Source organism: Anastrepha obliqua, chromosome 5, assembly GCF_027943255.1.
Source record: "Anastrepha obliqua isolate idAnaObli1 chromosome 5, idAnaObli1_1.0, whole genome shotgun sequence".
NCBI lineage: Eukaryota > Metazoa > Arthropoda > Insecta > Diptera > Tephritidae > Anastrepha > Anastrepha obliqua.
The window spans coordinates 57205463-57325074 of record NC_072896.1 but is presented as its reverse complement, the minus strand read 5'-3'; the positions used below and the strand labels follow the sequence as shown (position 1 = coordinate 57325074).

Below are 119612 nucleotides of genomic sequence, written 5' to 3'. Positions count from 1 at the left end.
TTAACACTTTTGGTCCTTATAAATCGCTAGGACTAGACGGGCATTGTCTTACCGTTTATTAAAATTGTTTTCAGAAGTTCTCTTAAGATGGGCCACATACCGCTTGCCTGGAGAGAGACAAAACTCTCCTTCATACCCAAGGTGAGTAGGTCCTCACACACCAAACCCAAAGACTTCAGACCCATTAGTTTACTTGTCAAAATCCTAGAGAGAATAATGGATGAATATATACCCGGCGTTGTAAATAGGTTCTCCTCGGCACAACATGCCTATATGTTACTAAGGGGAAGTCCACAAAAATCACCTTACACTCGCTCGTCGAGTTGGTGGAAAAAATTTTCAATTTGCCTGCACTAAATCTCGTAGGGAAACACCAGGCGCTATGGAAAGACCGGTGGTTTGGCCACGCCTCTATTTTGCATACTCCGAATAGTCACAAACAAGAAATATACTATATTCTATTCCTAGACTCACTTTCGGCAAGCTCTTCAAGACGAGTAGGAAGTGGTATACACCAGAAGAGGTAGAATAAGGAATTAAATTTTTAAACAGATGGTTCCAAGCTAGATCATAAGGTTGGTTATGGAGTATTTTCGAAGGCATTAAGACTGGACTCAACTACCAGACTACTGCAGCGTCTATCAGGCAGAACAGCTCGTCACTCCCATTCCACCGAATAGCAACACAGAAACGATCCCCACAAAAGAGAGCGCGTCAATCGACGCTATTGAAATGTCTCATCTGCTCGAGCTAATAAAAAGCATGAGGAGGATGGAGGAATATGCGATCTCCCAATGTAAGCTGGTGATAAGGTCTATGCAGCAGGTGTTCAGACGTCAAAAGAACATTAACAACGAAGTCAAAGCTGGAGTATCCAAAATCGCTTAGCTGCTGAATGTAACGCTGAACTACAGACGTTCATGGAAGGCAGCAGAAGACGGAAGGACGCTCTCGCGCCCCCCAAAACAACACTACCATCCAGCAAATGACAGATACTCCCCCCTCATTGTGAGTGGCGGTTGAACTTAGAGATTAATTCTCTTAAGAAAAATAAATTAGTTTATCCTCTTTTGACATTTGTGTCATTTATGCTTAAAAATGTGGGTACTTATACGAACTGAAATTTGAACAGTGGATATTATTTCGAAGATAGTTACAATGTAAAGCCGGGAGTTAACCTTCTTCGTCAGAGGCGTGTCATAAGAAATTGCTCCAATCCAATCGACCGTAATGTAAGTATTTAGTGCAGATAATCGATTCGAATAAACATGATTGTTTTTTACATATTTGCATTTGTAGATTCATAACGAACTTTCGGACAAGTAAGAACGCATATGTATTTGTGCTGGACAAAATTAAGGATAAATTTCACTGCCGCCAGTCATCAACCAAAACGACAATGCTAAAATTGTGTTGTATGCTAAGATTATTTGCTCATGGCAGTTACGAACAAACTATGAGGAACGAGTTTCAATTCACAGTTTCGCTTATATTAAAGGAGATACTACCCTTTTTGCAAAGTGAAATTTGCAGTGTCTCGATAAGCACAGAAATGACCAACCAAGAGAAGGAACAAATATTTCTCTAGATTTGCTGATGGAACGAACTTTACGATTTAGGCTCCTACTGCCCCTAGAAGACAAACAGCTGATGCTTTGCTGTAGGATGAATCATTGAATAAATTCAAAATCATTTACCTTATTTCATTGTGTTTGTTTATTTCATTTAAAACTTCTCAATTCTACATTATATACAGGTAAAATTAAGAATTATTCTAGGGTCATAAAAAATAAATGAAAGTTACAAATTAAATTCATTCACTTCATAAAATAACAAACTTACATTACTTCTCATATTCAGCTATTTTTGATTTCATTTTCATTAGAGAATTAAGAATCACAATTCTAAACCTATGTTTTGTGTTTGAGGTCCAGCTTCTTTTGCTTCATTTCCATCTTTTCTTTGTGTCATCTTTTTTTTCTAAATTTTCTTCCTTTTTCCTTTCTTCCTTTATTTCCAACAATTTTAGCTCGTACATTTTTTTGCGTTTGGAATTATTAAACAGAGTATATACATAAGATTAAAGTATACTTACGTCCTTTCTATTTTTTAATGCGAACAGAATAAGTAGTAGCCAAATTTTGACAGTAGTTTTTTCGCCAATGGCAATACAGAAAAATCATTTTCAACACTCGTTCGCCATTTTATGGCGAATTTGCTGGTGATTCGTATCTCACAATTCGAGGCTGCTAAATTCGTCTGTATTCTCATTTGCTCCGCAAGTGACAATACTAGTCTTACATTCATATGTATAGGAAATTAAAACAGATCGTTTATTTGTTTATTGTTTAAACCTAAAGCAAAATATAAAATCAAATTCGAAATAAGTTGAGTGCATTAATGTTTTCTTCGATTTGTTAAGTTTAATATAAACATACTGTCAGGAATACCCAATTTGTACATTTATTTCACAATGAATTAGTTCATATATTAACATTTACAGTAATTGTTCTATTCGAATGAATAGTTTCACCACATGAACTGACTACCCTTCTGCTTCAACGAAAACCATCGAATGCTCTCACAAGCAAACTGTAGGTGACAATACACAGCAGGCAGAAAATAGATAAAAAATGAAACAAAATAAAATAAACTAAATTCAATCCAATTAAAAAAGTAAATAAATATATAAATAAAATTAAGCTACAATAAAATAGAACTCAATCGAATTAAATAAAGTAAATAAACATAAATTAAACTAAGCTACAATAAAATAAAGTATATCAAAATAAAATTACATTTAATTAATACTTCTTTGATGCTTTTCAATCGCTTCGTATACTATTTGTGTGAACTTTGACCGCAACATATTCGCCGGCAACTCCAGGTGCTGTAAAAAGGCTAAAACTTGGAATTCTGAGCCATCTTTGCTCTTCTCAACTCCACAATGGTATTCGTTTGCTTCACAAATTTCTTTGCTGAAGATTGCAGAGCTGCATTAGAGTACTAGTGTCGACGCTGAAAATAAAACAGGAAAAACGTTCATTAAGTTATTTATGCTAGAAAATGTCGAAGCTTATATTAAATCTTACATAATAATAGCCGTGGCGATTGAAACTTCCGTCGAAGCTGGCGACTGCTCCTAGACGGATAAAGTTAATATTTGATTGCTGAAAATGTATTGAATTTGACTCTACACCACAATGATGCCATCAAAAGATCGTAAAAGTGTAAGTTTGGTGCAAGCATGATATATTTTTATTTAATTTAATTATAAGATAGTTCAGTATATTTTGCTGTTTTAGTATAAAAACATTGTTCAAAATATTTCATTCGAAATTAAATAGTTTTGTTAATAGCTATAAACTGTAGGACATAAACAAACCGAATTATATAACAAAAATTTTTATATTGCCAGCTTAGATATAAATGATATCAACTTAATTAATACTAAAAAATATAGCAGAATATTCAGGGTGCCCTATATAGTGTTTTTTTAATCACATGCTATTTTGCCAGTGACACCTCTTTTTCCATGGAAATCTTTGACAGAAGGTCAGTATCATATCCCGGGGGGACAAAATCAGTCGCTTTACGCTTAAGCAACGTAGAGGAATATTGCAAACTTATTTTACAAGTTAATGTTATGTAGCCCAACTAACAGAAAACCCGCACGTGATCATCGAGGAACCAGTGCATTCTCACGCAGTGGCAGTTTGGTGTAGGTTTTGGAGCGGTAGCATCATTAGCCCATTTTTCCTTGAAGATGCTGCTGGAAACACCATTTCGGTCAACGATGAGCGTTACAAGGCATGATAAATATATTTTGTGACGGCAAATTGAAGATATGGACTTGGACAATCTTTGGTTTCAGCAGGATGGCACGTCAAGCCACACAGTCCACGCCATAATCGATTTCTTGCGTGTTAAGCTCGGTAATCGTGTTAAGAGTAATGATGGCCGAGTCCGCGATTTTTTACTCAATTGTCTCGATGTTTTCTCTCCTGCGATGAGTTGCCAGTCGCGAATAGTTATGCTCAAGTTAAAGTAGCATTAGCTAACAATCGAAACGATCGACCAAAACATCTGGCGTTTCCACGACAGTCGGTTCTACGTTACCGAAACGACCCGGATTTATATCTGGCCAAGGACTGTCACTCCAGCAGCATTCACCGTATGTATGTATAGGGAATGTTTATGCTGCTAAAACAACAACAACAACCAAAACATCTCGCAGTCGGTCCTGGGCAGCCACTGTTAAACATCTCGATGGTTTTCTCTCGCGATCTCTGGCAACGAATTGCTAGTCGCGTTTAACTTTAGACAACAACTGACCGGCGCATCTCTGACTAGCTTGTGGCCGTAGTTGCCAACTTAATGCCTTAAGCACTAAATTTAAGGCTCCTTGAAAATTAAAACGTCAAAAAAAATGGTTTACTGCCCAATCGCCTTTTTATTGCTTTTTTCTGAACTGAAAGGCAGAAGTTGATCGCGTTCTCAGCGCAATGAATACTTTTCAAAGCAAAACTTGTAACCGTATGTCTCTTTTCAGTAAATGCATTGCTCCACAGAATTGTTATTGTGACAATTATAATATACCAGATGATGTAAATTGTTACATCGATAGTAAACACGTTCATGGAAATTCAAAATATGACTTCAAGTCAATTTTATGATATATTGTACATTTTAAATGTATTGAGGCTAATTTTTTTACACAATCGTTATGAACGAATATATTTTGTATTGTTGAATTACATAATTCATAATATGTTTATTTTTTACTTTTGTTTAATACAAACTATTGTAAAATAAAAGTTTTTACTTTTAAAGCGGTAGCGGTTTTCCAAGTTTTGCAGCTTATTGAAAGTGGGCAATACTGCTTGAGGCTCATGGCAACTTCATTTGTACATGTAACCATTTTTGTAAAGAAAAACTGGGATCATTGGAATTATACACATAATAATTAGGAAGAAAAAAATATATCTTTGTCGGTTTATAAAAAAAAAAATGAGATCAATTATAGTAAATATTGCTTCTATGGATTTTTTTTTTTAATTTCCTTTCATAAAGTGGGCATAAAACGAGGTGTCTTAATGTTACGAATAGTAATTAGAAAAAAGCGATATTTTCTGTAAATCTTCTTTACTGTGTATACCCAACAGTTATCTCAATTAGTATATATAAATTTGATAATAAATATCAAAACAAAGAATTCAAGTCTAAATTCTCACTTAAAAGTAAGAGTTGATCCAGTCTTTATGAGTCCAATCTGTTTCGCTTCAAATTGGTCATCATACCAGCTTTACTAAATATATGTTCCGAGGGTACAGAAGTTGTAGAAATATTTAGGTAATTAGAAGCTAATATATGTATATATTTCTGGAAACTTAGAATGATGAATTTCCCAAAGCCGTAATGGATCCTGCTTACGATCGAAATAAGGCATTTCAAATATTGCTTTATCATCAAAATATAAGCAGTTGTCGGTGTAGTGGTGGAAGTTATAGCAGCAACTTTTTTTGTCGAAATGGCTTTAATCTTCTGTATTACCGGTCTTCGGAAGCCCTTTGAATCTCAAGTAATGTGCTTAATTTGTTGGTAAACTGAACGCTTTCTTAAACCAGTATACGAATGGCCAGTTTTGACTTCTTCGGTTGCCAAAACAAAAAAGTCGTAAATGAAATGTGCCGTAACAGTTATATAGCAACGGTTGCTGTCGAAAGTCCGCAAGTTGGTTCTTAAATATATATAGTTGGCTCCTACAGCATGCTCCTGAAATCCGAACTCATGGGATCATATGTTTTCGCTAACATACTTTTTGATAGAACTTTGGGAGATGGAAGTTTGTGACGTGTTATACATTTTTTGTGAAATAATTGAAACCAAATTCTGCGGAAGATTTTTGGACCTTTACACGTTGGCGATGGCAAATATCGCAGGCGATGGAACGATGAGCTGTATGAGCTTTACGACGGCATATACATATACAGCGAATAAAGATCCAGCGGCTTCGCTGGCTGGGGCATGTCGTCCGAAAGGATATAAACGCTCCGGCTTTGAAAGTATTCGATGCGATAACAGCTGATGGTAGCAGTGGAAGAGGAAACCCTCCTCTGCATTGGAAAGATCAGGTGGAGAAGGACTTAGCTTCACTTCGTGTGTCCAACTGGCGCCGGTTAGCACGAGAAAGAAATGACTGGCGCACTTTGTTAAACTCAGCCAAAATAGCGTAAGCGGTTATCGCATCATTTAAGAAGAATAATAATTGAAACCACAGTCTTCAACCATGCTTAAAGGTTGGCAGACGACGACAACCATATGCATCAAAACTTTTCGAAATTCCAAAATATTTTTAGCGCATTTGCACAACTTGCAGTTAGCTGATATTGGGCTGTCACGATCCGATATTTTATTAAAAAACTCCAATACTATTGTTTTTTTTAAGCGAGGCATTTTAAAATTTTGAACTCCCACCTGAATAAGCTATCGATTGAGTTGTCGATGATAAATCAGTCTACTCGAAACGGTCGAAAACAGCTCGATTGTACACTCGTGCAGCGAGTCGTTTCTTGACTCGATTTTACTTTTGCAATGATGGCGATTCTCTCGATTGTTTAAACATCTCGGACTCGCCCATCACTAGTTATCAGCCGTCGCGTCGATGTCTATTGGCCACTTCCGAGCTGCGAATCGACGCCGTGGGATGCCGAGAAGGGCTAATGTTGTCCTATTCCGTTAAAGATTCAGATCCTTAAGGTGAGCGTCGAGCAAACCCTTTGTAAGATATAGTAGAGCCAGAAACCGTCACCAAGGTCTAGGAAAACTAGGTTAACAGCATATGCTACTGCCACAAGAATGAAATCGTGTTCAACAAATAATGGGAATGTTTGCTCGAATAAACCAATAATCTACTGTTAAAAAAAAAACAATTTTTGTTCATTTTTTTGAATTTTCGAAAATAAACCACTATATGGATCACCCTCCATGTAGGTTTTACCAACATTTTAAATTCTGAATAATTGTATCATTGCAGAACAGAAAGTGTGTCTTCATTTACTTTAGACATTTTTGTAGGCGGAGGAGCCGCTAATTCCGCTATTGATGAAAATTCCATTCGTTTTTTCATGTAACCCTTTCCCAAAGGTGACTGGCCTTCACCATAAAGGCAGCTCAGGTCAACAGGTGGTGTATTCGAGAGCCTTCGATGCTTTATTAAATTATTACCAGCTTCTACAGGAACCGAAGCGGATGTGTTAGACTGTATACTGGAAACAGCTAAATCAGTTGCACTAAAATTATATTTTAAATTAGTGGTATTGCATGCGTTTGAGCTTCCAGCGCCGCTTTTTGTTGGCGTTAGACATCGAAGGGCAGGAGATGTTGATGTTTCTCGTGTACGAGATAATGAAGAAATAGTTGATGATGTGGTCTTAGGAGGTTTCATCATCATTGCCGAAAGAGAATCTGTTTGTATTTTCATCATGGCAGCAGGCGAAATGAAAAAATTACTATCATGTTTCTCATGTTGCTGCTGGAGATAAAGATAATCCTGCGGTGTTTCCTGTAAGAAAGAGTAATAGTAAATTACAGAGTCAGTAAGGGCGGATACACTCCCTTAGTTTTCATTGGAGCTTACTGGTTTATTAGTTGTTGCTGTGGAAGTTGCGTATAGTGTACCCAGGTCTGGTGAAATTTTACTTTGATGACAAAACAATAAATTTTCGAACTGGTTTTTATTTGAATTTTGTTTTTCTTGAATTTGCAAAGTGGCATCTTTAGACTTCGGTTTTGTATCAAATACAGATAGTTCGGTATCAGATGAAAACAGAGCAGACAACTCACGACGCGCATTGTTTGCGGTATTTCCTATAATTTCACCGCCCCGAAAACTACTTTCGGGTTCAAAAAGCTTTGAGTATGTTTCTAAAATAGAACTGTAGTCGGTTAAGGGTTTCGATTCTGGCTGCTTTTGCTTTTTAGAGGCATTATGTGACGACGATAGGGACACATTAGCTAAAGTAGCAGCTGCAACAGCGCCTATTTGTTGTTGTAGAAAATTATTCAAATCATCAGATTTTGCTAATTGCATACAAGATTCATACCCAAGAGTTTTTGAAACTTGAACTAAGTTATTATAGTCAGCAATTTGTGATGCATTGGCTTTGGTCCCAATACTACTTCCTGTTAAGAAATTTAAATCTGATCCAATCCCAAGAGTACTTAGAGTAGTTGCACCGAGTGCTTCTGCCTGATGTAATAAGAGAGCAGCATATTCCGGAGAACGCATTAATTTGTTTATTTTAGAAGGATCATTTTTAATATTACTTAATTCTTTCATTAGTTTCGTTTTGTGAAAATTTGAGGAAATCGATGAGAAATTTAAATTCGAAGATATTTTCGATGGATCTGTTTTATTTTTAGTATTTATTAACATTTCTTGATTATGTACTAATAATTCTTGTATACGCGGCAAATTGAAGTTCTTCGAGCAACGGCTTGCGGCTGTTTCGCTTAAACTATTTTTTTGTTCTTCACCATTTCCAGAAGCTATTTGATTAAGAGTATAATTTCCATAATTTTTATCACTCTGGTGCTGTTGAAAAAGATTAGCTAAATCATTTTGTAGAAAATTGGGTACTAGCTGACCAGTCAGTTGCGCCAAACTCGCAGCAACCAAATCATTCGTTGTAGAAGGGAATATTGCAGATTGCGTTTGAGATATATTAGGGGCCTCGTACTTATTATTGTTAGAGATATTTTGGGTAATATTACTGTTGCTCCTGGGACTTTGTACAGGAGAGTTAAGCAAATGTAGAGTATACAATGGTGTTTCGGATTTAGGTGGTGAAGAACTTTTGATAGGTATCTCAGATTTGGCTGGGCTTGAGGGAACCGTTATCGGACTGTCGTAGATTTCTGTAGCAGACACAGTTGACTTAGTTGCGGTGGTATTATTACCAGCTGTAACGACGGTCGGCAGTGGGGATAGCAGCCCTGAACATATGGTTGTATTTGCTGAACTAATAGGTGTATGGCAAGAAGATGACGGGGTGTTTTGGGTTGGAAGAGACGACCTATTACCGACCCCCAGCAGATTTGGTGTTGTCAAAGGTGCATACGTACGCACCGGATTCATGTTTAATCCCGATGGCAAGCAAAGTTGTTCCTGCAGGGTCATAACTTTTATTTCGCTAACCTTTTTATCAAAATCATTTTTTTCCAGTTCAACAATTCTAGTGATATAATCATCTTTTGTTTTTTCATCTTGTGGCGAATTCACCGAATATGGCATAGATATAGTTGTGTCAGTTGTTTCACCCTTATTTAGGTCAATGGTTGGTATCGTTTTAGAAGGAATAAATTCTTCTTTTTGTGCACAACCCAAAACTTCACAAATCCAGTTCCATAAGGTCGTATAATCTTGCTTTATAGGAATCTTAGAGCGCAAGGTGTTTTTTAACTTTTCTAAAAAAGTAACATCTTCACTGAATAAACTATTGAATTTCACAAATTCATTTTTAAACAATGCGTAATATTCAGCACACGCCTGAACTTCACAGCGCACATATTCTGGTATCTCCTTGTCCATCAAAACTGAGTATTGCATTAGCATTGGACATCCATATTCCGCAATTTGCTTAGTTTCATTTGGTGGCATAATCCAAATAGATTTTACAACTGATTCTAAAGTTGGATTTTCGTCATAATAAGATGCTATTCAAAAATATAGAAAAAAGACAAAATTAAAGTTTGATTTTTTATGCTTTTTATGCCATCTTAGAAATACTTACAAATGATTGTTGAAACACAAGGAGTATAAGTGACATCTGATAAACCACGCATTCTAATTTGAAAGTCCAACTGAGCGTCACAGTCCCGCAATGAAGGTTCCGCTTGAAACTTTGGATGGGAATGGTACCAACCCACGAGTAAAAGCTGATCTTGCATAATCGCGTTTTTTATGTCGCGCTCTTCTTCGGCCACTTTTTGAGGATCAAAGCGAGCGTTTCGACATGGATAGGCTTTATTTATCGTGAGTGCTGGGAAATTGATCAAATTCGGTTAGTTAGCTTATATTATAGCATTTACTAGTGTTTTAACAGCATACAACATTTCTTATATATTTTTGGATAATGGTGGTGAAATAAAAAGTTCTTCGTGACAAACGAATATGACGAACATGTTCCCCGAAGCCCTACCAGATTTTTGTTGGAAAGCGGAGTAAAAGTATATAGTATATTATATGGATTTTTCAGCGAATCTAGTTTGTTGTTTTTTTGAAAGTTACTTATATAAAATTTTTATATGTCTCATGTGTTTGTATTTACAGGCCTTGTATTTCGGAATTGAAGGCGTAAAAATCATCATAGGCTATTCAAATTTGGCCACATTTTTTGGAAGACTACTCTTAACCCTTTCGCTACTGCTGGGACACTGATATCTCACAGCATGTTCACTTCACCCTGAAACTTGCAATTTTCATAGGAAACTTAACCAAAATGTCCCAATCAGTAGCTGCGAACAATACTTACAATTTACCGTTATCCGCATTCCACACTGTTTCAATCGTGTTTAGTTTTGATCAGTTGTTTGTGAGCAGTCGCTAATATTGCACCAAATTTACGCGTAAGGTGAAATAATACGTATTTTTATAAGTGTTGATTTTTCTAAAGAAAAATATTGCCGTTTTACTGGTAAATACAAATATATATTTTAATAAGAGTTTTGTGAAAAATATTCAGCGAAAATTAATTTTGAAATGCATGTGTCTCAGCAGGGCTTTATATAGGGACATATATGTCCCAGCAGTACGTTGTACATAATGTATCACACAGCTAATTTTTTTATTTTTGCAACCTCGTAGACAGCAAAAATGTCGAAATTAAATCGCGATCAAATTAGTGCATTACTTCAAGAAGATGATGATGAATCCATGGAATCAGGAACTGATTTTAGTGACGAAAGTGATGATATTTATAGTCCTGAGGTAGATAAAACCACTGGCAATGACGATTCTTCCAGCGATTCAGAGGAGACCGGATTGAGTGACGAGAATGGTGGCATAGACGATCAACCTGCACGAGGTGAGGAAGCCTCAGGCACAGTTATTTGGAGCACACCGAATGAGTCGTTTGTTTCAAGAAAATCAGTTAGTAACCACCGCGAATGCAAAATAGCAGTAAATATTAGGCGCCACTCAACCCCCTACGAAATTTTTCGCGAATTGTTTCCAAGAAGCATGTCTTTGTACATTGCCCAATGTACTAATGAGAAGCTCAGGAAAATACCCATAACGGGGCGAAACAAAAAAAAACTTCTTCAGACGGACTCCGGTGAAATTGATATATTACTTGGATGCATGTTTATCATGTCGTATAAGCATGTGCCGTCGATTAAAAACTACTGGTCGAATCATAACTCATTGAGCAATGAATCTATAAAATCAGCCATATCACGTGATCGTTTTGAGCAGATAATGTCTAAGCTATATTTTGCTCCAGTTGGCAAGCCTGCAGATGCAGGAAAAACCTATTACATTGACGATTTCATGAATTGCTTGAAAACAACTTTCAAAGCCTGCCGGGATGATAGTAGCTTCCAAAGTATCGATGAACAAATGACTATTTTCAAAGCGCGTTCATCACTCAAGCAATATATGCCACTCAAGCCAGTGAAACGGGGCATCAAAATGTGGCTTCGCTGCGATTCTTTGACTGGATACACCTATGACATGAGTATCTATTGTGGAAAAGAAGGATCTGTCCTTGAAGGGACACTCAGCGAACGAGTTGTGAATGATCTTGCAGCAACGATTTCTAACCCTACGTTACACTTTGCTTTGATCGTTTTTTCACCTCTGTTAATCTTATTAACAACATACAATATCCAGCTTCGAGAACATGCATGTCCAACCGGAAGAATGTTCAGAAAATACCAGAAAAATTGCAGCGAGGCGAAGCTATTTTCAAAGTTAATTCGGCGGGTACGAAGTCAAACTAAAACCCTTTAATTAATTTTTTAAGTAACTTTCTTGATTGCAGGTACCATAGCGGTAAAGTGGCAGGACGTCAAAGAGGTAATGCTGCTCAGTAACTGCCACACATCTGAAATGAGCACTGTTAGACGCAAAATGAAAGATGGAGCTGAGGCAGAGTTTCCATGCCCCGACATCGTAAAGAAGTACCGCGCAATAATGGGCGGTGTGGAAAATGTCGGGATTATATGATATAAACAGAAAATCAAATAAATGGTGGAAAAAAGTATTTTATCGTGGCATTATAATGGCTGCTGTAAACACTTGGGTTATATATTCGGAGCTGAATAGGAAGAAACCTGCCTTCTTACCAGTGCTGGTCGAGATTGCTGAGTCGCTAATTGAAAAAGGAAATGAATCTACCGCATATAAACGATCCCGTCGGTCTGGAAGATCATCGAATAGGTACAAATCAATGACAAATGTGGGGGATCATTTACCCATAGAGCAGTCTAAAAGACGTCGGTGCGTAGCATGCGCCAATCAAAAAGTCGGGAAAAGAACAAAAATTATTTGCCGGGCTTGTAATTTGCCATTCTGTATACAATGTTTCGCTTCATCACATTCTTAAAATAAATAAAAGTACAAATCATATGTTATTACCAAAAAAATGTTTCTACTCTCTAGGTGTAGTTTGTACCCTGTTGGGACATATATATCCCAGTTTTAAATACTGTTGGGACACATATGTCCCACCTCAAAATACCGTTATCTACATAAGTTACAAGCTTCATCTAGTTTCTACGCACATAAAGTACCAATGGGTATCCAAAAACTCAAAAATAAAGTTTGAGCAAATCCCCTGCAAAAGTCGGAGCGAAAGGGTTAAAACATTCAAAATTTCATGTATAGGGTGGGCTATGTAAAATTTGCTTTTTGAATCGGATATAAAAAAAAAAAAGCTAATCAATATTTTTTCAAACTTTGTTTTTTTTATTTTGAAGATTCGATCAACCCAATTTTTAAGCACATTTTCGATTGTTTGGGCTCCAATTTCATGAAAGGCAATTTCGATTTCGTGTTTTAAAACATCAATCGTCTCTGGATGGTTCGCATAGCATTTGTCCTTAACGGCTCCCCATAAAAAATAGTCCAACGGGCTTAAATCACAGCTCCGAGGCGGCCAATTGATATCGGAATTCAAAAACGGTAGCCAAAAGTTCGAGTGTAACTTTGGCAGTGTGACAAGTTACACCGTCCTGTTGCAGCCAAATGTCGTCCATGTCATTCTCTTCAATTTTTGGAAACAAAAACTCGTTGAGCCATTCTCAAGAAAATAGGTGGTTCAAGAAGCAAACGCTATATGGCCCACCCTGTATATAGATGTAAATTTTAAAATCAGTTTACCATAAATTTTAAATGGTTTTATTTCATCCTGAGTAGAATCCAAGGATTTTTTTAAAAATATCCTGAAATCCCGCGGTCGATATATTCTGCTAATATTGGGATCTCTATTCGTTCTATTTTATTATATTAAACTTACATATATGTAATTTTTATTATACGATATACTATAAAGGTGAATGTCTGTACGTTGTCCGCGCATCCCTACGAAACGATAACACCAAATGACCACTCTCATTCGTCACTAATAATCGAATATTTGCTTAAATTTAATCTAAAAAATCTTAGTTTTTCCTATTTCCCACTATTTATAGCACACTCTAGACTTCATAGTCCGCATAAGCTGTTTAGCTATGACCTAAATGCAAAGTTCAAAAACGGTTTGAGATAGAAAATTTCTGATTGGTTGTTTTGATTTTATTCAACGAGGCATAGCAACGGATGCCGGATATTGTAATATTATGGTTATTAATAAAAAATTATTTTCTATGAAATTATTGTTTGTAATTCTTTTATATACATATCCTAAATCCCTCAAAACTACTCCTACGCGAGCGGGGCCGCGGGTTAAAGCTAGTATATAATATGCGGAAGTTTTAATTTTCCTTGTTTTAATTTCATATGAAATGCTCAACTTTGTGACAGGGCATATGGCAATATTTTCGTAATGTCCACATATAATGCGGCTACATATTTTTACACAAAATAAAGCTATTTTTAATTGACCGCTGATACATACGAGGTGTGTTCAAAAAATAAGATGAATTTTCAAATTTAGCTGGCTATGTGCGTTCGATTTCCAATTATTATTATTTTTTTATGTTGGTACACTCGAAGATATGTTCACGGTTTTAGCAATATAGCATGTTTAGTTTGTTTGTGAGAGGCATAAATAAGTTGCATCAAATTTTGTGTAAAAAATGAAATTAAGTGCCCAAAAACAGTTCACATGTTGACAATGGTATACGGTGAGAGAACTCTGAATCAAAATAATGTTTACATGTGGTACAAGCTTTTCACAGAAGGTCGAGAAGATGTGAAAGACGACGCTCGCTCTGGACGCCCCAGCACATCAACAACCGTTGAAAATGTTGAGAAAGTATAGAAAATTGTTGTGGAGAATCGTCGAATCAGAATTAGAGAAGTTGCTGAGGATGTTGGCACATCGGGTGGCTCATGCCATGCAATCTTTTCGGAAATATTGGGCATGAAGCGTGTGGCAGCGAAGTTCGTTCCAAAATTGCTGAAACCAAAACGTTGACCAAAAACAACGTCGCATGAACATCGCTTAGGAATTGTTAAATGACAACGATGATCCAGATTTGCTTAAAACGGTTATAACTGGTAACGAATCATTGGCATATGGTTGACACCGAAACTAAAACCCAATCGTCCCAATGGAAGTGACCAGGAGAGCTAAGAGTCAATAGCAGAAAAACGCCGAACACGCAAAATACTTGTCTTATTTTGCCTCTCACAAATTAATTAAACATGCTATATTGCTAAAACCGTGAACATATCTTCGAGGCGAGTGTACCAACATAAAAAACAAAAATCGAAAGCCGAATGTGCGTAGCCCGCGAAATTTGAAAATTCACCTTATTTTCTGAACACACCTCGTACATATCTTATAAGTGAAATCAAACTTACTGTGTGTATTTATATCCCAATGGCCTCCAAAATAACCGCACACTTCTCGCATAGTTAAGTGACAGTGAAAATCAGCAAGTAGTAGAGCTGAGGAATTAAACGTAACTAAAAATGGTTGAACTTTGCCCATTGATGTAAATGGCACTGCTTTGATAAGCATATTTCCATCACTGAAAGAAAGAAATTGGTAATGTTTTAGCATGAATTCTAATTCAATTCAAATTAATTTAAAATTCAAGAATTAGTTGCAACTCCTAAGTCAAAAATCCTACTTCGAAAATCTCGCTTTCTAAATGACTGACTTCTAAAACATACCAATGCATTAAGTACGATATTTAAGTGTACATGCATTAATTATTTATTAGCCCGCTGGTTGCTAAAGTAGTGCTTTGACTAAGTAAAAGATTTATTCCGGGGCATTATAAAACACTATACTTTTTAAGTAAACATCGCATTGCGTTCAGACGTGTTAGAATTTAACCAATTTATATATCATTCGAATGTGGTTCTGTGTGTAAAAGTCTACGCAAGTGAGGAAAGCTTTTGATTGTGATTCACCTGGGTGTGGCCAGAGCGATTCTTATGCATACGATACAAGCAGCTCACATTGAAGTATCCTCTGTGTAGCCGCAGATGACAACTTCCTACTCTAATTATGGCTACAGCATCGAACTAAGGACTATGATTTGAGGGCATGCACCTAGAATGTTCGGTCCCTTAATGAGGAAGATTCTTTAACCCGGCTATTTGATGTTTTCGTAAGAGTAAAAGCTGGCATCACCATATAACGTCAGCCATATATCGACTTTGCCGGGGCGCAAAACATGGTACACTGCAGCACCTGATTCCAGCACAAAATAATTCTCCCGCAAAGTGACTACCTCCTAATCGAAAAACACGCTTTTAGTGTTTTAGATGTAAATACGTACGATCCGAGAGCCCAACATCGACTCGGATCATTATCCTGTTACATTCACAATATGCAGCAAAAAACGTACATCTAACAAGGCAAAGAATGTTCGATATCGAAAAACTGTAATCTGTAACAGTCAGCCAAAAGATTCGCCACTCCACTCTTACTCCTTCTCTCAGAGAGTATTACCCAAAATGCCGGCATGCACGAGCATTGCGTACCGTCGCCGAAGAAGAAATCGGATAACGGTGAGCCCGCAAAAACCAATTCGTAGGATGAGGAATGCCACGCTGTCTTAGAAGAATAGCGCAGACTATAGAGCCACGTTATGATCGCTATCGGGAGTTGAGAAAGGAAGATTACCTGAAAAAAGAATCCAGAAGCCGAAGTTTGAGATGATAGGTGGGAAGGGCGCAGAAAATTTCACCAGAAAGTTCGGCGGCTTAAATCTGCACATGCCCTAGGAATCGGAGCATTCACCCCATAGTTGGTTCTCGAGAAGCCAATTTTAAAGGTTTCGTACTGTCGGAGCCTCATATTGGGTATATTAAATTGAATTTTACTTAAAAGAGAAGGACAATCAATAGATCCAGAAATGATACGAATAATAAAAGAGCACGATAGAATAGATCGTCTGCTATCAAGTGGTTTTAAGTCAATCAATAAACATCGAGAGAGGTACGATGGTACAGGTTCAGAAAAGTTTAAAGATCGGAGCGCAAAACGAAGAAAGACTTTCTGAACTCTCTCAATCCGATTAGACAGACCTATTTGGTACGGTCTCCAAATAATAGCGGCATACTCTAATCTTGATCTAAAAAAAGCACAATACAATGTTTTGAGAATGTGTGGGTTGGTAAATGCAGAACAATTTCGGCGTACGAATGCTATCATATGCGATCGTCTTATGACGTGGTTAACATGGCTGGTGAAATTCAACTTAGAGTCTAAAATAACGCCTAAGTCTTTAATTTCCTCAACGGATTGCAAAGGTAAGCCAGCAATACGAAGTATGCAAAGTATTGTTTGATTTAGCATATTTTACGTGAAAGCATTTGCTAATATTTAGTGACAAACGGTTTAAATAGCACCAGTTCCGGACATTGTGTAAGTCGGTTTGCAACTGGTAACTGGTAACACTGGTAATCACCGCAAATATTTTAAGATCATCAGCATACAACAAGTGTTCTGCAAACGAAAAGCAAGAACCAATATCGTTAATAAAGAGTATAAAAAGGAGGGGTCCTAGAATACTTCCCTGTGGGACACCAGAGGATGCAATAAATGCACGGGATGTCGTATTATCAACGGCTACAACGCAGTGCCTGTTGGACAAATATGATTTGATCCACGACAAAAACGTGGAGTGTATACCCAATGATGCAAGCTTCGACAAGAGTATTCGGTGGGATACTTTGTCAAACGCTTTAGAGAAGTCTGTATAAATTGCATCAACTTGAGATCTGTTCTGGAAGGCTGAAATGCAGTAATCATTGAAAATAGACAAATTAGTGACAGTGGAGCGACTTGCAACGAAACCATGCTGGTTAGTAGATATTAGGCCTTTGACAGCAAAATACAGGGTTGGCCATATTAAACTGACCCATGTGATTATTAAAAAAATATGGAAAAAGAAACATTTTTTTGTGTTTCATTGTGAAAAACATTTAATTTAGTTCAAGGAGATTCGTTTACATCACTTTTTGAATATGATATCGCGCAAGTGGTCGCCCTTAGCACGTATTTGGATATTTTCCGGGGGCGGCCATATTAAACTGACCCATGTGATTATTAAAAAAATATGGAAAAAGAAACATTTTTTTGTGTTTCATTGTGAAAAACATTTAATTTAGTTCAAGGAGATTCGTTTACATCACTTTTTGAATATGATATCGCGCAAGTGGTCGCCCTTAGCTCGTATAGCGTAATGTGCCCGTTTTTCGGCGTTTTCCATAGTTTTGGCCAGCGTCTCGGCCGATATGGCGGCTATTTCCCGTCGGATATTGGCCTTAAGTGCGCCTAGTGTCTTTGGCTTGTTGACGTAAACCTTAGATTTCAAATTACAGTAAAAAGTTATAGGGTTACTCAATGGGTCAGTTTAATATGGCCAACCCTGTATAACTTATCATTCACTGTTATCTCAAAAAGTTTTGAGACAGACGAAAGCTTCGAAATCGGTCTGTAATTGCTAACATCGTTTTTATTTCCACTCTTAAATATAGGCGTAACGGAAGTAAATACCCAGTCGTCAACAAAGATACCAGAGGACAACGATTTATTAAATATATAATAATTGTAAGAGGCTCAGCGAGACACAAGCAGTTCTTCAGCAAAATGCCCGAAAAACCATCCGAGTCAGTTTTCGTTGTAGACTTGAGCTTCATAATACCCTTGACGACATCAGTAACAGATAGGCACAAAGTCCCAAAATTGAGAGGTGAAAAACTATTAGAGGGCAAACTAAAATCGGAGTCTAAGTCGGGTTCAAAATTAGAGCAAAAAAAGTCAGCAAATAAATTGGCAGATTCTATGGCAGAATTTGCATATTTACCAATATAAAAAACCTTGTTTGGCACCACTGAGCAAGACTTTTTTGATTTGATGAATAGCCAAAAGGCCTTCGAATCCGAAATAATATTGTTTTCGAAATTCAAGATGTAATTTCTATATAAGAACTTGTTCAAACAGTTAAACTCTTTTAAATGGCATTGAAATTTTGAGAAGTGCATTGGATCTCCAGACCTTTTATACAGTTTAGAAAATTTGTTTTTTGAGATTCTTTAGATCTATCGTCTTTCTTATGATAAATAGGAATGTGCTTCAAACACAGCTCAGAAACCTTAGTATTAAAAAAATGAAAACAAGAGGTAACATCATTGTCGTGGAAGGCATTATCCCAGTCAATACTTAATAAAATTTCGTTAAAAATTGAGAAGTCCCATAAGTTGTAGTTAAATTTGATGTTAGGCTCATCGGATACCTCAGAAAACTCATAAAATTCCAACTCAAGAGAAAGAGGAACATGATGTTTATCAGTTAAAGATATGGGAGCAATGCCTTCCGACAATGTGTAGTTGATGTTATTTGAAATGAACACTAGATCTAGGATTCTATTAAGGCTATTATAAAAACCATTAATTTGTGATAAATCAATGCTTAAAAAGCTATCAATGACATGAATTTCGGCTGAAGAATTTACATTAGAAGCCATAAAAGCAGCCGAGTTTCTAAGTGGGGACCAACTCAGGCGACATAAATTAAAATCACCGAGGACACAAAGATGACCGTCACCAGCTATGCTTGATGCTAATGACACAACATTGTCAGCATGTGCGAAGTATAAATAATCCGGACTATTCGGCGGAATGTAGGATGCACACACATAAACTGTTCCCGATGAGCCATAAACACGTACACAAAGCTGATCGAGGAGTGTGTCAGAATTGATAAGTGTAACCAATGAAGCCCGAAATTTTCTCCGAACAGCAATAAGAACACCACCTCCTCTGGCACATCCAGATTTGACAGGGTCACGGTCTTTACGGAAAACATCGTACAAATTGAGGTAAAAAATTTCACAGTCGAAGAAATTTTCATTCAGCCAAGATTCAACGAATACAAAAATATCAAAGTCTAAGAAAGAACTTTTCATATATACCGTGGAACATTTAGTCCGAAGTCCAGATATATTTTGAAAATACAATTTTAATAACTTATTACTAGCGATGGAGTTAGCTGCAGAAGTTACGGAATTAGAGGTGGAGTGACATCTTTTTGAAAAAAAGTGAATGGCCGAATTTTTACGTTCGTAGGCCATATATCCGCATTCAAAAGCTTATCATAGGAAAATTCAGATACGCCTAGCTTAAAGTTGATTTTCTTGAAATCCTTTACGAGGGTATCCTTTTTGATAAGCATATAGCAGGAAAGAAATTTGCGGTCAATTTCTGCATGTTTCGCAACATAGTCCACAATATCGGCAGCTGTCACAGCGGCACACTTATCACAGATAAATTGCTTACCCGTTTTGCGCAAAAGTTCTAAGTCAACAGGTTGTAGGTTGACACAATTTAAATGAAAAAGATCATTGCACTTGTCGCACTGCACTTTCTCTTGTGTACGCTCAACTTTGTTGGCACATAGACACGGCATTTTTAGTTCGGTATAATAAAGAATAAATGTAAGAAACTAGAGTCACTGTCTCATAAAGAAAATTACACAATTTCGAATTTATGATGGTTTAGGTTCATATTTAAAACTTCGATAGAGGAGCAATCAAAAACACGACCGTTCACGTTTTGCATGCAATTACGCATTTTCATAGCATACTTAAGTTATGGAGGGAGTACTTCTCGAACTTGTTGAATAGTGACGACAGTGTGGATGTCATAAAGAATGTGAAGGTCCCAATACCCCAATGGTTGACGAAGGTGCTGGGGTTCTGCTACCCGATCATGACGAGGTGCGGATAGCCTCTCTTGCCGACAAGTGCTACTTTAAACTAAGTTCAATAAGTCAATCATTTACTCAATCATCAGTAAATTCCTCTCTCGACGAATAGAAACCAAAGTTTTACAAGTTTCTCATCTTGCCCGTTCTATTGTACGGCGCAGAAGTTTGGACGGTGACAAAATCCGACGAGTGTTTGAGTGTTTGAAAGAAAGTTTCTGGGAAAGATTTTGGGACCTTTGTCCTTTGGTGACGCGTTAAGACATATGTATAAAGTCTCAGCTAGTCTGAATCCATTGTGAAAACGTGACAAATTTCGCAATTCGGCTCTTGCCATTACCATAATCAAAGTCAGAAATTCACTCGTTTTCCGCGCTACTTTTAAAAACAAAATTCGTAACCAAATGTCCCTTCTTTCAATAAATGCATTCCTCCACCCAAAAAAAGGGATTAAAAAAGGAAAATGGTTGTTATGACAATTATAAAATACGAGATGATGCAAAATACATTGATTATAAACACATGTTTATCAAAATCAGAATTTGATTTAAAGTAAATTTTATGGCTACAATTTGAAAATGATGAGGAAATAAACTTAAAGATAAGTGTAAACTGGAAACAGCAAAATGGGATTGAAATGTTGGATTGGCCAATCGCCTGATGCCAACCCTATTGGTTCCGCCAGTAGTCGTTAGAGGTGTTAGAGCTGACGATCGTGAACGCATCTTTAAAAATGTCCTACCTTTGGCTGTATACAAATATCCTGCTCCTTCAAAAAATATATGAGCATTCTTACTTCCCGACAAGGCAATGTACTTTTTGCTCATAATAGGTAGTGGACAGTTTCCAGCAATAAGTGGGTACGTCGATGTAACAAATATTTATATTTTGTTGAAAAATGTAGATCTGATTGAAAAAGAATACCCTGAAATTAGCAATTTTCCAACTAAGTCATTGGAGTGGTTTAAAGAGCAAGCTAGGAATGCTGTAATACTTTCAAAATGTAATTGGAAGCACAATCTTTCTATTCGATAGACACAGTAGTAGATACTAATAGTAGTAGTACTAATAATAGAATTTTTAAATTTTCTCAACCCCACCAGAATGCCGCCACATAAACTAGTTATTAAAGTACGAGCTCATAATATTAGTACGCAATATAATTCCGCTAACATTACATGTAGTATAAAATGGAACTAGGCAACTGATCAAGACGATTAGAACACAATAATTTGAAACAAATGAAACATAAAATAAAGATAATTTATGTGTTTTGGCTTCTATGGTTAATAAAAACTAACTTGAATACACATACATATGTATGTACGTATAACTCCGATTGGTCACTACATCATACGATACTTTTGTTACACGTAAGCAGAATAAAAAGGAAGTTGGTCAGTGTGATCCTATCACTTGGAAGCACCCAAAACTATCTTTAGCAAGGATGAAGGAAGAAGTTGGACCGGAACGATTCCATCCGTAACAAGTGGAAGTTATTTTAAGATACAAATGTAATTTTTTTTTTTAATTTTTCGATTTTGAAACTTTCAAAAACAACGTTTTAATTGTAAGCTTCCTGATTTGCAAATAAGTAGGAACTGTTTCAAACTGCCTTTTCGAAAAGTTAGGTTTTTGCACATGCTATCGCATCAATTTTTGATATTTCTAACTATTTTTAGTTTTGCAAAAGTTTGAGGTCAAAATAAAAGGAATTGTGGGAAAAGGGAATTATGGGTTTAGAACTTCTCCTATTTATTATATGGTAGGAGCAAGGAGTTGCGGTAAGGAATTTAACTGACCGTAAAATGATTATGTGCATTTGCGTCGAAGGCGGAATGCACAAAAATTGGCAACTTTCTACTTTTGACGTAGGTCAAGTGCAGCGAAAATGGCGTTTTTTATTATATCAAATTAAATGCAGAAAATAAATGGAATTTATATTAATTGAGTAAATTCAAATGCACCCTAATCTTTTCAATAAAAGCTTGAAAGAATATAAAAAGGATTCTGTTTTTGTTTATATGCAGCAATCGTTCATTGTGGCTTCACAGTACGTTTTACTCCGTCCGTCAAATTCGTTGCCGCAACTGACGGAACGGACAAGAAGTGGAGCAAAGAAGTAGGCTTTCTTTCTTTGCTTATTTGTTTTGTATTTTTCCAACTCATGACGTCAACCGGTTGTCAAAATCGTGAAAAATAAAGTAGCGGTTTCCGAAAGGCTTTAGCTTCTGCACACCGTGCTTTAGGAGAGCATTATTCAATAATAAAAGGTTTCCCCAGTAAGCAGCTTTCTCGTTCCCACTTGACAAATCGGCTTCCTTAGCAAGACATTGCTTTGCTAACTCTAGAAATTTTGAGTAAAAGTGGAGGGAAAGTAAAATTTGTAGAAAAAATATTTAATTTTCAAAATGGTATGCATATGAGAGAGCATTTTTTTCGGACAAACCTTAGTAAAATAAGATTATTGTTCTGTTTTTAGTCCATTAAATTTATGAAGAATCCGCTTCTACTATGAACGAATTCTTTTTTTGTTTTGATAACACTTCAGGTTGGCAAAACTTCGCGATCGGTTTTAAATTTAAAAATTAATTCACAAAATATAATTATTGGATTAATTTACGCCATTTTTTGTTTTCATATCACACTTGGCAATTTCCGTTAATATTACAATATTTATCCGCGTGACACTCTTTTTTGTTATGAATATTCACAAAATTTAAATGTACATATCGTATTATTATAGTAATAAATTGTAGAGTATTTTTAATTTGCAAATAATTTGCATTTTGTTAATTTATAAATAAAAAATCGATCCTTAGCACATAAGTATTAATATTCCACACAAATATTAATGTATGAAATCTAAAAATTAAAATGGAGACTGTAGTGGAGGATGATTCCATAAGTATTGGGTTAGGGAAAAAGTTCATAGCGCTTTTATTTTGCCTTTTACTTTACAACGATTTTTTTGGAAAACGGTTGCCAAACCAGTCGTGAATTGGCAGAAAAAATGAAGCGCTATCATAAAATGGTTCTCAATCACCTTCATTCAATGGGATTTACCAGAAAATTGGAAGCCTGGGTGTCTCACGAAAATCGCCTTCAAATTGCTTCTCAGCTTCTCGCCCGCCATCGAGCAACACGCAGTTATAAACAGAGCTTATTGCACCGAATCGTCACGGGAGATAAGAAATGGTGCCTAAACATCAATATGAAGTAAAGAAAAGAGTAGGGGCTCCAAGAAATACGCCAAAGCCGAGAGCCGGATCTTTGTCTAAAGAAGATCATGATGTGTGTTTGGTGGTAGTACGGGATCCGGCTGCAGATTTGGTGTAGTCATCAAGTACATGCTGAAATCCACATTTTTACCCACATTTATGATTAGGAGAATAAAAATTCACCACGGTGCCAGTAGAAATGTGGCTGAAAGTATTTTTAATTAAATTATTGTTAATTGATTTATCCGGGAAAAATTTAATTAACCAAGTTTTGAGATAAAATATCGTTCGGTTTACTGCAATAGGTGTAAAGACTTAAAAAAACCGTAGTTGCCGTTGCGCGCTTGGCCGCACCTCTCCGCAGCCAGGTATAAACAGGTATGATTTCGATATAATTATACATCCATAACGTATATTGATCTGTTATAGATCAAAATATAGCTAATTTTTTCCTCATTATTATGATATACGGCAACCTAATTAAATCTGGCCGCAAGTTAGGGTTGCTAGCAGTTAAAGATGGGAAAAATTGAAGGTTGAGTGAGAGGAAGCTAGCGCGTAACATCACTAGTCTAACAAGGATAGCGATTGCCAGCTGTACGACATTTTAAGGCTAAGAATAAGAAAATAAGAATAATAGTTTTTAACGAAAAATACTTCGAAATTAGCACTGTATAATTTATATTATAACTATAACCTGTATTTTTTTGTATTAAATTGAAATTTTACTTACTGTAAGTGTTTTGAATCTACCGAGGATTTTGGATATCATACAGAGTGCCATAAAAAAATTCCAGTTTTAAAACAAAAAGATAAAGAAGAATTTGAAAATTTTTGCAAAACACTTACAGTAAGTAAAATTTCAATTTAATACAAAAAAATACAGGTTATAGTTATAATATAAATTATACAGTGCTAATTTCGAAGTATTTTTCGTTAAAAACTATTATTCTTAATTATTTTCTTACTCTTAGCCTTAAAATGTCGTACAGCTGGCAATCGCTATCCTTGTTAGACTAGTGATGTTAAGCGCTAGCTTCCTCTCACTCAACCTTCAATTTTTCCCATCTTTAACTGCTAGCAAGCCTAACTTGCGGCCAGATTTAATTAGGTTGCCGTATATCATAATAATGAGAAAAAAATTAGCTATATTTTGATCTATAACAGATCAATATACGTTATGGATGTATAAATATATCGAAATCATACCTGTTTATACCTGGCTGCGGAGAGGTGCGGCCAAGCCCGCAACGGCAACTACGGTTTTTTTAAGTCTTTACACCTATTGCAGTAAACCGAACGATATTTTATCTCAAAACTTGGTTAATTAAATTTTTCCCGCAAAATCAATTAACAATAATTTAATTAAAAATACTTTCGGCCACATTTCTACTGGCACCGTGGTGAATTTTTATTCTCCTAATCATAAATGTGGGTAAAAATGTGGATTTCAGCATGTACTTGATGACTACACCAAATCTGCAGCCGGATCTTAGACTATGGGACTCGAATGCTCGAAAAAAATGCCACGGTCAACAAGGAGCTCTCCATTGCCCAACTACACCACGTGAATGAGGCTATTCGACTGAAAAGACCTGTTCGACATAGTCAAACCATACTTAAATTTCACAAAACAAAAACAAAAAACTTCACTTCAACGAAGCAGAAAAAGTTTCCGTACACATGAAAAAAAGGATTACCCGCAGTATGCAGTAGCATATTCATAACGGTTTTATCTTAGTTTGTAATCGATTTTGCTATGACTACTTTCCTTAGGAGTTATTTTAAAGTTGTTGTGTACAAGAAATAGAGATGGCTCTCATAATTGATTATCTTATTGATTGATTGATAATTATTATTGTTTTTTGTATAGATAAAAGTCTTCGGTAAAAACGCTACGAACTTATTCCCCAACCTAATAGAAGTCCACGCAAGTGGGGAAAGTCACTGATTGCCATTCACTTCGGGGTGGCCAGAACGATTCTTCTACATATGGACCAAGCAGCTTACAACTTCCGGGCTTAGCCCGAGTATCCTCTGGGTAGCTACCGAACATCCATTCGAGAGCGAATTAATGTGAGAAGGCGAAGCAACCCAGGATAGTTGGTTGTGCGCTGGTTTTGGGCTGCGAAGAAAAGCTGACATCACTGTCATTCAAAAGATGCGATGGACGGGACAAGGTTAGGAAAACATAGGAGCTTTCGAAATCTACATACAACAGTTGCCATGGAAAGGAGAGCAAATTCGGAGGAAGAGAAGGACGAAACATCTGCTAACGGACAGAGACTGATCGACTCCGCCGGGGCTCGAATGGTGGTCTACAACACCAGATTCCAGCATAAGAAGATACACCAAGCTACGTGGCTGGCTCCTGATCGAAAAACACGAAACCAGATCGATCATGTTACGATAGATAGAAGACAGAGTGTTTTAGATGTGCGTACGATCCGAGGACCCAAAATCGACTCGGATCCTTGTTGCAGTAACACTGCGCACACACCTATGTGCAGCAAAAAAGGTATATCTAACTACGCAAAGAATGTTTGACACCAGAAAGCTGCAATCGCAACAGACAGCCAGAAGATTCACCACTCGACTCTCAGTCCTGCTCTCAGAGACTACTGCCCAACAATCCAGCGTGCGCGAGCAATGGAGCAACAGTTCTCGTTATTTCCGTACCGCCGCAGAAGAAGAAATCGGATATCGGGGAGCCCGAAAAAACAGTTGCAAAAAACATTATTTTTCAAATAATTGTAAATTTATTGTTAACCTTCATGAATTTATATTGATGTGCAGCCATAAACGGGCCCATAATATTTGGCTAAATTTGTTTACAAATTTTAGTCGAGCATAAACCACAGTCAGACTCGCCTTATTTGTTAAGCTCTTCATAACACTTTTTTACTCGTATTAGTTAAAAAAAACTTTTTTGCCTAGACACCAGACATAAACCCTACTCCAGCAGAATTACTTATGGAAAAACTGTAAAACTGTCCGCAACTTCTTCGAACAAACAAAAAAACATTTCGCAGTCAAAATTTCTAAAAGACGGTGAAACGTGAAATTTTCAATCTGATACCGCACATTATCGATTTTTTCTGCACAACAACGGATTTTGGCCGACCATTACGAAAATCGTCCTGCAACGAAGAGACGCCATAATTTATTTCGAAAAACCAGTACAACTCGGTTCTTGAAGTTCCTGTAACAACACAAATAACGCACCTATGACAAAACGTTCTAAATATGACCACCATCGAAAATGTCAAACTTTACGTTAACAATTTCACAAAGCGAATTTATTAAAGGTGATATCGGTAAATAAGCTGGTTTTTTTTTTTACTTTTGCATCCTCAAGAATACATACATTTATATCCATAAATTTATAATTTATTTATATAAGTAAATTACGCGTTCACTTGGGTTCAACTGACCACTTCCAGCAAATGTATGTGGTAACGTTTATTTATTCAGTAATTTGCCTTGCCTTGAATGTCAACCAAGTGAAAAGATTCTATCGCGATATACGAGTATGAAAAGACGTTGAAATCCTTTGTGGTTCGTTTTACAATGAACTCGCTTCTAAAGGGTAGTATGGTTGCTAAGCAGAGCATATTGAAGCGAACATGGTCAGGAGTTGCGGCTTGTAGCCACTCGCAGGGGAATGATTGTCAAATCCCGTTGACTTCAGAATAACTAACCAACCTCTGCGTAGAATTCATTTATTTATGGCAAATAATCATCCCAATAATATAATAATACTATGTGATATTTGGTAAAATACAAAATTTACATTTGGATAAAAAAAGTAATTTGATACACGCAAAAAATAATTACTTACTGCGAAAAATTTCTATTGATTACAGTATTGTATGGGCACAAAGTTCGTTTTATTAGTGGTAAAAGAAAATCTGCCTTTTTGTCAGCTTCTGCAAAACAAATAATAACAGTAATTATATTAATTATAATATTTGTATAAAAATACACTACATTAAATATGCTTTTATGCTGGATCACGGAGATTACTCTGTTAAGGCGAAAAGCAATCGACACTTTATATCAATATCGAAATTTTTAGAGGTATTTTTCTCTGTGCAGTTTTAACTCTACTTGCTGTTTTAAGAAAAGAGGCTACTATATCATTGGTAACACCGAGTGTGCATAATCGGATATTATAATAGAACTCCTCTTTTCGGTATAAGGGGTTAGGGGTAGTCAGAATTAAAAAAAAATGGATTTTTTTTCGCATTTTCTTAAAGTATAATATCTTAAAAATATTGTGTGAAAATTTGAAGTGAATCCGATAAATACTTTTCGAGTTATTCAACAATTAACATGGGCGCTCGGGCGCTCTGGAGCGTTCGCAAAACTTTAAATGCGTTTTTCTCAAAACTAGTTTTTTAAACTGATGATCACTGTAACTTAAAACCGCTTGGTAGATTTCAATAAAATTTATATATGTATATAAAATTTGATAAACATAAAAACAAAAAACTCGTGCCTGATCGAAGGATTTTTTTTTTCAAAAATTTCAAATTTTTTACACATAATTGTCGGTTTTTTCTCGAAAATCAGAGAAATATTCCGAGTGCACAACACCATGATAATCAAAGAAAACGAGTAGCGTGGCTCTCACTTTTGACTGACTTTGACGTGATTTTGGGGTTCGGCTCAAGTGGATAGCGCCATTCGGCCGCCTGTTGACAGGTTTGCATGTCAAACTCATATACCCACGACTTATCACCTGTTGTGATGCGCTGCATAAACTTTGGGTCCGAGTTCACTTGCTCAAGCATGTCTTCAGCTACCTTCTTCCGATGAATTTTTTGAGAGAAATTTAACTCTCTTGGAACGAGTCGAGCAGCTACGCGTCTCATGCCCAATTGATGGTATAAAATGTTGCGAATTGATTCGTGAGACGCGCTAAGGTCACGAGCTACCTCCCTCAAACTTAAGTGATGGTTTTCCAGTACCATTTCGACGTCTTCATACGTTGAAGACGTTAATGAGCGACCAGATCGGGGCAAATCTTCCACGACTTCTCGGCCTTCTGCAAAAGCCTTATACCACTCGTAGACTGGTGTTTTTGATAAAGCACATCGTCGTAGGCTTTCTGCAGCATTTTCAACGACTCGACACACGAAACCCCTTTCAAAACACAAAATTTAAGACAAATTCTTTGTTCGATATTTTTATCCATAGTGAAAATCGCAGAGCACATGTAACATGACTGATATACATATGTAATTAAATGCTAAAACCAAGCTAATTGACAGATCAATCGAGTAGCTTCCAAATAAATGGCAAGAATACTTTCTTCGAAAATTAATTAATTTACAGTTGCGTAAGTATGTACGATTAAACGTATTGAACCACTAAATATGTATCATATATAATACGTTTTTTTTATAATAACCGACCTTTTATAATATATATTTATAACTACCCGGCCTTTTTATAATAATTCTGAACTTCATCACAACACATAAACATATCATATAATTATTTATTTATTTAGTCTAAGAATTAACTTATACAATCTACAGACTACGAAAAGCCCAATCTAACTTAAATTAGATGCAATAATTTCAAAAACTAAAAAGCGGAATCCAAAAGATAAAAAAGCTGGATAAAAAAGTCAAGGAAAACAGTATGGCTAATTGCATTAAATTCACCAATAGATCGAGTGATAGGAAGGAGTATTATATGAATAATTACATAGTTCCCACGTGTTCCCCATATCGCTTCCTCGTGCCCAAAAATACCCAACAAGGGAAGACAGCTTACGTTTGTAACTACTAGAAGGTAAGAAATTCAAAACTTGGGTGGTCAGTCAAGAACTGGAGAGTCCTTGCCGAAGATTCGTGCTCAAACCACAGGTAGTTTAGTGGAAGAAGTTTAGGGGGGCATTGTGGGCCCTTGACGTGACGCCATCAAGACTTCAGAAAGAACAAAGCATTGAGGCGGCTGTTGAGAAACTCAACACTGCCTTAAATGAATGTTTTGAGTCAACCTGTCTAGTTCGACCTCTCCTTGACCGGGCTCCCGTTCCTTTGTGGAATCGAGAACTCCAGCTGTTGAGGCGTGTGTCGAGAAAACTTCTGAGTCGGGTCAAGACCAATCTTGCTGAGGACTGAGAGCGATACCGCCATCGCAAAGAGCTTCTTATAGGAAATTCTGCAGCAATATTAGATCTCGTGACACTATGAAAGTGGTTAGGATCCTGAAAAGGGATGGCATTTATCCTGCCATGTTGAAAGAAGGCATAGAGTCTGTGACGGCAGCCTTGAAGAAAATCTTTACTGCATGTCTGGCACTGGCTATATACCACACTTTTGGGGGATGGTGATGATCGCTTTCTTTCCTAAGGTTGGAATATAGTACATGACTACACCAGCCCCAAAAGCTTTAGACTATGACTTCTTTCATGCTGAAAAATCTCGAACGATTAGTGAAATAGCGTATACGTTAGAAGTCGCTGAAGGTTCACCCACTCTCTCCATTCCAGCATGCCTAATCGTGCATGCATGGAAAAACGTGCGAGTGGGCACTGCTATGGACATATTTTTGGGATTAGTAGGGGCGCTTGATAAGGCCACTTTTGACAGTATGTGCACCTCTGCAGTAGGCATGGCATAGACCGACTGCTAGTGAACTGGATTCATTCGATGCTAGCCCAAAGAATCAGTCGACGTTGCCTGTTTACTAACCGGCCCTTCGCTTATGAGCATCTGTATAAAAATGCAGAAAATTCTGGATATGTTTGACACTTGGTGCTGTGCTAATGGGCTATCAGCAAACCCAACCAAGACTGGTATTATCCTCTTTACCAGAAGGAAGAAGCTTGGTGGAGTCGTTCTGCCTAAGCTAAAAGGGATCACAATCCAGCTATACAAAAAGAAAGCAATTATCTTGGAGTAATCTTCGATAGTAAACTCCTTTACTCGCACTTTGAAAGAAAGAAATTCAAAGCACTGACAGCCTTCTGGCAGTGCAAAGATGTCTTTGGGAAAACATGGGGCCTTTCTTCTAGCAAGATCCTATCGATCTAGGCAGGTAAGATAAGACCTATTACACTGTGCGACAGTGATATAATAAAATGGTATAGGTGAAATTTCAAATACACCCCCAAAATCTCATTTTATGGCCAAAAAACCGTTTTTCAGTAGGTTGATGTGAACAATCACTCCTAACTTCGCCAATTTCCATCCGATTTCGAATTTGTTGTTTTAGTTCGAAAGAACAAAAACAAGCCTTTTTGACAGTGTGTTGACCATTTTTCTGAAATGGTAACTGACGAGACTGTAGACGGAAGTATTTGGATTTTTTTTATTTTTTCTCTATTTTTCCAACTTTGACATCATTTTTACGATATTATCCGATATTGAGGATGTTTTTTGGTACACTACTGTTATAGTAAATTTAATTTTGCGTAGAATGAGCTATATTTGACTGTAATTGAGTTTAAATTCATAGAGTTGTGTGAGTTTTAAGATTTTTTTTTGTTACTAATTTGGTATGTATGTAGTTATAACTGACGCTAAATCGGAACAAGGGCGTGTATTGATGCGTTATTATATGATAGATACATAATATTTATTGGAGTATATATGTGTACATAAGAGTACACTGTACTGCATACAACAGAACTGGTTAGAACTTTCGAAAATATCTAACATGTTATCACGCATTTCTTTTTCAATAGAAATATGAAAAAGCTCGCAAGTGTACCTAAGTTCACACTGTACATTGAAGTTTGTTATTATAATATAACCTTATTAAAACGTCAAAGTTGTATTGTTTTGCTTCAGCTTGTGAAAAATAAATGTGCGATAATCGCAATAAGTTTTGTTTCATATGTAGTTTGTTGGTGGATCAAAAGCATCGTTTGAAGTTACAGAATAATAAAGCTCTGGTTGATGGCTACAACCATTTCTTTAAGCTTACATATACTACTTCTCATCGCTGGTATGAACCGGAATTTGCTTGTACTGAGTGTTCATTGAAATTCAAGAGATATAAATCAAAACGTTGCCAGAAAAGTCAAATTTCCTTATATTCTCCGATGATATGGCATCATCAGCCTTATCATAAACCAGATGACTGTTATTTTTGTAAAACGGACGTAAACGGTCATCATTATAAAACTCGAAAGCACATAGCGGGCATACTTATGCTGATGTTGCAGCTGCTAAGAAACCCGTAGTCTTGGACGATATGATTGACTCAACTGCAGGTCATGAATTGAAGAAAGTTCAACTCATTGCTGATGATGATCAAACTGATAACAATGAACGTGATAAAGAAGAGTACTTTCCGTCTGATTCTAAGTCTTCACATTCTTCACACATTGTGTCAAATTCAGATTTTCAGGATCTTTCTCGTGATTTACTTCTATCGGAAAGGCAATCTGAAACGCTCGCTTCTCGATTTAAACAATGGAATTTAGTTGATGACGACTTCAGAATTACGCATTTCCGGAAAGATGATGATCGAATTTCTTACAGAGAAGTATTCAAAACTGATGAAGAGAATGGCAAACTTGTTTATTGCTCGAATGTAAGAGAATTATTCTACCTCTTGGACTTTTATCACGAATCAAATGAGTGGCGACTTTTCATTGATGGATGCATGAGTAAGTATATATATATATATAATTGGCGCGTACACCCTTTTTGGGTGTTTGGCCGAGCTCCTCCTCCTATTTGTGGTGTGTGTCTTGATGTTGTTCCACAAATGGAGGGACCTACAGTTTAAGCCGACTCCGAATGCAGATATTTTTATGAGGAGCTTTTTCACGGCAGAAATACACTTGGAGGTTTGCCATTGCCTGCCAAAGAACGACCGCTATTAGAAAAATCTTTTTCTTAATTTTGGTGTTTCACCGAGATTCGAACCGACGTTCTCACTGTAATTCCGAATGGTAGTCACGCACCAACCCATTTGGCTACGGCGGCCGCCATGCATGAGTAAGTGCTCTCCCAATATTCCTCACTTGCATCTTGAAATTAAAATTTGTATGATAACGGGTGATCAATTAAGAGGAGTTTTTTTCATCTGCGTTTTTTTTACAGATCGCGCGCGAGTTGTGGCAAACTGTCATCGTGGATTTGTTGAACAGCGTTTGGCATTTCATCATGGAAAGACTCACACCGCAACAACGTCTACAAATTGTTCAACTGTATTATGAAAATCAGCGTTCTGTGACAAATGTTTTTCGTGCGCTTAGACCGCATTATGGTCAACATAATCGGCCTGCCTTAAACACTATTCGACATACCATCAACAAATTTGAATCCGAATATTCATTGGAGGATAATTCTCGACCGAATAGACCACGTCCAGCAAGAAGCATTGAGAATATAGCGGCAGTAGCAGAGAGTGTACGTGAAAACCGCGATGAATCGATTCGGCACCGTTCTCAGCAACTTGGACTGTCGTATGGAACAACTTGGTCAATTTTACGGAAGGATCTTCATTTAAAAGCATACAAAATACAGCTCGTACAAGAACTAAAGCCAAATGACCTTCCTGCACGTCACCGTTTTGCTGATTGGGCTCTTGAAAAGATTGAAGAAGATCCGCTGTTTTCGAGCAAAATTTTGTTCAGCGATGAGGCGCATTTCTGGCTCAATGGTTACGTCAATAAGCAAAATTGCCGTATTTGGGATGAAGAGCAACCAGAACAGGTTCAAGAGCTACCTTTACACCCAGAGAAAACAACGGTCTGGGGCTGGTGGAATCATCGGTCCATATTTTTTCAAAAATGATGATGGCGCAACGTAACTGTGAATGGTGCTCGCTACCGTACCATCATATCGGACTTTTTGCTACCTGAAATTGAATCTAATGATCTCTACGACATTTGGTTTCAACAAGACGGAGCCACTTGCCATACAGCTCGTGAAACAATGACTTTATTGAGAAGTCATTTCGGAGAGCAGCTGATTTCACGTTTAGGACCTGTGAGTTGGCCACCAAGATCTTGTGATATCACACCTTTGGACTTTTTTCTTTGGGGATTCGTGAAGTCCAAGGTCTATGCTGATAAACCAGCTACGATTGAAGCTCTGGAAGCCAACATTACGCGTGTTATTCACGACATACCAGTCGAAATGCTCGAACGAGTGATTGAAAATTGGACCTTCAGAATGGACCACCTTAAGCGTAGTTGCGGCCAACATTTGAATGAAGTCATATTCAAAAAGTAAGTGTCAAAGAATGTCCTTTCAAATGATAAATAAAGGTTTTGAACATAATTTACATTTTTTTTTTTTTTAACTATTGAAAAAAGCACCTCATGATTGATCACCCGTTATCTATAGTATTATTTTAAAACATGGCGCTTATTCTGACTAAACTACAATATGTACAGATATGAAATATATATCGAAAGAAAGGTTTTGATTAGCATATTTCCGGAAAATTATAAAAATTAAAATTGGTTAATTTGTTCATGAAATATTTGCGTGTAAAGTTATCAAAATTTTCGTATTGATAACAGCGATGCCTATGCAAAGCAGGATGACACACAAATATACGCATATATATATGAGTACGTTTGCTTTGTTTAGCTCTCTTTCTAATGAGCACAGCATTGTATACATTTGGATTCTCAATAATTGTTTTGTTTTGTTCTCTTTACTAATAAATAGGTATTCATGAACATAGTCCCAACGGGTGCTGCGAATTTTTTTCAAAATTTTGTTGTGATGGCAATAATTGGTATGAATTGACAATTGACTTGAAATTTGTCAATTCACTTAAAACAGCGGTAACAGTGCAAATTAGAAAGAGTTTTGGACAGACGCAAAATAGAATTTATTTGCAGAAAAAAGTACATTCATATTTAATTTTAAAATATGCCTAGAGGACGACCAAGAAGAGTTCTTAGAAGAGTTCCTACTTTAAGTGGAGGAATAGAGCATGTAAGTAAGTGATAAATGTTTGAAACGTCACGTATTGGATATGATTGGTTGAAGCATCCACTTTTATTTTCGTTCATATATGGGACAATTGAACTACAATATATAAACGTATGTACATATGTATGTATTTAAAAATTTTGTGTGCGTTTGATCCTTTTTGCAAAACTCAAAATTTTAAATAGTTTTAAAAAATGAGGAGAGAGAGGCAAATTAGTTAGTAATTATTTGATACTATTTCAAAGGTAAACTGTATTTGGGCTATTCTCAGACAAATTTTATAGTAATAGGCGATGCCCAACGCCATTTAAAAGAACACTATTACCCATTAAATCAACGAACTTTTTGACACAGATATACATTTTACAGTGTTTTGTTTTTTTCTTTGTATTGTATTCTATGTGTGTACATGTATATTTTTATGTATGCAGACATTATCAAATCATATATGAATATGAACTTTGAAATTTTTTTTTACCATTCTTCCTAAAATTTTTTAAAACGTAAAGATCTGTGAAAAAAAATTTTTTTTTTTGTTTTGCAAATCCAAGAAATTTTACGAATGACAAAAAAAAAATTGTTGGTGAATGGCACACGACTTATCATAAAACAAATGCATCCGAATTGTTTGCAAGCGGACGTGTTATGCGGAGAGGCTCAGGGAAGGCGATTTCTATTGCCTCGTATAAATTTGCAGCCAAGCGAAACCACACTTCCTTTTACGTTCAAGCGCCGCCAATTTCCCATTAAAATAGCCTTCGCCATAAAAGGCCCAGGGGCAAACATTATCAAGGGTGGGGATTCATTTAAAGGAGGATTGCTTTGCTCACGGCCAACTTTATGTTGCGTTAAGCCGGGTTAGATCCTGGGAAAATATACGAATTCAAATGGGCAATAACGAAAACTTGACGTTGAATGTAGTTTATAATGAAGTAATTTAAAAACAAAACTTACTGATTTAACTGAAAAAAATTTTAAAAATGTTATATGCATAAGTTCTTACATATTACATGCGAATAAAAATATACACTTTTCTAATCATCATAACTTTTAATATATAAAAGTGTCACATATGCTGTTTACTTTCCGTGGGAAAAAAGCCCACCCGATTTTCGGGGGTTACATACTAGTTATTATTATTCTAGGTTTCAAAGTTGTGTTATTACACAACGAAAATATATTACCATCAGTTCCATTAGCATACGCAATTGACTTAATGGAAACATATGAAAATTTGGAAAAAATACTTCGCCTTATCAATTACAGTGCATATAAATGGCAAATAGTAAATGACCTAAAAATATTGACAATTTTGTTCGGTATGCACGGTGGATACACCAAGTACCCTTGCTATCTTTGTGAGTGGGATAGCCGTGCCCCGAATCGCTATGCAAAAACTAAATGGCCAACACGTCAACTTTAGAAAATTGGTCAAAAAAATGTTTTGAACGTTCCACTTGTCCGACCAGAAAATGTTATCTTGCCACCACTGCACCTGAAACTTGGGTATCAGTTTTTGAAAAAACTAAAAGTCGATGGCGAAGCGTTCCGTCACCTGAAAGAAGTTGCATTCCCTAAAGTCAGCGATGCAAATCTAAAAGGAGGTAACACATTATTCTCATATTTGTTAATAGTAGTTTACAGTTTATTACAATTTTAGGGATCCTTGTCGGGCCTCAGATTCGAAAACTCATGCGAGATGAGAAATTTACGAGTAAGCTCAGTGCAGTGGAAAGACGGGCATGGGAAAGTTTGAAATAATTGTGTGAGAAGTTCCTTAGAAATAAAAAGAGCTCTGATTATGTTGAAGTCGTCAAAGAGTTTTTAAGTGCGTACGAAAAAATGGAATGCAATATGCCCATCACTGCACTCAAATTTGAATTTTTTCCCGGAAAACCTGGGCCAGATGAGCGATGAACAGGGTGAACGATTTCACCAGGAGATAGGAGTCATCGAAAAACGTTTGCAAGGGAAGAACTCCATCAACATGCTTGCTGATTATTGCTGGTCCTTGAAACGTAAAACAAGTGATGACTCTTACAAACGGAGCAGGTCTAGCAAGCATTTTTGAAATCAAGATTAGTTTTTCCCGACACCTTTTAAAATTTTAAACCTGTACTGTTTCGTACTGTTCTATTCCGGTTAAGTAATGTTATGTCCTTTTTTTCTGTTTTACAATATGCTGTACTGTACTATAGTGTACCGTACTATACTGTACCCTGCCATTATAATCTCCAATAAGCCGTTTCCAATGCATTTTTTAGTTTGGAACCAGTTCCGTTGGGTACTGCACCATACCATACCGTACAGTGCTGCACTGTACTGTATATCTATACTCCAATAAATATGATGTGTTTATACTGACACTTGTTATCATTTACATGCTTCGAAGCGCGCCCTTATTCCCATTTAGCTCAGCTATACGTACATACAAAATTAGTAAGAAAAATAAAATCTTAAAACTCACACAACTCTATGAATTTTAATTCAATTACAGTCAAATATAGCTCATTCTACGCAAAATTAAATTTACTATAACAGTAGTGTACCAAAAAACATCCTCAATATCGGATAATATCGTAAAAATGATGTCAAAGTTGAAAAAATAGAGAAAAAATAAAAAAAATCCAAATACTTCCGTCTATAGCCTCGTCAGTTACCATTTCAGAAAAATGGTCAACACACTGTCAAAAAGGCTTGTTTTTGTTCTTTCGAACTAAAACAACAAATTCGAAATCGGATGGAAATTGGCGAAGTTAGGAGTGATTGTTCACATCAACCTACTGAAAAACGGTTTTTTGGCCATAAAATGAGATTTTGGGGGTGTATTCGAACTTTCACCTATACCATTTGTTTTAGTTTTTCTACACCCACGAGTTGTGCTAGGTCTCCATAAAAGTATATTTAATTTTTTTTTGTTTTTTTGTCACACAGTGTTATCTATGCATCAGTTATTTGGATGAGTAGACTCGCTCTCATGGGAGTCAAGAGGACCTTATCGAGACTAAAATGCACTGTGGTCAGCTGTTGCACCAGAGCATTTCCGACTACTTCAGGTGCGGCATTAGATGCTCTGGTTAGTCTACCAACACTTGAAATTTTTATCCAAGGAGAGACCTTGAAGATCCTCTGCAGGCTGAAACACAGTGGGAATTGGCCCTGTCCGGCATTGGACAACAAAGAAGATCCTTTCCATGCCCCTTGACTCCATGTCATCAGGAGTCGTACTGGAAAAGAGATACAGTGTGGTGCTGCCAGAGGCTTAATTGTTGTCAAACTCTGAAAATCAAAATTGCTGCCCGGCAAACACTGTTTTAGCATTTTCACGGATGGACAAAACTACACTTTGCTCTTGGAATGTACGCATCTGTGTTCCAAGCGGAGATGTATGCTATTCAAGAAGCAATGAACTTTGTTGGGGAAAACAAATGGAGAGGCAGACCTGTATGTGTCTGCAGGGACAGCAAAACTGCGCTCATGGCTTAAACAGCCCTCAACCACTTTAAGGGTAGTTGAGTACTGTAAATCCAGGCTGAACTATGTCGTTAAACATAGTACCCTGATGCCAACATGGGTCCCGGAACACATGAGTATCGCGAATAACGAGATATCTGTCTCTTCAACTAGGATGGGCACTGAGGCCAAGTTCTTTGACCACCGTGGCTCCTTGACACCACAAAGTCTACTCAGATTTCTTCGGGGGTCGGGTAGATTTAAAGAAAATCTAAAAGGTAACCCGGATAGTACAATGGACTTAATGTTGTCTGAGTGCTGTACTTATTATTTTGTCCCGACAAAAAAAAACCCCATTTAACGGAGGTAAGTTATAAAGAGGATATTGAGGAACTTTAAACCTGATTCGATCCAACAAATACAAGCAATCAACTAAAAGGCTTAGGATAGACCAACGATTTTCAAGAGATTTACGATTTATGAGTGAAAGTCGACAAGAATGTGACGGTATGGGTCCACTGAAATTTAAAAAACGAATTAAATAAACATTTTTTTAACCAGTTCAATCCTATTGGTTGCAAGCTGATTGGCCGGTCTTCATATAAAAACGGTATATTCATATTGTGGCTTAATAAATGAGGTAAAGAGAAGTTTTTAAGCTGTGCTTGTGAATGCAATGGAAAATGTTAATACTTTAAAATGAGAAAACTGTTCCACTTTTTCCAAAATACCTAATGGATAGAAAACGTGCTGCCATTGGTTTTAATGACTGATATTGAGTGCGGTTACATGACAGTTCGAAGACAGATGTAAATGCCGTATCTATGAGGAAATGAACGGGCATAAGAACGTTAAAATTATTTGGATTCTCTGAAAGAGAGCATAATAGAGAATTAAATGTTGCTCCAATTTTACATACAATTTCAAATGTTCGCAAGTTACCTAAGAACACATTATGAATTTCCATACAATACAAAAATAATTGTTAGTTGTTTCCTCTAAACATTTATTTAACCGTTAAAGATACACGTTATCGGGTACTCGGCAGCAGAATCTGCCCTTACGGGGGCTGCGTTAAATTTATTCGTATATCTCCAACTCAATCTCAGTTTTTTTTTTTCGTAAACAGACAGGCGTAATGACCCCGGTTACATCAGCCAATCAGCTGATTATTTCAAATTCTCTGAGAGCCGATTAGCGGTCTGACCTTGGCCACACCTCTGAAATCTTTTTACCATGGTTACAAGTGGGTTCGGGCGGCCTGCTGTTTTTGAGGTATTTTTTCGTATTTCTCTTTACTTTTAATTTCTTCGATAAATTTTCCATGATCTTGAGGACTGCAGAACTCCATCTATAAGAACTCAACAATTTTTATTTTTCTACAATAACTTTTTGGAAAAAAGTCGAATACAAACTGCTAAAAGTTGACATTCATTTATCAGTCAATTGATAATGGTTGGAATGTGAATTTTGGAAAAAAAGTATGGCTTAATAAAAATTATGTTTTCAGTAAAATTTAAGTAGATTTAGTCTCGCTTGCTGAAGCGAAGAGGCTCAATAGCAACAAATTATATATTGGGAGGTTGAATTAGTTTTAAAGGTTTTTTTCGAAGATTTGGGGCTTTATTGTGAAAAAACGGTACAAAATATTTTATTCGAAGTATTGGCCATCGCTAGCTACAACTTTCGCCCATCTTTCGGGCAATTTCCGGATGCCGTTTCTCCAAAATTCTGGCCGCTGCTTGGCTATCCATGACTCAACCCATATTTTGGTAGCCTCGTACGAGGAGAACCGCTGGTCCGCCAAATCGAGACTCATATGCCGGAATAAATGATAATCGGAGGAAGCTATGTCTGGACTATACGGCGGGTGGGGTAACACTTCCCAGCCAAGCGTTCCAAGGTATTTTTTGACAGGTTGAGCAACATGCGGCCGAGCGTTGTCATGTTGCAAAATTACCTTGTCGTGCCTTTTTACCGTTTCCGGCCATTTTTCTTTCAATGCCCGGCTTAACGGTAACGGTAACGATCCCCCGTGATTGTTTCGCCCGGTTGGAGCAGCTCAAAATATACGACACCGACCCGATCCCACCAAATGCAGAGCATGATTTTCTTGTCGTGAATATTCCGCTTGGCCGTCGACGTTGATGCGTGGCCGGGCAAACCCCATGATTTTTTGCGTTTTGGGTTATCGTAGTGGATCCATTTTTCGTCGTCAGTCACCACCCGATGCAAAAAACCATTCCGATTTTGTCGCTCGATCAGCAATTCGCACGTAAAAAATCGCCGTTCGACGTCGCGCAGCTTCAACTCGTACGGGACCCAATGTCCTTGCTTTTGGATCATTCCCATCGCTTTTAGACGCTTGCAAACGGTTGGTTTATCAACGCCCAATGATTCAGCAAGCTCTTCTTGGGTTTGGCACGAGTCCTCGTTTACCAATTCCCCCAATTCCGCGTCCTCGAACTTTTTGGGCTGGCCAAGACGCTCCTTGTCTTCGGTGTGAAAATCACCACTTTTGAATCGTCGAAACCAGTACTCACATGTTGAAATCGACGGAGTATGGTCTGGGTAGGCCTCCTGCAGCAATTCACGGGCTTGGGCTGTATTTTTTTTTCAAATTGAAGCAGAAAAGCAAAGCTTCCCGCAAATTGCGTTTCGACGGCACGAAAGTTGACATACTCGGAGCACGAAAACACTGCGTTGTTTATACTTCAGCGAAATGACAGATACTGATAAACAAAGCCTAGGGATGAGGCTTTGTCATGAATATATATTCAGTATTGCCAACGCGATAAAGTGATAAATAGCGCCATCTGTGTGTCACCTTTAAAACTAATTCAACCTCCCAATATTTTTCCATTCCTCGATCACTATGGACCCCTTGTGAATATTGATTATTCACTAAGATGAAGTCAAACCTCAAGTGTATAGTGGCGTACAGGAGATCAAGAAAGCTGCTACCGGGGTGCTGAACGGGATTAATTCAGAGGATTCAACGTACTTTCAATTGCGGGAACAACATTAGAATCTTTATGTAGTGTTAATCTACTTGTGTTTAATTCAACTAAAAGTTAAAGACAACACAGTAGAGCAAAATTGACAAGCTTCCATTTCTATTGAAAGCATCATATTGAAAGCAATCTATCAGCATCAAGCTTAATAAAATTTTTACTTTTATAGCACAATTGGAAAATAATAAAACTCACCTGAGTCCAAATCGTCCACGCTGCTTTCTTTTTGTAACGCGCACTTTCTCAGCCATGAGTTTTTATAAGCATCTAACTTTTTTCCTTTATATTTTACAGATGCCCAACCACAGCCACTTTTCTTTTCGGGATTAATAATGCGTTTGCAATGCACTGCCCAAGCACTTGGTGTGAGGAAAACAGTTTCTGTTTCTTGTGACTTAATCTTGCCATCCGGCATTAAATCTCCAACAAACTTTTGTCCCAAGTAATCTATTGTCATTAGTGATCTTCCTGGCTGCAAAACATTTGCGCTCATTAATGTTTGTAACGTAACTGTACGAGTGGTGCCATTTACTCCTTCGTTATTTTCTTTGGCCTATTGAGAGTGAAATTTTTTTATGATTAAGGTTTTAAATTGGCATTTTTGTGTTACAATAAAACGTATGGAAAAGAAATTTCAAGAAATATAATAATATCTTTAAATAAGTTAATCAGTGTTTTAGTAAATCATGAAGCGTGAAAACCAAGGTTAGTAAATAGCCACCGTTTTTCTGTAAATGCCCTTAGTTGCATTTTATACCGTTGTGACACTTTTAAAAAGTAATATAAACAAGTAAGAAAATGCTAAATTCGGTCCGGGCAGCAATTTGTATGTATAATATATACTCGCGCACATTTTAATAAAATTTAATTTGAGCTGTAATCAAACATACTCATAAACAATAAAAGTTATATCTTCTAACATCAGACGGACGGACGGAAATTTATTATTTACATGTAAAAAGTATAGACGAACTCCTGCACATGCAGAATGAGTGGCATATAAGGATTATTTAGTGATCTGCAACAGAGACCGGGAGACAATAAAGGACTTTCCGTAAATCCAAAAAAGGCAATCTTCGTACCATTCACCACTGGGGAGACATACTAGACGGAGAGTCCAGAATAGACACAGGCCAACAATTTACCGTTCTTTCCAGAAGACCAACAAATAGATGTCTGCTTCAATTGGAATCTAAACTGATTCTAATTAAAATTTCCCAGACAAGTTTTATTAGCGACATTTTCTTTTCTTTAAATGTTCTTTGATTCATTAACAATTCTTTATATACTAGGTTAAGGAATAAGTTCATAGCGTTTTTATATATTCTTTAACTTTACAACGATTTATTTGCTGTTTGACAAAGAGTCAGTATTAATTCTGCTCTACAAAATTATGTTAATTGTATTCTTGAGTTATTTAATTTTTTACTCGTTTTGAGGCTTAGAAATGGAATAACCATGAGGCAAAAATAAACATTTTCGACATCTGATCTTCTTTACTTTTCATCGAGATCAAATGCTCGAAAAGAACAGCCACGGTCAACAAGGAGCTCTAAATTGCTCAGCTACATCGCGTGAATGAGGCTATTCGACTGAAAAGACCTGTTCGACATAGTCAAACCATACTCCTTGACGACAACACCATGTCCCATGTTGCACAAGTCGTCAAAGCCACACTCTTAGAGCTCGTATGGGAGGTCCTTCGGCATCCGCCGTATTCTCTGGACCTTGCACCGACCGATTGCCATCTTTTCCGCTACCTGTCAAACCATATGAAGGGCGTTACCTTCGATAACAAAGAGATCCAAAAACTGGCTCAACAACTTCTCTGGTAGGCTGAGGCGATTTTTGGCGGAATGGCATTAACAAATTGGTCGACAGATGGGAAGCAAATAGCAACGGCGAATATAATATATAATTAATTAACTTATTGACATAATTATTATTTTTTGTTTAAATAAAAGTCTGCGGTAAAAACGCTACGAATTTATTCCGCAACCCATTATATATTTAACTAGCGCTTACACCCGTTTTGGGTGATTGGCCAAGCTCCTTCTCTTATTTGTGGCGTGTGTCTTGATGTTGTTCCACAAATAAGAGGGGCCTACAGTTTTAAGCCGACTCCGAATGGCAGATATATTTTGAGCAGCTTTTTCTTGACAGAAATATACTCGGAGATTTGCCATTGCCTGTCGAGGGGCGACCACTATTAAAAAAAACTAGTTCTGTTTTTCTGTGCTTCAGCGAGATTCGAAACAACGTACTCCGAATTCCGAATGGTAATCACGCACCAACCCATTCGGCTACGGCGGTCGCCGGCTTTTGAATTTCAGCACAACGAAATCTTTATAAATATGTATATAAGTGATAAACGCTAATGATGCTGGCCGAGATGGAAAACGTCTAAAATTCCATCATAGAGTTCGGTGACTTGCATGATTGCGATTTCGTGTAAGAATAAAGACGGCGTCCCGGTGGCTGACATATGGTTTTGAATACTACTACCGCCGACGAGAAGATACCACACACCTAATGGCTAATGACCAAATTGAACTCCTTTACTCGACTATGAAGAAAAATGTACAACATTATCTCGTATATATAGAACAAAGACACCGCATAGCAGACCGGTTACTTGCTGAGCCATTCAACGGAAACTTCTTCGTCGTCTCCGTTGAATGGCTTGAATTCGGTACGCCTGCAGAACTAATATGTCTGTTTTTACCCTTTTACTTTTAAGATGGCGCAAAATTAATCACCCTATCGGAAGATTTATAATTTTTGCAAATAGCTTCGTACATCAATCATATTTGTCACTTGTGAACTAGATAGTTGCAGTATACAAAAAGAGAGCAACGGAGCGCGTAAAGAATGCGTAAATCAAAATAAAGATTCCCATAACTCGAAATCATTTTTTATTTAGTAAAAAAGTTATTCAAAAGGAAAATTGGAGTATTAATTTGGTATGATAGGTTCAGTAGCTCTATGTTAAAAACATTTAAACCCTCTGAGTCCCCAATAGATGGGCCTTTTTTGTTTACTTTGCCAGAAAGAGCTAAAAGCCATAACAAAGGGATAGAACGGGTTAAAACTTATCACAAAATTATTTATCATAAATTTGTATCATACTATCTCTCTCTTACTACACCAAAGCTCAAAATTCAACTTGAAATTCTGTGAAAAGTGGAAATAGTTGAGATAATTCCCTACCTGTGTCAACTCTTGCGTGGCTTCCCTCCACGCAATTGTATATAAATATTTGTATATCTCACTAGACTCTCTACAAAGGTTTAATCAATTTTCACTAATAACAATATCTTTGGACCGATGCGCTGGCCAAAGTTACTGCCCACGTTATCTGGTCCCTGGACACATTGCTGGAATTTCGCATCGCGGACGAGTTGGCTAGGAGGGGAACTGACCTTAAGGGGTAACACCACTCTACACGCGTAAAATAAACACGATTTTTAAAGAATTTTTTTGTATAGAAAGAAAGGGAAAACAATCACTCTGATTTGGGAAGTTATTACTTATATACTAAAATACAAAACTACAAAGTTTGATAGAAAAATTTTTCAAAATGGCGGTATTGGAGACATTTTTGTAATGTGGTTTCTCTTGAAGGAGCTCCGCGGCACGCAGCACAGACGATGCAAATTTTAATCTGGAACAAAGAAACATTTTTTTTCTTAATCTAGATAAGAATAGCTAGAGAAACACGTAGGGGATTTAAAAAATATTTATTTTTGTGGAATTAGCAAGCATTTGAAGAAAAAAACTCTTTTTTGGACTAAAAAAACGGCTCTTAAATAATTATAACAATCGTTTAAATTAATCTATCGAAAATCCCCTACGCTCTTCTCTTAAGAAGGTTATTATACAGACGTAGTGAAAAACCTGATTAAAAATATTTAAAATTGTTTGAGTTATGCTGCGTGCCAATTTCAGAAAACGTGTTTTGAGAAAAACGCGTTTAAAGTTTGGAAATTTGGAGAAATCGTTAGGTAGCAGTCACTAACGCTTGGTTAAAAACTTAAAATATTTATGAAATAAACTTCGGTAACGTATAAAACTTTTTGTTCTGTATTTTAAAAGGTTCAAAGAATTTTTTAAGCTTATAAAAAAAAAAATCAATTTTTTGAAATTTCTACAGTGGTGTTACCCCTTAAATCAGTCAATTCTGCCCAGTATGTGGGTATCCCTTTATCCTAAAGCAAGTTCTCGATTAGGACGGGGTCTACTTGTAAGGTAACTAGACAAGACTAGCGTAGAAGTAATGAGCACAAAACTAGGTCAATCATCAATTTAGACCGGCCGTCCATTATTACACCGGTTGGCTTCATCACCGGCCATTGCTTAATGAGAGCACATGGGAAACTTATGACTTCTGTCGAATCTACAAAAACGATGCAAAGATGGAGAGCGTCGAACACTTCTTCCGCCATTACCCCGCTCTAGCCAGAACGCGTTATCGCCGTCTAACTCTTACTTCTGCGACGTGAGCGTATTGGCAGCCTTTGCATTTTGTGACAAATCCTTTGAAGCTTTGCGATACGGTCATTCCACCAATACCTCACCATATTCTTCTCCGTGGGAAGACGCATGCGCGGTGTATGCAACGCGCCAATATCGTTATTATTATTATTAATATATTAAATATTATTTAATTATTATATATATTAAGGGGTTATACATACTATATACCTTGTGTTGGACTAAAAAATCAAAAAAAGTTTTATGGCATATTCTAAAAGTACATCATCTTAAAAATATAAATTCAAAAAATCATAAAAATCGGAGCACAAGAACGAAAGTTACAGACTGTTTAAGCGCGCGACCTTTTTTGGAACGAGAAGTGCACGCAAAACTTTAGACGCGATTATCTCGAAGTCATGTTTTTTGAAAATTACGGTCGCGGTGATCATTATTTATCAAAAACTACAATATTTGACCGATTTTTTTTTTTAATTATTCGAAGTTACAACCTCGTGAGTCTGAACGGTTCAATTTTTATAAATATTTGCATAATTCGCTGGAATTAATTTTTTTTTTAATTTTTCAACCCATCAAAAATCGTTGTTTTTTTTGGTAAAAAGCGGTTTTCATATCGAGAAAATTTTTTTGGGTAAATAAACCATTCGGATTCACTAAAAACATTTTTCTACAATAATCTTTTAATTTTTTTGATTTCAGTTGAGCTGCTTATGCGCTACCGTGATCACCGCCAGCCTCTTCTAAAAAACAGCGATTCGGGGGAGGGGCGATTCAACAATAAATAATAACATTTTTTAAAATAAAAGCACCAAAATGTGTTCTTCGAGAGTTACCCTTCAGTATGATATATGCCTCATTTGAATAAAACTTCTAAAACATATTTAAAAAAAATTATGACAATCGTCCATTTTTTCGGGCTCACAAGGTATATAACCCCTTAAGGGGGGACTCTACTGTAAAACTAAAAAAAAATCGATTTTTTACTTTTTGTTGAAACATACTCAGAAACAACTCCAGAATGTTCCATGAAAATCTTAAAAAGAAATCTTGAATAGTTTTCAAGTTATAAAAGTTTTAGCAAACCAGGTATAAACTGAGCGCTCGAGCGGTTTACGGTCATATGCGCTTGATAATGCGCTTGTTTAAGCGTGTTTTTCTCGAAACCACGTTTTCAAAATTGCCCACATCACAGCTCCGTGAAAAATTAACATATCAAGCTCAAACTTTGATAGTATATTTTTAACAATATTTACTAGTTTTTAAAGCTATGGTGGGAAAAAATTTATTATTTATAACCCCTTTTTTAATAACAAAATGACAACAAAAAAATGTCGATTTTTTAAAAAACTTCAAAAATTTTACAAAAAATTTTTTTTTTTGAAAGTAATAGGCTTAACAACTAAAAATAATGATATATAATAAAAAAAAAATGGTTTTTTTCATTTCAGATTTTTTTTAAATGCGCGACAGTGTGGGCAGATTTCAAAAGGCGTTTCGGGGGAGCGGCTGTACAGCTGCCATTTTGAAATGAAAATAAATTTAAAAAATTTTTTTGTACACTCAAGACCTGTGTTTATGTAACCCTAAACTTTTTTTTACTAATTAAATTAATACAAGTATGAAAACAAAATCCATGAAAATTTGATTTTTACAGTAGAATCCCCCCTTAATATATATTAAATATATTATTAATATATATTCGATATCCTTACACTCTTTTTGCCCGACAATTCGGACAGGATTGATGACAATACTTTTAAAAGTTGACTTAGGTTCGTGTATGACAACACAGTTTTATTGCGCTTACGAACGGTATGTATTAATTTATAAAACTTTCATATTAAAGTTTTTGATACTTAAATTTAATCCATTGCTCTATCTTTTTCTCATGCTGAAATTAGGAGTCGAACTGATGATGAATAGATAATATGCCAGAAACAGCGACATAAATAAATATGACAATAGAAATGATTACATACAAAATATAGATCTGTCTTTTTTATTAAAAAAGTTGCTCGGCTTTAACTTACCTCATAGTCGTTTTCATCTTCGCTCTCAGCATCCCTTTCTTCCACATTCTCCACTGATTCCTCTGTAAGTATAATATAAAATTTAATGTAATTTTTTTCAGTTTTGCAATTTTCGAACTAAAGCATTAAATTCTACAAAACGTATTTAAATTTCCCTTTGGAAACGCTTAGGAACAAATTAACTTTCGATAAAAAGAATAATTTTATTCAGGCACGCTTTACTTACATCAAATAATGTCATTTATTATTTTTAGAGCATTTTGTATGTTTAAGGGGTAACACCACTGTAGAAATTTCAAAAAATTGATTTTTTTTTTATAAGCTTAAAAAATTCTTTGAACCTTTTAAAATACAGAACAAAAAGTTTTATACGTTACCGAAGTTTATTTCATAAATATTTTAAGCTTTTAACCAAGCGTTAGTGACTGCTACCTAACGACTTCTCCAAATTTCCAAACTTTAAACGCGTTTTTCTCAAAACACGTTTTCTGAAATTGGCACGCAGCATAACTCAAACAATTTTAAATATTTTTAATCAGGTTTTTCACTACGTCTGTATAATAACCTTCTTAAGAGAAGAGCGTAGGGGATTTTCGATTGATTAATTTAAACGATTGTTATAATTATTTAAGTGTCGTTTTTTTAGTCCAAAATAGAGTTTTTTCCTTCAAATGCTTGCTAATTCCACAAAAATAAATATTTTTTAAATCCCCTACGTGTTTCTCTAGCTATTCTTATTTAGATTAAGAAAAAAAATGTTTCTTTGTTCCAGACTAAAATTTGCATCCTCTGTGCTGCGTGCCGCGGAGCTCCTTCAAGAGAAACCACATTACAAAAATGTCTCCAATACCGCCATTTTGTAAAATTTTTCGATCAAACTTTGTAGTTTTGTATTTTAGTATATAAGTAATAACTTCCCAAATCAGAGTGATTGTTTCCCCTTTCCTTCTATACGAAAAAATTCTTTAAAAATCGTGTTTATTTTACGCGTGTAGAGTGGTGTTACCCCTTAAGTCAATTAACAAAACTTTAATCGAAAAACTAACTATAGGAAACATTTTTAATTACATGTTCATTTGTAGTATAGAGTTTAAGTGTGAAGAAAAACTCAATTTCGGTACCGAAAAACCAAATTCTATAAAATTCTAAATGTTATTTAATTCGCGAAGGGAACAAATCATTATGATCATAGTTCATTCCGAATCTTCTTAAATGGATTTACGTAAATACCTAGCAGGTAGGGAAAGACTAATAATTTTTATAAGTCGGGACAGTCAATGTCGGCTTTAATAAACCTAAATAGAAAAGGGGAGACTATAATTTTTCCTCTTATGAAACCCAAGACGGAAAATAATTTAATATAATCGGGATAAGTTAATATGTTGTAATACAATATCGGAGATATAGGCGCAGTGTTAACTATTTTCGAAATGGCGAAGTATTAATATTTAAAGATAGGCAGTAAATATGACACCAATTAGCTACTATAAATTATTAGCTTCGGCTTAAAGTTTATGCGAGTCCGTGGAGTTAGTTAAAACTGAAAATGTTTTTAAGTCAAAGACATATAGAAGAAAATAAGCATGTGAACAAGCAACTGGTGTTATCATTGCTAAATAAAACAAATAGCCCAAGATGATTCCTTGTGGAACCCGAAAAGACGCAGTGAACTGTCTAGAGGATACGTCATCAACAGTAACTACACAGATGAAATGCTGCTTTATAGTAAATTCGGAATTCCAGGAATCACTGGATGCGTTAGTTGAATACATTTACAAATACACTTTTGCTATTTCAAATCAATATTATGAATAAAATTGAATTGAATTGAATAAAAACCGTGGAAACGCTGAGCGCTATCCATTGTCCTATTTTTTGACAGGCACCCTTGGTGTGAGTTTGAGAGTGTTTTTACTTATGACAGCTTTTTACAGCTGCGAGTGTTTTTACTTATGGATCTGTACAATGGTGCTATCTGGTGGTTTTTCGACAACGATATCGATACAAGATTTTTGCACGACACATAAAAATTAAATAAATCCGAATCAGGAAACAATCGGATTCTACAGATAAATAAAAAAAGTATGTTATACTGAAAAATTTTATTTTAATTAAAAAATAAATTTCCCCCTAAAAATACAATAATACAAACCTTTAATTTAAGCATGTTTTCTTATAAATATACTATCTTACCTTAACAAAAAAATGTAATTATCTTGAACAAGACTTCAAAAAATCGATTTCCCAGCCTTAAAAACAGTAACAAATTTCCGTTTTCAATGTAAAACCATAGAGGAAAGGGCTCGGGCCAGAGTTCGTGAACCCGCTGAAAAGCACTGTGCAGGACACGGCTTCAATCGCGGAGTTAAAGCCGAGCGCCACGATTGAGATACGAGATCTCGACTCCTTGACGGCCAAGGCGGAGATAGAAACAGCAGTCCGAAAACTGCTCACAAACCAAGAGGAACAGATACAGATATGCACATACATATCAAGTCAAGTGTAGACGTGTTGTCGGACAGCTCGTCAAAAGTGCCAAATATAGTGAAATTAAAAAACGAATTTTAACCGAAAGTGGAAACAACGCTCATAACCACTGTAGCAGTCGATCGCGCACTGGAAGTGGGCGATTCTGCTCCTACAGGTGAGTCTTTTTCGCTTCTTGGGCTGGAAACTTTGTTCTGTTTTTGAGCGAGATAAGCAAAAGTGAATAAGTAGAAAAAAAAAAAAAAAAAAAAAAAAAAGAGAGAAGTAGCAAAACTAAAAATTTAAACAGCTACGTTGATAGCGGGTGAGTTCAGCAAAGTGGTTTGTACTTGTACAGTGAACAAGTGAAAATAGAGAACATTGAGAGAATAGCAGAAAAACAAACATTTAAACAGCTACGTTGAGTACGGTTCAGTGCGGTGAGCTTCACACCAAAAGGTGTAAGTGCAATGGAGAATGTGAATCCGTTTATGCGTTGCTCCAAAACAGCGAGATCACCCGAGCGCACAACCTCACCACACGTTGTCAAATCTGTTACTGGTAGCTTAGAAGGAGGTGATAAGCAGACGATGGATAGCGGTTCCCCTGTGAAGCAAAGGGAAACATTAAGTGAGTCGCTCTTTCTCCCTGCATTCGCCTCTCCGGCTAATGGCGACGCTCTTACCATGCTGGGAGCAAAGATAGAAGAGCTAGCAAAAATGATGGTACTGCAGAGACATGTAAATCAACAGATGAGAGGTGTTGTCTCATCAATCTCTGCATTACACAAAAAAGTAAAGCAAGAGCAGAATAAATTAGCTACGCATAATAAAGCCAAATCAGGTGTCGAGAAGGCCACTCAAACACCTTTTGCAGAAAATGCTAAAGCCAATAGGAAGAGGACAAGGGCTCAATATAGAGGGAATTCCTCTCCTGAAAATTCCCCGCAGCCAATAGGAAAGCGTACGAGAAGCATTTCACTTAGTGTGCAGGCTTCACATTTGGAGGGCACATGCAAGCAAGGAACCAATGATAGGCTGCCAAGAGGAAATAAACCCACATCCAATGAGAATGAAGGGTGGGTTCGAGCTAAGCGTCGCACAACACCTACGCAGACTTTGGCAGCGGCAGAAAGCAGAAGCGGCGGTACCTTCTCGGAGATAGTGCGTCAAGGGGGCGAAAAGCAGCGAATTAGGGCCAGACCAGACGCTTTTATTATTTCTAATAAAGGCGAGGGGTCTTATGCGGACATTCTCCGTGTAATTAAATCGGAGCCAAGCCTCTCACAACTCGGCGATATGGTGACAAAAATTAGGAAAACGCAAAAAGGTGAAATGTTATTCCAACTAAAAACGCGGGGCGAGGCAGACAATGCGCAATACCAGGGCTTGGTAGAAAAAGTTCTTGGCGATAAAGCCGAAGTTAGAGTTCTGACTCATGAATTAACAATAGAGTGCAGGGATCTTGATGAAGTGTCTACAAGGGAAGACAGTGAAAAGTTTACGTAAATCATACGGGAATACGCAAATAGCGACACTAAATCTTCCGGTAAGCGCTGCAAATTTGCTCCTTTCTAAAGGGAAATTGAAAGTTGGATGGGTGATCTGCCGCCTGCGGAGGATTATTCATCCAACGCGATGTTTCCGTTGTCTAGATTTTGGCCATATATCGAAAAACTGTACGAATTGCGATAGATCCAAGATGTGTAGGAGATGCGGAAATGAAGGACATGTAGCAAAAGACTGCACAAATGCACCAAAATGTCTTCTATGTCAACTAGCCAAGGAAGAGCTATCCGACCACATATCTGGTAGTAGCAGGTGTCCAGCCTACAAAAGAGCTTTAGCCAAAGCATCAACATGAGGAGTATGCAATTAAATTTAAATCATTGTGAGGCGGCTCAAGATTTATTGAAGCAGACGGTGATAGAGATGAAGGTTGACGTAGCAATAATCTCAGAGCCCTACAAGATTCCCTCGCGCAACGATTGGGTAGCAGATAGAACACGAAAAGCAGCAATATGGACTTGTGGTACACACCCGTTTCAGAAAGCGGATCCAGTAGATGCGAGAAAGGGCTTCGTTTGGGTCCTTGTCAAAGGTTGCCATATTTGCAGCTGCTATGCACCCCCTAGCTGGACGATTCAGGAGTTCCGGGAGTTCCTAGATCATATTGTAGAGACTGCGAGAGGTCGTCACCCGGTCGTCATAGCCGGCGACTTTAATGCATGGGCAGTGGAATGGGGCAGTAGGAGAACGAACGCCAGAGGCGCGGCTTTATTGGAGGCGTTCGCTCCGCTAGATTTGGTCATAGCCAACGATGGAAGAACAGCCACCTTTCAAAGAGATAGTAAGGAGTCCATAATAGACATCACTTTTACTAGTGGCTCCTTTGCTAGATGCGTCAAATGGAAGGTCAGCGAGCATTATACCCACAGCGATCATCAAGCCCTAATTATAGACATCCCGGAAGGAAAAGAAGACAACAATTATATCTCTGCTAGTAATTCTCTGCACCAAGCATGGAGACTGACAACACTGGACAAACCTCTATTCAACTTTGTATTAAACGAGGTCATAGAGAGCGTACAAGAAGAGAAATCAGCAGCAAGGGCAGCAAATAGGCTTGTGCAAGACATTATAGTAGCCTGCGAAGCATTGATGGCCCGGAAAGTAAAAGGCTGTCATCGGAAGCAAATATACTGGTGGAATAACACAATCAAAGAACTAAGGGCGAAATGCTTCAGAGAGAGAAGGATCTGCCAAAGACTACGGAATACTGCGGAGCATCAAATTAGGCTGGCAAATTTTTAAAAATTTTCGAAAGCAGCTAAAAAATGAGATCCGGCGAAGTAAAGCAGCCTCATTTAATCAGCTATGCAACGAGGCAGACAAAAACATACAGTAAGTAGTAATGTCTAAAATTGTTAAAGCGCCGCAAGTAAAATGCCCTAACTTGCTAAATAATATAGTTCGGACCCTGTTTCCTCACCGCAAAACAGATCCAATGTCATACATTTCAGCATCTATAAATGACATTGATGATATAACACCTGAAGAAGTGGTACAAGCAGCAAAAATGATTGGAGATCGCAAAGCTCCCGGCCCGGATGGTATTCCGAACATAGCATTAAAAACAGCCATCCTGGAAAATCCCCAGACATTTGCTAGGGTGATGCAATTGTGTCTCGAGCAAGGCGTGTTCCCGAATTTCTGGAAGAGGCAAAGACTAGTGCTGCTCCCGAAGCCAGGGAAGCCACCAGGTATACCAGGATCCTACCGTCCCCTATGCCTCCTTGACACGATGGGCAAGCTTTTAGAGCGGCTTATTAACAACAGAATACAGCCGTACACTGAATGCGAGGCGGGACTATCCCCGTACCAGTATGGTTTCCGAAAGCGAAGGTCTACTACAGCGGCGATACAAAAGGTGGTCACGATTGCTACAGACGCGATCGCAGGCAAACGATGGAGAGGCGGTGATAAGCAATACTGCGCAGTAGTGACTTTAGATGTGAAAAACGCCTTCAACTCAGCAGACTGGGGGCACCTTCTGAAGGCACTTAAAAAGCTATCTGTTCCGGCATACATATATAATATTGTCAGAAACTATCTGAGCGATCGAGTTTTAGAATACGACACAGAAGGTGGAATAAAAAAGTATAAGATTACAGCAGGTGTGCCACAGGGCTCAGTGCTAGGCCCCACGCTTTGGAATATTATGTATGATGAAGTGTTCCGACTCCCATTTCCAACAGATGTACACATCGTTGGCTTTGCGGATGACATAGCTCTCGTAATTGTAGCTAAACTGGTGAGCGATATCGAAGTCAAAGCAAACACTGCAATTGCTACCGTAACAAACTGGCTGGATAGCGTAGGTTTATCCATTGCAGCGGAGAAAACGGAAGCGGTCCTCATCAGTACCCGCAAGAAACCAGAGATAGCCTCTTTCAGCATGGGCACACATAAATTTAAATCGTCTCGTCAGCTCAAATATCTGGGTGTTATAATTGACGACCGGCTCAGTTTTGGCCAACATGCGGAATATATAACCCACAAAGCATCAAGAATGTTCAGTGCGCTCTCTAGAATGCTCCCGAATGTGGGTGGGCCGAGAAGCAGCAAACGCAGGCTATTATCTAGCGTCATCGCATGCACCCTGCTATATGCAGCACCAGTATGGGCAAAATCCCTGAAGGTAAAAGCATATAGAAGACCGTACGAAGCCATGTACAGACTTTGCGCACTGAGGGTGATAAGCGCATATAAAACCACCTCTGACGAAGCGGCAATGGTGATCGCAGGCATGATTCCGATAGATATATTGGCGGAAGAAAGAGCGAGAGTGTTCGTGCAGAAAGAACAGGACCACAGTAACATATCCGCGATCATAAAAAGAGAGAAGGCTACATCCACGCTGAAATGGCAGGAGCGTTGGGAAAACGCGACAAAGGGAAGGTGGAAAAATCGAAAAATGGCTAAATAGAAGCTATGGTGAGCCTAATTTCCAGCTAACGCAATTTTTGACAGGCCATGGTTGCTACCAGAAGTATCTACATCGCCTTAGGATACGTGATTCGCCTTTATGTCGAATATGCCATGAAGAGGAAGATGCAAGACATGTATATTATTTTTTGTATGCCCGCGATTTGTGACTATCAGAGAGGATTTAGCTTCACTATCAGATGATCCGATAGTACCAGAAAACATAGTGGACATCATGATGTCTTCAAAGTTTGCGTGGGATAAGATCTCGGCCGCAATTAGCCAAATAATTTATGCATTAAAGCTCGCAGACATATCCGAGGTCAGCGGCAGATAAACAGACGATACTTGACAAAGAAACGAACTCTTAAGTCGACGTGTAACAAGTATGGTGGGAGGGGGTGGACAGGCCCAACTGGGGTGGTTTGCTTCGGTAACAAACAAAACTGGGGGAGGATTAAAATAATATACATGCAACTTTTGACGGACTGCATGTGAAGTGTAACTGACGTAGAGCCTAGAGTTCAACCGCCTTCCCGACGATTTACTTAACGGTAGTACCGGGAGGGGATCGGTACATGGACGGTAGGAGGTTTAGTTGGGTTAAAGTCCTACACTGACGGGGTACAGGCTTTCGATGCTTCCTCCTCGTAAAAAAAAAAAAGATACAGACGAGGATAACTGCGCCGAATGCACGGAAGCAATTACGCGCTTTTCTCACGCTATCCACAGAGAAACTCATACAGCGCAGGCTTGCAGAGTCTGTTGAGAGTGCAGGAGGATTGTCAGCAAGGCAATACGGTTTCCGACGTGGAAAATCAAAACTTGGCGCAATAGAGGAGGTGGTAAGCAGCGCTCAACGCAAAAGCCACTATCCAAACCGCATCACCGTCCTGGCAACGCTTGATGTACGAAACGCCTTTACCAGCCTACGATGGATAGACATTATAAAGGCACTACGAGAAAAGTTTCGAATACCTGCTAAGGATTCTCTAAAGCTACCTGAGTGAGCGTGAACTGTTGTACGACACACCAGATGGTCAGAAAACAAAAGCGATAACGTTTGGCGCAGCTCAAGGATCTTTTCTCCGCCCCCATACCAGCTCGAAACAATGAGGACGCTAGAAGGAAGCTGAACCAAGTCATGATAAGGATGCAAATATGGATTGAGGACCACGGGCTGGAACTCGCCAAACATAATACCGAAGTAGTCCTTATGACACGAAGTCACATGCCACTCGAGGTCAGAATGCAAATAGGCGACACGTCCTTAGTCACCCAAAAAGTAGTGAAATACTTAGGTATTCAACTTGACTGCAGGCTTACTTTCTGGGCCCAGATACGGTTTGCGGCTTCCAAAACAGCAAAGGTCACGGGTATGCTAAATAGATTAATGGCAAACATCGGTGGGCCATCACCGAGAAAAAGAAAGCTAATTATGGCTGCCACAAACTCAATTCTGCTGTACGGCAGCGAAGTATGGGCAATTATGCTAAACTGTAAAGCCAAGCGCAAAGCACTGGAGGCTGTGCAACGAACAGCGGCTCTCAGAGTTGCCTCAGCCTACCGCACTGTCTCAGGTGCAGCAATTTTCGTAATCAGTGGGCAGTTACCCGTCGACCCGAGATGTCAAATTATGCTGCGGTGGCTAAGCCGATGGGACACTGAACCGAGTGGCAGATGGACGGCGAAACTTATTCCATCAATTGACAAATGAACTACTGCTTAACTCAGTTCCTCTCGGGCCACGGATAATTCCGAAGATACCTATACCGCATGGGCAAGGTAACCGATTCCAAGTGCGTATACTGCGAAGCGCTGAGCGATGACGCTGAACACATAGTTTTTAGTTGTAACAGATGGCTCGCGGAAAGAAATGCTCTGAGGGAGCAGATTGGCGACATCGCACCGAGCAACATAATCAGCAAACTGCTCGAACGCGAGAACAGCGTTCCCACGACAGTCGGTTCTACGTAACCGGAACGACTGTCACTTCAGCAGCATTCCTCGTATATGCACGGGGAATATTTATGCTGCTACAACAACAATACAACAACAGCGCGAGGACAGCTGGAATGCGGTAAAGAAATACCTCGCGAACATACTACGCGAAAAAGGGATTGACCTAGACACAGTACAACAAAACGAAGCCGCACAGATAGAGACACAAGAAGACGAGCCTACAGCATAAAAGCTGGCTACAAATATGGTGGACCCAGACGTGGGTGAATATAATTGGTCCTTTATGGATGCCGTTCTGGGCCCTCCCGAAGTAATACAGAAAGCAGTTCCGGGAAGGGTTCATGAAAAGGATATTGTTGTTATGATTGTATTTTCCACTATTAACGGCATACCTTCCTCTTTATAATGAAATAAACATCCGATCATTTATATTAAAAAATATCATTTTTCATTGAATATCAAAATAACACCTCTTATTAGATAACCCTATACATATATACGTATATATTTGTAATTGGGTGTTTGACCCGAGCTCCTCCCCCCTATTTGGGCTGTGCGTCTACGCCATGTTGAAAATCGGGACCGTGTTTTTTTCAAAAATCAATATTTCTTGAACCGTTGGATGGATTTCAATGCAATTTACAGACAATATAGAAACAAATAAGTAGTTTAAATCAGTATTATGTTAAAAAAAAAATTTCGAAATTTTGACCAAAAAAAAGTCAAAAAAAATTTTTGAATAAATTTTTAGTTGATTTGGCCAGTTTTTTAGATTTTCTGTTATACACGTAACGATTCCTTATGATTTAACCTTTATTTTGAAAAAAAAAATTTTATGGTGTCTATAATAGTTCTCGAGATATTGCGATTTTAGTGGAAGCGCGCACCGTGAAGTTCGCGGTTACGCAGCGCGGGAGTAGAAAAACGCGCACAGACCTGCAGCAGTCTGCTCCAGTCACTTCATACAGGAACACATAACGCAGCGCGAACCGTGCGTGCGCGCTTCCACTAAAATCGCAATATCTCGAGAACTATTATAGACACCATAAAATTTTTTTTTTTCAAAATAAAGGTTAAATCATAAGGAATCGTTACGTGTATAACAGAAAATCTAAAAAACTGGCCAAATCAACTAAAAATTGATTCAAAAAATTTTTTTGACTTTTTTTTGGTCAAAATTTCGAAATTTTTTTTTTAACATAATACTAATTTAAACTACTTATTTGTTTCTATATTGTCTGTAAATTGCATTGAAATCCATCCAACGATTCAAGAAATATTGATTTTTGAAAAAAACACGGTCCCGATTTTCAACATGGCGTAGATGACTCAATTTTGAAAATTTTTCAAAATCCTTTTAGGCTCGAATGTATCTTACCTAGAACTAATATTTCCCAAAGTTTCAAAGAAATCGAAAGACCACTTGCAAATCTCATATTTTCTGACGGAGTCTTACCCAATACTCTTTTTATTCATTTTGGTGTTTCACGGAGATTCGAACCAACGTACACCGAATTCCGAATGGTAGTCACACACCAAAGCATTCGGCCACAGCGGCCACTTATAAATATACCCTCATAAATAAAAGTCCAAAGGTATGATATCACACAATCTTGGTGGCCAATTTACTGCTCCGAGACGAGAGATAAATTGCTCACCGAAACGACGGGCGATCGCGGGCTTCAACTTTCGACATCAAAAAGTCGTTTATCATAGCGTTCGCCATTCACTGTTACATGCCTCGTCTTTGAAGAAATATAAGCCGAAGATTTTTCCCGCCAATAGACCGCACCAAACGGTTGTTTGCAACGGCCGTAATGGTTTTTCTTGAATTGCTTCGGAAAGCTCTTCAGCCGAAATACGGCAATTTTTCTTATTCACGTAGCCATTAAGCCAAAAACGTAGGACGGTCATATAACATAACCATAAGTTAGTCTGAGCGCGCGATGAACAGAGCGGCGATTTTCGTAATACAATTGTACAATTTGTAAACGTTGTTGAGACGTAAGTCTTTCTATGATGAAATGTCAATGAATACTGAAAAAGATTATGTATTTAGTTTGAAGTGGTTACGCATGATCTGTCAAAACAACCGTATTGGTAAAAGCACCTCCAATCTGATCACCCTTTATAATCGTTAACAGACTGTTAATAATTATTTTACATATACAAATTTTTTGACAGTTGTTTTCAGTGTTCCACAGAACGAGAATCGTGAAGGTTGTGGCAAGGTAAAACATTTCGTTTCATTGCACAATTGTTCATGTGTAACATGTTGAAGTTTAACGCCGAACGTGAACCGAAATCGCCATTTTCCCGTTCCACAGAACGATACTTGACGTCATAAACTGAATGCTCAAGTATTACCAGCGAAATAATAAGTTTACCGAGGAGATTTAAAACATGGTCCACATTCCATTCACATTTTGTCTTTCAAACTGACACTATCACAGCGCATAACAAGGGGTCGGCTGGTCTTTAAAAACATAAATTGTTACAACAAAAAATACCAAATTTAATATTTAAGGGGGCATTCTAATGTAAAGGCATGCATTTCGCCCGGTTTTTGAAGCGCTGTACAAAGAAACAAAAAATGTTTAATATCCATTTTTGATTGATTATTTTGTTTATTGATTATTAATTATTACATTAAAAACTAACCCCAAAATTAATTAATTAAAATTGACAAAATTATGCGCAGTTAAAGTAGGAGGTCCAAAAAAAAAGAGGGTGTCCTGGCGTGCATGATTCCAACCGTCCTGGTGATCTGAAAAATAAAAACCAAACGGATTCTTAATTATTATCGATGCCGCTATCGAATGAGCCTTGGACAAGTTAAAAAGAAATGAAATGGCGACAATTTGAAAACAAAAAATTTTTTTTTATTTTTGCATATTTTTCCAACAAATTCTGTTTTTTTTTTAAATACTAAATGAAAAGTTATAGTTTCGAGCTAAGGTCATCCAATGAAGGAATGTATAAAGAACATCCTCCCAAATTTGAAGTAAGTCGGTCCTTTAGAACCCGGGATATCCTTAGCGCCAGCTCGAAAAAAGTAGTTTTGACAAAACAAAGTTTTCAGACAAGACGGATAGAAACCGATGCCAAAAAAGCTATAACTCATGAAATAATGAAAATTTTAAAAAATCCTCTTAATGGCATATTCTTAAAGGTCTAAACTTTGAAAATATGCAAAAAAATTTCGATTTTTTTATAATTCTACATAATTCTACATATTTAATTTACTGATATTGACATCATCGGCCTTAACAACCGAGCTGTTAGCTCTGCCTTCTCCAAACTGGATCAAGAGACAAAGCGAATGGGTCTGGTGGTGAACGAGGACAAAACGAAGTACCTCCTGTCTTCAAACAAACAGTCGGCGCACTCGCGTATCGGCACCCACGTCACTGTTGACAGTTATAACTTCGAGGTTGTAAAAGACTTCGTTTATTTAGGAACCAGTATTAACACCTATAACAATGTCAGCCTTGAAATCCAACGTAGAATCTCTCTTGCCAACAAGTGCTACTTTGGACTAAGTAAGCAACTGAGCAGTAAAGTCCTCTCTCGACGAACAAAACTAACACTCTACAAAGCCAGTACCTGCTGGTGGTAGCAGAGGAAGAGGAAGGCCTCTTCTGCGTTGGAAAGATCAGGTGGAGAAGAACTTGGCTTCACTTGGTGTGTCCAATTGGCGCCGGTCAGCACAAGAAAGTATTCCGCATCACCTAATTTAAAAAAGTATTGCACAAAGCATGGATATATGCTTTTCTTAAAATTATACAAATTTTACCCAATGGTCAAAAATGGCTTTCATCTTAGCTGTCAACTCACTGACATTCATGAAAATCCCCAGGATGGGAGGAAGCAACATATCAATTCCTAAGCTTGTGATCACACATACTTAACAACTTACAACATACTTAAATTTTTTTGTTACAACAAACATAACAACTTCTTAGTTAAGATGATAGTGTATTATTTGATTACATCTCTCATAAAATAGCTTACCAGCATCACATTTGGACTTTAGAAGGTGCTATGACAAGAGCACAATCTTAAACACGATGAATGTCATGCTTACTTGCATCGTTGTTCACTGATACATTAATCCACCTAGAGCACAAAGACGACTCAAAAACATCAGTTAGAACTTTAATGACGGTGGTTTAGTATCCACCCTCAGCAAAGAATCGTCAAGATGTGCTAATTTTTACAAGCGGAGAAACAGCAAATTTTGGAATCACTGGGTGTATGGTAAGGAGCCCTAATAACCATCGAAGTAACTTATTTACCCGTTAATACCTTTGGTACCTGTAAAAAGAAAAAAATATATGTGTATATACTCTGACAAAAAAGATGTGTTGGTATTTACGAGGGTTGCGGCAACTCAATTACGTTCCTCCTTATAGACCTCTATTGAGCTCCAATTCACCATTTTTTTCCTCAGCTAACATGCGTTATTTGTTATTTTATCTGAATTTTCCACTATTTTATAAAAAAAAAATTGTTTTCTTTTCTTTACTCCTACACAAACAACCAAGAAACTCGACAAACTGAGTTGTTCTTATCATCGCTAACAACAGATTACTTTAAAGCAAACCTTTTTGTATATATCTGTCAAGGATATTAGCTAGGGTATCCGACTGGTTTCTGCCAGTTTTTTTTACTTCGCGTCTTTCGGTTTTTTTTAAATGCATTTTTTTCGAATATTAAAGAAGGCAATAGTTTTCTGTTTAAAAACCAACCGGGAATAGACTTATTGTTAGTCGATTTGCATCAAGGGCTATAGATTACAATCTCAGAAAATCAGCTGATTCCTTCAAAATCGCTCAGAACTGGTTAACGGTCTGATGTTGGTCACACCTCTGCATTCTGTACATCGTGGATTCGACTGACATGGATCATATTTTATAGCAGTTTTTCTCTCACTTTACCGAGTTAGAGGTGAAGAGTTTATGTTTTTTTAATTTTTCTTTTGTGATTTTGTTATTACACCATATATATATAATTGGAGCTTACACCCTTTATTTTATGTGCTTGGCCGAGCTCATTCTCCAATTTACGGTGTGCGTCTTAAATGGAACGACCTACTGTTTTAAACTTAATCCGAGCGGCAGATGGCTTTTCTGAGAAGCTTTTTCATGGCAGAAATACACTCGGATGTTTGCCATTGTCTGCCTAGAGGCGACCGCTATTAGAAAAAACTTTTTAATATTGTATGTTCAAGCACAGATATTCGAACCTGTGCATTACCGAATGATAGTCACACAGCGGTAGCCGAATGGGTTAGTGCATGACTACCATTCAGAAGTACACATCTTCGAAATACCAATCGGAACAGGGTTTTCTAATGGCGGTCGCTCCTCGGCCGATAATGGCAAAGTTCCGACTGCATTTCAAACATAATTAAAAAAGTTCTTCATAAAACACCAACTTACAACAAATATTAGACGTTTGGAAAACATCTAGACGCACACCACAATTTAGCCGGACCTTTCAAATGAACCAATAACACAAATCTTTGATTATTTTATAATTATTAATTATTTTTGTCTATATTGCTCTCTTCATTCTTGTTCACAAATTTTATTCAATGAACAAAGACTTGATTATAAATGTTACTATGAGTGGATTTCAGGGGGCACATGAATGGGTGGATAGTATCGTTATAATGACCGTCGTTGACTTTTCTTAAGATTTTGTAATTTTTAGGAAACAAATTTTTTTTAGTTTCCTTGAAGTAATGCTTAAACTTTCCAAAACAGAGTTCATGCAATTAAGAAGTTGATGCCTTAAGAAATTAAGTATGAAGACTCGTTAGGGCAGTTGGACTGACAGCGGTGAGATAATATGAAACAATTCTTCTTTGCTTAGCCGGTACAATTCTAAGTAGTTGACCGAGCTGAAAGAGTTGATTTATTTATTTACTTATATAATTAGCGATTTAATCCTAACATAGCAAAAGTAAACCTTATATTTATTATATTCCCATGGCAGCCGGTTCTACGTTACCGGAATGACTCGGGCTTTTCCCGACCTAGGGCTGCCGCCCCAGTAAACTAGCCCTGTCTAGTGTACCATATCCCACCCCCAATCTTTCGTTTCGTTGCCCCCTGCTGCAGAGCCCTGCACCCGCAACCGCCCCCAGTGGCGAGGCCACCAGTCAACATCAGGCCACAACCAATTTTGCGGAACGCACAGCAGGACCAACGCAGACAACATCACGCATCCCTCACCCCCTGAGTTACGACCATACTCCCGCGAAGCTTCAAGCTATTGCAACTGAACTGCGACGGACTCACGAGCAATATTGACGAAATTGTCGACTTCATGAGCCGGTATGGTATCAAGATAGCTGCGGTCCAGGAGACAAAACTGCACGCTAGCTCCCCCCTGACTACCAGGGACGGCTACAATGTGCATAGAAAGGACCGCGAGCGAGACAACGGTGGTGGCCTAGCGTTCATAGTCCACCATTCAGTGCAGTATCGTCTCATCGATGAAGGCATCGACCGCAGAGACAGCACCTTAGAATGTCGGGGTATAGCTGTCCGGTCAGGCGATGCCGAGCTCGAATTATATAATATTTACATACCCCCTGTCATCTGCTGCCCGGCAGGATATCTCCCTGATATTGGTGCGCCCATCAGGGGAGAAAACCGATTGGTAGTAGGTGACTTTAACGCGCATCACCATCTTTGGCATTCAAGCCTGCCAAATGATCGTAGGAGACAGCTATTGCCAGAGCAGATAGACGATTCGACATTCAGCACTGTAAACGACGACGCCCCCACCAGGGTAGTGGGCAATTGCAGCAGCTCGTCTGACATAACAATTGCTCGCGCAGGTCTGATAAATAGCATAACCTGGCGACCTATGCTATCGACCAGATTCACGGAATTTACTGAGGACATCTTCGCAGCCCTACCCATTCCCACCGATGTACGCGCAGGCGAACGCGCAATCCGCAAGGCGATCACAGCCGCCGCGGCTCGCTTCATACCTGCTGGACGAATCCGGGACTTACGTCCCAATTTCCCAGCTGAAGCAGCTGTTCTGGCGAACGAGCGTAACCGCCTACGTCAGGCCGATCCCGGGGATCCTCGAATAAAGGACCTCAATTCGGAGATCCGGCAACTGGTAACCCAACACAAGCGAACCAAATGGGTAGAGCATCTGAAGTCCTGTAACTTCACCTCTGGTCCACCGTAAGATACCTGTCGGACCCGACGAAGCACAACGACAAGGTGGATATTACTTAATTTTTTGAGTTTTGGCCAGCTTTTCGGGAATCGGCCGCACTGTGCGTCTGGTGGCACAAACTACCATACAACAGTGCACCGCTTGCTTTCTCCAGCGACGAGGTTCAGGGGGCCATCAAACATATGAAACCATCTAAAGCCATTGGCCCTGACGGACTAAACATGCTGATGTTGAAAAAGCTGGATCCATTGGGAGTAGAATATCTCACCAGGGTCTTCAACCTGTCTATGGCCACTCTCATCATTCCTGATAAGTGGAAATTAGGGAGAGTGGTCCCACTACTGAAGCCTGGGAAACCCGCCAATCAAGGGGAGTCTTATCGTCCGATAACTCTCCTTTCCCCTATAGTGAAGACTCTTGAGGCCTCTCTCTTCTACTCCCAATCTTCACGCAACACTTGACCCCAGCCCTGCACCAGCATGGCACTCACCGTCATAAACACCTAGGAAATCGCGGCTTCAACCAAAACCGCCCCTGCGAGAGGACAGTCAGCCACGCCACGCTACTAGGTTCTCAAGTCGCTCGCCGGCAGCACTTGGGGCAAAGACAAGGAAATGTTGCTGTCGACTTTTAAAACAATAGGCCGACCGGTTCTAAACTATGCCGCGCCTGTCTGGTCGCCTGGAACCAGTGATTCGTAACTGAGAAGCATGGCTGAATGGAGTGCTGCCAGAAACAAAAACAAAAAAAAAGCGATTGAAAACGAAGCAACATAGGAACATAATTTCCACACACACTTTTTTGTTAGAATAATGAGGGAATGGAGGTTTACAACCTCTAAGGTGTATATATTGAGTTCATATATATATATAAATACAATACCGATATGATTTTCGAAATACAGTTCAGCTTCACATAAAACTCCTGTGTGCAGCGGAAACGGTGTTGGACTATTAAGAGTTATTCTTTTTAAGTGACGTATTTTTGTTTAAAATGAAATATATGTATAAATATATATATGTATATATATATATCAAATATTAATATTTGATTTTTTTTTTCAAATAAAACAAATATATGTATGAAATATTAATAAATAACTTTTTTGTTTGTTTGAATACAAATTTAAGTACACCCACCAAATACAAATCTATAAACTCACTTTACTAAATATCAAGCATTAACATATATTTGTAATAGGACTATGAATAAGTTCGTGCGGTTTTTTTTCGAAATTTGAAACTTTATTGACGTAAAATGGTTACAAATTTAATATTCAAAGTATTGTCCATCGCTTACTACTACTTTTTCCCATCTTTCTGGCAATTCACGGATTCCCTTTGTGAAAAATTCGGTCGGTTTTGCCGCAATCCACGAATCGATCCATTTTTTGACTTCATCGTAATTACGGAAGTGCTGGTCAGCCAGGCCATGTTGCATCGATCGGAAGAGATAGTAATCGGATGGCGCAAGGTCTGGACTATACGGCGGGTGGGGTAGGACATCCCATTTGAGCGTTTCTAAGTATGTTTTGACCACTTGTGCAACATCTGGCCGAGCATTGTCATGTTGCAAAATAACTTTGTCGTGTCTATCGGCGTATTGCGGCCGTTTTTCTCGCAGTGCTCGGCTCAAACGCATCAATTGTCGTCGGTAGACATCCCCCGTAATCGTTTCATTCGGTTTCAGTAGCTCATAATACACAACACCCAGCTGGTCCCACCAGATACACAGCATAACCTTCAGGCCATGAATATTCTGCGCCGACGTCGATGTTGAAGCATGGCCAGGGTATCCATACGTTGCCCGACGTTTTGGATTGTCGTAATGGACCCACTTTTCATCGCCAGTCACAATTCGATGCAAAAAACCCTTTCTTTTGTGCCGTTGAAGCAGTTGTTCGCATGCCATAAAACGGCGTTCAACGTCTCTTGGCTTCAATTCATACGGCACCCAATGGCCTACCTTTCGGATCATTCCCATGGCTTTTAAACGTTTGGAAATGGTTGATTGATCAACTCCCAAAGTTTTTGCAACCTCTTCTTGCGTTTGAGCCGGATCTTGATCGAGCAATTCCTCCAATTCGGTATCCATGAACTTTGGCGGCGCACCCTCGCGTTCTTCGTCTTCCAAGCCAAAATCACCACTTTTAAAGCGTGCAAACCACTTCTGGCACGTTCGCTCAGCTAGAGCATGCTCACCATAAACTTCCACCAAGATACGATGACTTTCGGCTGCATATTAAAATAATGAAGAAGAATTCCCCGCAAAAACACATTATTTGGCACGAAATTCGACATTTTCAAGTGTGGTAAAAATATTGTTGTTTACGCTTCAAATAAAAAACTTATACTGACGTTTGTGCCTTACGACAGTAGCTCTCCAATGAATGTTTGGAAATGTGGATCGATGGAATAATAATCAAGTTACGCCATCTGTTGTAAAACCGCACGAACTTATTCATAGTCCATTATATATAAATATATATATATTTCCATAAATATACCTATATATGTATATATATATATATATAAATATATATATTATATATATATGAATAGACGTATATAATATAGAAATAAACTGGAAAATTTTGTATTTTTATTAATTTATTATCTTCTAAAATTGTTTATTTATAAGATGTCTAGCAGCACTTCTGCTTGTTGAATTAACCAAAATAGGAGAATTCTTGGTCAATTTTACAAATTTTGAAATCAAATAACTTAAAAACTATAACCCCTCCTCACTTTTAGATAGTAGAGTACCCCCTTATAACCCTTTTTTTAAAACTCATGAGGTATTACATGGAAATTTTCCAAAAAACCGAACAAAAGAACTAATTATCTGAAATGAAGTTGAAAGCCCAGGCTACAAAGTGATTTGTTTTGCTTAAATACCGATTCAAATCCGTGGAATTACGCTTCTATTTTTTTTCAAGAGCAATTAGGCATATAAGGAATCAGCTCACTTTGACATTGAATTATTTTTATTGTATTCTCTAAGATGCCATAGTTAATTTTTGTATACAACAAATTATTCTTCTACATGTACACAGTTGCGCATAATATCCTGAAAATCATAATTTTTTCATTAAAACCGTTTAAAAAAATAAACTTAACTTATAAACTGAATATTTTGCAAAGACTAAAAATTTACAAGTATTTAGAAGCTGGGCGAGCGTGCGGCAGGGAGATCACAACCTTCAATCCAAGGATTTTTCCTTTATATCAGAGTAATGAAGCACAATTCTTTTTCATACCGCTTATGGACTGTTCTTGCTGCTTTCACAACCCTTTTTTTATATTATCTAAAATAAATAGTTCCCTTTTGGTTGACTGGGTTTTTTCTGGTTTGTTTTATTCTTTTCTCATTATGGTTCCTTTGACACTTCGTTCCGCACATTATATTGTCTCTTAACATTTGTATTAGAATTTCAATAAAATATTAAGTATTATTTAAATATTGTTGTTGTTGTTCCTTTCCCGCGTCTGTATTTAAGTAAAATAAGCGTAATAAGAAATTTTTTGAAACTTAACCAAAACATAAGCACTTTCGACGTTAACTATTCCGGAAAAACTTTCCTTTACTACCACGATATATTTGAATTGGGGGCGGAGGGGGAGGGGGCGTGGCACCACCCACCACGCCCATTAGAAAGAGCAAGGTCACACCATTATAACTGTGAAAGTCCCAACCTCCTAGGGTCCCTATAGAACCCCCAGGAGAAGTTTAAAAATTAGGTTTTTTCCGACCACATTTGCAGTTTGTACTGAAATACAGTTGAAGAGAAGAGAATACAGCAGTCGACAACCCAGCAAGCATTTAACTTAGGTTTTATAATTCATACCACTTATGAATTTGTTGTTTCATCGTAAAAGTTATGAGTGCCGATGGCGAAAATTTAGGCGATTTTTATTCCAAATTTTCAGCTTTTGTAAAAATATTTGTTTTTGTAATATATATGTATATTTGAAAGCAAAAATGCGCCGCAGGCGAAAATTTGGACTAAAAATCGCGCGATTTTTATTCCAAATTTTCAGCATTTGTAAAAATATTTGTTTTTGTAATATATGTGTATATTTGAAAGCAAAAAAGCGCCGCAGGCGAAAATTTGGACTAAAAATCGCGCGATTTTTTTTCCAAATTTTCAGTGTTTGTAAAAATATTTGTTTTTGTAATATGTATGTATATTTGAAAGCAAAAATGCGCCGCAGGCGAAAATTTGGACTAAAAATCGCGCGATTTTTTTTCCAAATTTTCAGTGTTTGTAAAAATATTTGTTTTTGTAATATATATGTATATTTGAAAGCAAAAATGCGCCGCAGGCGAAAATTTGGACTAAAAATCGCGCGATTTTTATTCCAAATTTTCAGTATTTGTAAAAATATTTGTTTTTGTAATATGTATGTATATTTGAAAGCAAAAATGCGCCGCAGGCGAAAATTTGGACTAAAAATCGCGCGATTTTTTTTCCAAATTTTCAGTGTTTGTAAAAATATTTGTTTTTGTAATATGTATGTATATTTGAAAGCAAAAAAGCGCCGCAGGCGAAAATTTGGACTAAAAATCGCGCGATAATAATATAAGAGTTATTCCCTTTTTGTTGACTGGGTTTTTCTCATTTCGCTTTGTTCTTCTCTCTCTCATCGTTCGTATGACAGTTCGCTCCTCACATTTATTCTGCACGGCATTACAAACGTTTAGAACATTTGTAATAATAAAATTCTAATAGAATTTGTAGTATTATTTAGTGAAAATAGCTTTAAATCAAATCTTCAGTTAATAAAGAGTGTTTATAAGTGAATTCGTTACTTTTCTGTGTTTGTATTTAAGTGAAATAAGCATCTGTAATAGGGCATTTTTTCAAGCTTATGCAAAAAAGGTGCATTTTTAACGTTAAATATTGCTATTAATTCTTAATTTTAATTTATAAAAAGTAATATAAATCAAAAGGCTGATATAGTGACTACATTTGCGTGTTATAATTTTTAAATTCGGTCCACGCACTTAGACATTATAAGCAAATATATCGTGGTAGAAAAGGAAAGCTCAGCCACTATTCCTATTAATTCTTAATAATTTGTAAAATAAAATACTAGACATTAAAACGCAGATAAATTGATTACACTTCTGTGTAATCATTTTTAAATTAGATCTACATACATACTTAGTAATTATAAGCAAAACTTTCGTAGTAGGAATGGAAAGCAAACCCTTTACAAAATTTAATAAATTACTTAAAAACTGTAAGGCTGTTGCAGAAATTATAAACTTGTGATTACAAAAACTCCCCCTTTCCTCCAAGAATTCTCATAAATCCCATTCACAATTCTCCGGCAATCAAATAAAAAAAATAACGTTTGCAGAAATACACTAAAGTAACACATACATATGTATACGAGAGCAAATACAATACATTCATTTTAAATGTATAAAATTTTTTATACGTACGCAGGTCGGTGGATTTTACACTATACATTTCAAGCTCAGAATCACTCAATTTTCGATCATGTTGCTCTGTTTGTTTAATGTTCATATTAGTAAAACAAAATCCAACTATGAAAACATATAGCACAAGTAAACAACTTTGTGGAATTCAAGAGCCTGATGGACATGTAATTTACTGAAATGTAAGACAAACATCGATTATCGGCTTTTCCGTTCGACTTCTGTTAACATGTTAAGGCCCATCTACGCACAACTTTCGAGTCGCGTTGTTTCCGCTTTGAACCAACGCGAGAATCTCGAGTGTTGGCTTAAATGAACACAGTGGCACTTTAAACTGAGAGAAGGTATATTATGCATTAATACAATAATAATTAAATTTACTAAATGTATAATTACTTTATTAAATTTAACTTGGGGTAAAAAAGGTGGAGTAATTTTAATTGCTTATATCTAATAATTATCCGGGCGCGCTAAATGATAACAGGTTCCTGTGATGTAATAACTCAAGGTGTTGTACGACGTGATATCGTCTCTTTCAAGGCGAATTTATTACAGGTGACAGCAAACACATATAAGTAAAACCCTACATGTATTTGTTGTTGCGGTTTGTCCAAGCATCACGTCAACGTACAATCGCAAATGTAGACATACGAATGTAAACATACCAATACATACAAACAAAGCATATCATTTTGACGTAAACCATACCTACGGCGAAAAATTCAGCTGGGTGAATGCTGTCACCTATAATAAATCCACCTTGGTCTCTTTATACGCTCTTAGCTCAATGTTGTATTTGGAAGTACGCAAGAATCGGGACAAAATTTAAGCATGCTTTAGTATATAATAGAAAGATTTTATTATCTTCCTAATTTTGTGGAAAATTTTTTTTATGCCATATACTGAATAACACAATCTCTTACAGTTTAATTTACCTCATTAAATTAATTAAGTAAATACATCTGGTTTTTGATAAACATTTTTAATGTCACTGCTGAGATTGTTCGCTTCTCTCATTTTTAATAAAATTGTAAGGAAGCTGGAATAAGAATTTTGTTCAAACTCCTTAATTTGGTTTCATTGATTAAACTTGTTTAAATATGTTATACTGAATTTGTTGCATTCTGGTGAACTGAACTTTGCTTTGCTTTTCTTTCAAATTGGGAGCACACTTAAGCACCTCACAAGAAGCGTTAAAATGTATAACAAAATATACGCACGGTCAACGAATATAAAAAAATTCTATATTTCGAACAGGATACAACATCAATTTTGTACAAAGAACCATAACGTAGGCATGCATGGCAATATCATACTTTATATTTGTTTGGCCGGACAAATTGTGTTCATTGTGAGAGTCGGTGACCTCTCCCTGTTGTTGTTGTAGCAGTTTCATAGGCCCTGCCAGTGCAAAGTAGTCACCGACCAAAATCGTCTAACTCAACTAACAGCAGGACCGTGAAAAGTGCTGTTGTGACAGGTTGGCTCAAAGGGTGAATGGTATTAAGTGAGTGGGTTTTCACTATTCGAGTGAGTTAATGGGCTTACCAGGTAGTGGGACCCTCTCCCTGCTTTCCACTTGTCAGAAATTATGACTAATTAAGGACTATTGTGGATTTTGACGGCAACATGTCGGGGCTAATGGACCTTGGACCTCTCGACCGGAGGATACCAAACGAATTGGTGGCTAAAAAGCTCGCGCATCTCTTCGGGTACGACGATGTATAACCACCGAAATTTATTGCCATCCTGTCGTTGTGCTTTGTTGGGTTCACTAGGGACTTTACGCTGGACCAGAGCTTAATCACACCAGAGGTGAAGATGCAAGTCTCCAGAGCTTAGCCTATTTAGTCCGCTTATGATAAGTAACTAGTTGCCGAATCTCCAAACTGAAATCTCTCTCAAAGTTGGATGTGAGAGTTGTTGCTGGTGTATTCCACCATCCCCATCAAAACCTCAGTTAAGGCTATCGGACATCTGCAGTGTACTCAAAGCTATAATCAAAAAAGCAGCTGATTGGCTGCTCTGTCAAGGAATAAAATATCTACTCCTAAAGCTAAGTGGCAGTTATCGTCATGGGTTCGCTGATTACGCGCTTTAAACTAGTAGGGGAATACGTCACTTACCTTTCGATTGCATCCGATTCTTTGAAATTATTTTTATTTTTATACCTATTAACAGGGATATTACGGGAAACTGATGAGTAGATGAACTAGCTAATCAGATACCCGGTTAGGTAGTTTTTTCCCGGAATGAAAGGATTGGAGTCCCATTGTCTATTTGTGGTCTGCTACTGGAATGGTGGACTCCAATTCAGGATGGGATGGGAAAATTCCGATGATTTTCTGTACTATATTCGATTTTGGCAGGAGACGCTCGTAGTATATTTTAACGTTTGTGTCTTTCATCGTAACTTCTGTGTAACTTAAAGTTTTTATTCATCAATCTTAATTTAATATTGCCTTTATTAGCCAGTTGTATTACAAATAAAAAAATGTTTACTCTCATATAAATATACTAAAAAAAAACAAGTTTAAAAATTATTATACGATAATTCCAGGTATAGAATTGCACTAAATTTAATTGGTCACACGCGCACTATTCTTCGAGATTTAATCGTAAGTCAAGAGGTTAAGCAACTACAAGAAAAGCCAGACATGTACATTTGCCACGTTTAATACAAACTACAATATCCTTTAAGATATTATTTATACATCAATTGAATCAATGGACATTATTACTATAATATCATTATTAGGTGCGCAACTTAGTTCCCAAGTCAATAGATGCCGCTAGCAGTGTGTTCTAGTCGATCCTTACATAACCTAAATGTCATAAACCAAGCCTAGACATGTGGTAAACAAACTGCCTCGACACGTTAGAGATTTGGTTTTGGTATCATATAATTTTAGTTTTGTGAAAATCTCTGATTTTGTGCCGGATAATCATCATTTGCGGGAAGTGTTGATTCCATCTTTCATTCGATAAAAACTGCGGCTGAAGCGCTTCGCGAGCTACAAAAAGTCTATGGAGATTCTGCTTCAAGTGAAACGAAGAGCCGAGATTGGTTCCGTCGCTTCAAAGATGGTGATTTTAATCTTGACGACCGTCCGCGTGAAGGAAAGCCAAAAACCTTCGAAGACGCTGAATTGGAGGCATTGCTCAGTGAGCATCCGCGTAAACCGCAAGAAGAGCTTGCTTCAATATTAGGAGTTACCCGCCAATCCATTTCCAAGCGATTGCATTCTTTGGGAATGATTCAGAAACAGCGGACTTGGGTTCCTTATGAGTTAAAACCAAGGGATGGTGAGCGTCGTTTTTTCGCCTGCCAACAACTGCTCCAGCGGCAAAAAAGGAAGGGTTTTCTTCATCGTATCGTGACGGGTGATGAAAAATGGATTCATTACAGCAATCCAAAGAAAAGAAAGCCAGTCCCCCGGTATTGCTTCTACGTCGTCGCTTTGGCCGAATATTCACACTGCGTAGGTTATGCTATGTATTTGGTGGGACCAATTTAGTGATATTTATTATGAACTGTTAAACTAAGCGAAACCATCACTGGGGAACGGTATCGATTTCAATTGATACGATTGCGCTGAGAACTGCACGAGAAGCGGCCGAATAACACGGAGAGGCATGAAAAAGTAATTCTACAGCATAACAACGCTCGGCCTCACGCTGCCAAATACGTTAAAACCTATCTGGAAACAGGTATTGCGCCATCCGATTATCACCTGTTCCGATCGACGTCACATGGTCTAGTTGACCAGCAGTTCCATTCATATGAAGACATCAAACATCGCTTGATCCGTGGATAGCCTACGAAGATGAAAAGTTTTACCGCGACGGTATACAAGGCGGCCGCCGTAGCCGAATTGGTTGGTGCGTGACTACCATTCGGAATTCACAGAGAGAACGTAGGTTCGAATCTCGGTGAAACACCAAAAGTAGGAAGAAACATTTTTCTAATAGCGGTCGCCCCTCGGCAGGCAATGGCAAACCTCCGAGTGTATTTCTGCCATGAAAAAACCTCCTCATAAAAAAAATATCTACCGTTCGGAGTCGGCGTAAAATTGTAGGTCCCTCCATTTGTGGAACAACATCAAGACGCACACCACAGATAGGAGGAGGAGCTCGGCCAAACACCCAAAAAGGGTGCACGCGCCAATTATATATATATATAAATATAGGGTGGGCCATGTAAAATTTGCTTTTTGAATCGGCTATAAAAAAAAACTCGCTCATTTTCGAAAAAAAATGGCTCGATGATTCCGCCAGACCAAAAACCGCACCAAACTCGACTCGTTGTGGTTGCATTTGCTTCTCTACAGTAACGTGTGGATTTTCTGAGCCCCAAATCCGAAAATTTTGCTAATTTACGTAGCCACCGATGTGAAAATCAGAAAATAAAAAGAAGACTCACCACTTTGGAAATAGGTTTTCAATATTTCCCAATTTGTTCAAGCGTATAGCGTCCCATTTCGTAAATGTCAAACCTTTAAGTAAATTATGAACACATTTGACATGTCATTTGTGATACCATTCTCAAAAATATAAGTGGTTCAAAAAGCTAATGCTATATGGCCCACCCTGTATATACGAGATCTACCAGAAAGATGGGAAAAGTAGTAGCCAGCGATTGGCAGTACTTCCGCTGATTCACTTGTAACCATTTTTCAGATTAAAGTTGTAGTTTCATAAAGAAACATCGAGAACTTAGTTGCGCACCTAGCATTAATAATATAATGAGGGGATTAAGCATTGCGACCTGAAAGAGTTATTGTGGCCTTTCATAAAACTTAATATTATATATGTTAAGGGTGTTTTTGTAAGAGCTTGAAAACTTAAAATAATAGACGAAAATTAAAATATTCTTTTAATAATTTTTGTATTATAACCTGGCAGATAATTTCATGGCATTAATTTTTTAAATGTATCACCCGGTCGAATCGATCAGTCCAATTTTTTACTAGCTTTTATAATAAATATGAATATTGCAATAAATGGATTGTTAAGCGCGTTGTGTGGGAAGTTGTGTCGCCGGTAACGCTCGCCATTCACCGTAATCGCAGCTTTTTCTTCATTTCGAAAGAAATAAAGACCGATCATGCCGCAGCCACTGCTCTACGAACTTCGCGAACAGATTTGTTTTTCGAAGTAAATTTCCACAATTTGGAAGCGATGTTCTAGCGTTGAATGATTCATGACAGCTTGTCAAATCTTACTAAACATAGATGTCAACATAGTTTGAAGCTGCAAAAATTCCCGATATTTCAGTGCCTTGCCTTTCCATTAAATAATTATTTCGTTTATATTATATCGTTTATTATTAATTATATCTTTGTTCGTTTGGTTTTTTGTTCATATACGAAATTAGTCGTAACCTTATATCTTTAAACGATAGTTCTTACCAACTTGTCGTTCTGAAAACATTTTTACTTTCTAGCCTAATTCTATATTCATACGGTTTGCAAAATTTTTAGGTCCATTCATTTCGTACGACTATAATGCTATGTTCACATGCTACGTAACTGGCTTTCTCATTCGTAACTCGTCTCCATCAGCCTTTCAAACTACATGATTCGCCATACAAAGCTTCGCCTCATGTTTAAGAAATTCAGTTTCAATTATTTTGCGAATTACAAGCAATTTGTATCAACTCTAGTTTCTATCGGAAACTAACTGAAACAGAATATTATGCTTTCGATTCTTAAGTTATTCTACGTAAATTAAGAGTCGTGAGCGAATAGAAATGCAATATATTTTTTCATCCACTTTGAATAATATTCTTCCAAATATACCATTCAAATAAAAAACATATGCAAACTAATCAATGCTTAAATAACCGCCAATCAACAAAATGAAATATTGTAAACATGGACAGCGGAACATATCTCTTGTACAGCCGCGATGATATGTTGAGTAGCAACTTGTATGTTTATATGAAAACTATGTAAAATCTAAGTCTTGACTAACTGAGCTCATAGTCTGTGGTGTTCGGATCCACTACCAAAGCCGATCAAATAGTTGGCCAACTAAAAGTCTGTAGTGTGCGGTGACCCTAATTAGGATTTGTGTGTCATTTTCATATCGATTAGATGTAAAATTATTCCTCTGAAATATTTGTGGTATTGTGGGGCTAACTAAGATCAGAAAATAAAAATCTAATGTGATTTGATTACAATAGAAACCGATATTATTATTGGTCAACAAATAGTTGTGGCTGAACGAAGTAAGGTGTGTATGCATACATAAGAGGTGTTATTGTAAACTGCAACCGTTGCGGTTGAACACGATTACTCACAAATATATTTTAAATAAATGTCTACGTTATGAAAACAGTTTTAGTAGACATTTTCTGGTTTAGCTTCGTACAAATTTGTTAAGTGAAATTAGCTTTTTTTAACTATAAAAAGAACCTGGACATCTGTTCATCAGGAAACCTTACCTAAAAGCTTTGCTACCATTGGGTGTAGTTTAAAAGAGGATTGGTGTCGTGGCTCCGAAGGGGTAAAGACTAGCCTTATCAAAATTGGAACTCCACGAAGGCGAATCCACCAAAAGGGACTTCGCTACTTCAGACGTTTGGATTTTATTTATATTTAATTTTCGTTTTTATGGTTGGGAGCTGGATACTTTTTGTTGTCTTATTTGTTTGTTTACATTCACATTGACATTTTGGTCATCCAAACCGTGGTGGACAAATGAAAGTTAAAGTAATAAGAAAGCTTCCTCTGTTCATTTTCTGATATTAGGCGGGAAATATTCAGAATAATGCCGCATGCTTTGAAAAAAGGATGTAAAAGGAAAAAAAAGGGGCGTATCCACATCATAAACTTAAAACCGCACCCTCCGGAAACTTATAGATTTCAACTAATTTGTTGATCAAATTGTGTTTCGTAGCTGAGAGACACCTCCAAAAAGAACTTTACAGAGAACTCCTTTTCGCCTTAGCGACTTTTGGTCTCGATTAAAATACAATAACCCTCATCAATATAATTCCGACTACGCCATCCACAGAATTTTTGCATACCCGTTCGGACGGTCGCCAAGTTAAATACCTTCGCCTTATTCTGGACGCCAAGCTTAACTGAAAAAAAACATGCTGGTATGACTATGTCCAAAGTAACTAAGGATCTTATGGTATGCAAACCATTAGCGGGAAAATCTTTGGGTTGAAGTCAAAAATTCTGAGATGTATGTATATGGGCCAACGATAATATATGGAGCGGTTGCGAGGGTATCGATAGCCGTCCATTCGATAATACGGGCAGGTTTGATTAAACTTCAGCGCATGATATCATGTGAGCGATGTGCCTAGGAAAGGTTTTGGCAATATAGAATTGTTTAGGTTTACTTAGGAAACTGGGTTTGGATGAGATATTGTGATGAGTGGTGGGCACAAAAAACCTCGAAGTGCAAACATCCAATTATTCTATAGGGTCGCAATCTGAATGGTACAACTTAAAATTGTGCATGGAAAACTAAGTCATGGCAAAGCCAGTGTTCGGTGGAAGGTGCGTACCACAAAATCGATAATATGATCAGTTATTGGTTAAAGGAGAACAATTCCCCATTTGAAAATAAAGCAATCACCTGATATATCATTATTCGGCATTGAACTTAGAGAGGGGCATCCCACTTCGTCATTGCCTAAAATCTTAAATTATATTCAGGATGAGAATGAACACAGTTATTGGACACAGTCACGACAGTGATGACAATATCGTAGAAGTTGACATGTTAGATATTCAAATTGCTAGGAAAAAACAGCAGACAATCGTGAAATGCAAGCTAAAAAATTTAAAGTTTCCTCCGATAACTCCCATACATCAGCCAACATAGGAGAAGGAGACAATTGCCGTTTTCGATTCACCACTTCTCTGCCCGTAAGAGAATTTCGCTGTATTAAGTGATTATCATGCGACTTTGTTTATAACTGCTTAGAGTACAAGGCCAGTGCTTCCAAGTAGGGCTAATTAGGGATATTTTTTCATTATATTTTGCATATCTTAGGCGGGATGCTTTGAAAAGCAATTTAGTTACATAGCAGTTTGAGCGACATTCGGTGCGAAACAGAGGACGCTTGTCTTTTGACAGTGCTATGACAGCATCAAAACATTTTGCATACTTTCGGGCAGGACGCTTTGAAACGCAATGGTACTACATAGAAGTTTGTCAAAACGAAAATAATGCAGTGCATATTATATTCATATCCGAATGGTTGCTGCGTAACTACCATTCGGAAGTGCACAGGTTCGAAACTCCGGCCACGAAATACCAGTTAAATAAACAAAACTTAAGGTCGACAATAAAACATTGCTGTGGCAGCGTCATGGTCTGGACCTGTAAGTCGACGGCTGGTACTGGAAAGTTGACGCTTACTGAAACAACAGTACCTAAAGCGTAAATCATGTTCTACTTATTTTGAAAATAATTAATATTTTGAAACTGTGACCTGAAATTAAGAAGTTTTTTTCTTTTTTTTTAGATTACAGCTATTCAAATATTGTGTTCACAACAAATGAAGATATTTCGATAAACTTGAATTGTTTTTCTTTTTAATGTTACCAATACCTCTTTAATATTCCTCTTAGTTTTGTAGTTATGAACCTTTAAATTTTACTTTCAAATTACGTATATTTATACCAGTTGCTTCATCTATTCGCCACTTGCTACTAATGCTTCTCGAAGAGGCCTTATATATTGGTAGCATTTGAAAAAAACCTGCCAGATTTTATACCTACAAATATTTAAATTTTCTTCCACTCTTCAAAACATTAGAATTCTGTGATTTGGTGTTTAATGATTCATGCCCAATTTCTTTAAACACTTGCACTTTTTATTTTCGAAATGGAAGATGCTTGTTAACTAATTGTTAAGAAAAAAGCAAATTATCTTTTGTTCTTTTTGCGCAGTGGTTGGGCTAACTTTTCACTTTTATTCGGATAACTCTTTCAGCAGTTGGTCATTATATAGCTTTGCTGAAAATTTGTACCACTTGATTTTCAGTATCGCTTTTTTCAATGCATTCCTCTTCCATCAAGTAGTTGTCTTTATTCCCGTTGTTGTTGTAGCAGCATAAACATTCCCCATACTTACGTACGGGGAATGCTGCTGGAATGACAGTCCTTGGCCGGATATAAATCTGGGTCGTTTCGGTAACGTAGAACCGACTGTCGTGGAAACGTAATAAAATTATTAGTAAACTCAAGCAAACGCAGCTCTAGTAGCAGAGGCTTTCGGCTTCGAATAGCATTATTATTTCGATGTTTCGCGTTTTACACAAAAAAAGATATTGAGTATAAGCTTTTAATTAGATAGTTCACACATAATCAGTTCATTTTACTTTTTTTGGTATTTTCAGCTTATCAATTCTTAATTTTAGATCGGCAAGAAGTCTTCTTCTTCTGGTATTCCAGGTGCAAATCCTCAAATCATAGTTCTTAGTTCGTTTGCCCTAGTTGTCATCAGAGTAGGGAGCTCTCATTCGAGGCTTTGATGGCTTTTTTTGGTAGTGCTTCACAATCGTGTGTGATTTTGTATGCGAGTATCAAAATTAGTATTTGAAGCTCGAGTACGTAAGCTCCTTATGTAGGTTTCGTTTTACGTTAAATGTTGTCGCAGACGTGTAAAAGAGAAAAAAATAAGTACTTATTTTCTGAGTGAAAAATATATCACTTTGTCACATTACGTCTTGTCAGCATTTTCATCATAAATATTCTGAGTCTCAACAAATCCTGTAATTCATACTATATCAAAAGGCGGTATGCAGCACATTATCATTCTCAAAAATAAATTCTTGGAACGGGTTTCCTTTGAAATTTCTGGGAATGAGAGCAACAAGATAAATCAAACTATTTCAGAAGCTTGTTGTCGTTAGTCCCTATCTTTTCTACTATTTTTCTATTTAGAAGCGTTAGACTTGTCGGGATCATAGGCTCTATGGCGATTGAGTAATCATGTCAATTCCAATTAATTCTAATTCTCTCTGATTGTTTTAGATAAAACCTATACAGAATTCCATTGGCTTTCTGTTATGAAAATTTTCATACGTTTTAGGTTCATCTAGTGATGTATGATACTAGAAGTTGTAGCACTATTTATCCGTTGGCCCCTTTGGTAGCATTTCTCTCGTGCTATTAAGGCGTTATGCCCATGAAAGGTCGACCATGTTCGTCGCAGATGAGCTTTAGTAACTCAATTGGGAACCTATGACCATAAGATTCAACTCTACTTTCTTTAAGATTTTTTATTTCCGAAAATAAATCAGATAAACATGAGTATATATTGTAAGGCTTTATGTTTATAAACTTTGCCATAATTGGCCACAAATCTTGGGAATTGCTTTTATTGAGTGGAAGCCCATTAACTCCTGTATAAATTATCACATTTCCTTCTAGCAGAAGGGCTTGGGTTTTTTCTATTTGCTTAAAAAAACCTATGTGGTAATAGCTTTCGTTGACCCTGTGCTAAAAATTACATTTCCGAAGAACCATTTAGTTTTTTGAGTGTTCTTATATAGGTAGGGGTTGCTAAACCATCAGAGTTCAGAACTTTCACCAATACATTTGTTCTTCCGCGCGTACTCTTTGCGCTATTTAATTGATTTAGTTTGTAGAATTTCTTCCACCCGTTCCTTTGGAGTTAAAGAAACGTCAATTAGCTACCGCAGAAGTGGTCGGAATATCAATGGTCTGTTTGGAGGTTTAAAGTTTATATTATTCTCTGAGTTGCGACCCACGATTGATTTAAGAGATTTTTTTTTTCTATTTTTATGTCTATGAAAACTAGTTTTACTTATTGATCTCTTATTTATTTATTTATTAAGCCAATGAATATAATAAATTCTTATAGTTTTCATAATAAAAATTCAAAGAATTCAATGCACGATCTATTGAACATGAAAAATCTGTCTGAACAAGTTTAGAGATTTTATTACTCAATTAACGCTCTAGTAATAGGAGCACTTCGAGTACAATGAGATTTTGAGATATTAAAGCAAATCATCTCAAAAAGCATCGGGCAGTCAACAGCTCCGCAGATCAAATAAAAAATGAAAGACGAATATAAGATTATTCTCCTCTTCTGCAATGATTTTAATTTAATCAGTAAGCGTCGTGCTTCATGGGTAGGGGTAGGATCCGAGAAGCGCAAATTACGCAACGCGAAATGTAAGAATACTTTCTGATTTGTTCAATTCCAGCAGCATGGCACGTATAATACGGAGACTAAATGCCGTTCGGAGTCGGCTTAAAACTGTAGGTCCCTCCATTAGTGGAACAACATCAAGACGCACACCATAAATAGGAGGAGCAGCTCGGTCAAACACCCAAAAACGGCGTACGCGCAAATTATATATATATAAATGAAGGATGCATAGCGTGGCATAAGTTTTGGTAGCAATAAAATTTATATGACTAGCAAAAGTAAACTTCAAAAGCCTGAGAGATGTCGGTATAAACGATGTCAATCCAGTACCTTGATTTTAAGGCTAAATCAGACACTTGAGCTGAAGCCATGATGCTCCGGACGCACCATATTTTTAAAAGCAAACATCAATTTGTCCTGGATTAAGCATTCAAAGATCTTCGCCGTGGGGAAAGCTTTGAAATAGGCTTATACTTGTATAGTAGTTGTTAATATCATTTTTATTGCTGAAAATAATATCATTTTTATTATTGAAAATAGGGGAAATGAAAGCCAATTTTCAGTACCCGAAGTTAGTGATTTACAGGAGTTGATTGAAAAGTAATGAGCCTTCTCGCGCGAAGCGTCTGCCATGCGATCAACCGAATCGGCTGTTGGGGGAAAATGATCGTTGGACCTTCCCCTTCCACTAGAAACCGGTCCCAGTTCGCTGGCAACAGCGGTGCAGTCAACATCGCTCCGCGCGTGAAAGCTGTTTTAAAAGTGTGTTAGGATTATGCAGTGGCGAAAATGCAGCCATCGTTGGAGCAACGTTACTCTATCAAATTTTGCGCTACTCAAGGAGGTTTCCGGGGACCAATCTCTGCCCAGTGCCCAGGTAAAACGGTGGCACAAGTCGTTCAAGGAAGACCGGGAGGACGTCGAAGACGAACAGCGATATGGAAGGCCTTCGCCGACACCGCCTTCCTCTGCACCTCTGCATTGGCCAAGATGGGGGTTCCGGTGCTTCCCCACCCTCTCTATAGCCCAGACCTGTCTCCTCCGGACTTCTTGTTCTCGCGCCTGAAAAGAATGCTGAAGGGGAGGCGTTTCGACTCCATCGAGGCGATGCAAAAAACTGTGACAGCCGAATTGAACGCGATTCCGGCGGATGAGTTTAAAAAATGTTTCCTGCAGAGGAAGGACCGCTGCCAGCGGTGTATTGACGCTCAAGGGTCCTATTTTGAAGAATATTAGTTGTATATGCCAAAAGGTTTAATAAAACTGCTTAAAAAAAATAAGGCTCATTACTTTTCAATCAAACCCTGTATTAAAAATTAACAACAGAGGGGTATACTAAACAATCGCATTGCTTCAACAAAACCGCAGTTCATTTTTACAAACTTACATTAAATTATTGATTTTATTACATAAATTATCTGTTGTGAGTCGCGTTGAGAGAGTAACATAGTGAGTTCATGAAGGGTTGCATTCGAAAAGCTATTTTGTAATTCTCCTGGTGGAGCATATATATATATATATATATATATATATATATATATATATATATATATATATATATATGCGTACACCCTTTTTGGGTGTTTGGCCGAGCTCCTCCTCCTATTTGAGGTGTGCGACTTGATGTTGTTCCACAAATGGAGGGACCTACAGTTTCAAGCCGACTCCGAACGGCAGATATTTTTTATGAGAAAAACTTTTTCTTAATTTTTGATCTTTCACCGAAATTCGAACCGATGTTCTCTCTCTGAATTCCGAATGGTAGTCACGCACTAACCCATTCGGCCACGGCCCACACATATAATTGGCGCGTACACCTTTTTTGGGTGTTTGACCGAGCTCCTCCTCCAACCTCCTATTTATGATGTGCGTCTTTTTGTTGTTCGACAAACTGACCTACATACAGATTCAAGCCGACTCCGAACGGCAGATATTTTTTTATGAGGAGCTTTTTCATGGCAGAAATATTCTCGGAGGTATGTCATTGCCTGCCGAGGGGCGACCGCTATTAGAAAACCATTTTCTTTATTTTCATCTTTCACTGAGATTCGAACCTACGTTTTCTCTGAATTCCAAATGATAGTCTCGCACCGGCTCCTGGTGTATACTTCGTTTAATATAATATTATATTATATATACATACAGTTTGTCAAGAATATCTTTGCATAGTGAAGAAAAATTTAAAATTTTAGCTTTGATTGAGAATTCCAACAACAAATAAAAAAGCAAACAAAAAATTTATACACACATTCCATTACTGTACGTGTCTACGACTATTAGGCGCTAACAGTTATTAAATAAGGCGGCCGCCGTAGCCGAAGTGGTTGGTGCGTGATTACCATTCGGAATTCACAGAGAGGTCGTTGGTTCGAATCTAGGTGAAAGCAAAATTAATAAAAACATTTTTCTAATAGCGGTCGCCCCTCGGCAGGCAATGGCAAACCTCCGAGTGTATTTCTGCCATGAAAAAGCTCCTCATAAAAATATCTGCCGTTCGGAGTCGGCTTGAAACTGTAGGCCCCTCCATTTGTGGAACAACATCAAGACGCACACCACAAATAGGAGGAGGAGCGCGGCCAAACACCTAACAGAGAAGTGTACGCGCCAATTATTTATTTTTTAGTTATTAAATAAACACACACATTACAAAAACAGCAACAAAAAATATGTTTACTCTATTTAAAAAGTGTCAAAAAAAATCTTTGCATAACTGATGAAAACAACAAAAAATGCAGTTATTTTCCGCGAATTTCATTCATTTGGTTGTTTGGCTAATGGTATGGAATGTGAAAGGGGTAAGAAACTATTTAGTTATAAAGTGATTGTCCTAAGTGATACAAGTGTTCTCAGATTTGAAGAAAAAAATTGCAGGAAAACGAGTTTCAAAAAATATTATTCAATTAGTGTATTTCAATCACTACAAAGGCAAATCAGTCAGAGAAATCGCCGATATGTTCTGCCTCAAAATTAGAACTGTATATATTATAATATAATAAACTGTGCTGAAAATAAAGAAAGACTCGAGTTGAAAGGATCTACAGGCAGACCAAAAAAAGTGACGCAGCGAATTGAACGTAAAATTATTAAAACTATTTATAATAGCCCGCAAAGCAGTACAAGAGGATTATCTCTTCAAGTGGAAAAAGACTACGGGTTAAGAGTTTCTCATGAAACTGTTCGAAAAATGTTGCAAAAACACAAATATTCTTCAAGAGTGGTTAGGAAAAAACCCCTGTTATCAGCACAAAACGTTGATAAAATATTGCGATTTGTCACCGAGCACATATCACTTCCCACAGAGTACTGGGATGACGTTATTTTCTCAGATGAGACGAAAATGATGCTCTACTACCATGATGGACCCCAGAGAGTTTGGCGTAAGCCTCTCACAGCACTACAAAACAAAATTATTATCCCTACCGTTAAGTTTGGAAAACTGTCAGTAATGGTTGAAATCAAAATTTTGGACGAAAGAATGACCAAGGAAGTATTATATAACTTGATATTTTAAAAAGCGAATTGACTTCCAGTATTAGAAAATTCGGTTTTGTTGACCCGGCAAATTCGAACAAATTTAAATACAAATACTATCAAGATAATGATCTCAAACATAAATCTTATTTATGCAGGTCCTGGTTACTCTACAACTAGTAGGAAAAAGATCGCCTGAATTAATAAGATTCATCAGAGAAGAGTGGGAAAAATACCATTGGAATATGATATTGCGAAACTAATTAAATCAATGCGAAGTCGTCTTCAAGCGGTAATTGATGCCCAAGGAGGACATACAAAATATTAACCCCAAAAGGCTGCATTTTTTGTTGTTTTCATCAGTTATGCAAAGATTTTTTTAACACTTTTTAAATAGAGTAAACTTCTTTTATTGTTATGTGTGTGTTTATTTAATAACTGTTGGCGCCCAATAGGCGTAGACAAATACAGTAATGGAATGTGTATATAAATTTTTTGTTTGCTTTTTTATTTGTTGTTGGAATTCTCGATCAAAGCTAAAATTTTAATTTTTTTTTTACTATGTAAAGATATTCTTGACAAACTGTATGTGTGGGTTGTTGCTCACATATTGCTAAATGAAGTTTGATTTTGTTTATATGATGAACTGAACTTACGTTTTATTAATTTAATTTCCTTTTATATATACATTTTCCATTCGGCTTTAGGAATAACTTATTTGCTTAGCCTAATTTTTTATTACATATGTTATTTAAGTGTTTCTATATACAGGGTGGGCCCTATAGCGTTTGCTTTTTGAACCACCTATTTTTTGAGAATGGTAACACAAATGACATGTCAAATGTGTTCATAATTTACTTAAAGGTTTGACATTTACGAAATGGGACGCTGTACGCTTGAACAAAATTGGTAAAAATTGAAAACTTATTTCCAAAGTGGTAAGTCTTCTGCTCCGACCGAAGATGAGCATTTTTACCGAAAAATCATCTTTTCTGATGAAGCTCATTTTCACATCGGTGGCTACGTCAATAAGCAAAATTGTCGGATTTAGGGCTCAGAAAATCCACACGTTACTGTAGAGAAGCAAATGCATCCACAACGAGTCACTGTTTGGTGCGGTTTTTGGTCTGGCGGCATCATCGGGCCATTTTTTTTCGAAAATGAGTTGACATGTTCAACGAGTTTTTGTTTCCAAAAATTTAAGAGGATGACATGGACGACATTCTGCCAAAGTTACATTCGAACTTTTGGCTACCGTTTTTCCGATATCAATTGGCCGCCTCGGAGCTGTGATTTAAGCCCGTTGGACTATTTTTTGTGGGGAGCCGTTAAGGACAAATGCTATGCGAACCATCCAGAGATGATTGATGCTTTAAAATACGAAATGAAGTTGTCATTCATGAAATTGGAGCCCAAACAATCGAAAATGTGCTTCAAAATTGGGTTGATCGAATGGGCTACTGTAAAGCCAGTCGTGGCAGTCATTTGAACGATATTATTTTTCATTCATAAATGACAATGTTCAATCTTCAAAATAAAAAAAAAGTTTGAAAAAATATTGATTAATTTTTTTTTATAGCCGATTCAAAAAGCAAATTTTACATGGCCCACCCTATATTAAGCAGCTCTTTTGTAGCTCTCCCAGTAAAAGCATGCTTCATATTTCGTACCGACGGCTTTCGCTTAAATCTTACGAAATGTGAACTCAGCTCTGATAGTAACTGAAAGTGCTTTTGGGCGATAACAATTTGGTTGTGAAATTCTCATATTGCTTTGATACGTAATTTAATATTTTGTTGTTGCAATGTCATGCCACTGTGGCATGTGGAACACTTAATGTGGTGATACTGTAAGGGAAACTACTAGTGTGCTATATAACTGCACTTGACCTCATAATGTTGTTGCACATCTAAGGCTGGAATAATAACTCGCACCTTCTCGCTAATCAAATGAGTGAATATATGCGTAATGTATTGCGACTGGTTGATTGGTGGGACGAATCAAATGTTTTGTGGTGTGTTAATATCATGTAATCATTAAGAATTGGAAGTAATGATGGTCCAAAAAGCATTGCTAAAAAGATGTAACTTATGATGGCATGATACATATGGAGGAAGATTAATTTATTTTTTTGCCATTGGTCTGTTAATTTTTTAGTAGAAAATCGGATGAGGTAATATTGGGAGCTATGTAGTCTGTTAATTTATATTACTCCGGTTATATTGAGTGTTTTTTAAAAGCTTGAGAACTTATAATGATAATATAAAACCAAAAATGTTTTTTTATTATAATCTAGAAGATAATACCATGGAATTTATTTTTTGAATATGACATCCGGCATTTCACCGTAACGGCAGCTTCTTCCTCATTTCGAAAGAAATAAGGACCGATCATGCCGCAACCACTGCTCTACGAACTTCGCGAACAGATTTTTTTTTTTTTTTTTTTTTTTTTTTTTTTTTTTTTTTTCAAAACAAATTTCCACAATTTGGAAGTGTTGTCCTGGCGTTAAACTATTCATGATATAATAACTTGCCAAACCTTACTGAACAGAAATGTCAACACAGTTTATCATTCTCAACCATCAAACCATAGTTACCCATATCGATAGTTCTCATACAGCTAAAAAATCCACTCGAGAGATTTGCTATCAAATTGTATGATAAAAGTGTCGTTTAGTCGACTCATTTTAGATTTTAGTCGTATTTTTTAATTAAAGGTTTCATCTGCATTGAATTCTATTAGCGGTTCATTTTGAATCTGGTACACACGGAATGCTGGGATCTGTGAAATAAATACAATGATTTCTGTCTAACTTTTGTAATTGACTTCTTTTACAGATTGTTATGTTTCAATGAAATTATCTGTCCTTTATAATCTAATCATACATTTTCCTTGAATGTTATATATATGTATCTCACTGTTTGCGATGTGAGGAGACTTTTTAAAGCGAGATAATTTCTGTAAACTATTGTAACTATCGAATACATGGTATGCATAGAATGCATGGTGACGTAGACCATTTACTTCACTTTTCTGAGGTGGTGCCAAATATATTTCTGTGATTAATGCTTTCAACCAATTTAATCAGAAAGTACCTAAACATTAATGTCCTTATGTATACATGTAGGACGACTTTTTCGCTAATCCGATACATACACTCATCAGAAAAAACTTTCGGACAGTAATTTTTTGTAATGTTCACAATATTCTTTTGCTATAACTTTGTCATAATTTTTTAATCTTTATATTGTATATAAAAATGAATGTTTGTCTGTATGTCATCGATGAACTCAAAAACTACTTAACCGATTATTATAAAAATTGGTATATATATGTATTTTTCCACGGAGAAGGTTTGTAGAATATGATCATTGATGCCACTCACCACCAGGTGGCGCTGCAGAGTAGCAACTTCTGCCCCGTTCAACTGATTATCGTAAAAATTAGTATGACCATGTATTTTTACACAGAGGAAACGAATATGACATGTTCATAGATGTAACGACGAATTGGTGCAAAAAGTTTTCCCAAACATTGCACAAAACTACAAAAACCATCAGAGGCTCAGTATGCGTGATATAATAGCAGCCAAAAGCATCGATGTCAATACCATCAACTTCTCCATTCAGCATGGAATACCCAGTGAAACGACAACATATAAGTCCATCGATACTGTGAAGAATGAAGACGACTTTGTCAACTATCCAACTGAATTCTTGAATTCACTTGATTTGCCAGGCATGCCGCCGCACGTTCTTACATTGAAGATTGGCGTACCCATCATTCTTCTTCGAAACATAAATCCACCACTTTGCAGCGGAACCAGACTCTCAGTCAAGAAAATGATGAACAATGTTATCGAGGCGACAATTTTGACTACAAAATTCAAAGGTGAAGACGTACTGTTGCCACGTATCCCAATGATCCCGACAGATATGCCATTCGAATTCAAACGTTTACAGCTCCCGGTGCGACTCGCTTTCGCAATGACTATTATCAAAGCACAAGGACAATCGTTACAAGTGTGTGGATTAAATTTGGAGAATCCATGCTTCTCACATGGACAGCTCTATGCGGCTTGCCCACATGTCGGAAAACCTTCTGATTTATTCGTCTACGCACCAGATGGAAAAACAAGAAATATTGTGTATCCCACAGCACTTCAATAAACATCGAATTGAAATTAAACTTTGTAATGTCACAATTTTTTCGAAATAAACAAAATCAATAAAATGGGTTAGAATGAATTGAATATATGTGTACTGATTTTTAGATAGAAGTTATTTTTCTTAAATTTATTTTAGTTGTTGGCGTAGCAACGCACGCCGGGTACAGCTAGTCTTCTATACATTTTTAAATGATATGTTTTTGCTAGAAGGTTAACGAAAACTATTTATCAAATCCAAAGACATCGTGCATATTAACATTTACTGTATGCAAACTCCTGGCGAGCGTTTTTAAACAAACATTTTTTTTTTTTTTTTTTTCAAAAATTGAAAACTAAATTAACAAAACAAACAAAATATTATAACTATAAAACATTAAAGGAAAATTGGGATTTAAAATCATAATTTGATTTTCAGCATTAATATAATTTTTCGTAAAATATTTGTTCTTTGCAGCAATTTAGCGGAGGAGTTCTAGACTTGTTTTCAAACTGCCGTAGGATTTTACACACGAATATGTTAAATTACATTTCAGCAAAGCAATTCTTATGCTTTCCGCGTATCGACTTTAATTGTGACTTTTCTTCTTGTGCCCGCCAAACAATCTCAATGTAATCACAGTTTTCATCGTGCAAATGCTTAAATATTTCTGTCAAGCGATTTAGAACTCACACATTATTCCCTCTCCACTCTTTAATTTTGTCTCAATATACCCACATTGCGCTTACAAATTCGTAACAATTAAAAGCCTTTTAGTGAGAAACTTTTTCATGGCACAAATACACTCTGAAGTTTGGCATTGCCTACCGAGACCGTTATTAGACGAAAACTAAAGTCTACCATTTCGTGTTTCATGCACGCATATTCGAACCTATGTACAATACTACCGGATTGTAGACACACACCAATTCATTTGGCGGCCACCGTAAGAAGAAAGTACTTGTATTATAAAATAAAACAGGATTTATATAATTTTCGCCGGGTAGGTTTTTGGAAGCTTAAAAAAGGGTATCCCGCGAATATCGAGAAGCAGAAAAACACCCTTTCTGAGCTAACACTTGAAGCAGTTGCCACCCCTTCGACATGTTAAAAATTGTTAAATTTTTTTTGAATTTAATTTAATTTTCCAACAAAGACTTATTTTTGGTTAAAGCCCAATATTAGTTAGTTTTGCCATTTGAGATTTTGCCATACACACAGTAAAAGCTTTGGCAAGTTATATATCGTAAAATTCTTAATATTTTTGGTAAACATAATAGTCCTTCTGGGACCGCTATTATAGTCTCGAAGTCGAAGTGGGGCAAATTTCAGCTTGTCTACAGGTAAAAACCGCCAATTAGCCGATTCTTGACTGCGTAATCGTTGAGAACGTCGAGATATCAATGTTGAAGGTTTGTATTCCAAAGTATTCCAACTCGCTTTGTACTTATGCGCCGTAACAATACACACTGAAACTATTTTTCAAATGTTTTATTGTATCATAAAATTCTATCAAACAATTTTTTTTACTTATTTCATTTTTATTTAAACTTACAATTTTGTAGATAAATATATCAGTATTTACTTTAATTTTTAGATTGAGTATTTAATGGATTCAGAAAATATTTGATTACGATATAAAAATGCCCCTCCCAAAACGATCCATTGAGCCAATTCACGTCTCACGATCCGCTTACCAACAAGATGAGCTTCAAATCATTGAACTGGAAACTGTGACAAATACAGCACTTACTAATATTATTCGCCAGTTATCGTCTTTATCCAAGCATGCAGAAGATATTTTTGGGGAACTTGCTCGAGACGTGGGGAATATTAGTAACCGAGCGAATTCTTTGCAGGCGCGAATAGATCATTTATCAATAAAAGTGACGCAATTAGATAGCACAATGGAAGATGTGCCGTTGACTGATATTACAAGAAAAAAAGGTTTTCGATCCACCAAAATATTCGATCAAAAAATTTTTTCCCATTCAACAATGCCGGCTCCCATGCTAGAGACGTATTCGATGTGCGATAAACCACCGCCATTAAACAAATTGAATAATTACCGTGACGACGGTAAAGATGGCCTTAAGTTTTATACCGACCCCAACTACTTTTTTGAGTTATGGCGGCAAGAGATGCTAAAAGATACAGAGAGGGTTATGCATGATAAAGGAAAAAAATTAAATCGCCCTCGTCAAGATGGTGGAAATAATTGCATTAGTATTGCAGGAAGTAAAAAGCGAGTCCGAAAGCCTCACAATACTAGAGAAAAACAAAGATTGCTTGCCATTGGACAAGGAGAGACGCTGATGCCAAACAATATAAGCTACCAAACTCCAAATTCAATTATCAACATGGAAACCGGATATGGCAGTAAGTAAATAATATTTATTATAATAGTGTCAGAATTTCTAAAAAAATAATTAAAAATTGCTTTCCCGTTTTTCTTCAACTAAAAAAATTTAGAATTGAAAACTTAAGTTTTAAGAAGTAAGCATACAAAGTAGGGAGTGGAGAATAATTAAGAATGTATATATAAAAAACTATTTTTAGGAGGACGATAGGTAAATTAGTAAACACAAATTATTTAGTTTGGAATATTCAGTCAGCAAGCGTATTAGTTATGAGGTGTCTCTCCAGAAATAGTTTTAGTTTTTCCAAAAGAATAATAAAATATATCCATGTTGTAAATGTTGTTTTTCGCAAATATTCCGGATGGATGGATGGGTAAAGTCTCTGAGATTTTGCTACATACAGTTCCAGCAGCTCACAATTTCCGAGTTTCATCCAAGTATCCTCTGTGTAGCTTCAGAGCACTCATATGGATACAAGCTGACGTGAAATGCCAGGATCTCCAACAGTAAAATCCAGCGGGCGTCTACGTCTAAAAATCAAAGCGCTAAACATATCACTTCTCGTATGAAACCAAGTTAAAAGTATTAAGCTCCCCGCAGTTTTATATGTGTTTGTGCTTATAGAAACTTTGCTGAGCACACATTTTTTCAACTCTGATATCTTTGACCCTAATTTGTTTGATGTCTTTCTGTAGGTCAGAGATACTTCCAAAACTGCATGTAACAGAGGAGTTGTTATTTTGATCGCTGTAAGACGAAAATTGTGTAATGCTTTGGATCCTCTGGACACCAATGATACGCTGCTATATCAAGTTTGTGTTCGATTATCGGATTCCTCAGGGAAAGTATTTGTTTGTGCTTCCTACATTTCACCAAGTAGTCAGTAATTATTGTACAAAGCTCATGTCGACCATCAGTTGCGTGTACTTAGTGTTTTTAATTTAAGTAGAGTTTAACTGTTCATATTTGGATAACTCCTAATTTCTATCTCTTTTAATGTCAAACATTTTTTGAATTATATTTAGTTGATAACTTCTTAAGTATCGCTCTTTGTCAAGTCAATGAACTTCGTAACAAATGTAGCAGAATATTAGGCTTAATTGTTATACCAAGTAATTTAAATTTTAAGCTTTTCCCCTGCGGCTGACACTGTTTTTTTTTAACAAATGCGATTTCGATTACCTTAATAATTCCTGCTAGAGCTTGATAGGGACAGCCACTTTGCAAACGTTTGCATTGCACTTGTGTTGAATTGTTCAGATCTGAGGTTTATACATAATTATTTATTTGTGTTTGGAACTTCTTCCAACGTTTCCCAACGAGATGGTGTTCGGATCCTAAGTAGGATACCTCTCAAAAAACCTACTAGAACTGGCGTTACGCTGACTTATGCTGGTATTCAGTAATTTATACCAGTCGAGTAACTAAATTTGAAATTTTACGTCAGAGACGTATATAGGAAGAGATGTATATAAGGACTGCAATAAAGGCTTGAAATAATGAATTTTGTGTTATTGTTTTACGAATATTATAAAAACTGCTAAAAAATTCTTGCACAGTTAACTCTCGCTTTAACAAATTTGACACTTCCTTTTGAAAAGTATGCTTAAAAATAATCTAAATTATTCCTTTTTACTTCATTACCGACACTTTTCAATGATAGGATTTGCCTTTATTTATACCTAGGCAATCCCCCTAAATCTAACTCTGTTGGTTGCCTCTCTGCATATTGTAGTCCACGAATGCCTATTATCATTCAGTTTGGTATCAGCAGTTCTTCGCCAGGTTCTAGCATGCATCTGGCCACCGAGATCCCTGCGGGTTCCACCATAGTGCTTGTTTTGTAATATGGTTGTTCCCTTTGTCTGTGTCCTTGCTTGCATATACTTGATTGGCTCGATCCCAGAGCTCTTTGTTTGATGTGCCACCATATTTTTAGAATCTGCCGCAAGCACTTGTTTGCAAAGACTTGAGTCTTATGATCAATAGATTTTAGGCAATTCCAGGTTTCCGAACCATAATATAACACTGATTTTACGTTACAGTTGAATATTCGCAGCTTAGTTTTTTGTCTGATTTGACCTGACCCCCTTATATTGCGCAGCATACTAAACGCACCTTGGGCCTTAACAGTTCGGGTATCATCGTCGGCGCTACTTTTATTTATAACTATACCACCCAGGTACGAAAATCGATCGACGCATTCAAATTTGCAGTAGCGGCTGCTCAATATTTTGGTTTTTTCAGTGCTTCGCATGAGGTCATTGATTGTGAAAGCGTCAGATGCAACCTTGGCGAACACCAGTAGAAACTTCAAATGGGTCAGAAAATGCATTGTAGTTAGCGTACATAGCTTCAATAATAAGAACTTTTTTGTGGCATTCCTCTTTTTCCTCAGTTGCTAAATAATTTCTCGCTTCAATCTGTCAAAGGCCTTTTTGAAGTCATTAAAAGCAGCGTATGCAGACGATCTAAACTAATTGCTCTGCTCAAAAATTATTCTCACGGTGTTAATAAGATCGACACATGACCGCGAAGCTCTAAAGACAATTTAATTTTCTCCCAGGTTGGATTCAATAGCAGCATATGTAGATTTGAGAATAATATAATATTTGTAAAGGTTTTGCTTGGGATCGGTAAAAGCATAAAGCCTCTGAAGTTATCGTAGTTAGTTAAGTCACCCTTTTTTGATAAATTTGAGAGTATACCCTCATTCCAACTGTTTAGTAAAAATTCATTTTCGCTCATTCGGTGCAAAACGGACAACCACATGGTAGCAGACATCTCTGGGTCGTTTTTAAAAAAATCCGCACAGATATTCCTTGTACCGGGTGATTTATATATATATAATTGGCGCTTACACCCTTTTTGGGTGTTTGGCCAAGCTCCCCAGGTGTACGTCTTGATGTTTTTCCTCAAATGGAGGGACCTACAGTTTCAAGCCCAACGGCAGATATTTTTATGAGGAGCTTTTTCATGGCAGAAATACACTCGGAGGTTTGCCATTGCCTGCCGAGGGGTGATTTACTGTACTTTAAATCCTTAACTGCCGCAATAACGTCGACTCTAGTCGGCGGAGACGCATCTATCCCGTCGAGATAGTTGGGTATATCAATAAAGTATATCATTTCATCATCGTTGCCGGAGTCTGTCGGATTATTCAATTATTATTCATGTCACTTAGAGCTACATCATTTTGCTTTTACCCAGGCTCTTCTGTCTCTTCTAGCAGATTTTTGAACGCTTTTGGGCGAACTGTTATATTCCGTTATTTCATAATGCGTTGCCTCAGATAAAGTGTCTTGCGATACCTACCTTTCCTGCCAAGTGTCTTGTGACATCCAAATATTTCTCTCCATTATTGACAAACCCGATAACCTCATTTACCGCCTCTTCATACAGGGTTGGCCATATTAAACTGACCCATTGAGTAACCCTATAACTTTTTACTGTAATTTGAAATCTAAGGTTTACGTCAACAAGCCAAAGACACTAGGCGCACTTAAGGCCAATATCCGACGGGAAATAGCCGCCATATCGGCCGAGACGCTGGCCAAAACTATGGAAAACGCCGAAAAACGGGCACATTACGCTATACGAGCTAAGGGCGACCACTTGCGCGATATCATATTCAAAAAGTGATGTAAACGAATCTCCTTGAACTAAATTAAATGTTTTTCACAATGAAACACAAAAAAATGTTTCTTTTTCCATATTTTTTTAATAATCACATGGGTCAGTTTAAGATGGCCAACCCTGTACATATCCAAATACGTGCTAAGGGCGACCACTTGCGCGATATCATATTCAAAAAGTCATGTAAACGAATCTCCTTGGAACTAAATTAAATGTTTTTCACAATGAAACACAAAAAAATGTTTCTTTTTCCATATTTTTTTAATAATCACATGGGTCAGTTTAATATGGCCAACCCTGTATATTTTTGTCAAATTTCTAACAGCGTTATTGATTTCATTAAACTGTTCGTAATTTTCGTTCATGCGGGAGAATTTCGACATAATTATGTCTTTTTAAAGCGCAGAGAAGCGTTCATATATAAGCTTTCAGATATCGAACTTCTTTTTTTTTTTTGTATTATTTATTAGAATGACAGCAACCTTTAAACGCAGTTTGGCTAAAACTATGTTGCGGTCACTTCCAATGTCGGTCCCTCTTTTTGACCTTGTATCAGTGATCAAATCCATGTGCTGTTAATTAAGACGTTTAATTTGATTTAATGTTCTGCCGTCTGGTGACGACCATATTTCCCCAACAACCATGTTCTTAATACAGCATAGCTCTACGAGTCTTCGACCGTAATCATTCTGCACACCTAGTCCATGTTTACCCATACCATATATTTCTCAACGCCTATGTTGATCATAAAACCCTTCTTTGATATCGTTGGATTGAACTTTAGTGAGTGCATAACAATTTATAATTACCATTCTTCGTGCTTTTGTTTGCAGTTTTAGTACAAGTAATCTCTCATAGGAATCCTTTCAATTTTACCTTTCGATATCTTAGCAGTTATAATAAAAGCGACTCCTCTACTTCAATGATAGTCAGTAGGTCTACCAGAATATATAATATAAAATTAGTACTACAATCTATTATGTCCACCATTGTCATTCTATCGACCTTCCTGAATTGCCATTAGGTCAATTTTATAATTATTAATTTTTCGGCGTAGCTACTCGAATTTCCCAGCTTCATTTGCATTACCTAGTCCCTTTTAATGTGACTGAATTATCAACAGGATGCTTAACCCTTTGCACTTGAGTCCATTTCCGCGCGGTTTAACCAGCGTTTCGTAGCGCTTCAGTGAATTTTTTACCTCTAACTTAAAATGATTACACACATAAAGTAACACATAATACTGTTATATTTTAATATTTAATGCATCATCTCCAAATGAGAAGTATGTTATGATAATTCGTTTCGAACGTTTTTAAAAGAATTTTATTTAGTTTTTTTCACAATATTCAAAATATTTTTCATTAAAAATCTTTTTCGTTAATTTTTATATAATAACATTCTATAACAAAAACCATAGGGATATTCTCGAAATCTTGCAAAGGTGTAGGCATATGTAAAGAATACGACTCCTTCATATGCTGAATCTTGACATTATAAAATCCTCAAAAAGTACGCAAGATAGTAAGTATTATTAACTAGATGCCAGTATAATATTCTTAACCTGAACTTTCGTCCAAGTATTAGTGGTTGGGTTTTGGGCCAATGTTTAAGATTACAATAATACAAACACGAAAGTTAAAATTTCAAAATGCTAAAACTGGCAGTAAACTCAATATTATTTTTATTTATTTATTATTTCTTCTACTTCATTGGTGCACTGCTTACGCGATTTTGGCCGAGTTTCTCATGCTAACCGGCGCTAGTTTGATACACCAAGTGGAGTCAAGTCATTCTCCTCCTGATCTTTCAGAAGAGACCTTCATCTTCCTCTGCTACCACCAGCTGGTACCGCATCGAATACTTTCAGAGCCAGAGCGTTAGTATCGATCCGGACGACGCGACCCAGCCAACGAAACCGCTGGATCTTTATTCACTGTGCTATGTCTTTGTCTGCGTAAAGCTCATACAGCACGCCGTTTTGGTGTAACAAGTACTTTGCAGCGAACTCTCTTTTCTATCATAAATCCTACACCGAATTTGCACTCGCTTACATGCCAGCTATAGCAGACGTCCCAAGGTACAATGGTCTTCTTGCATTCCTCTCTTCTTCGCATCTTTTGAATGGCACTTGCAGCCGTACATTTTGGTGGACAAACACTGCTTACTTTAGCCGTAACCTAATGCTCCAGGGTGCACGCAAAAGTCGATTTTGAGTATAGCCGTACAACTAAAATTATACCATATACTCAGAAGCACCGTAGTTATATGAAATGAGCCGCGTGAAATGCTAAGACTGAGCTCTATTTTTCATGTAATTTGTATTGATTTTTCCACTTTTCATAACTCAAAAACTTGTACATTCCACTATACCTATTTTTAAAACACTTGTTATGAATATATTTGCTACAATTAATTTCACAACTGTAAAGCTTTTACTGATTATAGTGTGATTTCATTTTGCATCTCATTATTTTAATCTGTGTTTTTATTTTCGATGTGAATTTCTTTTTGCTGAACTGCTCAAAATTCAATTTAGTTCATCATTGTAGAATAATCGACTATTTATCAATTTAATATTCTGGATAGTCATGCTGTACTTGAATAAATTCTTCTGCAGAAAAATGGGAAATCTTAATTTTCACAGTTGTTTATAAATTTGCTGAACTGCTCAAAATTCAATTTAGTTCATCATTGTAGAATAATCGACTATTTATCAATTTAATATTCTGGATAGTCATGCTGTACTTGAATAAATTCTTCTGCAGAAAAATGGGAAATCTTAATTTTCACAGTTGTTTATAAATTTAAGCAACAATGATGTTATAATGATTTTTTTTTTTGGCAGACGTTATAGAGTCACGACACCATCGTCCAAATTCGATTGACCTCCGTAATATCTGTAATTCCGAACAAGCGATCGGCGGTTTTTGCAGTCCCGTTAATTCATCTATTGCTTCGACCGTTATTGCTGACATAATTGGAAGCCATCCATCTACCCTTGGAAAGAATGATAATGGCATTTTGGCAATGCATTCCATGCATAATACCGATCAAGCGTCGCAAATGCAAGATTTATATGACGACGAATTGTATAATATAAATAATGAAAATCAACCATGTTATGAACAATGTGGTTCGTTGGCTCCTGAGGGGATGTGTACTCCAGGTATAATTTCGCGCATGAAAATTCGTCCTTCCCAACCTCCCCCTGCCCCACCATCCAATGGAAGCAGAAATGGTACCCCTGTATCCTCTAATGCGAATACTCCAACACGTGGCCGAAATATTTCCAACAATCGCGATATATTACCACCTCCACCACCCATACCCGAGGGGGTAATGAATACAACATCACCACCACGAACAATTGCTGTAATAAATGGAACCATTTCCATGGGTATACCTCTTCAATTACTTAGTAATTCAACTATTTGTGATAACAAATCAAATCTTTTACCACACCTAGATAACAATTTTGCCAATATGGTTAACGTTTCCCAGCAACCTAATTACCATGATTTGCCGTCTTCAGCACAATCGGATCATCAGGTTTGTATGCACCTTAGTGAAGTAAAGAAAACATTTCGGCGAGAGTCGTTGCAAATGAGATACAAAAATTATGCCCGTATAACGGAATTGAAAATCAAACTTGTTTTGAAATAATGTCATATTCTAAAAAAGGACACAAAATTGCTATTAACCAAATTTCATGCTTTTTTATGTAGCTTAAAAGTTGCTTTGTTATAAACAATCGGAGCTCAAATATTATAACAAGGTGTTTTGAAGGATCATAGTAATACCCTAAAACTTCCATAAATTTATGTGTTGATAAGCAAACTTGTATAATATTTGTACATTATTTGGATTAGAAATTCTTGAAAGTACGAGCATTGCATATATAAATAGTTAATTTTATAGTTGTTAGGAATCTTAAGTAATTTAGAGGTTTCAGTTTGAAATACTTAGAAATCATGTTTTCCAAATTTTTACTTTTAGTTTTTTGCGTTTGCGTGTCTTAGATTTGCTGTTGTTCCAAGTATTCGCGGTTTTATTACTTTACGACTTATAAGTTGTGCACTGATATCGCAAATGTTTTTAAAAGGCCGAGCGAGCACTGTCAATTTTTAGAAAAACTAAACTATTTTTAATTTGCTGTTTTAATTAAATTTTCTATTTTCTGGCTGGGGTAGGTAAAAGCTGCACGAATTACCTCACCACTTGTAAAATGCAAGGATTCATTTAGGATTTTCCAGTTTGTCACTGTATATTTAAGAATTTTAACCCTTTGTTGTTGCATCATCGCTGGCCTTTCTAAAATTCATTAAAATGGGAAAAAAGTTTAAAAACCTTTGAATCTTCGTCAAGCGAAAACCATAACAATAAAAAAAAGCCTTTGCAGCAAATAATAACCAGGTGCAGGCTTAAAATATTTATTATACGCAATATATTCCATAAAATGTATAATCACCACTTTTACTAAAAAGTTATGTCTTAATGAAATAAAAGTGATAAAAAATCTAGGGAAAAAATTTAAAGGGGCTGAAACATCCAATACTATAAGCAGAGAAACAAAAGCTGTTTTGAATTTTCATAAGAACCCGAAAATTAGGATAAAGCACACAGTCCAGGTTGCCCACGTGCTATAAGTGAAACAGAAAAACATTCAACAGTACTGCGCAGAATATCATAGCTATTCTATTAACTGCCAACGCTTTGTTCATTCGTTTGAACCCATTTATCGTGGCATTAACGATCTAAGAGCCAAATTTTCAGCTATAGCAGTTTCAGGTACTCCTAAGTGGAAGAGTTAAAAGACGAAGAAGTCTGCGCAGGCAAAAATGTATTAACTCTAACACTAGCAGCGGCAATATAACAGCACTCTTTTCAGAAAGCATGAAAAAATTCGTTGGACGAATCTCTAGTCCATTGCGTAGCAGTAATATAGCATCGGCGATACCGGCGTCACTTGGAGTACAAGCAGTCGAACTTTTTTACTTCACGTAAACATACAATACAAAAATTTATTCGTAAATAAAAAGCTCCAAAAAATATCCTTAAAGGTTTAGTGTGACAACAAACAAACAGGTTTTTTAACAAGTGTGGTAGAGTAAATTTATATTTTATTGTGCAATCAATTTTATTGTGTAGAATATATTTCTCTATTTATCATCCATAGTGACAATGTATATATTTCCAGCATTCTAAAAAATCGTCAACCAATGTAGCTCCTCCACCGCCACCTCCACCGCCTCCACTTTTGCAGAGTGAATTGGTACAACAAGGTTCTCAGCTGGAACTGAAATCCCTGAATGGAGATATTCATAAGAGGATTATTATTGATGAAACTACTCAGCACGTGATTGGTCAGAAAAGACATTTGCCGCCATTCTATGACTCTCGTACTGATCTTATGAAAGCAATACGTGACGGTAGGATAAAAGTAGTAAATCAATTTGTATGCACTTATTTTTATAAATTTCTTCTTTAAGGTATAACTCTTCGGAAGGTTGAGAAATCAGAACAAAAGGAGATCGAAAGAAACACTGCTTTGCATGATGTAGCTTCAATCTTGGCAAGACGTGTTGCCATTGAACTTTCTGAGTCGGAAGAATCAGATACTGATGACGATAGTGAGGGATGGATGGAATCAGTCGAAAATTCAGGTTGAAATCGGTTATTATAATCAGCAAACTCGTAAAAACTTTAAAGCAGTGAAAACAATTTAATTAACTATAACAAATACAACTGTACACCTTTAACGAATTATATTATTTAATCTTAATTTATGTTTTACCAATGGTTATTAGTAATCCATTTTTGAAAGGATGGAGGCATCGTCGACTTTGCTTCTAAGTTTAGGATCTTTGTTTTGATAAGATTTACTATCGCCTTGTTTCCAGCTTCATAGGCAAACATTATTTTTGAATGTTTATTAGTGTTTCAAAAAAAAGTTATCTCTATAAGACAACATTACGAAAATATTGCCATACGTCCTGCGAAAATGTTGTGTATTTCATTTGAGAATAGAACAAGAAAACTTCAATACTTCCACGAATTATATATTTAATATAATTTTCGTATTTTTATTTTATGCGCTCAAGGCCGGATTAACAATAAAACAGCAAATTAAATTATTTCTTCTATTTATTTGCCGATATTTCGATGGATTCTCCTGTAATGAGGTCGAAGCAGCAACAAATAAATAAACGCATTCATTTCATTTTTGTTGAGAACCGTATGAAGAATTGTACATTTGTGATTCTAAAAAAGAAAACGGTAACATACATATATAGATGTGTGTTAATCTGCAAAAAATGCAATAAACTAGATATCCTTATGTATGTAAAGGTGAACAACCTATTTTATGGGCACGGCTGAATCTGAATTTGCAGTTTCTTGCATCTGACCCTCATTGAAATGCTTGAATTTCAATCGGGAATCGGTAATGGTGGTCTGATGTCCACTACCCTCTCTTTGCCGCCTGAACTGGAAGCGATGTCTAACATAACTCTGCCTAATGGCCAATGCTGTGCGGGGAAAGTTGGCTTCATGGATAATGATCATTTGTCGAATTCCGATGTTGACTTCCGGCTGCGACCTCTTGGCGCGTTGTTGTAAGCTGAGGATATAGTCGCGCGCGTAGAGGTCCCAGAAATTCTGCTACGACACCCGCTGCCATTGGAGAGGATGCAGTGTTGGCATCGATATATTTGTCTAGCATGTAAACAATAAAGCGGTCAATGCTTCGCCATCATTATGAAAGCAGTGTTGCGGACGAGAGTTTAAGAAGGTCTCTACGACAATCTGAGCAAACTAGATTTCGTCGGATTTACCGCTGCTTATCATAAGCCACCAAAATGCGAAACGCAAGGCGGAATGAAGCAAAACTCCAAATGGCTCTTTTATGTACATCATATGTATATCAAATATCTTATAATAATTGGTAAAAAAGATCGTTTGTATACATATGACAATTTATAATGATAACAATATATGTCAAGATTTTCAAAGCATACCTAAAGCTTTTGTAATGTTTTTCTCATTTAATTAGGACTTCATTGCAAGATACATCAAATGAAAGCGTACAATGTTATTTCGTCAGCGAAAGACTATGAGATCGAAACTTCTGCAATTTAAATTTTTAGTTTTTACAAATTGTTAATGTTTTCTGCACCAATAACTAATTCGTTAACAAATAGTAAAAGCTCTCACAATTAGAAGAGGATGCTAGAGGCTGGGCATTGACGGCATTGAATTAAACTGCAAATAGCGATAAATAGTGCAGAAGCGTAATTAATTCGTCGATACATTGTTGATTCAATCGAAAAAATAGTAATGTTATGGCTACTATTGACTAAATCATCTTAGACACACTTCCTCAAAACAACCAAATAAAGTACGTTTCTTTGAGTTTTGGGAGATCTGGTATCCTGGTATTAAAGAAGCGTGCCAAACGTTTCCCAGTCCGTCTTCCTGGGATTCTGATCTTTTGAAACTTAACAAATACTAGTCCTAGCCGACGTTCAATGAATTGATGAGAAAAGCAAGTTTGTTAACTACTTTCTTACCAGTACAGATGGCAGAATATAGTTTATTGGGGTGTATTCGCCGCACTCAATAATTACAGCAATAGTGCCACCCTGTTATTTTTTTTTATGACCTGTTGCCTATACTCCAGCTGGTTAGCTGCCGCAATATTGCAGAAGTAATTCCTTGAACCAATGACTTTGGACCAATAACTTTGTTTATTTGAACTTAATACTCTAAAACCAATAAATAAACAGTCTTGAGCTTCAAAGTGGTATTTATTAATTACAAACTTACTTTTCATCTTCAATGTCATGAGCATCAGATTGTCAACATTTTACTGACAGACCTCGTGACGTTGGCATTGTTGCAGAAATGTTGTGACAGAACGTGATGGCATCTTGGCAGTCTTGTTCCCACGGGAGTTGCTTTTCGTACTATCCGACATTGAGTTTGCATCACAACCCATACCATGTAACTCGACCTACTGAACAATGTCGATAACCTCCCTCGAAGAAGCAGAGTACACAATTTCAATCGCAACGACATCCTGAGAACATATTTCCCTAAACATCATGTATTCGACCGAATGCAGTACTATGAATGAATAAAATTTGAGGGTTCCGCTTTGGCCTCTTGGTCTTTTGTATCCTCTACAACCCAATTCGCTTATTAAACTTAATATAGAGCTGGATTGGGCTGAGCACATACGGCATTCTTCTGGCTGCATCTGGCCGATGCCGTACTATAATGCATACGCGCGTTCTTCCTGACCCTTTAAATTAAAAGGCATGATCCTAAGAAGGATGAAATCTTACACAAAAATGGATTTAACCATATTTTCGAATTGATTTCTCAAACCGCACTTTATTTGTGTGTATTCTACCTATAGACGTCAAAAAAACTACTATGATCCCTCTTATATCATCGCGTAAGAGGGGTGAAAATGGTTTTTGGAGCAGCCAAAACTAAAGTACATCTCTCTCATTTACTGCAAAATAATCCTAATCCCAAAACCAAAATCTCCAGAAAATCGACTTCAAAGTTTTCAACTTGCCATGTAGCCGCTGTAAAAACAACATCTGCCATTTGATAGGAGCTTAAAGTTATAGGTATCTCTATTTGTTTAACAACATCAAAACGTACACCACAAATTGGAAGAGTAGCACGTTTTTTATATTGGGATATTGTTAATTGATATCGCCATGAAGTTTTTACATATCGAAAAAGAAGGATTTGTTATAATTTCTGCATACATAACATAATTAATATTTCTTTTCTGGATTATATTTGGATATAGATTTGTTGTTGGATTATGGTGCGCGATATGTATAAAATAACGAAAACTGTTTTCGTGCAATTATTTGGACAAACGTGTTCACACAGGCTAATAAAAATCAGATGAGTAACACCTCAAGTTTATAATGCCGTTACGAAATGGTTACGTTTTTATCCAAATAAAACGTTTCCATCCTGTGTTTACAGGTTCTGGGTTTATGAGAATATTGAACTGTTTCCACTACGTATTTTATGGCAAAGGGTGAAAACTGTCATCTTTTATTTAATTTTTTTATTGTGAAGTGTAAATTGCTACAATGCGCAAAAATGAAAACTATTATGTTGATTTTGTCACTTTATTTTAAAATAACAGATAGTGACGACATGTTATTTAAAAAAGATTGATGAAATGCTTTTGGCTATTGTTGCCAATTTACTGGGCCCAACGTTAATGCGTTGTGTGCAAAGTGTGTGCTTAATAATTTGAATATATATTACCATTTCTCGTTTCTAATGGATAAATTTTAGGAACATTCTATTCAGGAACATTAGATCCAGTTTTAACAAATTGTGTAGCCTCCTTCAAAAAATGGCCAAAAAGAACACTAATTATCGGGATGCGACTCCACTAGAAAAGTGCGTTGCAATTCCTCTATATGCATTAGGATCTTCAATGAGAATATATAAATTGCACACTTTTTGTCATATTTTTGATCTACCTAAGTCCGTTTGACTACATAGATATCTCTGCCTGTTAAACGCAAAACGCTAGTCTCTTGATTTTAGAAATATCCCACCGAAATTAACACAATGAAAACCATGTGGGTGGGATATATACTTACAATACATACTTACGATTTTAATATATAGTGGCCGACAGAAGTCTACATACACCCCTCCCTTTCGTTGTTTACAAAGTACAAACACTTTGCTTAAAAATGTGTTTATGCAATTTCATTTGAAATATTTTTCTTATCGACTTAACTAAAACAAATCCATTATTTAACATAAAACAACATAGTTATGCTAAAAAAAACGCAAAAACAGCGTTGACAAAAGTGTACATACAGAAACAGTTTCCTAGCTTGTTCTCTGATATCCTATGTTTGGATAACGGTAAAATACCGTTTGTCTATTTCTTTCCTATTCTTATATTTGTTGATTTGCTAATATTGATTTTAGTTGCGATTTGAATACTTAAGCATCTACAATGGCTCCTCGAAAAGAAATATCAGTTGACGTTAGAAATTTAGTTATTCAGCACAGGTAAGAAAAAAAACATATGGCGAAATTTCTAAAATCTTAAACTTAAATCGTGCAACAGTCCAGACCATTGTAAGAACTTTAAAAATAGTGGTTCCACCGAAAATAAGCCGCGCAGTGGCCCCCGAGCAAACTATCTCGCAGAGACGTCAGCTTGATTCTAAAAGAAGTGGACAAGAATCCAAAAGTTTCTGCTCCGAAATTGGCCGAGGTGTGTTCATCCAAGAACAACTCAAAGAGCTCATAGTACGAGTAGAACACCACGAAAAAAGCCTCTTCTGAAAAAAAAACCGTAAACTTCGCCTGGAGTTCGCCAAAGCACACAGGGAAAAGGGGATGGATTTTTGGCAAAAAGTTTTGTTTACAGATGAGTAGAAGTTTAATATATTCGGTAGCGATGGAAGAGCAAAAGTGTGGAGGAAAAAAATACTGCACTGAGTCCGAAGAATTTGGTATCAACAGTGAAGCATGGTGGCGGCAATGTAATGGTTTGGGGAGCTGTTGGGATGCATTTGGAGTTGGCAAATTAGTATTTATTCAAGGTAATATGGATCGTTATAAATACAAATCACTATTGGAAGTCAATCTGAAATCTTCGGCGGATCATTTGGAGCTTGGTCTACGTTGGGCCTTTCAACAGGATAACGATCCAAAGCACACAGCACACATTGTGAAGGATTGGCAGTCTTAACATGCTCCTAGGCAATTAAATACACCACCGCAAAGCCCAGATTTGAATATTATTGAACATGTCTGGGAATGTTTAGATCGAAAAATTAGAAAAAATCCGGAAGAGTGCATCGTTACAGAGGAATCCTCTGCCACGCTTTCCCGTTTCCTTTACAGGTGTTGTTGTCTTTTTACCGGTACTTACCTGATTCGCACCAGGTTTGACCGTTGTCAAAGACTTACTCGGTACCAGAGATCCATCTGAGTATACTGAGAGATTTTCCGCCATCTCCACATCCTCCACAACTTGTTCAGTGGCTTTGGATCGTTTCGACGACAGTGTATCGCTCACACTCACTCGGCTCTCCAATGGCATAGCCAATGTCCCATGTTTCACCACTAGTAGTGTGCTTCCTCCGGAACCCTGGGTGTCAGTTCCGGTCATAAGGGGGTGTGGGGTTCGGAGGCAGATTTCCATTAGACGCCGTAACTTTTACAATTGCCAAGTACTGGCAATAAGTATGGTAGGAATTTTAATCTCAGATGTGGCAATCAAAGAACAGAATTCAAATTGGTTGACTTAGAGCGTCACCTGGCGGTTGTTCTTTGAACTTTTTGATCAAGGTGGTATGTTCTTCTGCACTTTTTGTCAATTGGAAAATCACATACGTAATATATTACTTTAATATTTATCTGCTATTACAGAGCAAAATCTAATGGCTTGGAAATTTTCAATGACATCGAAGGCACACCTTTTCATAAACTGGTGTGCGGCTACTTCGGTGGACCTTACTGTATGCGTTGTGAATGTCAAGCACTTTGAAGACATATTTATATACATACATACATACATAAGGGGCTGTTTGTCATCTTCGAGAAAAGCTGCCATATGAACGGCTTAAAGTACGTTCACATATGCATAAATTACCAATAAATCCACAAAATTAATCTGCCCGTGCACATATGGCAGATTACATACAAAGTAGAAATTATTTTGGTAGAATATTTCAATGTTGTTGGTTTGTGTAATTATTATTAACGATATGAAGAAAACACAAGGAGACGGAATAGCTAATTTAATTGCGCAATTGGCTGCTAATAATAAACAGTTTTAGAAATCCGTAGACGACGTTTACTGAGGTTTCAAAAAATGATGGCAGCAATTTCGAAATTCGATATAAAATTTCATAATAAGTAATAAGAGGACAAACTCTTTTTTTCTGTTATATGAATGCATGGTTAATAATACCTAACAAAGATTTTATAACAATTATGTTTGCAAACCTGTTTTCTTTGCCGAAATCCATTTTATTTAGTTTTTACTTTGACGTTTTTCTTTAACCGCGCAAAATAATAATCTATTACATAGAAAACAGAGTTGTATGTCAAAAAGTATGGTTATTATCTAGAATTATTTTATAATCTCAGATTTTGGGGGAGAAATTTTGTATGGGAAATCTTGCTTTTTAATTACGGATTGGGAGTTAAGCACGAAAAAGTAGATTATCTACTTATATGTGAATGTATTATTAGACGCGAGAGGAGCTCGTTTTATGAATGAAAGTACTTTGCTCCAAGAAATATGAGCTTGCATTTATGAATGAATTTGTTTATGTTGTGCTATACAATATATTACGAATTTATTTTGTTTTTGTAGTCTCAAGGCTTAGAATAGAGGCATAAAATGAGAGAGAGAGCGAGCAGAGAAGTGGGGAATAGAAGAGGCCTAATGACAATCGATCTATAGCAATTGCTGTTTTTATTTAGCTGTACTTGTAGCTATTGTAGGTTGTCTTTCAGTAGTGAAGGATTTTTAGACGGTGCCTCTTTTTATGTCATCTCTGACATTTGTCAAGTAGACAGGTATATAATTTTACACAATAGAACGTGTTAAATTTATAAAAGCTTGTTATGAAAATTGTCAATATTTATAAATAAGATATCGCAAAGTTCGTAGGTATTTATGAATAGACTCTTGGCGGATTTTACCTGTACACGTGCACATGGTGAACATTTAAATGATGTCATTTTCACATATAATTGTAAGAGCGTATTTTAAATAAAAATAGCGAAACCTTAAAAAATCTAAATTTGTACATATTTAATTTTAATTTTCTAATTTTCTTTTTAAGACATGTTGGAGAAACTGATTTTTTAATATGCCTTTTTTGATCAAAATTTGACGAATTTCGTATTGATTCACATTTGCTGATTCAAGATTATAAAGTAAGTGAAAGCAATTTCAAAGAAAAAGTGCTAAAGCTTGAAGAAGAATGAAATGTTTGCCAATTGCAATCCAGCGTTATTTGTAAAAATGAACGAGTCCGAACTGTTTTTTATCGACAATTGACAATAACAAACATGAGGTAGAATTTTATATCTAGTATACAGATTAACAACGCGGAAGTTCCGTATATTCGCGTTGGTTAATTAAAATTGTCTGGCAGTTGCATTCAAACGATTTATAATTTCAGTCCTTACAAATATTTCTAATGACGGAGAAAAATACGTAATATTTAGATTTATGCATAATATAAAAAATAACCGTTTATTGGTTTATACAAATTTCTGTATTTGATCACAATTAACAATTAGAGAAAAATAGAGGTGCATACAAGAATGTACAAAATTTTGCTAAATCCATTGAAAATAAGAAAATACATAATAAAAGTTGTCAGAATTTACATTTATACATTTTTTGCAATAAAATCCGCTAACTTCTCACCGTTTGCACCTGCAAACGAGTTTATTTGTTTACTTTCTTTAATAAATACAAACGTTGGCATGCTAGAGACGTTGTACTCCATTGCGATATCTTCACATTCATCCACGTCAACCTGAAATGTTTGAAAAGGTTAATTGATGCCAATCAAAAATTGGGAAGCTTTATAAATAAGCTATATCCTAAAAACTTATTTATATTTAAGAAATAACTGCATTATAATTGTTAAAAATCTCGAGTGGTTTCGTATGCGAAAAACAGGATTTTTACTTATGGTAAAGAGCTCATAGTGATTTATCAGCCTAGGATATTGGTTGATAAATTCGAAGCATTTGTGGTTCTGCAAATTACTGCGTCCAATTGACCACCGTAGCCGATTGGGTTGATACGTAACTACCATTTGGAATTCAGAGAGAACGTAGGTTCGAATCTCGGTGAAACAACAAAATTAAGAAAACTTTTTTTCCAATAATGGTCGTCCCTCAGCAGGCAATGGCAAATCTCCGAGTGTATTTCTGCCATGAAAAAGCTCCTCATAAAAAAATATCTACCGTTCGGAGTCGACTTGAAACTGTAGGAGCTTCCATTTGTGGAACAACATCAAGACGCACACCACAAATAGGAGGAGGATCTCGGCCAAACAACCAAAAAGGGCGTACGCACTAATTATATATACATATACAATATATATAATATATATATTTCTTTTCTTCTTCAGGTCATGGAGAATCACCGAGACTAAAGAGGTAGTCCGCGAACTATTTGAGTGGTCGGCATTCGTCAGACATCCGTCAGCTTGATGAATTCTTTTGTGCTGGAATCTGGTGCAGACTATCAGCCTTAGGTTATCGAATGTTTCTTGGGTAGGCTGAATTTTTCCAACTGTGGGACCAAAAATCCCCTCTTAGCCCACACATTAAAGTCGACAAGCATGCGTTTTATGTCGTGACGGGGGTAAACTCATAGAAGCAGTATTTTGTCGCATCGTCCTTCTCGTCAGTAAATTCCGAGTGGTACACAACCATTTATTTGCCAGAAGCTTTCGGAGAATTAACGAAATTCAACCGGCGCAGACGAACCACCCTTCACCAAGGCAATGCAAGCTCTCACATATGGGCGCACAACTCACGCAAGAGAGTTTTGAGCATCGGCCTTACTGATTTCTTTTTGTTCCCGAACATCGAAAATAAAATGCGAAGTCAACATTTTTAAACACCTGAAGAAGGTGTTGAAACCTTTGAGCAGATGGTTATGGAGGTACCTTTACACTTCTGAATGTCAAAACTGCTTTTAAAATTTATTCAAGCGAATGAAGAAGTGTATTGACTTCAAGGAGAATATTTTAAAAACAATAAAGCCATTTTTGTTATTATTTTACTGTTTTCAATCATTTAAAATATTAAAAGTAACCCTCGTATAATTATAAAGTAAGTTAGCTAGACCATAAAAAAATTTGTTCCGTGCTATAAAAACATTATACATACCTTTAATACAACAACCCTCCCTTCGTATTCTTTTGCCAATTCCTCAAGCTTTGGAGCAATTAATTTGCACGGACCGCACCAAGTTGCAAAAAAGTCAATCACAACTAACTTTGCTCCAGCTTCTTTAAGTTGATTGTTCAAATCCGACTGCAAAATAAAAAATAGAAATATTTTCATGAATAACGGACACAGAATGTTTTGATTTAATAAAAAAGTTTAACTTTATAGCCAATAATCATAGTCCCGCGTTAAATAACGGGTTACAACTAAAAATCTCCACTAATTGAAAATTTGAATACATATATTAAATATTTAATTGGGCAGTAGAGTTGGTCTAATTGAAGATTTGTGTTTTAAAATTAATAGTGACCTATCTGCACTTTCCCAATGGGTCCATGATTATCTAAACTTAAATGTGGCCAAGTCATATTTATTGCCTATTAGTAACGGTTTGGTACATATATAAGATAATACGAAATTGTTTGTCGATAATGGCGCCTTGATGTTTTCTAACAAGATTAAAAATTTAGACCTTGTTGTTAATTCAGTGCTGAGCTGCTCTGACCATGTAAATAAAGTTGTAAGTAACGTGTATACTATTTTACATAGATTAAGAATTTCAGCGCGGTTAACGCTATTTGAAACTAGAAGAAAGCTAGCTATTATACACATCACAAACTCTGAGCTCGCATTGTCTACTCATGAATTATACTCAGTTTCGTGGCAAATTTCGCTTGTTAACAATGGAGTGGGGAACTAAGGAAAATCGCATTGCAGTGATTGCATTACATAATTGTACTTAAAGTGCAAGTGAGATTTCGAACTGCTGAAAAAACTTCATATTTCCAGAATGTTTGTTTAGCGCACGATCAATCGTTTCTCCCAAACATCTGAAGTGGCAGACAGAAAAAGAAGCGGTCGTCCTCGCGTGGTTCGAAGCAGTAAAGCCACAAAATCCGTCCGAGAAAGAATTCGCAGAAATCTCCGTAGAAATCAGAAAATCATATCCAGGGAAATGAATGTATCGACCATATCCAGGTCAAGACTAATTAGAGATATGATCTCCAAATGAAAGCCTTCCACCGCTCAACTGGTCATCTTTTGACAACACGCTTGAAGAAAATTAGACTCGTCAATTGCAAGGAGCTTTTTTGGTGGCACGCGGTCAACGGCCATGAAAATATTCTTTTCACAGATGAGAAAATTTTCGCTGTTGAAGAAGTTTTTAATAAGCAAAACGATAAAATCGATGCTAAAACATCTAAAGCCGTAAAAAATGTTATTTCAAGGGTGCAGCGTGGTCACCGTCCAGCCTCCGTAAAAGTTTGGTAGAGAGTGTCTTATAAAGGAAAAAGGAGTTAAGACCGGGGCAAAAGTGCACCAGGAGAATGTCTTAGAAGGCATGGTGAAGCAGTTAAGCTCTCTTTAAAGGAGAGCGTTGGATCTTCTAGCAAGATTCCGGTCCAGCCCGTAAGGCAAAAACCATCCAGCAATGGCTAAAAAGCAATATACCTAGGTTCATAGCCTCAGAAATTGGGCATCTGGAAGTCCAGATCTGAATACATGGGACTACAGTTTGTGGTTAGAATTGGAGAACATAGCCTGCCGAAGACCTCACAGAAATTTGGAGTCTCAAACAATCTTTGGATCGAGAAGCGATATCAATATCCATGGAAACAGTGCGGTTTGCAATAACTGAATGGCCTAATCGTTTGAAAGCTATAAAAGCAAATGGTGACTATTTCGAGAGAAAATTTAAATTCTTTTCTTTAATATTTGCATGATTCAATAAAACAACTTCTTTTAAAGGTATTATAGTTTCATATCTATAACGGACTTAACTTGTTACAAAAGCTATATTAGACTTACGTATATTTGAGTTTAAGATTCTATTGTACTAATATAGAATTACGTTTTTTTAATTCTCCATTCTGTAGATCTTTTATAAAAGACTTAAATAGTACCACGTATCTTAGATAAAATAAATAAATAGCCGCCCAGTCATACACTTGACGAAAAATTTGAATGGTAAGCAACAACAAAATTATCGAGCAAGATTCGCCGATAGCGATATGGTTATACCCAAGGCAAATTGAATACAGAAACTAAATAGTGAAAACGAATGCCGCGTGTTAAACTGTGCAAGCACTAATAAAAGTACCTTCACATATGCAGTAATTAGCAATAAATCCACAAAATTAATCTACCCGTTCACATATGGCAGATTACCTACAAAGGAGAAGGAAAAACTAATTTAATTGCGTAACTGGCTGCTAGTAATAGACAGTTGGGGGGAACCCGTCAACGACCTTTATTGAGGTTTGAAAAAATTATATCAGAAATACGCCAACGAAATTCTTAATTACATTTTATAATAAGTAATAAGAGGAGAAAGCGTTTATGGACAGCGCATTTAGTGTTCAAGTACGTGCGTTATAGGCATGTCCCAACAGAACCGTTGTGCCAGCGCATTTGACTGACGTGACGTGTAAAACATACCGTGATGGCACAATAAAATTATTGCCGCATGTAAACAAAAGAAACACAAGTTCAAGTAAAATTAATGATTATTTAGGCGAAAGAGGGTTTTAATAGAATTTATGGAAGCCGTAGAAATCGGGATGCGTATTCATTTTACAGGGAAACTTCGTTAAGCCTAGTCTTTTCTCTACTCTTTCAAGCCTTTAACGAAAAGTTAAAGGCGCATTTTAATTAACTTAATCCTATTATTGAATGAGTAATTAGTGATATAAAATACCATTTTTACGGACCTTCACAAGATTCCATTCTACGTTACCGGAACGACCGGATTTATATTCGGCCAAGGACTGTCAGCAGCGTTCCCCGTACATGTATGAGGAATGTTTATGCTGCTTCAACAACCAGTGTTATGGAATTGTTTTCTGTAACAACTTTTTAAAAATAATTACGCTCTGTTCTTGGGAGGCTGTGCTTTCCTTTTCTACCACGATATATTTGCTTATAATGTCTAAGTGCGTGGACCGAATTTAAAAAATATAACACGGAAATGTAGTCACTATATCAGCCTTTTGATTTATATTACTTTTTATAAATTAAAATTAAGAATTAATAGCAATATTTAACGTTAAAAATACGTCTTTTTTGCATAAGCTGCCCTACTACAGACGCTTATTTCACTTAAATACAAACACAGAAAAGTAACAAAATCACTTATAAACATTCTTTATTACATTAAGATTCGATTTAAAGCTATTTTTACTAATAAGTTTTAATAAGTGCTATGAAATATAAAACCTAATTTAAATGCTTGCTGGGTTGACGACTGCTGTATACTCTTCTCTTCAACTGTATTTCAGTACAAACTGCAAATGCGGTCGGAAAAAACCTAATTTTTAAACTTCTCCTGGGGGTTCCATAGGGACACTAGGAGGTTGGGACTTTCACAGTTATAATGGTGTGACCTTGCTCTTTCTAATGGGCATGGTGGGTGGTGCCACGCCCCCTCCCTCTCCGCCCCCCATTCAAATATATCGTGGTAGTAAAGGAAAGTTTTGCCTTCTTGGAATACAGTACTGACTATATTGGCTATTTCGATAAATTTTTGCACTAGAGTTATAAACTAAATAATTAACCTCTTTTGGTAAATACAGTTAAAATATATTATATTACTAAGTGTGCAGAGAAAGTAAAGTTTGAACCCTAAGAGCTTAGTCATTGAAAATAGCAAAATAAAGTTTTTTTATTAATAACTTTTAAACGGAGAAAAAAAAAATCGATTGATATATTTTTCCATGTGCCCCATAAACTGGGCGACTATCCTAAAAATTCAAAAAGCATTTAAATTGATACAAAAATACATATGTATGTATTTTGGCGACTAAAATTTCTTTCTTTCTAATAAGCATCGATGAACAAAATAATTTAATCCGTCTCAATGTGTAGTGCTATCTCAGGATTTGATTATTCTACTCGTTTTCTTTGAAATCCACAGTAATTGAAATTTTCACAAATGAGGATGATGTCACTATGCTACTATATACGAAAAATTACCATTGTCACCAAAATATTCAAAATTCTACACGCCACCTCCATAACTAAAATGAGTTTCACTTACCGAATCTTTAATTAAATGCGGCATTGTATTGCTTTGCGAAAACAAGGAGTTCCAACTTTATGCGTACTAAAAGTTTAGTGAGTACCGATGGATGTAGAATAGAAAGTGATGGTTTGTTAATATTAGGAATCGCTAGTCACTCGATATTCTTAAATCCGATAAACCAATTTTAAAGACTATTTTCTCAATGACTGATTAAAATCCAGTTAGTTGCGACTTAATTTACGTTACTTAACTTACGAAATGTCAAAGCAGTACATATTTCAACCTTACGTAAATTGAGACACGGTGGAGAACCGGAATTGCCATATCTTCAATCTTATAATTCTTACAAATATATGTACAAATTTATTTTTAAAAACATTTATTTTAATGTGGCGTTATAGGACTATATATATGCGGCCCGAGTGCCAGAATTGGCTAAAAATAATTGATATTGATGACAATCGACAATATTAATATTCCGAAAACGGAGGCCAATTTTCTAAACCATTCATACAAAATGAAGAAACAGTTCTTTCTAATAGCGGTTCCCCTCGACAGACAAAGGAAAACTTTCGAGTGTATTTCTGCCATGAAAAAATATCTGCCGTTTGGAGTCGGCTTAAAACTGTAGGAGCCTCCATTTGTGTAAGAACATCAAAAGGCTCGCCACAAATGGAAGGAGGAGCTCGGCCAAACACCCAAAAAGGGTGTAAGCGCCAATTGTATTATATATATATGTAAATATAGTTCCTGGTTTCAATTGTTTGCATTACCTTGTGTAAGCCCAAAGTAAGCGCAAAGAGCAGCCAAAATACTTGTCAAATCCCATATAAATATCGTTACCCATACTCGTCTGTAACAGCGTGTTTGTATTCGGTTTGGTACCACCATGCTCATTTACATGGTTTTTTCTCATTTGTTATTCCATTATTTATTTATTTAGTCAATAAATTACAATCCTTACAGAAGTTGCTTAGATTTAACTACTGATATATAATATTACTTGTAGTTAAGAACAACTATAACATAGAATTCAAGAGATTTAAAAATGCTACTCTTGAAAGCGAAAAATCGAGAACAACATCATTATGAACGGCTGCGGGAACATTAAATCCATTCATTTTCAGCAAGTTGGAAGTATTATGAGTAAAAGACAGACAAGGTGTAGACTTACAAATTTTTAAGGACTTGAGACTTGTAAGCATGAGACGAGCAGAATATGATGGCATGGAATTCATAAAATTCATAGGCCGAAAGGGACATTTGAAAAATATTTTGTAGAAATACTGTACTTAGTGCACAAAATGTTAGATATTTTCGAGTAAGATATTTGAAAGCACTTAAACAAATTCTGCAATGATTTTAAGTTGATCAATAAGCATCGCGCTTCATATGTAGCGATAAGATCCAAAAACCCTAAATTACGCACCGCGAAATATATGAATACTTTTTGGATTCGTTCAATTCTAGCAGCATGGAACGTATAACACGGAAACCAAATGAAGGATGCTTACTCCAGTTTGGAACGCACAGACGCCGTATACAAAAGCTTCAGCGTATAGGGGTCGCAGAAATCGGAGCTCTGACGCCTAACACAAGCAAGCATGGCGTAAGATTTGGCAATAATTAAATTTATATGACTAGTAAAAGTAAGCTAAGAATTATGTGACATTGTGATAACGGTACAAAAATATCTCTTATATTAATAATGCATAGATTTAAAAATTATTGAAAAGTTACCTGTTATTCAGTAGATAAATGTATACGATTTATTTTACTTATATTTTTTAAACATCCACAAACACTATTGTTACTTTTTACCTCATTTCTACGTTTTTCTCCAAATAACACATCTCGCTAAAATTTCTAAATAAAAGTCACAACTTGCTCGCCTTTTTTAACTTCAATTCTTATGATGCCAGCATTCACCGACGTAAACGCAGGCCCCAGTCAGCTGTTACGATGAAACTAATGAGAGCCCCATGTAAATGAATTCTCACCACCCTTCCGTTCCGTACTATCGTAGATTTTATAGTAGGATTTTGGAAATTTCGTAGAATCGTGTCAGCTGATTGCTCTCTCACCACACAATGCTGCCAATCAGTACATTTCGAAATCATTTACAAAATAAACTTAAAATAACTTAAAAATAATGTTGAATAATGTTAATTATATATAAATTAACTATTTGCATTTGGTGGTTTTTGGCTTTGGTTTATTAAACAATGAAAAATTGTAACTGATGCCAAAATATCAATGGCAACATTGAGTCGATACAGCAAAACACAAGCACACACAAACCGATGTATTGAGTAAATATGTAACTAAAGAGACGGAATTGTTTTCCACGGGATAAGTTTTACTCCATTTTGTATATCCTACGGGCTGCGGTAAGCCACTACGTTACGTTTGTCAGTATGCGCACCATTAATCACTTTACTTCACGTTAACACTTATGACTATACCTTATCATATACCGAGTGGCATTGATGTTCTGGATAAAAAAATAGGCATTGAACTTCGAGAAGTGCTCATAGGCATAGAGTTTATTGTTAAATTATTCAGCTGTTTTATTATTAATATGTCATCTGTATATTTTTTTGCGTACAACTTTAGCTTAGCTTTCAGTTTCCTATATGATTACGCCCATGCCTCCGCATAAATCGTAGCTTCATCTTTATTATTTTATTTCCGTTGCGCAATGATCGATGTTTGGCTGCTTTTTCCGCTACTTGCAGAAGTAATGTACAAAAATCAAGCTAATTAAAATAACACAAACAGCATTCATATATTTCATCAGCACCTGTGCCACTTTTGCTTTCCATTTTCGTTTTCTGCTTCAGCTCCTTCCTCTATGCTGTTCTCATATTGTTTAGCCTTCTTTTAACATTTTGCACATTAGCATTTGCATCAACTTTTTTGTATTGCTTCAGTAATGTTTCATATCCTTTCACACGTACCAATTTATTTTTATGCTCTTCTCTATTTATATTCCACAATTTTATGTCAATCGAAGCCATGATACCGCTTTTTCTTTGTAAATAACTTAACAGAAAAATGTAAGCAAAACGGGTTGTACAATCTACATATACACGTTCCAACCATTGTACAACTAGTAACTTCACCCATCGAAAATTAAAACATTTTATTTTTTAATAAACGGTTGGACCAACATGGAAATTGGTTGTACAACCATACTATACATGATACAACAGTTTCTCCAACATACCCATGTTGATACTACGGTTGCAACGTGTATATATAGCATTAAGTAGAGGCAGACAATTTTTACTTTGTAGTAAGTTGAAAACTCATTCACAAGGTGGGTTTATTGAGGTGATATGATCAACGTCAAAATGATATGCTTTACATTTGTGTTCGTATGTTTACATTTCTGTTTGCTGAAATATTGGTGCAAATGGAACATTTATTCACCTATGCCAATTTATTGACTCGCGGTTGTCCTTTAATTTAATTCATTTAAAATTTTAGGGCAATTTATTGTGGCTGTATCATTGCTAGACCGTGGTGAATCATACAAAGCACTGGTTCCACTCGCTGCTTATCGAAAAGACGTACAAAGGGCCACAAGAATTGGCAATCATTTCTGGTGGTGGTTTATATACTGCTACATTGAAGCTGCTCATTGGCTTCGAATTATCACCTCTTCTGACATGGGTACACCGCATTACCATGGCAGGCGCCAATGAAGCATGGGCGTGATAACAAGAAAATGAAATGTCTGGTGAGAATAAGTTGTTTCTATACAAACATTTTCTTCGCTATACGGGTTTTTTTATAATTTAGATTTGCCTCATCGCAATAAAGCAGGCGGTATGGGCGGGTCACTGTTACAAAAACTCATTTATGATTATGAGTTAAAAAATTCTACTAGCGTACGTAAATATATAGCAAACAAGCTGCTAAGTCTCAACGCTTTTATACCGCAATGGCTATATAATGGCTACAAGGTATGAAATTTGCTACAAAAACGTTTTATATCATTTATGCGTACCAACAGTACGCGAATTGTCCAGAGCTATTATATTTGTTCGTCAAACATAATCCCTTAATTGAAGCTGCCGAAGTACCATATGCCCTGTTGGAAGCGAATATTTCAGTTTTAAACATATAATTGCGATTATAAACCAGGAAATTGTGTTTTCCTGTAAATACATTAGATCTTTTGTTGCATAGATTGAAATTGAATGCTAATTCAGATATCGAGTAGAAGCAGGTATGCATAATAATAATTCGAATAATAGGCATAAATAAGCAATCGTTTTTTATATTATAGGTGCTCACAGATATAGAGGACGTCATTAGACCTATATCGATACCGCACAGCGCTCAGCAGAGGATAAAGTCCAAATGGATTAAATAAATTAAAAATGATATTAAATAATCTATCAGTCAATTTTGGAAAGCTTAAGAACTTATGTTCTAAATACAGATTATAAAAATAAAGTTTTTGTTATATCTTATAAAAAAAAAAGAAGTTGTCTGTAGAGTCGGCTTACTGACGATAGTTTAACGTGGCAACGTTATAAGAAAATGCTGATGTAATGGTTGCAACTTTCAAAACCAAATTTTAATTTTATATGTGATAGATAATTTGTATGGATATAGAGAAGGAGGTAAATGGAATCGCAATCGAATTGATCAAGTTACATTTACACAAACGTCAAAAATGGCGAAACATTTATCAAATTCATGAAAGATATGTTCAATTTCGATTGTGCATCAGACGTTAATCAGTCAACAACACTAAGAGGCAACATCATCGATTTGACTTTTTCAAGGCACATTACACTGGAAAAACTCCCTTTCATTTCCTTTTTTTCCTATCATCGTCCTATTCTCAACAGAGAAATGGTTCATTACCATGCACACAGGAAGAAGGCATATGCAAATACAAATATGTGAATTTATATACAAATGCGCATATACATACATATATATGCTCACTCAAGTAGGAGAACGTCGAACGTTGCCGAACGTGGGGGCCGATTGTGCTCTTTGTCGTTCTTTCCGCGCTCTCGCTTGCGCTTCAAGCAAGGTAACGCTGCATGAGCAAGATAACGACACATTTTTTCGTGCGTACAGTCGGCTAATTCGAATTATAAGACGTTATCACGTCAAAAAATTATAAATTTTCATTCATCATCGATATAAACTGTTTCAACAGAGATCTTAAAAAAATGTATAAATTTTTTTTTCTTCTATACATATCATGGTCATTAGTAGCACAGTCGTATTTCTGACGACAAGTAAAAATTGCAAATTAAAAATGTGAGCTCAATATTACATACATTACTGTCTGCACGCAGTGAGACTTCATTTTGCCCTTGTTTGTTGTTTTTGCGTTTTGTTTCTCCATTTTAAACTTTTCCGTGTCCAAACTTCATTCTCTACATTCAGTTTCACCATATTAATGCCCGTGGCAGATACTGCAATATGTATTAATAATTAAAATACCCCAAACGTAGATGATTTTTTTCATATCTACAAGAACTTACAATTCACACATATGCTACGTACTAAATCTTCAACGAACTGTGGGAAATATGGCGACTTTTTATATTGGGACAATTTCCAGCGTATTTTTCAACTAACTTTTTTAAGTGGTAAATTAGCAAACGTTTCTCCCCTTTTTCTTCTACTAATCGTATGGAGAACAATCGTTGCTTAGTTTTGGCGAACGTTTCTAACGCCAATTGTTATGGTATGGAATCCTCCTAGCCGGCGCTGCACTTAGAAAGAAATATTATCTAAATGCAAGTATCGACAAGTATTCTTTTTACTTACCTACATACACACCCGCATCGCAAATGCTGGTATCTTGAAAACAATTTACTCAGGCCCACAAATTAATAAATCAATCGAAAGTAGAAAGCAATTTAAACGCGAAGCTTGAATTAATTTATTTACGTTTCACAAGCAAATCGCCCTGAAGTAAACAGCTGATTTTGACGTGATGCCTACACCAAAGGCAACAACAAATACATGTATGTTTTCACTTATATGTGATTGCCATCACCTAAAATCCTTCTTGCTCATTGACCTCCGCATCTTCGAACCAATTTATAGACCCGTCACAATGGGTCTGTTGCGGCAACGCAGACTGACTGACAGAAAAATACATATGTGTATTTGAGTCGAAGGCGCCACATACGTGTCGTACGCTCCACCTTCTGAGATTTTTTTTTTGTTTTTCCTCTACTGTTACTGGCGAAATTAAAACTTGCGAGTTCCATTATAAAGAAACATTTAAGTGCTGCTAAATAGGCGTATCCTTTTCACAATAAGCGATGTGCAGTTTTTACGTTTTGTGAGAAATTTAGAAAGCGTATGTTGTTTTTTTTTTTTACAAAATATTCCTATGTACACACCGCAAAGGTAAAAAATGTCATGTATCTGCAGCAAAATATTTGAAGAAGTCGGAAAACGTGCAGTGTTATAACTGAGTTAAAAGCGTTGATGATTTTTTCGGACGGAACTAAAAAAAAATTATCTATCCCAAGCAAGATCAAAAAGCCGAACTGATCGTTACATGAGTCGGTTTTAAGGAAAAGTGGTGTTACTGCACCCAAAGACACAATTCGACTGCATTTATGTGGAGCACACTGAAAAACCGCTGCTCTCATTATCTCACAACAAAATGGGATGAAAATGTTGGATTGGCCTTTAGAGTCGCCTGATACCAAGCCAAAGAAA

At 36.7% G+C, this 119612-nt stretch overlaps 3 protein-coding genes and 2 long non-coding RNA genes across 5 annotated transcripts; 2 read left to right on the top strand and 3 right to left on the bottom strand.

The window, feature by feature from the left end:
• Positions 1-4825: 4825 nt before the first annotated feature.
• On the bottom strand, positions 4826-69317 carry LOC129249283 (MPN domain-containing protein CG4751). The gene is made up of 8 exons (XM_054888998.1): positions 69106-69317; positions 47531-47592; positions 41202-41559; positions 27456-27543; positions 15032-15201; positions 9795-10043; positions 7640-9717; positions 4826-7564 (listed from the first exon to the last, which is right to left on the bottom strand). The coding sequence occupies exons 1-8, from the start codon at positions 69188-69190 to the stop codon at positions 7028-7030; spliced, it is 3627 nt and encodes a 1208-aa protein (XP_054744973.1). The 5' UTR covers positions 69191-69317; the 3' UTR covers positions 4826-7027.
• Positions 69318-75150: 5833 nt separating this feature from the next.
• LOC129247370 (actin-binding protein WASF3) lies at positions 75151-99653 on the top strand. The gene is made up of 6 exons (XM_054886485.1): positions 75151-75339; positions 89470-90251; positions 96717-97268; positions 97338-97420; positions 99069-99300; positions 99361-99653. Exons 2-6 carry the CDS (start codon positions 89516-89518, stop codon positions 99537-99539), a joined length of 1782 nt encoding a protein of 593 aa, XP_054742460.1. The 5' UTR covers positions 75151-75339; positions 89470-89515; the 3' UTR covers positions 99540-99653.
• A 7502-nt stretch (positions 99654-107155) lies between these two features.
• Positions 107156-113045, bottom strand: LOC129247569 (thioredoxin-2). Its single transcript, XM_054886738.1, has 3 exons — positions 112911-113045; positions 108815-108961; positions 107156-107445 (listed from the first exon to the last, which is right to left on the bottom strand). The coding sequence occupies exons 1-3, from the start codon at positions 112932-112934 to the stop codon at positions 107296-107298; spliced, it is 321 nt and encodes a 106-aa protein (XP_054742713.1). The 5' UTR covers positions 112935-113045; the 3' UTR covers positions 107156-107295.
• Positions 113046-116282: 3237 nt separating this feature from the next.
• LOC129247568 (uncharacterized) lies at positions 116283-117374 on the top strand. The gene is made up of 3 exons (XR_008582567.1): positions 116283-116640; positions 116703-117132; positions 117193-117374. It is a non-coding gene; the product is annotated as an uncharacterized LOC129247568 (long non-coding RNA).
• An 826-nt stretch (positions 117375-118200) lies between these two features.
• Positions 118201-118959, bottom strand: LOC129247567 (uncharacterized). Its single transcript, XR_008582566.1, has 3 exons — positions 118704-118959; positions 118415-118643; positions 118201-118345 (listed from the first exon to the last, which is right to left on the bottom strand). It is a non-coding gene; the product is annotated as an uncharacterized LOC129247567 (long non-coding RNA).
• Between the last annotated feature and the right edge of the window lie 653 nt (positions 118960-119612).

Coding starts and splice junctions, on each gene's coding strand:
- LOC129247569 (XM_054886738.1), bottom strand. CDS start 112,934: ATGCCGCATTTAATTAAAGATTCG. Junction 108,962..112,910: donor CGCATTTAATTAAAGATTCG/GTAAGTGAAACT, acceptor TTTATTTTGCAG/TCGGATTTGAACAATCAACT. Junction 107,446..108,814: donor GGAGGGTTGTTGTATTAAAG/GTATGTATAATG, acceptor CAAACATTTCAG/GTTGACGTGGATGAATGTGA.
- LOC129249283 (XM_054888998.1), bottom strand. CDS start 69,190: ATGAACATTAAACAAACAGAGCAACATGATCGAAAATTGAGTGATTCT. Junction 47,593..69,105: donor TGTAAAATCCACCGACCTGC/GTACGTATAAAA, acceptor TTATACTTACAG/AGGAATCAGTGGAGAATGTG. Junction 9,718..9,794: donor TTGTGTTTCAACAATCATTT/GTAAGTATTTCT, acceptor ATTTTTGAATAG/CATCTTATTATGACGAAAAT.
- LOC129247370 (XM_054886485.1), top strand. CDS start 89,516: ATGCCCCTCCCAAAACGATCCATTGAGCCAATTCACGTCTCACGATCC. Junction 97,421..99,068: donor CAGCACAATCGGATCATCAG/GTTTGTATGCAC, acceptor ATATATTTCCAG/CATTCTAAAAAATCGTCAAC. Junction 99,301..99,360: donor TATGAAAGCAATACGTGACG/GTAGGATAAAAG, acceptor TTCTTCTTTAAG/GTATAACTCTTCGGAAGGTT.